Source organism: Saccostrea echinata, unplaced genomic scaffold (assembly GCF_033153115.1).
Source record: "Saccostrea echinata isolate AGI-Se365-2 ecotype Australia unplaced genomic scaffold, CSIRO_AGI_Sech_v1 ptg000009l, whole genome shotgun sequence".
Classification (NCBI taxonomy): domain Eukaryota; kingdom Metazoa; phylum Mollusca; class Bivalvia; order Ostreida; family Ostreidae; genus Saccostrea; species Saccostrea echinata.
This window is the reverse complement of record NW_026889758.1, coordinates 11,942,389-12,086,567: the sequence shown is the minus strand read 5'-3', so window position 1 is coordinate 12,086,567 and position 144,179 is coordinate 11,942,389. Positions and strand designations below refer to the sequence as shown.

At 34.3% G+C, this 144,179-nt stretch overlaps 5 protein-coding genes and 1 non-coding gene across 6 annotated transcripts in view; 2 read left to right on the top strand and 4 right to left on the bottom strand.

The window, feature by feature from the left end:
- The window catches only part of LOC133181786 (protocadherin gamma-B4-like), a 7,378-nt gene extending 4,134 nt beyond the window's left edge, over positions 1 to 3,244 (bottom strand). Inside the window, exons 1-2 of the mRNA XM_061316379.1 lie at positions 3,058 to 3,244; positions 1,865 to 2,008 (exon numbers count right to left, since the gene is read on the bottom strand). Coding sequence (XP_061172363.1) covers positions 1,865 to 2,008; positions 3,058 to 3,222 — 309 coding nt within the window. The 5' untranslated portion in view covers positions 3,223 to 3,244. The remainder of the gene's footprint in view (positions 1 to 1,864; positions 2,009 to 3,057) is intronic.
- An 11,316-nt stretch (positions 3,245 to 14,560) lies between these two features.
- Positions 14,561 to 14,633, bottom strand: Trnas-gga (transfer RNA serine (anticodon GGA)). The gene has a single exon. It is a non-coding gene; the product is annotated as a tRNA-Ser (tRNA).
- A 15,802-nt stretch (positions 14,634 to 30,435) lies between these two features.
- Positions 30,436 to 106,113, top strand: LOC133182440 (uncharacterized). The gene is made up of 11 exons (XM_061317290.1): positions 30,436 to 30,544; positions 91,271 to 91,426; positions 100,646 to 101,083; positions 101,237 to 101,419; positions 102,170 to 102,276; positions 103,638 to 103,805; positions 104,030 to 104,149; positions 104,276 to 104,482; positions 104,695 to 104,809; positions 104,898 to 105,103; positions 105,492 to 106,113. Exons 1-11 carry the CDS (start codon positions 30,436 to 30,438, stop codon positions 105,612 to 105,614), a joined length of 1,932 nt encoding a protein of 643 aa, XP_061173274.1. The 3' UTR covers positions 105,615 to 106,113.
- Positions 106,114 to 119,928: 13,815 nt separating this feature from the next.
- Positions 119,929 to 121,513, bottom strand: LOC133182439 (integrase/recombinase xerD homolog). The gene is made up of 2 exons (XM_061317289.1): positions 121,354 to 121,513; positions 119,929 to 120,971 (listed from the first exon to the last, which is right to left on the bottom strand). The coding sequence occupies exons 1-2, from the start codon at positions 121,511 to 121,513 to the stop codon at positions 119,929 to 119,931; spliced, it is 1,203 nt and encodes a 400-aa protein (XP_061173273.1).
- A 2,082-nt stretch (positions 121,514 to 123,595) lies between these two features.
- On the bottom strand, positions 123,596 to 124,261 carry LOC133183314 (uncharacterized). Its single transcript, XM_061318275.1, has one exon. It carries the CDS (start codon positions 124,020 to 124,022, stop codon positions 123,603 to 123,605), a length of 420 nt encoding a protein of 139 aa, XP_061174259.1. The 5' UTR covers positions 124,023 to 124,261; the 3' UTR covers positions 123,596 to 123,602.
- A 5,453-nt stretch (positions 124,262 to 129,714) lies between these two features.
- Positions 129,715 to 141,138, top strand: LOC133181783 (uncharacterized). The gene is made up of 7 exons (XM_061316372.1): positions 129,715 to 129,754; positions 131,248 to 131,444; positions 132,410 to 132,586; positions 132,916 to 133,100; positions 137,235 to 138,486; positions 138,904 to 139,077; positions 139,937 to 141,138. The coding sequence occupies exons 2-7, from the start codon at positions 131,324 to 131,326 to the stop codon at positions 140,989 to 140,991; spliced, it is 2,964 nt and encodes a 987-aa protein (XP_061172356.1). The 5' UTR covers positions 129,715 to 129,754; positions 131,248 to 131,323; the 3' UTR covers positions 140,992 to 141,138.
- Positions 141,139 to 144,179: the final 3,041 nt, after the last annotated feature.

Here is a 144,179-nt window from a genome sequence, read left to right as displayed (position 1 = left end):
GATAATTCCAAGCCAATTAGTGTCTGAAATATTTAAATTAAGCCATGAAATTGCAAAAGTAGGTCACGATGACCTACTTTTTGGTCAATACACTCTGAGGACTCAAGATTCATCAACCGACAAAGTTTGATGATTCTATGCCAATTAATATATGAAATATTTAAATTAAGCCATGAAATTGCAAAAGTAGGTCAAGGTGACCTACTTTTTGGTTGACACACTTTGAGGACTCGAGATGCATCAACTGACTAAGTTTGATAATCCTATGCTTCAAAGTGTGCAAAATATGCCCCTATAACAATTTGAAAATAAATACCTGTAAAATTCCAAAAGTAGGTCACTGTGACCTACTTTTTGATAAATCTTTTTTTAAAGCCCCTAGGTGCATCACCTTACAAGGTTTGATGATTCTGGTTCTCTTAGTATCTGAAATAATGACCTTTAATGTTTACAAAATGATAAGCTATAAAACTTAGAAAGTAGGTCATGGTGACCTACTTTTTGGTTGACACACTTCAAGGTCCCATGCTGCATAAACTGACAAGTTTTGAAGACAGTATCCTTCAAACTATCCAAGTTATGCATCAAAATTAAAATGAAAATGAATGCCTGCAAAATTCAAAAAGTAGGTAACTGTGAACTACTTTTGCGTCAACATGATATGAAGTCTGAAGATGCATCAACTGACAAGATTTGATGATCGTAGGCCTTATAGTGGGCAAAACATAAAAGATTAAACAAAATGTAAATTTTGGTCAACTTTGAAGTGACCTTGAGACCATGCCCTTTGCCCCAGGGCGATTCCCCATGCAAATTTTAATCTACAACATATCCTCATCCTTGTATGTAAGTTTAATCTGCCCAGTGGTTCTCAAGAAGATTTTTAGCAACCATTACTTTTGTTTTTATTTCCCTATTTACCCCCCCTTGTTTAAGGGACAGATCCCTAGTTTTAGTATAAATGAAAGCCCTTGGGCCAAGGATACTCCATGAAAAATTTGAAAAAATTGACCAAGGGGTTCTTCAGATATGGCCCTTTTCCAAAAAGTTGCACAAATGGCCATGGCATTAGCTCTTTGAGCCTTTGGTTCAGAAGAGCTAAAAATCTTGGAAAAGACCTAGCTGTTTATGAGAAATCATGCAAAAGTTTGTCTGATGGTATATCCAGGAGAAAAGAAAAAGATTTTCAAAGATGTTTTCAAAGATGTGATATCATTTCAATACATGACCTACTTATCCCCATCTTTGGGTCTGACCCATGGAATTAGGGGCCATAAACTTAACAATTCTAACAAAAGATTTCGTACTCATTGTAATCAAGAAAATGGTTTGTCTGCTAGATGTCCACAAGAACAAAAAAAATACATGACAAACTTCGTCCACCCAGGGACCTGCATTCTGAACCAAAGGAACATGAATTTTACAATTTTTATTATAATAATGCGAACAGTTTGCTGACTGGAAAGTTTAGAAGTACTGAAGAAAATTTTTAAAAATATAATGCAATCAAAATACAGTTTTGTTCCTAAGACCCGAGGACCGGGGAATATCATAATGACATTATCCCCTGGCTACTCTGGTATCCCCCCTCAACCAGGGAGGAACCCCAGACCTTCTACTTTTTTTAATGTCCCCTCCTATTTCAATTCTTAAGGACAACCCTGAAATATGATAAACTTTCTCCCTACCATGGGATCTCAACCAATGTTACGTGGATTTCAATAGTTTCTTAATGCTTTGCATGCTCATTATAGTTTGCCTGCTTGATGTCAATGAGTAAAGAAAATTTTCTAAAATACATTGCACTTTCAAAACATGATTGTAAGCCAATAATGGAATGAATAAAAGAGAGAAAAGTTCATACAGAATGTGGAGGATTGTTGGGAGGGGCACAAAAGAGTTGTGGGTGGCTCCAGGTTCCATTAGCAAGACAGGTTATGATGTTAGTGGAACCTTTCAGGAACCAGTCTGTGATGCAGGAGACAGTGCAGGTGTCTAAGTAGTCATACTGTAATAAACAAATTCTTACATTAATTGTAATGCCGGTAACAATACATGTAGAAAAGAGATCATACTGTAACAAAGAAATTCAAAGATCTTACATTAATAATGCATAGCAGATAACAATACATGTATAAAAGTGGTTATACTGTAAACCAAAAAATTATTATATGTAACCAAGTAGTCACATTGCATAAGACACTAAACTATCCAATGCTCATTGCAACAATATACATGCATGTATATAGGATCACATTTTTGCCAAACAAAGCATGTACTCTTTATGTTTCCATTGTTTCTAAAAAATAATGTTATGAGGTAAAAATTAGTTATTTTCTTAAGATTTCTAAATTTTATAACTTCCACTAAAATTTCATATCTTTGTGACTCTATTTGATGAGGAATAGTGTAAAAGCCCTTTATCATTTGTTAGTATATTAAAAAGCAATTTACATGTTTACAATTTTTAATAATGAACAATTCCTGTAACTTCACACCCCTTTATCCATGATGATGCTAGAGTAAAGCTGAAAAAAAATATCCTCTGACTACATACCCCTTTCAAATGATGCTGTTAAGAAATTTTAAGTTGAAAAACAGTATTCTGACTGCAAATCCCTTTACATATGATGCTCCTAAGAGATCTACAACTATGTCCTCTGACTAAATAGCCCTTCACACATGATGCCCCTATGATGTCTATAACTGTGTCCTCTGACTAACTACCCATTTACATGTGATGCTGTAAAGATGTCTACAACTGTGTCCTCTGACTAACTACTCCTTTACATGTGATGCTGTAAAGATGTCTACAACTGTGTCCTCTGACTGCATACCCCTTTACATATGATGCTGTAAGGATGTCTACAGCTGTGTCCTCTGACTACCTACCCCTTTACATGTGATGCTGTTAGGGTGTCTACAACTGTGTCCTCTGACTACCTACCCCTTTACATGTGATGCTGTTAGGGTGTCTACAACTGTGTCCTCTGACTACCTACTTCTTTACATGTGATGCTTTTAGGGTGTCTACAACTGTGTCCTCTGACTACCTACCCCTTTACATGTGATGCTGCTAGGATGTCTACAGCTGAAAAACTCTGTTCGGGAAGGAGGGCAATATTTAATGGAAGGAAACAAACACTTCACAGGGAGGCAACTGTAGCCATCATCTGACATCCTGTACCCCAGCCGACATCCACAAACCCCCTGGTTACACATCTCAGGATGGTCACATATGGAGTGACAATTTCTTCTCACTACCTGCCAATGAAAAATTGAGTATCCATACACTGAATAATACATAACACAGCAACACCACAAACTTACTGATCTTCCTTTATAAATTTACATTAGAGCTGTAATTAGCCATGTAAAAGGAGGTAGCTTCAATAAAGAAACATAGGTAATCAGAGATTCCGAGGTCACCTCAATGAATGCTGTCTTTAAGTAAGGCAAAGTCCCACATTAAACTAATAATTTAGAAGTGTACATCCCAAAATGCACATTTATGCAATTTTGATCTGACAGGGCTTGCAGTTTCTTGGGAATAGATTATCCATAAACTTCAAACTAGTCACCCATCCAGAAAATGTAATTCAAATCCAGCATCTAAGCAAGTTTGAGAGTGTTCATCCCTTGATGCATCATCCATGCAAATTTGGTTCAGATAGACCTTACAGTTTCTAGTTAATAGACCTGCACCCAAAACTTTAACCTGGTCCATTATCTGGAAAATGTATGTCAGATCAAGCATCCAAAGCAAATCCTTAGTGTGCATCCTTAGATGTATCATCCATGCAAGTTTGGTAAACATAGGGCTTATACATGTAATTACTTTAGAATGAACCTGCTCCAAAAACTTGTTCACTCATCCAGAAAATATAGGTCATATTCAGCATCCGCAGCAAGCCTGGTAGTGTGCATTCTTAGATGTATCATCCATGCAAGTTTGGTAAACATAGGGCTTATACTTACTTGGAAATGCGACCTGCACCAGAAACATTAACCTGCCTACTCATCTGGAAATATAGGTCAGATCCAGCATCCGAAGCAAGCCTGGTAGTGTTCATCCTTAGATGTATAATCCATACAAGTCTGGTAAACATAGGGCTTATAGTTACTTGGAAATAAGACCTTCAACAAAAACTTTAACCTGTTCACTCATCTGGAAAATGTAGGTCAGATCCAGCATCCGAAGCAAGCCTGGTAGTGTGCATCCTTGGATGTATCATCCATGCAATTTTGGTAAACATAGATCTTAAAATAACTTGGAAATGAGACCTACACCAGACTTAAACCTGCTCCAAAAACTTTAACCTGGTCCTTCCTTTGCTGAAATTGCAGCATCTGAAACCTTGACTGGTACAAAGAAACACACTAGAAGCATCTTCCATGCATCCCTGATTAATGTAGGGCATAGAAGTATGTAAAAAGAAAACTGGACAAAAACTTTAACCTGGGACGCCAACACCAAGGGTATCACATAAGCTCCCCCCCCCCCCCCACTTTGTTGAGGTGAGATAAAAATTGTTTCATGTTTCTCCTACTGAAAATGTTTTATAGCTCCAGGTAAGTGATCGACTACAATAATCATTGCTAGCAGTGTTTTTTTTTCCCTCACTGTATCTTGTTATACAAGGTACTAATAGAGTCACCTCTGTATGAGGACATATTGCTCCTTTGCACTGCTGGGCTTGTAAAATCTCCCTGGATCGAGTCTGTTTTCCCCCATTACAATTCCTCTCACATTCTGTCCATTCTCCCCACTCCGTCATCTACAATACATAAAATTGCATGCATTATTTACTCAGACCAAATAAGCACAATAATCTCACATTCTGTCCATTCTAACCTCTCCATCATCTAAAGTACATTTAAATGAATTTTTTCTCTGTGCAGACTAGTGCAATAAATTTGTAAACTGTAATATCCAATTTTTCATATCAGTTTTCCACTTAAAACTCAAAATCTGACTACAGCTGATTCAAAGGCATGGTTATAAGCAAGAAGCATCCCTTGATGATCCTGCAAAATCCATTTAATTGTACTTTATAGTTACCAAGACATAAAGTATACTAAAAAGCATTGAATATTCACAGACAAATAGGAAACAAATCTAACTTTCAGATAGAAATAAATCATATCAATTCAAGAGTTCAATGGTGACCTTTTAGGCATTAAGTGATTTAATTTACTTAAAATACAGTATGACATTTTCCAGGAGATATTTATTTATGAATTTTCCATTTTTTAGTTAATCAACCTCATTTCAATTTTTAAAATGTATTCCTTCATGTTTCAATTTTCGATTTAAAAAAAAAAATTAATTCTACTGATCTGCAGTCACGCACTGCTCAAAATAACACGTCTGATCATTTGAGCCAGCAAAATGAAACAATTCAAAAAAAAATCACCTTCCATTTATCTGACAAATATGATACATTTTAAAGCAACACATTCATCAATATCTGAGGGTTTTTTTCATTAGTGCATTAAATGGGACAAATTACATGTTACTTATAATATAGCTATATTTACGTTATAATATTCTGTTTGGGCAAAATCTTCATGAAACAATTACATGTATGAAGAAAAGAAAAAAAAACAATTAGATTAACAAATATCAATAAATTTTAAGCTTCAGCACAGCAAGCTTTTTCAATTAAAATTAATGTCAAATAATCTGTTTGCAAATAACCTTGTAAAAGAGAGCAATCAAGTCCAAAGCTTTTCGTTGACCTAGACTCGTAAATATGTCGGTGACAACTTCTGAAGCATAATGTGTAATGCAGACAAAAAAAGATCAAATTCTTCTGAGATTCTGCTAGGATTAGACGTCTCAAGAAACATACTGACACACTAAGATAATTTTCTGAAATGTCAGTACCATTGACAAAAGTAATATGACCCACTTATTTAGGAGTGGAAAGAGAGGATTAAACCAGAGACTCATTCATCTAGCTACGGAATGGCTTTTTTTTTGCAATAACAAATTACTAACATCAACTGTAAATTCTAGAAAGGGATATTATTTACAAAGAAAATTGCTATTATCATACATCACAGACTCGCATGAAATTGTGAGCTTCTAAGCCAGTCATCTATAGAAAACGTGTCATCAAAATAATGTTTGAAATGCTGTCTTCTCATTACTAACCATTCCTATCCTACTGAAATCTACCTGTGAAATCTATATAATCACCTAAAATTTGGCCACATACTAAACCATAAACAAAATAAAACTGTTTTAATCAGTGGAGCTCTATATATATGTGTCCCTTTGAAACAAATAATTTCATAAGTATGAAAGACTACTGAGGAATTATAACAAAATCATATCAAAGATACATGATAAGAATTATAGATGTATATAGACATAGAAAGGACATAGAGATGGAACATCGTTACACAATATAGTCTATTAGGTACTATTCCCAGATCCTTTTTTTTTTCAAACATCATAGAGCTATCACAATACTTTATCTCAAATTCCATAAAAAATTATAATTCTAATTAATATCTAAACACAGACACAAAAAGTTATACCAAAGTTCTAATATGACATGAACAAAACAAGTGTTTTTCACTTCATCAGCTATAAATATTCCAACAGAACCTTGCCAAGGGACATCATTTATCTTGGTAATCGTTTGGAGCAAAGTAAGGCTTTGGAATACAAACCACTGCCAAACAAACATCTCATTAACCAGACAATATGGCTGGCAGCTACTCGGGATAATTTTTGTATTTTGCCAAGCTGCTCAACATCAACTAACCAATTAAGGAGAAGATAACCCACAAACATTCAAATATCAATTAGTAGCCATGGTTGTCTGTACCAGAAGTTAACGCTTTAGGCTAACATATGGTGCATTACAATTAGCTTTATATGTTTGTACTCTGTGTTTCAACATAAAGAATTTCTGGTCTTAAAAACTTTCTTCCCAAAAAACTACAGCATATCACCTTCAGGCAGTAATTTCTTGATAAATTCTTGTCCATAATAAGTTTCTATCCTTGAGAAAGAGACACAAACATTTCTTTTTTCTTTTGTTTTCTTCAATTAGTTTCATTTCCTTTAGAGCAAAACATATAACAAAATAATTTTCCTTACAATACAATCTCTAGAGGCTGTGTACGATTCACATTCCCTTGACTCCTCCAAGGTCTGGTTACGGCAGTGTGAACCCCCACAGTAGGCTGGAGTCAGTAGACGCCTGGATCGTATTGAGGACCCCGAGCCACAATTCTCACTACAGGCTGACCATTTCGTCCAGTCTGAGAGCTGGCAATCAATTGTCTTTGAGATTTCACATTCTTCAGATTCAAATATTTCTTCTTTAGGAGGACATTCCGTCCCATTACAGCTTGATGGCACCAGAACTTCCTTCTCTCTAGTTCTGTAAATATAAGTGTGTGTTTTTTTTTTTTAAATTATGCTTCCTGTTTTTTACAGACCGATGGTAAACACTGCTGGTACACTCCAAACCCAAGCTTCATGGTTGGGTGACTATATCATTGTGTGCATAATTATTGAAAATTTATCATATCAAAATCAATGATAGGTCATAATCACAGACACAGCATCAAGCTGTAAAAAAAAGAGTAAAAAGAGAACCCCTCTTTTTTCATCTTCTCTGACTTATTAATCTACTTTGGCCAAATTTAAACAGAATTTTAAGACACTGCTAGGGTTTAATTGATTGACTATTTAGCATTTTACAATGTGTCACTGATACTAAATCAGCCATAATGACATTCCACCCTAGTAATTAAAACAAGAGGCCCATGGGCCACATCACTCACCTGAGCACATTGGCTGGGCAAAAGCACAAATCAGTTCAGTATTGAAAAGATTAGGGTGGGCTTGAATTTTAAACTACATCATGATGCTTCCATGTCAATATAACAAATGGCTTTGTTGTACATGAGGTTTCTAAAAAAAAATTTACGGTAACCATATATTCCTTTGTAAAAATTTGATCCCCCATTGTGGCTCCTCCCTATTCCAGGGGTCATCATTTGAACAAACTTGAATCTTCACTACCAGGGGATGCTTCCAGATCAATATGACTAAACATAGCCTTTTTGTTCTTGAGAAGATTTTTTTTTTCTATATGTTCTTATATAAAATTTTTGATCCCCCATTGTGGCCCCACCCTATACCCAGGGGTAAGCATTTGAGTTGCATAGCTCTCATCAATATCTATCAGCATATGAAGTTTGATAAAAATATCTTGGATAGTTTCTTTGAATATTGAGCTCTGAATAGAGCTGGACGCAAAGCGCGACGGAAAGACACATGGAAGGATGGAAGGACGGACAAAGGACATGACAAACACTATATGCCCCGGCCATATTCATGGCGGGGCATAATCAGGAAACTGCTTTACAACTCTTAATTAATCTACATCCAAAAACAAATCATCACTAGTGTCCAAAGACCTTTAAGTTTCTGATTTTAATCAATTAGAAAAGACACAACTGCTTTCATAGAAAGACATTTGAATACGCAGAAATGAACTTAATTATGTTTTTGAAAACTACTCTCTGTGGACCATCACCCAAGTTGTTGCAGACAGGTAAATATGATATGAAGGTATAATTACAGGGCTCTCACACCAGTTTTTGGGACTGGGGCCGGGGCCGTAAAAATTGGGAAAATTAGCGACCTTTTGAGGAAATTTGGGAAAATCATAACTACTGTAGACAATATCCATTAAATTCATTATATATTGAGTTTCTGGTGGTTGTTATCAACTAAATTTCTGTTTTGTAATACAGAGAAATATGAATAACAAGTTTAGGAACTACATATTTTACTAAATATTCTTTTATATATATATTTGGGGAAGTGACCAATTGTGAAAATTAAAACATTTAATTGAGATAAAAGGTACCTTTTTTGAATTGGGAATGGGGCCTTTAAACGGCCCCAATTATAGGGAATCGAGAGCCCTGAATTATCATATTTCATTCACTATAGGCCTGTACAAAATTGCACCAGACAGGATTAAATTATCATTATCTTGATAAAAATAATAAGAGACACACTAGAGTTGTGATAAAATAAATTGAAACAAAAGAAAAATAAATTGAAACACATGAGTTTTAATTTCTCATGTGAAACATGAAACTTTTCCCTCACCATTCAATTGGTCCCTTGCATCAGTCGGCACCAAATCTCAGGAAAAGTTTACCAACATAGTTTTATACATATTATGTTCTGAAATCTTTGTGAAAACTTCGAGAATGAACAAGAAATTGCTGAAGTGTTCTCAACAGGGTTTATATTAATTAAGACTAGAGAATAAACCGCCAAATATACAGTCCGATGTTGATTAAAATTTCTTTTCAGCATCGTGTCTAATTTATTGCTCAGTTATCAACAAAAATGTCCCCTGGCAGAAGTAATGGTCTTAATATTATAGAGATCATAAAAAAGAACAAATTTTAATTGGAAAAACAAAGGGGCTGGTGAAGCTTTGAGTGTATAGCAAAATTTCAAAAAAAATATGTCACTCCTTTTGACACCAATCATCAATTGAAGGCGGAGCTTTAGCTTTCTGTGAGAAGCAAATCAGAAACAGTTATTATGTCATTCATTACAACACAAACTAGCAATCCCATAACTTCAATGCATTTTATTGTAAATAGGTTAATAACAGACAAGCAATCCCTATAAAGATTGTGTTGCACAGTAATCACAATCTGACAAATTTTAATCATGGCTGTGAGCAGTCCAAAATAACCTGTACATTACACAATGAAATGACGTGGGAACATTTCCTTGTGAATCCTTACTATTTCAAATAAAATGCCAGCTAAGATTTTATATTTGTAGTAATGGTATATATCTCAGCAACTATAAAAAAAATCAAATTTCGAAATGTGCATATATTTACAGGCCCTGTGCAAGCAGATCACCATAACTCTGATAAAGCATACAATTCAATTATAACATTGACAAGCTGGGGAATTACCATAAAAACATATGCAAATTGATTTGTGGGCATTCTTGTAGCTTTACATGGATACTTCAAATTGATATAGAGGCAGAGAAGGTATTCATTTGTATTAAAGACTCTTGAAAATAATTCATTAAATCAACTGACCCAATTCAAAATATTTCTCTGTTTACTTGAAAGTAAAATTTTGCTTTAATCCTGATGATTTTCCAAAAGAAATAATCTACATAAATTAATAATACTATTTGACAGAAATGTTTTTTTTCTAACTTGACAATTTAATAAAGGAATAATAGTCATTGATCATAGTAAGAGTTATCTTTCTTATCAGAAGGTCAATGAACCTTAACTTTTGTCTTTGGCAATATATCATATGGCTTGAAATCATACAAATAGGGAACTAACATTAAATAAATACAAAAGCTTTGAATATCAGCATGATCAGTAAAGAGGATTTCAAAGAAATTTAACATAACTAAAGGTATTGTTAAAGTTAATTGTTTTCAAGCCTATAGCAAAATATAGCTTTCTTCTAAAAATTTAAGTCTTTATTTAAAATCAGCCTTGTCTCTAATTTTGTCTCAAACAAATAGTGTATAAATTTTCTTCACTCTATCAAGTCATTTTGCGTACTTTTTTTTTTACTTAATTGATTTAAACATCAAATACACATTGTCCAATAAAAAAGCAATTTTGTAAATCTTAACAAGTTTTTCTCTAGCCTGATTTGGAATCCTGTAGAATACACGTTTCTCAATTATCTCATCATCTTTCCATCCCACTCAAATTTCTCATTAAGCCAGATATTGAGAATCTGTCAAAATTATAAAATGAGCTTTATTAGGTGAATGATCGGTTCATTACTCAATACTATAGAAGTAATGAACACAGAAATACAGCATCAAAAGAACTAGGCTTTGTCAAGAACGCTTCTACAAGTCTCTGCTGTGATTGACATGGCATGCAAAGGGCACAAAATGAACACTGAACATCTAACACTATACAGTTAGGTATAGTTCTTTGGAGTAAATATAAAATAAAATTTTGGGGTTCTATACTACTAAGACCATTGGGGTTATATGCTTCTCAGACCCTTAATTAATAATCAAACACCTCAACTAATATCACTTCAAAAATAATACAGCATAAGAATTTATCTTGATTTGAAGTGAAAACCATTCTGGTCTTTAATGTCTTAATCACCTTTTACTGGATTACTAAAAGTTGGTACGGTGATAACTGGATTATTGGGAGTTGGTATGGTGATAACTGGATTATTAAGAGTTAGTATGGTGATAACTGGTTTATTGAAAGTTGATAACTGAATTATTGAAAGTTGGTTTGGTGATAACTGGATTATTGAGAGTTGGTATAGTGATAACTGGATTATTAAGAGTTGATAACAGGGTTATTGAGAGCTGGTAACTGGGTTATTGAGGGTTGATAACTGGATTATTGAAAGTTGGTATGGTGATAACTGGATTATTGGGGAGTTGGTATGGTGATACAAGTAACTGGATAATTGAAAGTTGGTATGGGGATAACTGGATTATTAAGAGTTGGTATGGGGATAACCGGATTATTTCGAGTTGGTATGGTGATGACTGGATTATTGGGAGTTGATAACTGGATTATTGGGAGTTGATAACTGGATTATTGAGAGTTGGTATGGTGATAACTGGATTATTGAAAGTTGGTATGGGGATAACTGGATTAAAAAGTTATTATGGGGATAACTGGATTATAAGAGTTGATAACTGGATTATTGAGAGATTGTCTGGTGATAACTGGAATATTGAAAATTGGTATGGTAATATATGGAATTGAGAGTTGGTATGGTGATAACAGGATTATTGAGAGTTGGTATGGTGGTTACTGGATTATTGAGAGTTGGTATGGTGATAACTGGACTATTTAAAGTTGGCATGGTGATAACTGGATTATTGAGAGTTGGTATGGTGGTAACTGGATTATTGAGAGTTGGTATGGATTTGTGGCATCTGGATTCACAAACTTGCTTAGAGAGGATTTAATAAGAGTTTTAAAAACACTCAATAAGGACTCCAGCAGGAGAAAAAGGGGACCACTCTGGCAAATGCAAAGGCTTTGTCTCCATTCAGAACCATCATTTGTGCTCCGACCATGAACTTTTTGGTACATGTGCGTATGAAATATTTTTGATGAAATGGCATTTTGTAAGAAATTTACCAACATCATTAAGAAGTCGCATATAATCCAGAGTATCACGTATAAAATTCATAATGGCATTTAGCACCACTGAAGATACTCACTATTGGAACATAAAATTTAACTGATTATCAATTTACAGTAAATACTGAACAGAACTAAAATTACTCATATCTTAACCCTTTGTGTGCGGGAACCCAATATATTGGGTCTGACGTCACAAACGCTTGCGTGCGGGAACCCAATATATTGGGTTTTGGTTATTGAATTATACGTTTTTATATTTAACTTCATATTGAGCCCTCGTTATTAATTAACGAAAGTTTCTTCAGCAATAAGTCATTGTTATATATTGCTACTTACTGTTTTTGTTACTTAACAATTACAAAAATACACTTTTTAAAGTAAACTTTAGCAATAAAAGAAACATAATTTAACGATCGATGTCAGACGGACATTTTTAACGCAGTGAGAAATCCTAGATTTACAATAAATGTAAACACTGATAAAAATATGTTACTGAAGAAATAAGCCAATTCACATGTATTGCATTGAAGAATGGCATATTTCCCAACATACAGAAGTGAATAAAGTTTACAAGTTTAATAATTAATGTAATAAATAATACACGAGTAGCGGGACCTGAGCCTAACCTTCACCTTGTAATGTTCTTCCGGTTAAAACGAAAGTTGGACTATTATTCAGTGATACCGATTGTATAAGTGTTTAGAAAGACTCACAGAGACTGTATTTTCGTTTAATGTGAATTATATTGAATATAATGGATTACTTTAACTTGTGAGTAGACCAAACTTTTAATATTCAAGTTTTATCAAAACTGCACGAGATAAATCCTGGCTACAATGGAATCACGTTGTCGTCTTTCCAATGTTTACATGCAATTTCATGGAATATTTTATAATTAAATTATTTGTACAATAAAAATATCATTGAGTTTTGTATTATTTCTTATGAATCATCACTTGAGGTGTTATTAGTGACAAGCTATTTATATTTAATGACATAAAACGAAAACAAATATGTTGCTAATGAAGTTGCTATGCATACGGTATACGTATCGATACTTCCAACACAGAAATCGATATCATGGCTACAGAGAAAAATTTTGATTTTGGAGAATTTTTAAATGAGTTTATAGCGGATGATGCTAGTGGAGATGAATTTGAGGGCTTTAGTTTAGATGACGTGGTGGATAATCCCACTGAAAATTTTGAGAACTATATAGATGCAGATAATTGGACAAATGGGGACCGTGAACCTCCCCAACTAAACTTTACAAAGGTTGCTGGCATGAGACAAACCATCCGAAACAAAACATCACCAATGGAGTACTTCAAGTTGTTTCTCTCAGACCCGGATTATGAATTCATGGCCCAGCAAACTAATCTTTATGCTCAACAGTATATAAGTTCTGCTCAACTGAAACCAAATAGCAGGTACCATAAGTGGCATGACACAAACAAGTCTGAAATTAAGCAGTTTATTGCACTGGTAGTAGCTATGGGACTCGTGAGACAGCTAGATGTGAAAGAGTATTGGACAACAGATCCTGTGACTTCTACACCATTCTTTCCCAGTGTCATGCCACGAGACAGGTTTTTATCACTTATGGCCTTCTTCCATCTAAATGACAATTTGTATTGTGTGCCACGTGGAGAGGAGGGTTATGACCCTTTATATAAACTTGGCCCCTTGTACCAGAAGATTTTATATAGGTATGTATAGGGTTTACAATATACAGGCTTGTGAAAATGGGTTCGTGAATCCTTTATGCTTTTCATTGCCATGATTATGAACTTTAAGTTAAAAACTTTTCTCTAAGACTTACATCCAATGAAGTACACTTTTAAATTGATAGTTTTGCTTTTACATAATTTAAGTTCAAATGTACATTTTGTGTATTTAAGATCAGTAAGTTACCAATTGCTAAGCTAATATCCACATGTGAGGCAATATCTCAAACATATGAATTTTTGCCAAAGGAAATGCATAAACTTGCTGTGTATGAAAAAAAAATCAATCTGACTTTAATTCAGTATAAAAATATGCAATGATCCAGTCCAAGGTCAAATCTCTGAAAATTATAGTTCATTTGGAGTAGGACTGTTTAATAGTATGCATAACTAATAATGAATGGACAAATATATATTATAGAAAATGAACTTCCTGTAAACAAATACTTTGACTTATGCTCAAACAAGAGGCCTATATAAATGGGCCACAACACTCACCAGAATCACCTTGGCCATATTTTTCATCATCAGATATGTGAGATTTTTTTCCCAATGAGATGTTAAAAGTTTAATTTTGACATATATAACAAGGCTAGGTAATAATAAATATATATATATAGAGAGAGAGAGAGAGGAGAAAAATGGAGCGGACCAGACCGGGATTCGAACCCGGGCCCCCTGAATCTCCAGTCAGGTGCTCTACCAACTGAGCTATCTGGCCACTGGCGATCGAACCCGTCTGACCGCCACATTCCTCCCTCCTTAAAGGTCTTTGGCCCCACAAAGATTCCAATATATATATATATATATACATATATATTCCAATGAAATACCCCCCATACAAGTAAACAACATATTTAGGTATAACTGATAACGAATTCTTCAAAGGTTTGACACAGTTTACCAACCTCATCAGAATCTATGCATTGACGAGGGCATGGTCCCATGGCGGGGAAATCTTCATTTCCGCGTATACAGCCCGGACAAGCCAGACAAGTATGGCCTGAAAGCTTACATCCTTTGTGATGCAGAGAATGGCTATTGTCTGAAAATGAAGCTATATACGGGTAAACCGACTACACCACCCAGCGAGAAAGGTGCCACCTATGATTTGGTGATGAACTTGCTCCGCAATCATTTTGCATGTGGACATGTACTTTACTGTGATAATTACTATGCCAGTCCAACCCTATTCATGGACCTTTGGTGTCTTGGTGTAGGTGCTACTGGCACAGTACGTCCAAATCGTCGTGGGATACCAGAAGCCATAAAAGAGGTTTACAATCATTTGCAATGTGCTTTTAACTGCACAATGATCGAGTCTAAAAAATATATCTTTTAGAATGCAGTATATAAAAGATTATGATATAAACCTTGTGTACTTCATGCATCAGTGTCATTTTCTTGCTCAAAAAAGGTATATTTATAAGTCCTGAAATATCATTGGTTACTACATGTATTCAGGAAGATTTCCTTGCACACTCCCAGATGGAGCATTATGCTTGAATATATCCAAATAACAAGCATCCATTTTCTTTTAATCAAATTCTCATACCAGGAAAATAGTCCTAATGATGTTGACCTAGGATTGATTGTTGTTTTCATTCCTTTACATCCCTTGCCCGTTTATTTCAATTGACCTATGAGAAGTAACATGCCATTGACCTTTACGCATCACTCTGCACCATTGAGCAGTGATCATAAATGTTTATCATGCCAAGTCATGATGTGACATGAGGTCTTTTTTTAAGGTCTCATCTGAAAGACCCATAAGTTTCTTTTCAAAGTGAATGATATGAGATTCTCAAGAATAACATCAAATATCAATATCAAAGGCTGGGCCAAATCCTCAGACCCTCAGTAAAAAAAATGGCATCATGAATTCACACATAGGTACATGTACATTGTACTAACAACAGAAGTTGTAGAGTGCTTTCAAGCTTTCCGAGTACAATATAAAGCAATGATAAAAAAGATTACTATTATAAATTAGTGACTAAGGTGTCACATAGAAATGCTTATCACATAAATTTCAGGTCCAGCTTGAAAGTAGAGGTGATGTGTCAGTTGTGTCGAATGGCCCTCTGACTGTGACAAAATACTTAGATGCAAAGCCAGTGTACCTTATAAGTACTGTAAGCCAATCAACACCAGTGGCGACAGGAAAGCATAACCACCGGGATGAGGAGTTGGTGAAACCTCTTGTAGTCCACAAGTACAACAGCATGATGGGGGCTGTGGATCGGCTAGACATGGTGGTCTCAGCAGCTAAACTAGAGATCAAGACCATGAAGTGGTGGAAAAAAGTCATTTTCCACTTAATCACCTTGGCAATAGCTAATGCATACACTCTGTACAAGGAAAACTCACCAGAAGAGTGTATACTCACTCACAGACACTTCAGAAAGAAGCTGGTCCATGAGCTCTTGGACAGCTCAGGGGTAAATTTACACAAAATTGCTTTTAATTCTAATGATGGTAAATAACATAGCTTTAAAAAGTCTCCCTTTAAGCCAGTATATTCCACTTTATTTCAGACATAAAAAATGCATGCATAAAATGACTTTCTTTAGAGTTTCATACCAAAGTCACTGGGAGGCCTGGAGGGAGATCAATTGAAAGGTTGACTGGCAGGCACTTTCTGGGGAGAATTTGCAGAGACAGACAGAAGGCACTAAGTAGATCTTGTATTGTGTGCTGTAAGGCTAACAGCAAGCCAGAGTTGGGAAGAAAAAGACCTGGAAGGCAAACCTCCTACCAGTGCACCCAGTGCCAAGTGGCACTTTGAGTAGAGCCATGTTTTGAACTGTATCACACGAAGTCAGACTACTTGCTTGCTTACAAAAGACTTAAACCTGCAGAAGTCACAGAGGAGTGATGATCATGATCTAGCTATCGTTAAATATGTGATGTTCATACTCGTCTCCTATGATGATCAATGACTTAATATATTTACTTGTTTTGTCTTTAAAAATATGCAATTAATTTCTTGTCCATAACCAGTATTAAGTGATTTTTTCAATGTATCAATTTGTACAGTTAAAAAATCTAGCACATTTACAGAGCATAGTAATGTTATTGAGATTTACACTTCTCCAATAATTAAAAAAATTACATCTCTCCAACAATATTTAAAAAAAAAAAGGCTCAGAGGAAGACTAGTGCATGCACTACTTAGGTTACCTTCTATAAATAGTTATCGCATTTCAAGATTTAACAGTAGTACTTTTATCTTCAAGATTTGACCCTTATTTTGGTTACCATGGTAATACAATTACAGACTGAACAAAAGAAAATTGCATAATGGGAAAAACCTAAATAACTATACATTAACAAATTCAGTATATAATAAAAGGAGTCTATAACATTTGCAAGTAAGTACATGTTTCATTTATTATGTTTCTAAAGTTTTTTTTTTCATGTTTCTAGAGTTGCATTGTTAAAACATGTACTTGAAAATCCTTGAATACAATTTTCTTCTCATTTATTTTCCATTAATTTAATACTTGTTATATTCTAATATTATCAATTTTAGAAGCCAACATTTTTTTATACCTCAGGAGTATGTTTTAATTAAAGAAATTTATGAAAAACTTCCAAAAACTGAACATTTTTTCTTTTTTTAAGAAAAATGTTACCATGGCAACAGTAAAATAAGCCTAATTTAAAAAAAAAAAGAAATCAATCAAAAGTGCTTGATACCTGGAATATATGTGACAAATTTGAGTCAAATCGGTTGCCTGTATAAAAAAATATTCCCAGTCAAATACACCATTGTTATAATTTTGTTAATGTTCTAAAACAACTCAGTCCTGCAGTAAAAGTCACTGAAAATCAATTCAGCACACAAAGGGTTAAACATTACAAACATTAAAGATAACAAATGGTTCCATACAGACATGTACCAAGTTGTAAATAGGGCTGGGACGATATGTCAAGATATTGATAATATCGATTCTCTGTGAGGACGATATGCATATCGATAAGTATGAAGAAATATCGCCAAAAAAAATTTTGACTTACGTTTTTCTTTATTTACTTAACATTTTGGGTTTAATATATAAAATAAATATGCTAAATATAAAATCCCTGTACACCTTGATTGAACCTGGATCCTATGTAACAAAAAAATTTTTTTGTTGACCCGAGTCCGATCAATGTGTTTCAATCTATCGATAATATTTACTACATGCTACAATGCATCATGGCGTCATATTTGTGTTTTGTGATAGAGAAACTGTGCATTGTGACATCATGTTTTTTTTATCCCAGCTCAAGTCAGGTTTACAGAAATTTACATAACGGCTTACAAACCATTCAGATCTTTTGTTACAAGCTAGATAGGAAATAATGTACGGCATTTTCCCTTAGGCTAGACAAGCATTTGAAATCCTAAGTCTTCTTAAAACGTTGTAGAATAATTTCAGTTTGGAGACCCTTGGCTAGTGAAGATGACTGTAGAGTTGATTTATTTTACTATAAAGTCAATTTGATCTTTTTATTTTTACAATCAGCAATTCGAGAATTGACACCTATGATGCCACAGTACCACGAGACCTGCTATCTAATTAGTGGAAATTTTATATCAAGGACCCTAGTTTTATCCCCTTATTATGACTGTTTCTCCGGCTAATAAAAAATCATTATAATCATATATGTATCAAGAATATATTAGCATTTAATTTTGAAGAAATTCAGATATGAAATAAAAGCCCTTTGAACAGTGCATGATATTATATGTATGCCTCATGCTTTGATCACATGATGTTATTATATGCCAACTGTTTCGATCACATGATCTTATTGTGTGTGTCTTCCTGATGCCTTGATCCCATGATGTTGTGTGTCAGTGTATGCCAGATGCCTTGAGCCCATGATGCTGTGTGTCAGTGTATGCCAGATGCCTTGAGCCCATGATGTTGTGTCTTAGTGTATGCCAGATGCCTGGATCCATGATGTTGTGTGTCAGTGTATGCCAAATACCTTGATCCCATGATGTTGTGTGTCAGTGCATGCCAGATGCCTTGATCCCATGATGTTGTGTGTCAGTGCATGCCAGATGCCTGGATCCCATGATGTTGTGTGTCAGTGTATGCCAGATGCCTGGATCCCATGATGTGTGTCATTGTATGCGAGATGCCTTGACCCCATGATGTTGTGTGTCACTGTATGCCAGATGCCTTGATCCCATGATGTTGTGTGTCAGTGTATGCCAGATGCCTGGATCCCATGATGTGTGTCATTGTATGCGAGATGCCTTGACCCCATGATGTTGTGTGTCACTGTATGCCAGATGCCTTGATCCCATGATGTTGTGTGTCAGTGTATGCCAGATGCCTTGAGCCCATGATGTTGTGTCTTAGTGTATGCCAGATGCCTGGATCCCATGATGTTGTCTGTCAGTGTATGCCAAATACCTTGATCCCATGATGTTGTGTGTCAGTGCATGCCAGATGCCTTGATCCCATGATGTTGTTTGACAGTGTATGCCAGATGCCTTGATTCCATGATGTGTGTCAGTGTATGCCAGATGCCTTAATCACATGATGTTGTTTGTCAGTGTATGCCAGATGCCTTGATTCCATGATGTTGTGTCTTAGTGTATGCCAGATGCCTTAATCACATGATGTTGTGTGTCAGTGTATGCCAGATGCCTTAATCCCATGATGTGTGTCAGTGTATGCCAGATGCCTTGATTCCATGATGTTGTGTGTCAGTGTATGCCAGATGCCTTGATCCCATGATGCTGTGTGTCAGTGTATGCCAGATGCCTTGATCCCATGATGTTGTGTGTCAGTTTATGCCAGATGCCTTGATCCCATGATGTTGTGTGTCAGTGTACGCCAGATGCCTTGATCCCATGATGTGTGTCAGTGTATGCCAGATGCCTTAATCAAATGTTTTTGCAGTTTGTACATGTTTACGTAATGCCTTGATTTCTTAATGTTACTGTGAGAATGTGTCTGCCTTCATCACACAGTATTAGTGTATCTCCAAGTCCTTTATCACATGCATGATCTTTTCGAGTGTCTTTCTGATGCTTTGATCACATGGTGTTACTGTAATGTGTCTGCTGTAATGATCCTACTGTATCTGCCTGATGCCTTTGTCATATGATCTTTTTGGAGTGTTCTGCCCAAAGCATGCTATTGTCTGTGTTTTCTCAGTGCACAGTTGGGCCAAACAAAAAAATATGTGTGGTTCCGGTTACACCTCCAAAAAAATTAGAATAGGTAGGTAGGGTCTTTTTTTTTTTTAACAAAATGATTTTCTTAACTTTTCTAAATAATACCTATCACTCCTTTGCAAGTGGCATTTAGATGTGGTATGATAATATACTAGTCAATATTGGTAGGGGACACCTACATGCTAGCTTGCTTTGGATTTAACACTATTAAACACTTGCACTATGTTTTGCAAGGAGGCTGTCATTGCTGAAACTAAAACTTAAACCGGAGCCATTGATAGAAATCTGGGAAAATTCCGGAAAAAATATGAAAATTGCCAAAAAATAGTTTAGGGTCGGGAATATAAAATAGGGACGGTCGGGTAACCGGAACCACACAAATTTTTTCATTTGGCCTTATCGTGTTATTGTCTGTACTCAGATTTTTTAATTGTTTACCTGAATCCTTGACCACATAGTGTTATTTTGTTACTATCACATGATCTTTTCGAGTGTCTACATTTTGCCTTGATCAAATAATCTTATTATGTTTCTACCAGATGCCTTGACCACATGATCTTATTCTGTATCTGCCTGAAGCCTTGACTAAATGTCAGATGTTATTGTGTTATTGGCTACATTTTCAATTTGTAGATGTTTATCTGACAACTTGACTAAATGATGTTCTTGCAGTTTGTAAATGTTTACCTAATGCCTTAACCACATATTATTGTTATTTTTGCCATGTTTACCTGATGCCTTGACCACATGATGTTGAGCAGTATGACCAGGATTTCCATTCAGAAATTTCACAGTCTTGTTGACAGCATGGACCATAGCAGATCCTCGACTCTTCCAACACAGGACAGGTGTCCCCCTGACATTTTGGTTCAACAGCAATAGTCCTACTCCTATTCCTGGTCCCCTCACCACATAAACCATTATGCAAAATGCAGTCACTCCATGCAGACCATGGGTCAACCTAAAGTGAATCAGTAAAATTGGAACTGCAGCTAACAAACTTCTATGGTACATGTAGTTTGCCAATGAGCCTTGACATGACTTACGTAGATAAAATCACAAGCATGATATTTACAGACCTGCCTACCCTTTTCATTGCGAGGGTGTAATTTCAAGACTAAATTAAGTGGAATTTCAGAAGTAAAGGCGTAATCCTTTATGTTTCCCTAGTTTGATGTTTTGCAATGCTACTATATTGTCTAAATCAACCTGAAATTGTACATCATTGAACAAAGCAAGCATGAATGTTTCTTTTTCAAATCATTTATAGACAAAAAGTCCCTTTGTTGTAAAAACTGGTATCCTAAATGCAGTCAAATCAAACTTATTTATCTAACATTCCTAATGAACGTTTGGAAAATTTTTTTGCAAATTGTAAAACTTTCGATCCCCTTATTGGGCCCCACCCTACCCTCAGGGGTCATCATTTGAACAAAATTGAATTTACACTACCTGAGGATGCTTCCATATCAAAATGACTAATCATGGCTTTGCAGTTCTTCATCAGAACATATCTTCCTATATATTTCTATTTCAGACTTTTATCCTCCATTGTGGCCCCACCCTACTCCAGTGGGTCATGATTTGAACAAACTTGAATCTACACTACCTAAGGATACTTCCACATATAATGATCAATCAGGGCTTTGCTGTTCCTGAGAAGAAGATTTCTAAAGATTTTTCCTATATATTTCTATGTAAAACTTTGATCCTGGTTTGTGGCCCCGCCCTACCCCCAGGGGTCATGATTTGGACAAACTTGAATCTACACTACCTGAGGATGCTTTCATATAAATATGACCAATTAGGGCTTTGCTGTTATTGAGAAGAAGATTTCTAAAGATTTTTCCTATATATTTCTATGTAAAACTTTGATCCTCCATTGTGGCCCCGCCCTACCCCCGGGGGTCATGATTTGAACAAACTTGAATCTACACTACCTGAGGATGCTTCCATATAAATATGACTCATCATGGCTTTGCTGTTCTTGAGAAGAAAATTTTTAAAGGTTTTTCCTATATATTTCTATGTAAAACTTTGATCCTCCACTGTGGCCCCGCCCTACCCCCGGGGGTCATGATTTGAACAAACTTGAATCTACACTACCTGAGGATGCTTCCACATGAGTTTCATCTTCCCTGGCTTTGTGGTTCTTGAGAAGAAGATTTTTAAAAGATGCTACTAATTTTTCACTAATTCTTCATTATATCCCCTTGAACGAGGGTGTGGCCCTTCATTTGAACAAACTTGAATCCCCTTTACCCAAGGATACTTTGTGGCAAGTTTGGTTGAAATTGGCCCAGTGGTTCTTGAGAAGAAGTCGAAAATGTGAAAAGTTTACAGACGGACAGACAGACGGACTACAGACAAAATGTGATCAGAAAATCTCACTTGAGCCTTCGGCTCAGGTGAGCTAAAAAGACAGATACTCAGAGAATTTTAGTAACAGGTATTTATTTTCAATTCTTCAACCACATGTTTCAACACTCCAATATTGTGGTGCTCTTGCAGTTTCTTAAATAAAGTAGTAAATAAGTATCCAAAAACGAGTTACTTGAATAATAGCTATGTGTGCTGGTAATTAAATGTCAATCAATTTCTAGTGTCAATAATCTTGGACCATAATTTACAAGATTGACAGGGGTAAATCTTAAGGTAATGCTTATTTTCTCAGCCTTTGAATGATTTTTGCCCTTTGAACCTAGTTTAACAATAGACTTTTTTCTGTGTGTTGGCAATTGTAACAAATAAACATGGACAGGGAATCCATGTGTATCTTACAAACAATGACACATTCACAGAATTCTGAATGTCAAAATGGTGGATATTTTTAATTGAGAAAAGAATGTTGACAAAAATAATGTTGAATTTGTTGGTAATTTTCAATCAGTTCAATGCAACTTTATTTGTATTCTCCATAATCGTGCCAGAGTACAGATCCATTCCATTTCACTACACAGTGAAACTATATCAGGTATGTGGGAAATATTTTAACAGTTTTAGGTCTACACATTACATGAGCACACTGTCTTAGAAAATAATTATTTCTACATTTTACCTCACATGCTTTCCTGTGAACTTGAACTAAAACAAGAGACCCATGGGCTCACCTGAGGACTAAGCAGAAATCACTTCAGTTTTGAATCCCCCCTACAACACCCCTCTCCTTGCAGGAAGGGTGCATGATTTGAACAAACTTGAATTTACACTAACTGAAGATGCTTCCATATATATCTATATGACTAATCACAGCTTTAAAAGACTTTTACAGATTTTTTCCCTATGTATTCCTGTGTAAAAGTTTGATCTCCTATTGTGCTCCAGTCTTATCGATGGGGGTCATAATATTAACAAGCTTGAATTTATACTAACTGAGGATGCTTCCAAATCAATATAACTAATCATGGCTATGCTATTCTTGAGGAGATTTTCCTACATATTCCTAATAAAACTTTGACCATCCATTGTGGCCCCGCCCTATACCTATGGGGGTCATGATTTGAATAAACTTGAATATACACTACAGGAGGAAGCTTTCAATTTATAAATATTACCTAATCTTGGCTTTGCTGTTCTTGAGGAGGAGATTTTGTCTACATCTTTCTATGTATTATTTTGATCCCCTGTTGTGGCCACACCCTATCCCCCAAGGACCATGATTCGAACAATTTGAATCTACAGTACCTGAGAATGCTTCTTTATAAATATGAATTACCCCAGCTTTGCTGATCATGAAAAGAAATTTTTTAAAGATATTACCTATATATTCCTGTGTATAACTTTGAACCCCTATTGTTGTCCCACCTTACCCCCTGGGGTCATGATTTGACAAACTTGAATCTTCACTACCTAAGGATGCTTCTATATTAATATGACTAATTCTGGCTCTGCAGGACATAAAATAGAAATTTTAAAGATATTTCCTTTACAGGGTTCGACATTCACGCTCGTCATCTTGTCATTTCCATCCCGGAATGATTTTGGACAACCTGATTTTCAGTCTGGCTCGCCCAAATGACGACCTGGGATGAGTTGGGAATATTCAATAATGTTGTTTAATATTTTAAAATATACTTTAAAAGGCCTTGAAAACATTATTTCCTGTAACCCAACCAACCCATTCAAATACCAGCCGCGTGGATTTTTCTTTCTGCCAAATCTGTGTTTGATCAATCAGCTGATGTAATTTTTACCAAAAGTGTTAAATTAAGTTTTATTTGAGATATAAAATATGTAAACCTAGTCAACAATCACCATATAGAGTAATGAACATTATTGTAACATCTAGCATTTCCCCCCACAACTTTCTGATGTTCGTTTTCTGCTGCTAGACAGCCATGTTGGGTGTCCACTGTAAACATCATCCCTGGTTAATTCAGTCCAGGGATGTTTGACCCTATTTATGTAGGCCTTTATGGTAAGTGAAAATGAATGTTTTAAACTAGAAAGTTTATTTTGTGTCAGTATGTGAGGTAAGATTGTACATTAGCAAAAAAAAAAAAAAAAAAAAAAAAAAATCCTGACCTACCAACCCTTGATTTATTGGGAATATTACATAAAACAAACATAATTTTTTAAAGCCTAATTAACATTCTGATTCTGCTTTATAATATTTGTTGGCTGTTATCTTTGTTTGATAAAATACTGGAAGACAGCTTTTGGCATTCCAAAAATGTCTGGTTTACATTTTATGATACAAAGGCACAACTTCTGTTATCTTAACAAATTTTAAACAATTGCACATTTTTGTTTCATTTGATATTGTTTGGGAGACCTGAAATTCATTCGGGCAACCTGAAATCAGTACCAAGGTTGCCCAAATGGCGAGTCCAAATTTTGACGAGTGTCGAACCCTAGCTGCTATATATTCATGTGTATAACTTAGATCTGTCGTGGCCCCGCCCTATGCCTGGGGGTTATGATATGAACAAATTTTAATCTACACTATGATATGTATAGCTTTCACATAACTTGATAAGTTTCATTTTTTCTGGTGGTTTTGGAGATTTTAAAAGATGCCATTAAATTTTCACTAATTCTTAATTATCTCCCCCTGAAAGAAGGCATGGCCCTTCATGTGTAGAGTATCAGGAATAGGAGTAAAATATATGGATAATTATTGGATACCACTTTTAAAGCAGGGGAAATCACTAAATACAAGAAATAATACCCGAAGCGAGCGACAAAAAAGCGGCGGCGTAAATCGAAGGTATTTATACCGCTTGGATCTGTAGCTCTCTGCTTTATCTGTCCGAATTTTCTCAAGCAGAGAGCTACAGTTCTGCAGCTACTTCATGTGCAGAAACTTGAATTCCATGAAATTGTGAAAAGTTAACGCCGACGACAACGACGACAGAAAACCTGACAACGGACAAATTTTGATCAGAAAAGCTCACTTATACTAATGTGTCACATATGTACCTAAAAATAAGAGTCTTGCTGAAAATTTAGGCATACTGACAGAGAAGAAGGATCACAGTAGATCTAGTTTCTCCACTTGTCTTCTGATGATCATGATGACGTTGACATTTCCCGCTTTTCATAAACTAAATGCCAAAACCGATAGAACGAAGCTTAGATAAACCTTGTGTTTCCGGAATATTAGCATTTTTGATCCTATTTTAAAAATCTGTTAGGCATACGTTTGTAGATACCAAGCAGGTTTTTTTACGGGCTATGATTAGATTAAACTTCATCTACCCTACCTTTACCGGATTCCTAAACTTCATAAAAATCCCTACAAAGATACATTACGGCAGGGACTTATATAGTATATTAGGTCCCTGATTACGGTGTTCAGTAATTGATCTACCAGAGACTGTTCAGGAGAAACTTCAGATATACTGTGATACAGCATATTCGAGAAGTGGTGTAAATAAATAATTATGGATTCTTAAAAACTCCAAAGAACTTCTAGAAAGTTTGAATCACAATTCTGTCTCAAAGTCTAAAAGTCAGTATAATTATAACTTTTCTATGATGACACTTTATACAACCATTCCTCACGATAAATTAAAAATTGAGCTTTTTGATGTATATTAGACAACTGCTTCTTCAATAAAAATGGAACTCGGAAATTTTGTGATCTTGTGATTGGTCATCAACAAAACTACCTACTTTGTTAAAAATCACTCTGATTCTACACACAAGTACTCTGAAGTTGACATTATAATGCTGGAGTCCCTCATTGACTACATTGTAGCCTTCGAAGACCAGGTCTTCCAAAAAAAAAAACTGTTGAAATTTCAATGGACCCTAATTGCGCTCTTATTAATCAACCCGTTTTTATATTTCTATGAAGCAGAATTTATTAAAAAAAACTTCATGAGAAGAAGAAAACACTTGTTGTGGCCTTCAACTCGACATTTAGATATATCAAGGACGTATTATCAATTAACCATTCATATGTCGACTCGATATATCCCAGGGAACTTAGAATTAAAGACACCAGAGAGTCTGTCACATTTGTCCCATATTTGGATCCGATGTTTTACTGACTATAGATGTAAGGGCCAACTAACAACTAAACTGTATGACAAACGAGATGACTTCAGCTTTTCATCGTCATCTTTCCTTATTTATGTACTAATATCCCACAGGATCACCTGCATATGGTGTTCACATCTCTCAAATTATTCGATGCCCAAGAGCCTGCTCCGAGTACGATCAATTTTTAAACCAAAGAAGGCTACTGACGGATAAGTTGATCAGATGTTACAGGGATTTCAATAAACTTGTTTAAAGTCAGCATTTCGTAAATTCTGTAGTCGTTATAATGACCTTTGGCAAATATTATCTATCATTGGGTCGTATTTTGGCTGACTTGTTTCATACCAATTGTTTAAAGGATATGCTGGAGCTCCTCATTGATGTAGCATTTATGCAGTCTTTGGAGATCAGGGGCCTTAATTACAAAAGAAATTACGACTAAGACGAAAAACTTTCGTTGATTATAAAATTTTGCAAAATTTTTGATTCTGTTTGAAATTTTTAGCGTAAAAATATCTTACTACATTCATTTTAAAAATATTAACACCATTTTTAATTTAATGTAAAATAGAGAGTTATGAGCAGAATTAAATTTTGGTCTTAGTCGTAAGGCTTCTTTGGCTTAAAAATTGATCGTACTCGGAGCATGCCAAGTCATCTTCCGACAATCTGCTGGAATTCCGAAGGGCACTAACTAAAATGTTGTGCTCCTTTCTTAGACGACCTGTTTTAATACTCCTAAAGAAGAATTTATTCAAAAAACTTCTACATAAGAAGAAAACACGTGCTGTGACCTTCAACTCGACCTTCAGATATATCGATCTTTTATCATTTATCAATAGTTATTTCTATTTATATATCGACTTGAAAAATCCCAGTGTACTCGAAATAACAGATACCACAGAGTTTTTTTTAATTCACATCTGTTTCATATTTGGATGGCAAACTAACAACAAAACTGTATGACAAACTGTTTGATGTATTGTGATCGAGCTTGGAATGTTTGTAATTTTGTGTACATACGTTTATAAAATGCGTTTTAACGGCAGTACTGTTTCATTAATTCTACGCTGTTAGAGATGTCGTCAGCATTTCCATTGTGAAACTTTCCTTTATTATATAGTAATATTCCACTACATGGTGTTTATGTCTCCCAACTTATTTGCTCAGAAGCATTCTCTGTATACGATTAACTGAGGAAGGCTACTGATAAATAATTTGATGTTATAGGTTTAAAAATCTCGTTTAAAGTCAACATTTCGTAAATAATGACATAGTTAGCAAATACAACCTATCATTTGATCTTAAGGTCATTGTTTTTATACTAAATTTGACTAAGGATTATTCCGTCTATACTTGATCAATACCTAGGACTCATGGCGTCAAATTGTAAAACTGAAAAAGCACAAACCGATTCAGTGCATAGAATGACATAAAGATGGAACTGAATGGGAAAACACATATTTTCGAGAAAATATTTAGTCATCTAATATATTTTGGTGTTTAAGTGGTGGTGATGGTAAAGGGGGGGGGGGGGCAGAGATGTTCGTTATTGCTTCAGGTGCCTGTGGTATTGAAGGATATTGTACATATGTATTGAAAGGAGAAAAGGGATCAAGGCAGGGTAACAATATGTTAAACAGTTAAACGAACATTTAACAGAGCCGCAGTAGTGGAAATAAAATTATCATGACACTGAAAGAGCGCAAATTTATTTTGAAAATCAAAGTTTAAAGAAGAGTTAGCTTTCTCTGCCATTACTTTTGTCAACCCTGAGGCAAAACTTTCACGAACGATACATACCGGTACTTCATTGAATTCAAATGAAAGATGTGGATGCATGATTTTTTTTTATTCATAACTACCAGCATCCATCTTCAAGGTATATCAGAATGATATGAACGATTTTCAATAAATAAAATGAATAAATGTTTATCATCATTTCGTAAATTCTATGGTCGATACAATGACCTTGTCAGCAAATACAATCTATCTTAAGTCAAATGCTGACTGAGCTTTTCATACTAATTGTTAGGCCATTATTTACACACTAAATTGTCTACGATTTTCCCGTTTGCCCCATCATGACAATGAGCACACGGCGGGTGTGACCGGTCGACAGGGGATGCTTACTCCTCCATGGCATCTGATCCCACCTCTGATGATTTTTAGAGGACCGTGTTTGCTCTGCTCCTGATTTGTATTGTTTAAATAGACTGTTGAGCTTTCAAGAACACTGTTCGTTATCTCCATATATTTCGGTACATACTTAAATACATAATACAATACCAAGGATAGCCCATGAAAGCTAAAAAGCTTATGTCCAACGGGGTCCTTTATTACACGAATATTGGCGCGAGAAGGTCATTTCTGTGGGAGAAAACTGGAGTACCGGGAAAAAACTACGTGTACGAGCGGGCGACTACCTTGCTCTATTACATACAACCACTGCCGATCACAGGGGTCGAACTCGGAGACTTTTTTTTTTTATTAAATTTAGCAGAGGTTTGCACTCTCAGAGCGTCACTATGAATCTTTTTTTAATGAGTTCACTATACTTTCTAGATATGTCACCGTTCACGGTAGCTCAGTCGGTAGAGCTCTCGCTCCGTGATCGGTAGGTCTCGAGTTCGAATCTCGGCCGAGACTGACCTAAGTCGATAGAAAATGGGTAGCGACTGTTCCTTCGCCATGCGCTCGGCACTGTGAAGTGAAAGTTGCGGATCCTTCAGATGAAACCTTAAAACCCGAGGCCCCGTGTCACGGCATGCGTTGGCACGAAAAGGATCCCTCACTGCTCATGGCCCTGAGTGCCGAGTAAAGGTCAAAATTTGAAGCCCTTCACCGGTATATTGTGACATCTCTATATGAGTGAAAAATTCTCGAATGGGACGTAAAACAATATACAATCAATCAATCTTAGATATGTCAACAAGAACTATTTCTTTAAAACACAGTGTACTTAGTTATGTATAAGTTTTCAAAATTTTACTAAGATAGTTTGACTACTAAAAATCTGATGACGATTAAAATCTAAATCAGGATATGGTACAGCAATTGAAATTAGCTATGAAATATAGACATTTTGTGTCGGAATCGACATACCACACAATCCACATTGATATAGCGCTCACATTCCTCCTGTACTTCAGATACAGGATCCTCAACACACTTCATTCCATTACACTCCATCGGCTGGACAAATCTTGCTCGTGTTCTGTTGGCCACTCCACATGTTGTATTGCATTCTGACCACACACTCCACTCCCCGAGCTGACAGTCTACCGGACAACAGCCCGCGATACATTCCTCCTCTTCCTCATGGAAAGGGCATGGATTCGCCCCACAGCTTGGCTGCTGTTTGATTATCTTGGTCCTTTTCCGTACTCCCTTTTGCTCACACGGACCTTTACAAATACTCCAAAAGGACCATGTGCCCAGCACACATTCCCTGTAACATTTCAGATGTCCACATTTTATCTCTTTTAAGCTGTTTGTACAGGACACACCACCACATGCGCTGTCAGTCACTACTATCCGGCTCCTGTGAAACATATACCTCTCTCCTCCTTCAGTACAATTAAAAGAAAAGTATAGGAATTCCCAAGGTGTCCAGTCACTGTACACACAGTCCTGTGGACAACATTTTCTATTACATGCTGCAGTTTCTTTAGTATTTAAGTCACAATTTCCCCCACAAGAGGCTTTTTGCAATATCAACCTTTGTCTTGTTTTCGTCCCAAGATTTCCACAGGTATTGGAACAGTCTGACCATACAGTCCATTCATTTACAATGCAGTTTCGCGGCTCGCATAACTGACCATTAGATAGAAAAAGCTGTATTAAAATGGCGAATAAAGTGATGGGATACATGATGCAGGTTTGCTATAAAGTGATCATTCTAGCTTTGCGGGAGAAGACTTGGTTGAGTTTCTTTGAACCAAAAATTGAACAAAGTAACCATCGTTTTATTTGTTTAAATCCAAAGAAATATGTAATCTTAACAACTTATTTTACGATGAGTCCCATGTGTTTATCCTAAATTCGATTGATTTACCTTGAAAAAGAAGGGGATAGTTCAGCACAGTAAAATACCGTGAACAGATGTCATTTAATATTTACACAAATCACATAATCAGATTATGATATCTTTCTTTGACGCATTACTATCATAGAACATTTTTCATCAATCCAGTTCTTTCACTGTTGACATATATGTAACATTGCGAAAAGGAAGATTTCTTATGTGTGTCATTGCCCTGACTATACTCAAAAATAAAAATAAAAATTTATTTAAATTGCATTTCTTCGATAACAATACATGCATCTTTTGTTTGAACACATCATGCACACAATTATAGGAATAAATTGTTATTTTGTTATGGAATTATCATGCATGTTGTAAAGAAAATGGGCGAACAAGGCGAGCGAAGTGCCAATAGTGCGACAAACATAAAGGTGAAAAATCAGACCTCAATTATATCAATTATTTCATCAAACATTAAAGTATAGTTTATGTAAAATCTCCACAATTTGCAAAAAAACTCACAAAGATTGAAACTATTTGCCTATGAAATAGCATACACACACTAATTTGGGCAAAAAGGATCATTTTGTCATACTATAACACAATTTTTCGATATGAGTGGGTCTGCGCTCCATTTTTTTTAAGTTTATCCTCAAAGTTTGCGTAAAAAAATACATTTCTTCGTTAACAAAAACACGGAACAAAGACCCACTATATCTTAGAAATACACTTTTATGACACAACATTATCATCTTTCGAGTAATACTTGAAGTCCATTTAGTCAATGGTCATATCACAAACTTGATTAAATGCCACTATTCACAAGGAGCTGTGTAGCGTAGTGGTTAGAGAGTTAGTCTCAGAGGAAAATGTTACTCAGGATTTTTATTGGTAGGGTTCGAACCCCACGAATACCACATAATTTTTTAAATAACAGAATAACTTTGCCGGGAAAATTTTCCTCAGATAAGTTTTGTTTATTTTAATTTAATAAATTTCAATAAAGAGAACTTTACTCTAAATGCCCAATTCACAAACTGAATATGATTTTTACATATCTGAAACTATAGGCATTCTGCACGCCTTGTTCATCCCTTTCCTTTTGAATCTACTAGGTGCAAGTTATCATATTGTAAATTTTGCATTTACTTCAACTAGTAAATTCAAACTTTTCAACTTGATAGATGACTTAACGTAGTGTCTTAATTCGATATATAGTGAGATCTTGGTGATTGGCAATCTTGTAGTCCTACAAGGATTAGTTTGTAGATTCAAGAACTGTTTTCCTTCTGATTAAAGTTTTAGCAAAGAAAGACCCACTCTCTAGAATGTTATAAAATCCTAAGAAGTACAAAAATTCTCATTGACTCCTTTATCAAAAGACCTGTTTTTGTATTCTAATGAAGCATAAACTTAGAAAAATCATTTCTACATGATAAGAAAACGCTTGCTGTGGCTTTCAATTCGACATTTGCATATATCGTCGGCGTTTTATCGATAAACAACAGGCCCGTAGGAAGCAATGTCAGATGGGGGGGGGGGGGGCAGAGCCATACATTTTCAGTTAGGGGGACAAAATTATTCGGGGACACTATGCCCCCCCCCCGTGCCCCCGGTTCCTACGACCATGAACAATATTCATTATCATTTATATTTGAACTTGATTTACCCCAGTGAACTCGAAATAAAAGACACCACAAAATCTGCCATAGTCATATTTGGATATTTTACTGAGGTTATTGGCAAACTAGCAACTAAACACTGACAAACGGGATTATTCAGCTTATCCATCGTCAACTTGCTATGTGGTGACATTCCGTTCACCTGCATATGGTGTTCATGTCTCCTAACTGATTCAGTTTTCAAAAATATGTTCTTTGTACAGTCAATTTTTAAACCGAGACAGACTACTAGAATTTACAAGGGTTTCAACAGTCTTGTTTCAAGTCTACTTTTCGCAAATTTCATAATCATTGTTTGCCAATACAGCCTATCAATTGATCGAATTTTGACTTAAGTATAAGATCATTTGTTTTTTAATCTAATTTCGACCACGCATTCCTCGGTTTACCCGATCAATACAGAGGGCCCAAAGCGAATGTGACCGTTCAACTGGGGATAATTATTTCTCCATAGCACCTGATCCTACCACGTACGTTTCCAGGGGTAATTTTTTCCTGGTGTTTTTGCCATGATTTTGAATTTATATTGTTTAACGGATTATTATGAGAATGATCACAGTTTTTGTCCTCATCCTCTCGGTGATCTAGTGGTAGGGCGTTCGCTTCGTGATCGGGAGACTCAGTCCGATTCCCGTTCGCCTCGCCGCGTCAAACTAAGACGTAAAAAAGGTAACTGACTTTTCCTTCCCCAAGCGCCCGGCATTAGAAGTGAAAGTCACGGATACTTTCGGATGAGACCTTAAAACCGAGGTCCTGTGTCACAGCACGTGTTGGCACAATAAAGAACCCTCATAGCACACTGGCCCTGAGTGCCAAGTATAGGTCTAAATTTGAAGCCCTTCACCGGTACATGGAAACATCTCTATATGAGTGAAAAATCCTCGAATAGGACGTAAAACATAATACAATAAATCAATCTTTATATATGAAACCACAACTCTAGGGGGTAATAGTGTTCATCTTATTGCTATTAAAGGAACAAAGAAGTGAAAGTTTCCGGTACTAAAACTCAGGTCATAAGTGAAAGAAAAAATCAAATGTTTCTGAAATACTATAACTATTACATGTATAAGGTTTCTAAACAAGCGGTTTCTTGAAAAGTCAACATACAAAATAAAAGCTTATTTACCAGTTGTTGCAACACCATTCATGGTTTAGTACCCCAGGATGAGTAAAGTTTGCTTTACACATTACAGAGATTAAGTTTAAATTAATAAAAAAAATGTAAAGATGGTTAGAAAAAAACATATTTACTTTACTTATCAAACATAAAGTTAAGATTATTCAGTTGCGATTCCAGGTAATGGATACAAGTATTCCAGTATTAGAGACAGGTATTAGTCTCGAGTAAAAATAAAATCAAACATTTAGTTTTCAAGTCTTCCTATGATCTCAACTCTAACTAGTTCACTTACCTTTGACGCCTTCGTTCCTTGGAGAGGATGTGTTAATGAGTTGGAAATTGACAAATCATATATTATCAGGATCCCCGTAGGGATGTGGTTTTCAAAAATATTTTATTACTTCATTTCTTGAACAGTGTTGAAAGAAAAAAATCGGACATTGGAACGAGCCCTACGTTGGTGCACTTTATGACATATGTGTACTCAAGTAAAGAAGAGCTTGAAATCAATAAATCTGAACTCTCCGAGATGTGATACCTAGTGAGACTTTATTGTCCTCATCTTCACAATGTCAAGGTTTTGTGATAATTGTGGTTACACATGACGTAATGGTAAATTTTAAACCACCCAATGTTATCTGTTACAAATCCGTCGGTTTCATGTGGCTCAAAGCCTTAATAATTTGTTTTTGTGATTGTAAGGAGAAAGAGCTTCCAAAAATTAATCTCCAATATTTTATTTGGAGTAACTAGTCACATACCTTACAATATTGGCACTTTCCATTTTAAAGACAAGTCATATTTGTTTACAAAACTTACCTACTATAAAGAATGTTTTCTGATTGGTTCCCAGCCCTGGACAGGGAACAAATGAAATAGTGGCTTTGTAGCCCGACTTTTAAATAGCGATTTGTCAAAGGTTTGTGTAGAGGAACGATATCACAAAACCTTAACATTGTGAAGACATATTGTTAATTGTTAGGCCATTATTTACACACTGAATTGTCGACGGATTTTTCCGTTATTTCCCGATCATGACAAGGAGCACACGGCGGGTGTGACCGGTCGGCAGGGGATGCTCACTCTTCCATGGCACCTGATCCCACCTCTGATGTTTAGAGGTCCGTGTTTGCTCTGCTCCTATTTTGTATTGTTTAATGGACTTTTGAGCTTGAATACTGTTCGTTATCTCCATATATTTCATTGTCCTGAAAATCTCATTTTTGCAACTTTTTGAAATTAACTGCTGAAATTAACATTTTTTGCCCTTGCTTTATTAAGATTTGATCCTGTCTCTCTGTAACCCGTCACACGGGTTTCTGGATCATATCTCCTCGTTCGAATAAAATTCAATCATTAGTCAAGGAGCAAATGTGAGGGTCATTATTGTGACAATTGCCTTATTATTTTTGGTCAAAATCTGCTTTCAGGAAAACAGTTTCAGTGTCAAATTTTGCATTCGTAATACACGTGGTCTAAGTAATACTAGTATTGATTTGAAGAGTCATGTGTCAAAAACTGATGAATTGCCTTTGATTCATTTTTCAAAATAAATTGTACTAATTGTTTATGTGTATTTGTGTGAAGAGAGATGCTGTGTAGAGCTATTTAAGTTATATGACATTTTGTACAGCATACTTACAATATTTTTGCACTATAATATGTTTTCATAATAAGTTTGTGTATATGAGATTTAGTATAACCCAAGTCTGATTCTGATGCAAGATGCTTAGTGCTTACCATTTGGGTGACAGGAATTCTGCTAAAGGAAACAACTGAAGATGTTCCAAAAAAAGACATTGACCTGTATTTCTGACTGTCAAGACACTTCATTTGTTGAGCATGATATTGACTGAAATGATTTATAGCTAGGGATAGATTTCATTCATAAATGAATTCACAGGCAATTAAATGTGCAACAAGCCATCTCGCTCTACTCTGGTAATGAAGTTAGCCATTATTTAGAGCCATTGTTACAATTCAATCAAACTTTACACGCAAGGCAGTTCATTATCGTTCTCGTTCATGGTTGATACTGCTCATCATTTCCGGTATTTTGCTGTAGTACAATGCATCCTTATAAACCTGCATAAAACATTGTGCAATTTAACAAATGTTTTATTGAGTAACTTATTTGTTGAATTTAGTCGACTGCAGCATAGATTTTTGAAAGTCTTGAAAAAAAAATTTAAAGTACTCAGTATTCTAGTACCCAGTCAAGAGTTTTCTTGTGAATTTGTCGTGGGAAGTACTGAATTCTGGTAAACCGAAATCATTCCTTCTGTAATACTCTTTCAAAAAAAGACTTAATGGTAACCTGACAACAAAGCTTTATGATAAACGTGATGACTTCAAATTTCAATGGTCAACTTCCCCTACTTATGTAGCAATACACCCTTATCGCCTGCATATGGGGGTTTTGTCTCCCAGTTGCTTCGATACGCAAGAATATGCTCTACGTATGAACAATTTCTAAAACGAGACAAGCTATTGACAAACAAGTTGATAAAACAAGGATATCAACGGTCTTGTTTGAAGTCATCTTTTCGCTAGTTTATAGTCGCTACAATGACTTTGTCAGCAAATACGACTTATCATTGAGTCAAATGCTGACTGACGTTTTTCATACTAATTGTTAGACCATTATTTATACATTGAATTCTCTACGGATTTTTCCGGTTTTCCCGATCTTGACAAGGGTCACACGACGGGTGTGACCGATTGGCAGGGGATGTTGACTCCTCCATGGCACCTGCTCCCACTTGTGATGTTTTTGGAAGTCCGTGTTTGCTCTGCTCCCGATTTGTATTGTCTAAATAAACTTTGGGCTTGAATACTGTTCGTTATCTCCATATTTCATTTCATTGCTTTGAAGAGTGTATAGTTTGTTTTTTTTGTTTAACGTCCTTCTCGAGAATTTTTCACTTATATGGAGAGGCCAACACTTCCCGGGGGGGGGGGGGGGGCTGCAAATTTAGACCTATACTCGGCACCAAGGGCCATTGAGCAATGAGGATTCTTTTCGTGCCAGCACCCACTGCGACACGGGATCTCGGTTTACACAGTCTCATCCGAAGGACCGGCCTCCATGTCCCGCAGTGGGATTCAAACCCGCGACGTTAGGACCTGTACTATACCGCGACTCTAGAGCAAATGCTCTAATCACTGCGCCACGATGGCGACTAAAGTATATAGTTTTAATTTTAATTATTTAATAACAAGTTTAGTACTATACTTACTAAAGAAATATGTACTGAAAAAGGAAACAAAAGAGGTAGCCTCTGTAAGTTGAACTCTTAACAAGCAAATTTAGAAAGTTATGGTCGCCCGCTTTCGGGGGATTTTTTGGTTGAATTGCAGTGATCTATGGTATATTTTAACTGTCTTGAATGTCCATCATACAGTAAAGTTTTATATTTGTTCTGATGCACAATGTACGGCCTAAATCAAATTTGTTTAAAAGTCAACTTCGAGGTCTAGGTCATGAGCGCAGGCACTTGTACCTTTAAATAATTTTTATTTCCCCTTACTATTATAATATCACAAGGTATCTGACTCCAAATAACATTCAGTACCCCCCTCTTTGCCCCTCCCTCCCCCATAATTGCAGTCTTTACGTTCTCAGAGAATATGCGATGGAAAATGTTTATTATAACTTTTCTCTTCTACGACAATTTATCTACAAAATCCTCAATGGCATGCTTACTTTTATTGTCTTCTATCTGTGTAAACAACCTCCAAACTTTGCTCGCTGGCTGCAAAACTGGTTTTACGCCACAGGATGCTATGTACATGTAGCAGTCCGGAGCAAAAGGCATCTCAATGCTTAATTATTGTAATTACTAATTATGATGTTTTCACTTTTTAAATTTTCCATGAATAATCTACTATATTTTCCCGATGTAATTTTAGAATAAATCCAAAGATTTTCTGCCAGAGATTAATTATATAGCATTGTGATGTCGGCGAGCAATATTTGGAGGACGCTGTTTAAAAGAGATAAAAGAAAACATAGACAAGCATGCTGTATTTGGTTTTGTTGATACATTATTGTAGGAGAGATTGTTAGTCAAATGTTTTCGATCCACTGCATTTTCTCTGAAAGCAAAACTGACTGCAACTCTGGGGAGGGGTACTCCTTTTAATTTAGAGTTAGATACCTTGTGTTATTGTTTTACTATGGTGTAAAAATTTTATTACAGAACTACATCTGTAAGTGCCTGTGGTCATGAGGTCAAATTCATAGTACATTCGCAAAAGTCTTGTCACAGGAAATGCACATGTGAAATTTCACTTCATGTTGCAAAAGGTACAGAAAAGGTTTTTTTTTTATTTCAAAGAAAGTAAAACTTCAAGGTCATGAGGTACAAAAATATAGTACACTGGGAAAGGTCTTGTCACAGGTAATATACCTGTGAAATATGAAAGCTCTTTCTTATCTCATTCAAAATTTATGACCAAAGTTAAACTTTTTGTGAACAGACGGTGAGAAGATTGTCAGACTCATCGACATATATATATATATATATATATATATATATATATATATATATATATATGTGTGTGTGTGTGTGTGTGTGTGAGGGTGTGTGTGTGTGTGTGTGTGTGTGTGTGTGTGGGTGGGTGTGTAAAACGTACTTTACGCGATCGCTATACAGAAATTAACTGTGTCAACATGCAATCCAAGTTAAAAGACAGGGGATCCCAAGGGCATAGATAATATCTGTCAATTAATTGATAATCACGAATGTCATGCAACATATAGTGCTGATTAAATAAAAAGGGAATTTGGTGACATCCGGAGGTTGGGTATTTCCGTCCCTCTTAAGGGAAATTCTGTGTAGGCTTCAAATTTCCACACCCCCAGTTTTTGCCAATATCCACATAAAACAGGCAGGTGATAAAAGATGTCGGAACTAGACTCTCCCTATCATGAACTTAATTTTTTAAGAAATCATAGAGTCCTTACATCTGCAGGTTTGAATGCCAGCCATAGATTTGTAATGAGTTGTGATTGTTATAAAATACATTGTACAATATAACACAATGAAAGAATTAGTAAAGCGCCAAATTTGTCAATTTTATCCCAAAGTGCTTAACAGCATCAAAATAAAATATTTGAGACCGATATAAAAATTACAAATGGAAAATAAAGTTGACTAAAAGTTTAAGTGAAATTCATAATCATTAAGAAGACGTAAAAATACACAAGTTCTGAGGCATACTTTCATTATTAAGATACAATCGATTCCAAGCAAATAGTTTTTTTTCTTCAGGGCACACATGCGAAGTTTTCGTGCTTGTCAATGAATAGTAGCACCATGCATATGGTGGTAAACCATGAGATTTTGTGCTGAGCGAAGTGAGGCACCAAATCGAATTGCGAGGAAAAAGTTGAACAACATACTTAAAACATTGCTGTGATGTCATTCCTTTGTTCTTGTGATTTAAAAAATTACCTGTGGGAGTCCGATATTAGTGAACAGTCTAATATTAATCGTAACTGATCATACTGATATCCTTCAAAATTGGACTGTTACTGAACAAACCAGAGGAACTGTGAGCACTGAGCTTACTATGTAAAAATGATATCCCCACCTCCCATATGTTTTTAATGGCAAAGTTCATGTTTTGCTATGGAAGACCCGATATATAAGAGTCCGATCCAAAAAAAAAAATAAAATAATAATAAAATAGGAGGTGCTCAATGGCACTATGTAACAAGACTCTGCGAAAGTCTCATAAAATTTTATTTAGTGATAAAGGAGGAGTTGCATATAAGAGACGAGTACCCCTCAATATTATAGAAAGAACGGTAGTGTCTATGTTTTGCTACTGGGAACCCGAAATATGTGTCCGATCAAAAAGTAAAATAGGACGTGCCCAATGGCACTGTGTAAAATGATTCTGTGAAAGTCTCATTAAAGGATAACTGCACTTAAGACTGGGTTTTGGGTCTTTTTCCGCCGCTTCTGCTGCTTTAATATCTTAACCTTCTTTCACTTTTGTATATTCACTATGGAATTCTATCAATTTGGCACCAAATTTAAATGTAAAAAATTATTTTAGACTGTGATACAATAGAATAATTCTCTGATTTTTGTCCCTACTCTTTGTCAAATATAGAGATTTTACACTTACCTGCCCTTGATTAAACATTAGGTATGCATGAGAGGTGGAGCTAACATTTTAAGAATGGCTCTAAAATTAGACTAGATAAATAACAATGACATGTGTTAAAATACGTGATCACTCTTTCCCATCTCTCTCTTTATCCTGTATGGCACAAGTACACTACTAAAGTATTTACAAATTTTCCAAAACGAAATTAACAATATGAGCACGTACATGTAAGTAAAGAATATTTTGAATCGATGCCTGACAATTCAACGTGTTCGAGAAGAGTGTCCTAGTTAGCACAAAACATGCTATCTTACAGGTCACGTGACGGAATTCAGTATTCACAGAGTTACCTAAGGTAGGACATCACGTGGTGAATTATAATATTCAACATGCATGCCGTAGCCCTTGGTTACAACAGTGAGAGCGAATGTAAGAAGAAGCAGTTTTTTCTCTTTTAAACCATGAGCGCATGTTTGTCTATTAATCTCCTTTTGACACAATATTATTAATGCAAATATACAACTACTGTTAAACGGAGAACAATAGACAAACATGCGCTGACTATGTACAAAGTCAGTGAATAAGTGGGCGTCCTCATTATCGTACGGAGATTCACGATATTGTGATGACCCCACCTTTGAAAATAGCTTCGTACTTCGTAAATACATACTTTTATTTAATGTAATTACGTAAAGTTTTAGATTACATGTTGACCATTCCTGCAATTAAAAGAAAAATGCTTGTTTTGAAAGTTTATTTTTTCGCAATTTTCGCATGTCCTTAAGTGCAGTCATCCTTTCTTTCAATGGTATGATGAGTTGCGGATAAGAGATGTGTACCCCAAAGCGTAACGGACGATAGTATTGGATACCTTCATGTTTTGACACACTTCCGTTAAATTGATTGATTGATTGTGTGTAGTTTTACGTCCCATTCGAGAATTTTTCAATCATATAGAGACTTCACCATATACCGGTGAAGGGTTTCAAATTTAGACCTTTACTCGGCACTTAGGGCCATTGAGCAGTGAGGGATCTTTATCGTGCCAACTCCTGACGTGACATGGGGCCTCGGTTTTTAAGGTCTCATCCGAAGCACCCGCGACTTTCACTTCAAAGTGCCGAGCGCCTGGCGAAGGAACAGTTGCTACTTATTTTTTATCGACTTAGGTCAGTCTCGGCCGAGATTCGAACTCACGGCCTTCCGATCACGGAGCGAGCGCTCTACCGACTGAACTACTGTGACGGCTACTTGCGTTTGAAGTCTTGATTTCATTTCTTTGAATACATAAATATCGGGTCAAAATTTGTAGAAAAACTGGTCTTCCTTCTTATTCATTCAAGAAGTAACTGTTTGGTCACATATAGCTCTAAACTTTTAGAACGTTGATTGCAATTGCTCTGAAGGTGGCACATCTTGGAAAGCGACTGTTCATGCATTGTTTTCAGAACTATCACTGCACAAAAGTGCTTTTTTGAAAGTCTGAAAAAAATTCTCGTATTTTTTTAAATAGCTAGCACCCAGGGTATTTCAATCCGTGGAAAATAAAGGATAACTCTTCCATAGGGATGTTTTAATTAAAATATTTTTTAATGCATCTGATATTTCCATATGTATGTTTTTTTCCGATATCTATATTTCACTTTGTTAACCTATTAAGCAGGGATGGGCACGATTACTGAAAAATGTAATCGATTAATAATCGATTACTTAGAGGAATTTTGTGTAATCGATTATTAATCGATTACACTCATTTTTGTCCTGTAATCGATTGTAATCGATTACTTTGGAAGATGTAATCGATTAATAATCGATTACTCCCAAGTTTTTATCCCTTCAAATACCAAAGCAATATTTTAAATGGTAATGATGATATCCACTGAAGTTTGAATGTATTCCTGCAGTTTCAGTGCAGATTCTTTTAAGGTTTTATTCTGGCTAACATTCTCACTAAATGCCCAAATGAGGGATTCTGTACCATGAAAGGTGGAGACATGATTTCTACAATAAAATATGTCAAGGAATTAATTATTCCTCTCAACCTTGGATCTGAACCTCCATATTCAGATTTGACTTGTTGCAAAAATTATTTATTATAAAATAATTTTATTGTGAATAACTTCCTTAGAAGTATTTGGGCTGCCCGTATGTTGACAGTACACATTAAACATTCTTGTGTCTTCTTTAAAAAAAATAAGTAAATTAGAACTCTTCGTAATAAACATGTAAATCAAATGTGTCTTTAAGTAATTAAACTAATAGCACAATTTCATTCTGTATTGAAATAAGTGTTTTGAGAGCTATTACTTGTTTTAATAATATTGTTTGTCTTCAATAGAACTATGAATAATAAAAGTTAAAACTAGGTAGTTCACAGTTTACACCTCATTATCTGCAAGTCAGGGATGTCTCAGTCAATTAATTAGCCAAGATAAGCAAACACAGTGACACTTACTCCATCTCTTACAAACACTTATAACCCTTCACTGATACAAAAGAAACCTTACAATTTTGAATGAAAACATGAGAATGGTTTTGCAAATTTTAAAGTTACTAAAACAACAAGTTTGAAGTTGTTTAAACATTTTCAGATATGAATAAGTATTTCCATCTTCTTTTTTTCGAGTACAATGTAGTTTATTTACCAAATCATTTATATTTAATACAGCACTTAAATCTGTTTTTGCTATTTATAATTTTCTATTACAACCACAATGTTTTTCAATATTTGAAATATGAAAAAGGACATGCAGCAAGAGGACTATGTGTCAAATGTAAAATGCATACAAAAAATCTACATGTATATATTTTATTAATAAATAGTTGAAATACACTTCTGATTTATTTAATACTAGACCAGTAGGTCTATAATGCAAATTTTATTGAGAACATTATTAAACTTATGATAATAAAAGTTAGGTAATCCAAACATTACACTAGGTTGTTTATATTTGATATTTGTGTGTGAATGACAGGAAATAATTCTCCAAAATGACATCCATTTATGCATAAAATAATCGAAAGTAATCGAAAAAGTAATTATAATTACATTGAAAATTTTAGCTGTAATCGATTAAATTACGATTACAAGTAATCGAAAATCTCTTCGATTACAGATTACTGTCGATTACTTGAAAAAAAGTAATCATTACAATCGATTACGATCACTCGATTACGATTACCCCATCCCTGCTATTAAGCACATTCTAATTGTAGATAACCATGGAATGTTATCCGTCTGTTTTCAAGAAATGAAGTTTTTCCAGTTTTTTATGCTTATTTTTTGTTGAAAATTAAAATAAATATTTCTTGTCATTTTGTTTTTTTATCAACACCATAATAGTTAACAACACCGTAATAGTTAACGATTGTCAATAATATTAAGTTTTTTGAAAAAAAGAAATTACAGAAGAAAAAAAATCATTTCTGTATATTTTATTAAATTAATTTTAAAGATTCTCAAAATTACAATCAAACACACTGAAAGATGGGGGTATTTCAAATTCTACTAATTCAGGACCCAGATAGATAATTGCAAGACTACGCTGTGTTGACCTGAAATTTATGCTCGTGAAAAGTTATGAAAGCTTAAAAAATAACCCCGAGACGAAGCATGTGATGATCAACGAGGATCTGACCAAGCGCAGAGACAAACTCCTATTTATGTGTCGGCAGCTTTGTCGTCAATGTTATATTCAACAGGCTTGGTCATCCAACGGAAAAATCCGCATCCGTGACAACAATCAAAAAACACATCTTATCAGACATGAGAACGATCTCTGTCCGTTCGGCCACATCCCCATGTAACTGCATCTACCCGTCAGCCTTGACATCTCTCCTTTCTATATATATGTGTGTTGTGATTGTCTATATATAATTATACATATAAAACAACAACCAATTGACATACATGTCTGCTATTTGTGTTAATAATCATAATCATAATGGGTTCTTTTTCTTAAGCTGTTCATAATTTTTTTATAGAGCCTTAAAAATTTGTCTATTTTTTTTTGCAATTCTAAATCCACAACTATTCCACCACATTTATGCTTCTGAATCTAGTTAAATTTTGTACATACATGTACTTTGTTTTAAGGGCTATGCTCATAAACAACCAGTATTACAATTATTTCTGCAACTCCGTCGTTAGACTACCCCCAGTTTTTAAAAGTCTCAACGTACCATCATTTACAGGGAATCCCCTGTTGTCTTTTCTTACTTATCCAACTGTTTCTTGTTCTTCCAGTTTGGTTCTATTGTACATATTGTATCTGCTGTTCTTGTTTATATTGTGTTTATATCTCACTTATTTTTTTTGTTAGTAACTTTTTTATTACATTATGTGTTCAAAATTTAAGTCGTGCAAGCTTTATTTACATATATCAAGTGGTTAATGTAGCAGTTCAAATTTTGGCAGCTATTGATTGCAGCCTTCTACTTCCAAATTACATGTATCAAAAGATAGATAATGGGTAATTCACTCGATGAATATCGAGCTGCAATCGGTTTATTCTACTTATCAGGTAGAGGAACATCTAAAACATGTTTGTGGTCGGTGTTTCCATGCACATATTTATTTCAATTACTCAGAAACATTCTTAAATTACTTAGTCATTGCATGAAATTTACTACACATAATTCTGTGTATATCAATTTTCATTTACATTGTTTACGTTTGTTCTATTGGCATGGAGGTCAATCCGGGGCCTACCATCGAAAATGTCCTTGACATTTTACACCTCAATATCCGAAGTATTAGACACAAAATCGATCATTTAAACTCTTTTGTTCATGATTTCGACATTTTATGTTTTACAGAAACCCATCTGGACCATACTGTACACAATGATGATTTACACTTGGATGGGTTTTGTAATATTTTGAGAAAAGAATGAAACTGTTTCGGGGGTGGTGTTATGATTTATTTGTCTGAAAAAATACGGGCTATCAGGAGACAGGAATTTGAAACAGCTGACGTTGAATGCATATGGATTGAAATTGATAATCATACCTTTAACTATTTTTTATGTTGTGTATATCGTCCGCCGAACTCCGATAGTAGTTTCTGGACCAAACGTTCATGGTGTATTGATAAAGTAGGTGAACAATCCAATAAGATAGCAATAGTCGGTGACATAAATGTTGATCTCTTTACTGTTCCACAAACACATATCATCCGTGAAATAATCACAACACACAATTTAGTTAACAATATCCATGAACCCACAAGAACTACGAACATGTCGAGCACGCTGCTTGACCCAATTTTTTCTTCTATTGATATTCAAGTATGCGAATCGGGCACATTAGTAATGGACTCATCTATAAGTGATCATAGAGCTACTTATATCTCGCTTTTCTCTAATATAAACTACAATCGTTCTTACAAAAGAAAAGTGTGGGCTTATAAAAATGCGGACTTTGGAAAATTAAATACTTTGATACAAAATTGTAATTGGGATAAAATCATCAATGAAGCTGATACTATAAATTTGGCCACTGAAAATTTCACATCTCAATTTCTTACTTGTGTTCGCGAATGCGTAGCGGAACAAACAATAACCATTCGTCCTCGTGACAAACCATGGTTCGATTCTTTACTAAGGAAAACAATTAGAATTAGAAACCGTCTTCATAAAAAAGCACAGAAAACTAAAAGAGAATCTGATAGGTCTGAATATAGAAAGGTACGAAACTCGGTTAACAATATGAAGAAACATGCTATGGCAAATTATTACGACAACATAGAAACGTATTTAGAGGACTCGAGTAAAAAAAATAATAAACTTTATTGGAAACTAATGAAGGATTCATTCAATATTAAACTCTCTAACGAGATACCACCTATTCAAATACATAATGATGAAGGTGTTAAAAAGTTGGCTTATTCTGATTTAGACAAGATTGAAGCCTTAAATTCTTATTTCTCGTCTATCTCAACTATAGACGATTCAAATGAAACACTACCAAACATGTATAAGCTATGTAGTAACACATTTTGTAAAATATCAATTGAAGAACAGGAAGTAGCAGATATTATTTCAATACTTCCCGTAAACAAAGTTATAGGTCCCGACTGTATTAGCCATAAAATGTTAAAATCCACTGTTCATTCTGTTGTTAAACCACTTACTATGTTATATAACAGGTCCCTATCAGAAAAAAATATTTCCATCTTTTTGGAAAATAGCTCATGTCATTCCTCTCTTTAAAAAGGATGATCCCTCTTTGGTTTCTAATTATAGACCTGTGTCGCTGTTATCCTGTGTTAGTAAAATTATGGAAAGAATTATTTTTAAACATGTGTACAATTATTTTCATAGTAATAAACTGTTTTATCAATATCAAGCCGGATTTTTACCTGGTCATTCTACTGTATATCAATTATTAGAAACATATCATAGTATTGTACAAAATATTGATGATGGTAAATTATGTTGTATGGTTTTTTGTGATTTGTCAAAAGCATTTGACAGAGTATGGCACAAAGGTCTCATTTTTAAATTACAAACTTATGGTTTATCCGGGGATCTCCTCCAGTGGTTTTCTAGTTATCTAAACCATAGGTCATAAAAAGTAATGTATAAGGATTTGTTGTCATCAAGACTTGATTTATTTGCAGGTGTACCACAGGGCTCTGTCTAGGGGCCACTTTTATTTCTGATATATGTAAACGATGTTGCTGAAAATAGGATGTCCATGTGTAGGTTGTTTGCTGATGATAATTCGCTCCAACGAAGTTCATACAATATTTTAGATATCGAATACAAGCTAAACCACGATTTACATATTTTAGAATTATGGTCAAATAAATGGCTTCTAAAATTTAACCCATCTAAAACAAAGGTTGTTTTCTTTAACACGAAGTCTATTTCTGTCCTGCCTAAATTATTCTTTAAAGGAGATAGACTGGAGTGCGTTCCATTCCATAGACACTTGGGCTTATTATTGTCACAGAATCTTACCTGGTCTGTATATATTGACGGTATTGTAAACAATGCTTATAAAAAACTTGGGCTTTTGAAAAAACTAAAGTTTAAATTGAGTAGAAATAACCTCTCAAAATTGTACACTACATTTGTTAGACCAATGCTTGAATACGCTTCTATTGTTTGGGATGGTTGCTCTGAATATGATTCTGAAAAACTTGAAAAAGTACAACTAGCTGCGGCTAGAATTGTCACAGGACTTCCTATTTTTGCGTCCACAGAAACACTTTATTTAGAAACTGGTTGGGAAACTTTAAAATTTAGGCGCTATATTGCAAAAATGACTACTATGTTCAAAATTTATAAAGGGACTGTTCCTGAATATTTAAGTAATATTATACCAAACAAGCATGAAAATGTATCAAAGTACAATACCCGCAACAAAGAGCAGTTTATTATCCCAAGATGTAGATTAGAACTATTCAAAAGGTCATTTGTACCAGACGCCGTGAAACAATGGAACTTATTAAAATTAGAAACAAGAGAAGCCATTTCAATTAATTCATTTCGTAAAAACTTAAGAGCTTGTACAAAAATCAGCTATCCGCCAACGTATTTTTCTTTTGGCAAACGCTACACAAACATAATTCATAATAAACTAAGACACAACTGTTTACTTAATTATGATCTATATAGACGCAATATCGTCAACATGCGGAAAGTATGAAGATGTTTATCATTATTTTTTTGCTTGTAGAAATTATGCAAATAATAGGAACAATCTTTTCAATCACCTGTTTTTGCTTGATGAATTGGTTACAATTGACACAAACCTGTTATTATGGGGTGATAATGATTTGCCTGTACTTACTAATAACAATATTTTTGCTGCTGTTCATAAATTTACTGATGAAACATGTAGATTTTAAATTGACGTCTTATTCACTTTATATATCACTTGAAAATATTATATTTTAATGTATTATTTGTATGACATATTGTTATATTTAAGGAGAGGAACCAGTAAGTTGCAAGAACTTGTTTCCAATCCTTTTGATTAATTCAATAAAATATGTTCAAAACAAAACAGGCAAATAAATATGTAGAAGAAATTTCGTCTGGTATCCCATCTCACCTCACCCATGCTCCCTGCTCTAATGAATACATTTATCTATCATTGTACTATTTGTCAATTTCCAAACTCAGGCATGCAATGAAACCTTCTCTCTCTCTCTCTCTTTAAATTGTCTCCATTGTTTTTATAAATCTCTGTATACAGTTGTAAAAATTGATGAGATTCGATTCAATTCATGTCTTTGATTTTCCCTCTACGACCCAGCTCTTTGTATGTTTTTTGATTGTTTCGATTATACTGTGTTTTGATAATTGTATGTGTTTATGAAATTCAAGCGATTTGTAACGAACGGCACCTACTGCGACATGGGAACTCGGTTTATCGATCTCATCCGCAGGACCGGTCTCCACGTCCCGCAGTGGACCCGCGACGTAAGGATCAACTCCTTACTCCGAGATTCTAAAACAAACGCTATAACCACTGCGCCATGCGGGCGACCTGTCAAAAAGTAAAGATTTCTCAAAACACCACTTTTATGTACCATTTTCTTAATTCTTTAACTTTGCAAACATTTTTTTAAAATTATGTTTTTAGTTTTGTTATAGGAAAAAAAAGAATACTACACACTTTGAAGACATGGAAGACTTAAAAATTATGCCAAGTCTACTTCCGGGTATAGAAAAATATATCATTTTAGAACTGAACAGGAAATATCATGCTAAATTTTAGCTTTCGGTTTGCTGCGAGAAGCGATATTGGTTTCCAATTATTGTTCTTGTTCAAATCACATTGCGGTTGACACCTGAAAGTACCGGAAGTTCAAAAGAAGAAATAATCAAAGCAAAAACTTGTTGTAAAAGGCATGGAATCAATTTATCAACGTAAGGATCAAAGACAGCCCATCAATAAAAAAAAAAGTAAGGTCACGTGATTGATAGCTAGGAAACAATGACAGATGATCGACAGAAATGTAAATCCTGGAATTTCGATACTGTTTATCAATGATTGATTAGATGATATAACTCAATTCCATTTCCCTGAACAATTGATGAAATTCATGTACCGTACTTTCCTTTAGTTGTTATCACTAGACCTGTGACCCATCTAATGATCACAATAATGCATCCATGACTCTGAACACGATATCTCGCCATTTTTCTATATCATTTATAATTCCTCTTCGATGTCTGCATATCACGAACACAATTCTCTACCTCCACCATCCAAAATTTCGGGTGCTGTATTTTTTTCATTTTAGATATATGAAGTAATAAATGAATTTTAAGAAAAGAAAGAAAAAAAAAACAAATAGAAAACTTATATAAGCAGTCAGTTTTTGATATACAAGTATATATTGATAGATTTGACGAATTTCTGATTGACAAGCAAATAGATAAATAGAAACGACATATTTCGATATGTTTGATAGGCATAAGTATATTTGGAAACCGTCACTAAATGCAAAGAACTGAAGATACCTATGTAAGTGCAAGAAGATACCTCTAAAAAGACGTTAATAGTAACTACAAAACTTTATGATAAACGTGACTTCAACTTTCGCCAATTTTTGGCGATTGACGAACAGCATTTGTTACAGGAAATATATTTTCATGTAGAATAGAATCGTTTTTACAGAACTAAATAGAGGTACTGTGAGCACTGAGCTCATAAAATGATACCCCCGCTCCCATATGAGTATTATGACGAAGTTTATTTTTTGCTATAGGAAAGCCCAAATATCTGTCTGATCGAAAGAAAAAGTAGTAGGTGCACCATAATACTATGTAATAAAGATTTTATGAGAGTATCATTAAATTTTATTCAGTGATATAGGAGGAGTTGCAGATAAGAAATGGGACCCCTGATATTATAGAAAAAATGGCACTCTCCATGTTTTGCTGTGGGAAACCTGAATTATGAGTCCAATCAAAAAGAAAAATGAGGTGCACAATGGCACTGTGTAATAAAGGTTCTGTGAAAGTATCATTAAAGTTTATTCAGTGGTTTAGGTTTATAAAAAAGAATGTCAGTGCCCATGTTTTGCTATGGGAAACCTGAAATATGTATTCGATCAAAAAATAAAATAAAAGGTGCATAATGGCACTATGTAATAAAGATTCTGTGAAAGTCTCATTAAATTTTATTCAGTGATGAGGAGTTGCGGATAAGAGATGGATACCCCCAGTATTATAGAAAAAATGGCAGTGTGTATGTTTTGCATCGGGAAACCCGAATATGTCCGACCAAAAAGTAAGATGGAAGATGCACAATGGCACTATGTAACAAAGATTCTGTGAAAGTCACGTTGAATTTTATTCAGTGATACAAGAGAAGTTGCAGATAAAAAACGGAAGGACGGATGTACAGACGGACGGACTGACACCCCCATCACTATATACACCCCCGCTTCTCGCGCGGGAATGTAATAATGTCCATTGTGTTCCGATCCCTTTATTCTGATGTCACCATTGTAGACAAAATCTCTTTTATATCTTGGCTAGGGAAAGATTAATGGATAAACTAAGATTTTTTGTGATCAAAGATTGTTTATTGAAAAGTCTATTACAAAGATAATTAGAACTGTTGCAACATAATTTAGGATCTTATTGTGATAATATACCTCCAATAAAGATCTCAAACTTTTATGGCATCTTCGTAATTACGGACAAAATAATCTAGCATTTTTTTTATGCTTTCCTTTCTGAGAAGACACGGAGTGATTTCAAAACTTTATTAGTACACTCTTGAACGGGCAGAATAAATAACACTATATAAAGCGTTGGCATTTGAGCCCGTTTAAGTTATATCTTATTAAAGAACAAATTCTTAACCACAACGTTTCCTCTCAGACAATATTACGCTGAGCGCAGAAGAAAAAAAAACTGTTTAATGATTATGGCAATTATTAGACAATCCCAGTGCGTAACCTTTGTTCACTGTATTATACATGAAATGTGAAGAAAATGAATAGTGACCATTCTCAGAAGTTCCTTTAAACAATTCAAATTATGAGCAGAAACAACACCTCTGAATACAAAAAATGGATCAGGTACCATGGGGGAGTAAGCATCCCCTGTCGACCGGTCACACACGCCGTGTGCTCCTTGTCAAGATAAACGGAAAAATCTTATGTCATTCAGTGTGAAAATTTGTATGAAAGACGCGAGTCAACATTACATGATATACCACAAAAGACAACTATCCCCAAAAGAAATACTAAATAACTTTTTTTCTTCTTTTGCGTTGGAGGCAAGGTGTGAAAAGAGAGAGACGCTTTGAACCTGATAATATGACGTGACTTGTGTCATTGATCCACAAGTCAAGTCTGATTCTACAGAACTGACAATTTGTATTAAAAAAGATACTTACTACTTTTTACGTATTGATTTCTCTAAAGGTTCATGTTTAAAGTCTTATTTAAACTAGGGTATTAATTCTTTAAATAACGATATAATGTAGAGAGAGAGAGAGAGTTAACCGTAAAATGAAATTTCTCTTAGTGTTGAATACATGTATTTTCAAATCATTACATTATTTAAATAAAAATTATTTTTGTTAGCTACTCGTATCAATGCAATTTACTTCCATACATGTTTTGGTGAAATATGGAGATAACGAACAGTATACAAGCTCAAAGTCCATTAAAACAATACAAATCGGGAGCAGAGCAAACATGGACCTCTAAAAACATCAGAGGTGGGATCAGGTGCCATGGAGGAGTGAGCATCCCCTGCCGACTGGTCACACCCGCCATGTGCTTCTTGTTATGATCGGGAAATAATCGGGAAATTGGTGAATTTACCAGTTATACTCGTTTCTTTTAGCAAATGACATTATATTTGATAGCTTGAATTTTTTTCCCTACACTAATATATCATTATTCAGACAAATCTAACTTAACATACAATGTTAACATTGGGAGAGCCTTAAAATAAGCAAGTTCTTTCCCAGGATACAATGCGTCAGCTATATAAATGCTTTGTGTAGCCTCTCTCTTTTTCCTAAATGACATATTTTCTATTATAACAGTATATCATACTTTAACAAATATTAACTTTTTTCTGAATAACACTGCATTAAGTTCATTGTGCAAGCGATTAAATTGTGCATGGAAGAACCTTTGCGCTGAATTAACATTTAATTATCATTATTTAAGTAAGCCATTTACACATGTGTGTCATTGCATCGTCTAAAGATGTACTTCATTTCAAGAATAGTCACATTCATGAAAACCATGACTGACATGGCTTGAGTTCAGCTGAAAAGGGGTTGTAGATAGAGCTATTTTTGATTGAATATGTTAAAAAAAATCGGCATGATTTTGGTATTTAAATAAACTGAGCAACCATCGAAATTTACTTTACATTATCTATATACCGTGTATGCAAGGTTATTTGATTTGGGTAATTAATTATATTTTTCTTTGGTTATAATGTAATTTTTTAATCTTAACGCCGTATAATTTGAGCTTTGAGATGCTATCTTTCCGACAAATGGCGGCCATGACGTCATCGTTTAACAATCTTGGAAAACTGTGCCTCGGTTCTGCAAGATAAACAGTAAATACGACGCAAAATGAAAATAGACCACTTTAATACAAAAAAGATCAAACCAGCGCAACTGATCTGCAATTTCCATGGAGAAAAGTAATAATTCGCAGTGTAAATGAGATTGTGTTCACCGCACAATCCATTATTAATAAAAATAAATGGCATCCGACAAAATACAAGTTGTTTAGTTATAAAATAAAAGTATCAACTGTGATTAAAGAAATATCACAGATTCCTTGCAGGTACGACTGTTATGTAAATAACCACAATTTCACAGATTTAATTATCCGTGTCGTCATTAGGGACAAATCAATACACAAAAATATTAGTTAACTGATACTATTTTACCACTTCTGATCAATACATGATTTCATTTCTTCAAAAACATAGAATTTTCTTCCTTTTTAATTGCCTTTAATTATAAAGGCTAAATAAGTACAGTTTACTTAGAGGTTAAATATTTTGAACCAATTAACTTCTGGGAGTCGCCAGAAAATAGGCCTAATCCTTGGCGTCTTGTCGTCCTCCAGCAATTGCTCCAGTAAGACCATAACTTCAATTTGTCATCCTGTTTTCCAGTGTCATAGGACATTCGTGGTTTCAAGCTCAAACGTTTACTCTGAAAAAAAAACTAAAAGTCTTTATATAAAAATCAGTTGATGTTAGTAATAATTCAAATATCGCTTTTCAATAATTAAAATAGCATTTGTTTTGATTTTTATCAAAACACACGCTTAAGCGCCTCCTACACCAGAAGACAAGCGATTCCCCCTCCGATTTTACTTAAGAAATTTTTCTTCAATTAGAAAAGATCATGGTTCGAAAAAAGGGAATTTATGTAGTACATAGAATAAAGCTACATATTGCAGATTTCATTCGGGAAAAAAGTCACAAAGGACAGTAGTCTGGATTACAGAGAAGATAGATCGTTCCAGAAATTGGAAAATACCTTCATGGGGACATAATTTTCTTGGTGTAAATTATAAATGATACTATCTATGTTTACAAATTGGGTGAGGAAGGAATTTTTAAAAAAGAAGTTCTCAACTAAATAACAGTAATAAGACAATGACTTTACAACATGGCCGATTGTCCAATACAACATTGCCGATTGACCAATACAATATGGCCGATTGTCCATCAAGGCTCATTCCCTCTGAGACACACTTCTAATTTGCACACATACACACACAGAATTTCTGTCACTGCGTTTGCTATGTGGCTTACTGTTACTATTGTAGTACATGTATTTCTTACTCTTCGTCGATGTTTTCCTTGTCATAAACTTTATAATAACATATATTTATTTTTATTCAGAAATATTTCTGTGGTCATTATTTTGAAATAGATTTCTGTGGTCATCATTTTAAGATATACATGTGATTTTGGGGTCTTTTATTTTGAGAACTGAAAACAATTTAACCATGCCACAGAAGAATTTAATGACACGTTATTTTTGGAAGGAATATTATTTGAAGCAATTGTAATCGAATACAAAATAGTTTCCATTCAGAACCTCTCGTGAGGCTGATGCAGTTAATATCAAAATTGGATTGGAATCTGACAACTGTAGAAAACCTTCAAATAATCGGCATAGCTTGGATATTTAAGTTAATTGATTGTGTTTATGAATAGCCATACATGGATTTCTTCGAGTTTATCTATTACGCATCAAAAATGATCCTTTTTCGTTCAGATTATGATCCTTGACCTTCAATTTACATGTAACTTATATGCCTTCACTTTTTTACGAAGAGGACTATGTTCTTTTATTATTTTTATTGGACTAAACTTTCTTTTTAATTTTCAATTTAAAATACTACTGTTTTTTGTAATTTTCATTGTGTAACTTTGTTGCCTTTTACAGTATAATTTTAGATTAAGAAAGAATTCTATGAAATAATCAATTATCTTTTCCAGCATTACAAGACATATTTACATGTCTTTGAAAGACATTATTATTTATAGAAGATTTTGTCAATGAAGGCGTATATTTATGTGTTTCTTGCATTTTCAAGCATAAACTAAGTACATTTACAAAATAGGAGCGATGTCTGAAATGAAAGTGAATTACTGCTTTCTTCCTTTTTATAATTTGTATAAAAAGAATTCATGTAAAATAATTAAATTAGATATTCAAAACATTGTATTGTCCTAATGTACGGTGAAAAGATTTGCATAGCTTCATCACTTAACCGAACTCATTGCCAGTCTCTAAGGGTACATTAAAGCTTAAAGTATAACAAAAGTAGTATGTGTTCTTCTGCTAAGTGCAAAAAGGTCATATATGGAATGGTAAATTTTCATGATACAACAGATATATTAATTTCTTTTTCGGTTGCAGTTTAATGTAGTTGTACTTTCAGTTAACATAAATCGATCCTTAGCGAGATTAAAATTCCTAAAGTACGGTCTAGGCTTATCATGTTACTTTGGATTCCTCACAAAGTACAAACAATTGACACATCTTTTATATTATATCATCTTTTTTTCTTTAAGAAAGAAAACGTTTACTTAGTGCTATCAACTAAACTATTTTATAAGAGGGAGAATTTTATTTCCATGGTTTTGTAAGTTTTCGGGGCATCGCTCACCACGAGTCCTGGCATATGCAATAAAAACACACTTAGAATAGCTAGTAGGCCCCAATTGGTGAAACCGGAGTGGGCTATAGGTTTCCCTTACATCTGTCCATCTGTCTGTCAGTCACTCTGTTCCACTTAATTTTCCGGACTCATTCTCTACACATTTGTTGATATTACTCTGATTTTTCACTATGTGAGTCTTATGTCAAATAAATCTGCAACATGACTATTTTAAAATAGTCCCGCAGCAGATTTTATTGGATAAAATATGTCAGAAAGGACACCACCTTGATGAGTTACAGAACAAGTTTTCATTTAGTCTCTCTTCTATTGACAGAATAACGTTCTTTGGACTTTGTGCCTTCATTTTTAAGGAGATTTAGACTACATATGCCGGTAGAGGAAAAGTATTGCTTATGCCCTTAAAATGTTTGTTGATAAAGAAAACAAACAAGGGATGCTGTTGTACTGTTTAGTGCATATTGGTTAATGAGTATAAGTGGAGCGGTTAATTTGCATGAGTATTTTAAATAAACCAGTTTTTTTTTTATCGGTTAGAGTTTAATGTACTTGTACTTTCTGTTAACATAAATCGATCCTTCTTTGTATTCTTCCCAAAGTACAAACAATTGACATCTTTATCAGCTTTATTTCCTTCTTTTTGTACTTATGGAAGAAAATTCAAGCATAATCTTAATATAGTGCGACATGTATAAACTAAAGCTATTCTATGAGGCAGATGTAAGTTTGCAGGGCATTACTCTTCAAGAATCTTGATACATGTGTACAAAAAGATACATAGGGTTAAAATCCACTTAGAACAATAGTTATTGATAAAGAAAACACATTAAAGAAGGAACGTTGTTTGCTGTTGACGAATATAGTTAACACCACAGGATCATAAAAACACTAGAAGAAATTGTTCTGCGAATACTCGGCAATCTCTCCAATTAAGTATAATGTTAGTTAAAGTTTTTATCAGTGTTAAGAAAACTACAAATTGGTGAGTTCGTGTGTTTCTTTAATTAACGTTATAAGTATGTTCAACATTTACGGTTGTGTCAGGAAGAAACAGTGGATCAGCACATTTTACATTTTGAGGGAGGAAACAAAGATCAAAACTGCGTCTTGAATTTCGCAGTAATTGTTACTGATATTGACGAAGTAAGATGAAAGAGCTGCAATATCAGAAAATGCAAAGGGTTGAACTAATGAAATCGAGCGTTTTAAAACAGTAAAAAGAGGTCCCTCTCTGGACTATTAACTAGAGGATTCGTTTTTTTTTTAAATCATTATACCTGTGAAGATGTGACTGGTATCTGGAATGCAAGAGAACTAAAAGATTTCTTTTAAAATTTATTATCCCTGTCCAGATACATGTATGTTTGTCACGACCTGGACTGGTAATAGGAATGTAGGAACGAGAACAAGAAGATTCGTTTTCCCTCCTTTTGATCCCTGTAAAGATATTAGTATGTTTGCTGTATTATACTCAGATGAATGTTAAGGTCCTTGGGCCTCTTGTTTAATTTATTATGTTTGCCATGAGGTTTTTCCTCAGAGAAGTCTCACAACATGTTTGCGTTGTCATGAAGATATAGGTTTTTTAGTCCCCCTACCGATGAAACCGGAGGGAACAATAGGTTTCCTATCTGTCTGTCTGTATGTCTCTCTATCTGTCATTCAGTCTGTCACACTTGGGTTTTCATGCAGGTCTTTTTCTACAGGCTTGCAGATATTGAGCAATTGAGCAAATGTTTGGTATGAGAGTGCTATCTTGAAAAGTAATCAAGTTTTCATTTTGTTTTGCTTTCTGACGGAATTACGACCTTTGAACTTACAGACTTAATTTTTAAGGAGAACTAGACTATACATACCCTTAAGGGACTAGCACTGCTCATGCAATACTTTGAGAATCTGCTTGTTTTAACTGGGTTTTTTTCTTTAAAAAAACTTTCAGAACGTCTACATCTCAAAACTTATCACACTTCCTGGGAACACTTTGCATTTAGGAACACATTACTCCTAGGATAACATTATCAGCATTTTGATCTTGTGTTTTTTTTTCTCCACTTGGGAAATTAACTGTTGACAAATAAATAAATTGTAAAGGTTTCTTTTTCCAAAAACAGAAACTACGTTTTATTTCAGTTGAAAAGTTTGTGCACTTTGTAAATGTCTCTTGAAAAAAAAAATTACCGTTATCAAATAGCTAATATATTGATTGTCCCAAGAAAAAAAAAGTATAGATTTTTTGTCTGATTACGGTGACTACGATAGTCAATCATAATGATGGATAATAGAAATAATCTCTGTTTGTTAATGAAACAGCAGGATGTCGAATCATAAACTCCAATATTTTAAAATAAACAGATAGGTCCAGCCCATATGCCCCGAAACAGAACATTTATCGTAATTATTTCTGCTCTTTCTTTCAAAAACAGCCCAACTGCAGGCATTTAAAGCCTTCAACCGACCGGAAGAGCTTACTAGAATAACTAACAAATCTTTCTAGGAGTGTTCCAAAAGAGCAAAAGAAACATACATCACACCGTTATTATCAGTTATCATTATACATTATCGATCCTTCATGGGAAGTCAGAGAATTTGAAATTTTTACACCAAGAACACACAATGCATATTGACGTATTGACGATCGAGCAGCACTCTCTTCATTCTATCTTCAAGCAGCGATTGTGTCTTTTTTTTTCAATGGTAAAATCTCGCTAGGACCGTCAGGTCTTTGATATATTGAATCTACGAGCGGCATTCATTGTCAATTTTCTTTTACGAAATCTGAGAAATCCGTTTTTTAAACTCTTGTCAGTTGTAAAAAAAAAATATGATTTTGCAAAGATTTCAGTTACCACAAAGCGTATTTAAGTGTTCTCCAAAGAGTTGCAGGAAGCCTAGTTCAGGGGCAATTTTTCTTTCTACATGGCCGTAAGTGGGTAGGCATAAGCTTCCTGATGGTCAATTGTCCTCTACAGACTAGAACTTCGAGACTAAATAGCTCTTAATACGAGCATACCTTTTCCAGCCTTGAGGTGCCAACCGTTTCTTTTAATCTAGACTTTCATCTAAGTTGAACAATCTGAAAGCGGGTTTGATTTACATTAATTAAGTATCGTCAAAACACTTAATGACGGGACATAATACCTTGATGTCACAAAGAGAAAGACCGAATCTAGAATTGACAGTGGTTGCTACCCGCTGATGGCCATTATTTTCCGATAACTGTTGGCGTGTAGGAGGAGAGCGTATCCTACTCGATGATACAATCCACGACTAACTTGTTTATACAAAGTATCTTGGAACTGAGATGCACGAGACGTGAATCTGGATATTTTGTTCGCACTTTCTTTTAATTTGTGGAATTTAAACATTTTCTTACTTGGAGAGGATCCAGAGGTAAGATTTAAAAAAAAAATTATAATTTGTTTTTATAATATGTACATGGCGTGAATAATTTTAAAACTTTATCTATTTTAACCACACGATGGGATAATTTTTCTCTTCAATACTAGTCTTGTTTCAAAACAAGCCAGGATGTAACCACATGCATGATTTTTATTTGTTTATTTATTATTTATTTATACATATAAATGATTTGAATTTGTAAATCGAAGTATATTTTTAATTTTATATATATTGTGAATACAAATCACTGCCGGGCATATATTGTATTGATACATTGCCTTTTGTATTTACTTCTTCGATACCACATTGTATTTCAAATCTTACAAGTGGTTTTGCATGCTTTCAGAATAACCATTTTCTAAAACACCCTTCGTGTTTCCTGTCATATTTTGTAATTCCATTGTAGAATACTTCTGTGGCTTCCTTAAATAAAACTAGAGGTATTGTGAATTCTGAGCTCACAAAATCAAAATGACCCACCTTCCCCCGCTTCCACATGGGTATATTGGCAAGGGTATTTGTGTGTAAATGAGTAAATGTGTGTAAATGAGTCGAGTGTAAATGAGATTATGTGAAAGTTTCATTGAATTTTATTCATGGTTTTAGGAGGATTTGTGTTAATTAAATGGCTATCCTCTTTATCGAGTATAAAATCCATGTTTTACAATTGGAAACTATGTAATGAAGTTTCTCTGAAAGTCTTGTCAAACTTTATTCAGTAGTATAGGAGGAATTTCAGATAAGAGATTGATAACACCCCCCCCCCCCCCAATGACTAATATGGAATGGCAAAATCCATGTTTTGCTATTGGAAACCCCAAATACTGTATGTGTCCAATTGAAATGTAAAATTAATAAGAGGTGCACAATGGCACTATGTAATAAAGATTCTGTCAAAGGCTCATTATATTTTGTTCAGTGGTATGGGAGGAGTTGAAGATAAGAGAAAGACACCCCAATAGCATAAAAAAGAATCGTAAAGTGGGAAACCCCAAATATGTCTCTGATCAAATAGGAGGTCACAATAGCACCATATAATAAAGATTCTGTGAAAGTTTCATTAAATTTCATTCAGTGGCATAGAAGGAGTCGCAGAAAAGAGATTGGTGATTTCAAGTATAATGGCCGGACGGACAACGGACAGACACCCCCACCGCTCTATACCCTCACTTTTCAAGCGAGGGAGGGGGGTAATAAAAAATAAATGGAATCCAATTTCCGTAAGCAAATCGTCAAATACATGAAAATAAGCTTCTTTGTGCAGTCTAATTAAAATTAGTCCCTAAAACGTAGGGTCTAATTTTAATTAGACTGCTTCTTTGTGCAAATGGAATACTGAAAACTGAATTATTTCGGAGCAAAATTGCAAGTCGTTTCAATGTGCATCATAAAATCGTACAGACTTAATGGGATTGTATCAGGAATTCGGTAACGTACGAGAGAGTTTACGGAGTAGACATCCTCCTGTAATGTCATAGAGACATAATAATTACATTGTCTGGGACACTTAAAGAAACGCTCGCAAATGTGAAATCTGATTGCCTTTAAGTTACTATCAGTTATAGAACCGTTTGCAACCGACCCCGAGGGCACAATTTTCTCCAGAGTCCAGTAGTACGACCTATACTGTAGCAGTTCGAAACGAGAGTCCTTCGGACGAGACCTTAAAAAAGGAGGCCCCGTGTCATGGCAGGCGTTTGCACGATAAAGATCCCTCACTGCTCAATGGCCCTGAGTGCCGAGTAAAGGTCAAAATTTGAAGCCCTTCACCGGTATATGGTGACGTCTCTATATGAATGAAAAATTCTCGAACGGGACGTAAAACAACATACAATCAATCAATCAATCAATCGAAACGAGAGTAGTGTAGGCAACACTTCCGGTGGAATGTAATACTGCAGAAACATTCAATTTCATGACGAGACGAATCAAGGTTTCATTTCGACAGCGATGCCTGACGATGCATGATCTTGTTGAGCTGGGAAGAGTTATTCTGACAGTTATCATTTGGCGGAGGTAACGCGATGGAAAGGAGGAGGGTAGAAATTCCAGGTAATGACAAAACACCTTTTGTGATTGTCAGTGAAAACCTTCTGTTCTATCATGAAATAATCCCGTCATACAGAAATCAGGTTCAGCAAATCGTCCTGGAACATGTCCATGCTCAGCCACAGGTTGAACGTATCGTTCTACACTTTCTTGAGCATCAGAAAATCCATTCCTTCTGACTTTTCACTCAGAGAACACATGTGAGTGAAACGTCGCTTACATCACTGCGAATTCCTGTATTAAGGTTGTGGATTTGAACTTAACCGTCTCTGGAACCACTTTCCACGGGTTAACTAAGCCACCTGTTGACATCTATGACACTTTGATATTTGAATACTTGTTAAATTGATTAGTATTGACTGTTTTCATTTAATTTTTAACTAGAATTGTCCTTAGCTACAGAGTCTGACACATCTGTTTCATATTTGGACGTTAATGGTAATCTAACAACCAAGCTTTATGATAAACGTGATGACTTTAACTTTTCAATTGTCAACTTCCCTTACTTATGCAGCAATATACCTTCATCACCTACATACGGGGTTTATATCTCTCAGTTGATTCGATACGCAAGAGCATGCTACAATTTCTAAAACGAGGTAAATTATTGACAAACAAGTTGATGAAACAAGAATATCAGCAGTCTTGTTTAAAGTCATCATTTCGTAAGTTCGTAAAGTCGATACAATGACCTTGTCAGCAAATACAATTTATCATTGAGTCAAATGCTGACTGACGTTTTTCATACTAATTGTTAGGCCATTATTTACACACTGAATTGTCGACGGATTTTTCCGTTATTTACCGATCATGACAAGGAGCACACGGCGGGTGTGACCGGTGGGCATTGGATGCTCACTCCTCCATGGCACCTGATCCCACCTCTGATGTTTTGGAGGTCCGTGTTTGCTCTGCACCTATTTTGTAATGTTTAATGGACTTTTGAGCTTGAATACTGTTCGTCATCTCCATATATTTCATTACTATAACAATGCTTTAAAATATTAGCAATACCTTATGTTATAAAAAGAATATACATGTACTGTAATAATTAGTTTAATTTGTGACCATAAAAGTCGCTATTCTATATCTCTGAAATATGCACCGTAACATTTTCCCGTTTTTTATTTGTCTGCAAAAAATGATCATAAAAAATGAAAGCTTTCCAGTCCTGTTTCATGATGTAGTTCTTTTTTTTCTACCAAGTGTGTAAACGTCCATTTATTTATTTTTTTTCTGTTTGATGAATATATGGTAAAAAGACATCCTAACTACCTGAAAATAATATGTAGAAAAAAATAATGTGGAATTGGGTAAAATTAAAATGCTTTTCCATTGATATTAGCAGCGAAACACTACTGACGTTATCTTTGCATCAGTGTTTTTTTTTCTTTTATTTTTAAAGCTTTCGTCTGACGCTGATGTCCCCACAACAAAGACTCTTTGATACGGTTTGTCAGAACCAGACTGAATTTTTTTTTAATTAAACCAAACAAAATTTGGTTTTTCCACTGTATTACAGTACTAATGTATGGACTGATTAGTTCTTTTAATCAATATGAAATCAACTTTACTTACAAAAGTACACTTGTACAACTTAATCAATTTGCAATTATAAAATATGCTTTACCATCATGTACTTTTGGTTAAGCCTCCATAACAATCTCAGAAGAGAACATCGTAATAATTAGAAATTGGTAAGTGATCTGGGGACATAGAATTAATCCAGTGGTAACACATTTTTTATATAACGTTCTTGACGATGTGTTTAATAAACTACTGTACATATTTTTTGTGATTTTAGTTTGGAAAAACAATAGCATGGCATTTATTCGCAGGACATATTGACAAACAAGTTGATGAAACAGAGATATTAACAGTCTCGTTTAAAGTCGTCATTTCTCAAGTACTATGGTCGATACAATGACCTTGTTAGCAAATACAATCTATCATTAAGTCGAATGCTGACTGACGTTTTTCATACTAATTGTTAGGCCATTCTTTAAACACTGGATTGTCTACGGATTTTTCCCTTTGCCCGATCATGACAATGAGCACACTGTGGTTGTGACCGGTTGACAGGGGATGCTTACTCCTCCATGGCACCTGATCCCACCTTTGGTGATTTTAGAGGCCCGTTTTTGCTCTTCTCACGATTTTTATTGTTTCAATGGTCTTTTGAACTTGAATACTGTTCCTTATCTCCATATTTCACATTAATGTTCTCATTTCACACAATGTTCAGTTGGCCGCGTGGCGCAGTGGTTAGAGCGTCTGCTCTAGAGTCGCGAGGTAAGGACTTGATCCTTACGTTGCGGGTTCGAATACCACTGTGGGACGTGGAGACCGGTTTTTCGGATGAGACCGTATAAACTAGGGTCCCGTGTCGCAGTAGGTGCTGGCACGAAAAAGATCCCTCACTGCTCATTGGCCCTGAGTGCCGGGCATAAGACACATTTGCAGCTCTCCACCGGCAAGTGGTGGCGTCTCCATATGAGTGAAAAATTCTCGAGAGGGACGTTAAACAACATACAAACAAACAATTACATAATATTCGCCCTTCTTAAAAGTTTTTACACTTCTTCCCTATTTTTGGTCAGAAATTAATTTATGCGTTGTAGACAAGTATATTTAAATGAATGTGATTTACGCAAAACATTTTGTTCAAAATTCATTTCTAATATCACTCAATAAAAAAAAAACTTTCAATGCATGAAATTACCTATATTTTCTTATTTAATTCAAATCATTTAGCAAGACCATAAAATAACGTCATATTTACCATACATTTCTTTAACATTGCCCAACTTTCATGTAAATTATTTTGGCAATGGTAAATGAAAACTTGATTAAATGATTATGATTTATAAATTGCCTTTACACAATGAACAATGCCCATGCATTCTACTTTCTGTGTACAAATTTTGTTCGATTAACGAAATCACACGATTCTCCATTAGCTGAAGGGAGCGGAAATTTGCACGACTCTTTATCGGCGAGTTTTACAAGAAATGACGTGTTATCTGTCCTCCTTTCGCCAATCATTTACTGCTTTTACTCACTGAAGTGTCTGATTTGACATAGTTTTACTTGTAGTCTAATCTGAAGAGACCTTGCCTAAAGTTTTGACTGCGGTTCATTTTCCCTTAACATTGTCGAGAGTTATTGACGCATTATCATCAGTATGTCATTTTTTCCCATGTGCGTATAAATTTTTGATTTAAAAACAGCTAGGGCAGATCAATTTTATTTTCCCATTTAAATTTATCCGAGAACGCCAATGATATAATCCGCCGTTAGGAGACACCTCGCAGTCTCTGTAAAGCGTGCTGTATACGACATAGCAAAAAGCTAATGAACATGTTAATAGATTTACGTCTAAATTAAAGTAAAGATACAAAAATGTTTTCTAAAACAAAAAAAAAATGATTTTCGAATGAAATTTAGATTTCAAGGATACATTTTTTTTATTTTTATTGCAATTGTATCGAATTGCTTGAGGGATTACAAGATACGCGTTCCTTTTCCCTAAGCTGGTGTAAAGGAATTCGAAAAAATCAATTCCCGATTGCAAACTTCTTGTCTCTGCTCACTGAGAATCTCAGATATTAGCTTCCTCGTTTAATAACTTTTACTGTCATTGGGCCAAATAAAAAAGGATTGATTTTCCCGTTCATTCAGTCGTTACTTTACTACAAGTTGTGTAACGAAAAAGGTGAAAATAACAAACATTGATCAAAAAATCTACAAACAATACAAAACTGTGAACAGGGCAAAAAATATGGGAAAAGGTGCCTACGGAGGAGGATTTCGGATTTTTCGTAGTCAAATTAAGTATAAAACAAAGGCCTAACATGGCAGCCAAAATACGACCCAATGATAGGTTATTTTTGCTAACGAAGTCATTATAACGATCATAGAATTTACGAAATGCTGACTTTAACTTATCTGTCAGTAGTCTGCCTCGGTTTAAAAATTGATCTTACTCAGAGAGCATGCTCTTGAGTATCGAATAAGTTGGGAGACGTAAACACCATATACATGTGATAACGAAATATTACTTCACATATAGGAAAATTGACGATGGAAAATTCGTAGTCATCCCGTTTGTCATACTATTTATTATTGGTAGCCCTTATCGTCTATAGTCTGCAAAACATTAAAAAATGAAACAAATGTGGCAGACTGCGTAGTATCTTCTATTTCGAGTTCACTGGGGATATATCGAGTCGACATATGAATGGAATATAGAGATAACGAATAATATTCAATCAAGCTCATAAGTCCATTCAAACAATACAAATCAGGAGCAGAGCAAATATGAACTCTAAAACAGCCAAGGTGGGATCAGGTGCCATGGAAGAGTGCAGCAAAGTGTTTTGAAGAGAACCTTGACAGATTGAATTAAAAATTTTAAAGTGAGTACAAGCATTTACCTTCAAAGACTTATAATGTACTATTATATCATAGTACACAGAACTGGTCTATTGTCCCTTTTCTGTCTGAGGGTGAAGTGCCAGTATGAAATCCCATCTACATTGTATTCTCGTAACTATTCTTATATTGAACAATATATATTTTTTTTACTTATTCTCAGAACATATGGCATGTGAAACGTTGCATTATTATACTTTTTGTTATTCCTATTCAATTTTGTTATTTTTATTCTAAAACATATTATTCCAGTTCGATAAAATGTGATTCCTCTTCGATAAGTTGTTATTCTTATGCGAAAAATGTAATTTCTATTTGATAATTAATCATTCCTATTCGATAAGTTATTATTCCTATTCGAAAACATGTAATTCCTTTTCGATAATTTTTTATTCCTATTCGAAAACATGTGATTCCTACTCGATAATTTTGTTATATATATTCCTATTCGATAATTCTGTCATTCTTATTTGATAAGTAAATGATTCATATTCGATAAACATGTTATTCCTGATGAAACACATCTGATTCATATTCAAAAATATACAATTTCTATTCGATAATCTTGTTATTCCTATTCGATATATTGATCAGTTGAATTATGATTTAAAAATAAATAATAATGTATGTTTTCCTTTTCATCATATGGGATATGACGGTTGTCATCCTATTTAGAATTTTTAAAAAAATGTATAATATATTTGAATGGGACATGATGCTGATATATTGTGCTTATACTATGCTGATAGACAACGTGACATGAAAGAGCACATTATGCCAATGATATAAAAAGAATGCACATTGTCCGAAAGCTATAAAGTAGTTTGCTGATGAAATATATGGAGATAACGAACAGTATATTCAAGCTCAAAAGTCCATTAATCAATACAAAATAGGAGCAGAGCAAACGGACCTCCAAACATCAGAGGTGGGATCAGGTGCCATGGAGGAGTGAGCATCCCCTGCCGGCCGGTCACACCCGCCGTGTGCTCCTTGTCATGATCGGTAAATAACGGAAAAATCCGTCGACAATAATGGCCTAACAATTAGTATGAAAAACGTCAGTCAGCATTTGACTCAATGATAAATTGTATTTGCTGACAAGGTCATTGTATCGACCATAGAACTTACGAAATGATGACTTTAAACGAGACAGCTGATATTCTTGTTTCATCAACTTATTTGTCAATAATTTACCTCGTTTTAGAAATTGTACATACGTAGAGCATGCTCTTGCGTATCGAATCAACTGAGAGATATATACCCCGTATGCAGGTGATGAAGGTATATTGCTGCATAAGTAAGGGAAGTTGACGATTGAAAAGTTAAAGTCATCACGTTTATCATAAAGCTTGGTTGTTAGATTACCATTAACGTCTTTTTCAAGTAAAATATCCAAATATGAAACAGATGTGTCAGACTCTGTGGTATCTTTTATCTCAAGTTCACAAGGATATATCGTATCGACATAAGAATGGAAATAGCCATTGTTAATTGACAATACGTCGTCGATATATCTAAGTGTCGAGTTGAAGGCCACAGCAAGTGTTTTCTTCTTTTCACGTACAAGATTTTGGACAAATTCTGCTTCATATGAATACAAAAAAAGGTCTGCTAATAATGGAGCGCAATTGGTACCCATGGGAATTCCAATAGATTGTTGGAAGATCTGGTCTCCAAAAACCACATAGATATTGTCAATCAGAAACTCAAGCATCTTTTTAATGTCAACTTCAGAGTACTTGTGTGAACAATCAGAATGTTTTTTAACAAAATAATTTTGCAAATGACCAATGACAAGGTAAGTATATTTACGAGTTCCATTTTTATTGAAAAAGCAACTTTCAATGATATCAAAAAGCCTGGACTTTAATTTATCGTGGGGAATGGTTGTGTACAAAGTTGAAAAGTCGTAAGTTTTTAAGCTGTTGATTTTGGTAAAATCTTGTGATTTCAAATTTTCCAAAAGTTCCTTGGAATTTTTAAGTATCCACATCTGATTTACACCACTTCTCGAATATATTGTTGCACAGTACTCTTGAAGTTTCTCCTTCACCACTGTTAATATCTTAGTGAGGAGTAAAGATAGAGGCTTGGTTGAACATTTACTGGAACCCGCTATGTATCTTTGTTTGTAAGGATTTTTATGAAGTTTCGAAATACAATATAAATATGGTAATTCAATTTCATTTTGGTTGTTTGGAATATTAAAAATATTCAAAACTGACATATGATTTTGAAGAATTTCTTCCTTAGAAAGGGAACTATGAGTATAAGTGGATTACCACTTGTAGAATTAAATCCAAGTTCCTCTAAAATACATTTAATATAATGAGCCTTACAAACAAAGACAATATTGTTACCTGCTATGTCAGCAGGGACCAGTACGTACTGATCATGTAATCTATCTAATTCTTTTTTCACTTCTGGATTATTGAATACAGAAGGATAGATGGTTTTCATATTGCCTCTCAATCTTTTAATGCGCGATTTTAACATACATCTGATACATTTAATCCATTCTGACAAAGTGTCAAGGTCTTCTTTTTCATGTCTGGTCCATCGCCTGGCGTAGTCCTCTACAGAATCCATAATATTTATGAAATTCCGACGCCAGTTGAAGGATCTGGGTTCCCTAAATTTAGGACCTTTTAAAATTAGTGATCTAAGGTCCTCATTATTAACTATAATTACGTCACCAGTAATAACGTGTCCAGCAGGACTATAGTTATAGGGCGAAGAAGAACATGAACACGATGGAGGATTATGCTTCAGATTTTCGATATCCAGGCCCTGTAAAGTTTTCTTGTAATTAAAAAGTTTGGAAGCAATAGTCGATGTATATTTGTAGGAAATACAAGGTGGAGTCTTTAACTTGAAATATGGTGGAATACAAGACTGGACCCTTTTGTGATTAAGAATATTACTTATATTAACCGCGTCAATTCCTTTGTTGGCATATTGAAGTTTAAAAGGAAAAAAACGGATTGTTTTAGCTGCATTTTCTTCAGTAAAACGCGGGGGTTTAAAAAGCCTATGATTGGCAATATCCATAATTACAGATCCGAGCCTATATTCTGGTGTCGAGGAATCACAAAATGGACTTTCCTTGACCTTTTCAAGAAGACTATTTAAAAGTTTCAAAGGGACAGAGTGAAGTTTGGTGCGAATATGATGTAGACCTAACTGTTGATTTACGTAAGGTAGTAATGAATCAAAAGAGACATCGTGTATTAAAGGTTAATTGTAAGACCGATGCCCATGACTACGCTTACGTCTCTGTGTATGGTTAAAAAGTCCCATCACATTTACATTGTTACACTGTGGACTGGAAAGATTTCCAACACTATCGACGTAACACAACCAAATATTTCACAAAATTACTTTAATTGATACGTCGATCACTTGTATTGTTTTATACTCAAAACAACATAAATTTTATCTATCTCAGGATGTCTGGCAGCTTTATCAGAAAGGGATTAGGATATTAACTGACAATGGGCTTAGTTATCTTGTGCTTCCTGAATTCCTCTTTTTTGTCATTTGTTTATTAAGAGGACAATGAAAAAGAGTATATGACTAATATAAACTTGGAAAACGTTGAATCTCTCTCTCTCTCTCTCTCTCTCTCTCTCTCCTATTAAAAGAACAGACTAAAAGAGATGTTATTTTGGCAATTCAAATATTGCTAAATTTGCATATAAGAAAACAATTACAGGCTATGTAGAGGTTAATTAAAACACCATGTCGTTACTGATATAAATGCGTTCATGCCAAAGGAAACATTGAATTGATTCTCTCCAACACAGAAAGTCTTCTGTACATTCTTTCATGTAAATTAACCATTGAAAATAAAATTGAGGAATAATTTCTGAATCTCTTGGAAAATGAAATCTGTTTTGGGCAAATTGTTATGACCAATCTTAGAAATTTGAACTTATCAGTTACCAATCCTCTTGTCTATTGGTTAATTTGACAGAGCAGAATAGGAATTAATTGCAATAAAAATTCCATCTCTTTTTTAAGGGAAATTTACCTTGATCATTATAGGAGAAATGCCTGTTTGTTAGTGTGATAATGTATCTCCACTTACTTGTCTTTTACCTTGTCTGTGTACATGTATTGGAGAGGGGGTGTAACAAAAACACCTCAGATAATTACCAAAACAATAAATAGAGGATATTCAATGTTTTGTAGTTGGATATGGAATTTATTTCACGAGTGGGACGGGAATTTTTTTTTATTTTCAGGAGTGCGAAGCACGAGTGAAAATATAAAAGAAATCCTTCCTCACGATTGAAATAAATTCCATATCCAACTACAAAACATTGAATTTTCTGTTTTTTACATTTTCTTTGATTTTTCCTTTGCCTCTGTCTTTTTTAAACACAGTGCCATAGGCCGTGACGTCATAGCTTAGCAATAGTTAAATTGAAAACATTGGTAACATGGATTTTAGCAACATATTTGGGAAGAAATTGGCAGTTTTAGTCTCTATCAAGACGGTTTAGTTACAATCTCTATCTTATGACTGGCCAGAAATTATTTTAACTTACTTTGATATCCTTTCACACTGTGAGGAAATATCACTTTGGTATCCTTTCACACTGTGAGAGAATATCACTTTTATTCAATTAATAAATCACACAATTTCGCTATTGAATATGTAATTAAAACAAATTTCAATAATTATGGGACATAGCATAGCAAAGTTTGGAAAAGAATTTAATATTTTTTGTGAATTTTAATGTATTTTTGATATCTTTTTTAATAACACAGAAATTCTAGGAAAAACCTTTACAAATCAATTCAATTAATGACTTAAGTGACACGGATCTGCATTAGTAAGTATAAAGCATCATTTATTTGTCTAATTAAAAAGCACTCGTGATTTCTCCAGGGTATCACGAGACCAATCAATCAATGGAATGGGAAAAAAGAAGAGAAACATTACCCTAGTTTTAGTTCTGGACATACACCCACTATTCCTTGTGGGACTGCGGGTGATAACACACCAGCTGCTTGTCTGCCGGTTACAGATTGTGGGTGATACGGTGCAGTATATAGAATACTGTTGAGATTGTACCAGCAAATCACCAATATAACTGTCACAATAAAATATAGCGAAATTCTAATCTTGGATTGCGAACAACAATTAAAAAGTGTTCACATCATGTGTTGATGTATGTATGTTTTAGATTTCAGAAAGCTATTTCTGCAGGGCTTCTTTTCTGCACAAGTGGCACAAGGTGTAAAACTATCAACCAGGAATATATTTTCGGATGAAACTGCCATCTACTCTTAAAGCAATCGACCTTGTAAATTTAAAAAAGGGGGTGTCATTCATGAAATGTCACTTCCTTGAATTGTTGTTTAATTCTTGTTCGTAATGGTCATATTTTCTTTTTTCAAAAGACATGGAAACGCACCTTTTTTTCAACTTTCTATATAGTTGATCAGCTTAAGTAAAAGTATTATATATATTCATGATATACAAATTATTTAAAAAGATTTTTATATACTCAATATCAGACAAATACAAAATATTTGTGAATATTGTAGCTGATACAGAGGAAAAGATTACCAAATGGATACCTTGTAAAGCTTATCATAAAACATTAATAGAAAAAAGTTTGTCGATTCCATATTTTAAAAGAAATGGAGAAATGGCGGTCCATGCCCCAGGTGTTTTGATGGTAACTACTTTTTTAAAAACTTTATATATCTACCTGTAGATGGAAAGCTTGAATGGTAGTAGTTTTATATAAAATATATCATGAAACATAATCTATCACTGTTTTATTTTAAATTTAAATTTAAGTTCTAAAACTAATATCCCCAAATAGCAATACATGCAACACCCTATTATTTAATTTTTTTTTTCGCCTAATATTATTTCTTTGATTACGATTCAACATAAGAAACACTTGGCAAATCCCTAGCACCTTTCCGATATTTGCATATTATTTTAGAACAGATATAGAAAATGAAAGTAAAATGATACATTTGGACGAACACCACCAAATGTTTTCCCATGGACTTCCAAACAAAGTTGAGCCCCTGTCACTGATTCATATATGAAATTTTGGGCAAATGACTTTCTTGCCGTGAAACTTCGAGATTTTGCAAAACAAAACATGCCAGAAAAAATATACCGTGCTGCAGCACTTTTACTTTCAAATTCCATTTGTTAACAACTAGGTGCGTTCAGCACCAAATGAAACTCTCTAACCGAAGTGCATCCTCCCCTCAAATTTTTACCTGTAACTCCTATATATCTCAAAGTAGCCTAAGTCTTGATACGAGATTTTTATCACCTTTATTTCACTTGTCAAAAATATAACAAGTCTTTTCTTTTAATAACCAATCATGTGCGCTGTAGCATTTTCTTCTCCGTACAACTGTGAGTGTCAAAAGTACCTGCGCCCATGTCTAGGTGTTTTTTTTCCCTCTATTTTACAAAGTTTTCTTTCAAAAATCAAACCTGGGAAAAAATTTATTGGTGTCGTATAAAGATTTCCATATTCTTCTTGAAAAAATGGATAACTTTTGCTATGCAAACATTTTAGAAGCTGTTACTTGTGTCAAAATGTCGTTCACAGACAAACAGCTTGTAATTAAGTAAATATTCTCATGAAGAACAGCTAAAAATCCCCTGTATTCATTAGGCGACACTGGTCTCATCCCGTCACATCCATTGATTGTTCATGCAAGGTGCCCGGGTCTGAGTTAATTGTTGTTAAAATCCTCAGGGACCATAAAGGGTGTGCATAAACCATTAAGTGAATCATTGAATGTCACAAGTCCCCAGGGAAGGATTATATATGATGCCAGTCATGTTTTACATTTTTGTAAGCGAATGTGCTGTGGGAATCTACGCTTCTGTCGACCTACATGGCATCTCGTCTACCATCCAATGGTTTACAAAGAGTAAGACTATTGGTTTTAGTTCAGATGTGCTGTATTAATTATATGATACATTTTAGACTATATTAATTAGACATAGATAGATGTTACAGATTTACTTCAATAGATTCTATCTCTTGTCTCAGCGTATGCGAATTAAAATGATAATAGAAAATAGAATTCAACAATTTCATTAGAAATATAAAGTGGAATCATTTGATATGACACCACAAAAACAAAATAAAACAACAAAACAAAAAAAGCCCACTTAATTAAGTAGAGTTTCACCATTAAACAGAGTATTACAGAGGCGCAAAAATTGAAACATTGATAATGTCTCTATATAGGATTCTATATACTTGAAAGATAAATAGATGTTTGCAGATGATATCCTTTGGACAACTAGTTTTACTTCCTGATTCTCTTCATGGATTACAAAAAAATGCCTACTGTACTTTACTCATATAGTAACGATTAGAGAATTATCTGTAAATGTAAGTAAAACTAGTTCTAGGAAATCTGGACGGCTGAACCAAAATGATGACAAGGAAGTTGAAGTTGTCAATCAATTTACTTATCTTGGTCTTACACTCTCCTATACAGGTTATTTTTTCTAGATATAAGATGTCATAGGCTTCTGAAAGAAGGAAATGTATGTTTTAGGCTTCTGAAATCACTGAAAAATGTCCATTTTAATTACCTTGCTCGTTTATCTTTACTCGATACTTACATGTATGTAGGTAGTGTATCGAGTTACAAAAATACATTTAGAATATCTTAAAATTATGTTGAAAGTAAGAAAATATACCTCGTCATTGATGATCTATTATGATCTTCGTATTTTATCACTTTTTATTCAAAAGAAAATTCGCATTATCAAATTTTGGTTAAAGTTATTCGAATCAGTGAATTGTGTAGCAAAGGATATCTGCCAAGATATGCTTGAGCAAACTGAAACATGTCTTAATGCAGAATATATAATGAAAAATAAACTACTGCTTTCATTAAGGTTTGGAGAAATTTGGTATTGTCAAAATCTTACAAACTTATTTTAACAGAATGTGAAATGATATAATTTTTGTCATTTGGAGGTTGAAGATGAGTACCATTTTATAATGAAATGCTCACTTTATCTTGAGTAGAGGAATTGCTTATAAAAAGTAACGTATGGGTATACGCGGAGTACGTATAAACTTTTACAACAGTTATCAACTGAAAATGTTAATGAATTAAGGGATATATTGAAATTTCTTCAGAAAGAGATTAACTTACTGTTAACTAAATATTTTATTTAAATATCAAATAGAAACAATGCTATGTAAAACCAATAGTATGTTAAAATATTTCATGTATGTATAATGCATTACTTCTGCATTAAGGGTTCTTTATTCTGCAATTGTCTATTGATAATGTGATTTGTTAAGCCATATGGCTTAAGAAATAAATAAACAACAATAAAAACAAGATGTTTTTGTGAAACACTGATACCCCCGTATGACAGCTCATGGCACAGCCTAAAGTTTCCCAAATGCAAGTGAAACTCCAAGATCAAGATATCAAAAACGTTGTTACCCAAAGAAAGGTCCTGTCACAAGGAATACACCTGTGAAACATAAAGCCCTAGCAGCAACCATTCAGATATTATGGTCAAGGTTAACGCTCTTCGAAAATAGGCAAAACTCGGTACTAAAGAAAAGGCCTTGTCACAAGGAATGCACCTGTGAAATATAACAGCCCTTGCAGCAACAATTCAGAAATTATGGTGAAGGTTAACGTTATTAACTCGAAGGTTAACGTCATGACTGAAAAATATTTGCAATTAAGAAAATGCCTTGTCACAAGGAATGCATTTGAGAAATATGACAGCCATAGCACTAACCGTTCAAAAGTTATGGCCAAAGTTAGATTTTCAAAAGTAGGTCAAACTACAACGTTAAGATAAAAAAATATTAATTCTCAAGGAAGGTCTTGTCACAAGGAATACACATCTGAAGTATGAGAGCCCTAGCACCAAGCATTCAAAAGCTGTGGCAAAGGTTAAAGTTTTTTTAAAGTGGGTATAACTCCATGGTCAATGTAAGAGGTCAAATTTGGTACCCCCAAGAAAGTCTTATCACAAGAAATACACATGTGAAATATGAAAGAACTAGTTCTTACCAATGAAAAGTTTTTGCGGACAGATAGAGAAACAGACAGACGGACGGACAAGGCAAAAATTAAATGCCCCCTAAAATTCGATTACGGGAGCATAAAAACAACAAATTTTCCATCTTTGTCTACTTGTACTACTATTCCACCAGATTATTAAGAAACATGTTTAATAGGAAAAGCTTAACATTTAAATAATGACAGCATTTACACAAAATAGAGTGTAAATTCTTAGTATTGAATGATTACCGAAATCACACAGATTTGCATATTTATTGAATTATGAAAATCTGTGTGATATTTCTCAGGTAAAGGGTACTTATTATAGTTACTCCGATTTCCTCTATAAAACTTTTCATCACATTCGTAGAGTTCCTTGTTTATCAACATAATGACATCTTCCTTAAAAAAATGTAACGAATCGTTGAAAAAATGTATACATGTATGAAAGAACGTGTACTAATGATAAAAGTACAATGCTCTGCGGAATTAAATTCGCTCTAGAGTGGATATTATACCTCGCGTTCACTAAAAGCAATATACTGATGAATACCTGTTACATATATATTGCAAAGGATATTGCACATGACAATAAGCATCGGGTAAGGCGTATTCACTTTTAGAAAAAAAAAAATTAGCTGGTCTTTGAAGGTTTATTACTTAATTTGAAAGTCGACATAGTTTTTTTTTTTATAATAAAGAAACTTTAAACTTGATAAATGTATCGCCTAGAGAGATTTCACAATTTCTGAAAATTGTAAAGTAAGCTAGAAATAAGCTTGATTTACTGCGATAATTGTAATTGTATAGAAAGTTTGAAATAGCTTGATTTCCTGCGGTAGTTGAAGACGTAGTAAGCTTGATTTACTGCGATAGTTGAATACATAGTAAGCTTGAAATAACCTTGATTTAGTTGATTACATAGTAAACTTTAAATAAACTTGATTTACTGCGATAGTTGAATACATTGTACGCTTGGTTTAATTCGATAGTTTAATACATAGTAAGCTTGAAATATGCGAAAGTTGGATACACAGCAAGCTTGAAATAAGCTTGATTTACTACGATCACCATGAGGCTTTTATCTTGAACTTTTTTGAGTTTCCAATACATTCATCAATGATGCTAGATTGGAAGAGACTATATGTAGTTACAAGCAATATTACCTTTACTTTCAATAAATTCAATTGAAATATAGGAAACATAACACTCTGAATAAAAAAGCTTGGCAAAGCATTAAAATACTTAAAATATGGCAAAACACTTGGACAATTTCATTTACTATAGCAGACATTTTGAATCTTTGATTTACATGTAGTATGGAAAAGGTGAAAATAACGAACAGTGATTGATCTAAAAAAAAAACTACCTATAAACAATACAATTCTGTGAACAGGATAAAAATACGCACCCCTCGGAATTTCATAGTGGAGCAAGTGCCCAGGAGGAGTAAGCATCCTCTGTCGACAGGTCACACTCGCCGTGAGCCCTATGTATTGATCAGGTAGACGGAATATTCCGTAGTCAAAGTTTAGTATGAAACAAAGGCCTAACAATGTACGGAATATGTCAGTCAAAAAATTCCACCCAATAAAAAGGTATATTGCAAACAAGGTCATTAAAACGTCCATAGAATTTACGAAATACTGACTATAAATCAGGTTGTAGAAATCCCGTGACTCAACTTTTCTGTCAGTAGCCTACTTTGGTTTAAAAATTGATCGTACTTATAGCATGCTCTTTCGTGCTGAATCAGTTGGGAGACATTAAACACCTCATGCAGGTAATATTCGAATATTACTAGATAGATAAGGAAAATGGACGATGGAAAAGCTGAATCATCTTGTTTGTCATGCACTCTGTGGTGTCTTTTATTTCGAGTTGACTTTAATATATATAGAGTCGACATATGAATGAAAGTTACCATTGCTTATAGATGAAACGTGATTTTGAAGAATTTCATTCTTAGAAAGTGAACTGTGAATTTTACCATATACATGTACACTGTAGTAAACTACATTTACTATAATAAACTTTATATGTCTGTATTATTTTTTTGTCAGGAAAACCCATGTGGGTCAATTTATTTATGTTTCCTTCAGAAACAATTTTACAAGCTACTAGCAAGTTCAATAAATAGGATGTAATCGATTTTTTTTTATAATTTGTGCACTTGGGAAATTGGACAATACAAGTAAACTGCGAGGAAAAAGTCTCTGACTGCATTTAGTAGTCTTTTTGTATAATGTTGTGAGGGTACACTCACATTGGAATAAACTGTACACTAGAACTATTGTTTGATGGAAGAAACCTTGTAATAGGCATTGTTCTCCAAAGTATAAACGTTTAAAGAACTCTAATCTAAATCACGGTATAGACAAGGCAAGGACATGGAATCTTAGGAATAAGGGATATTATTTGATACCATCGCAAACTACGATAAAAAATACAGAATTTTGCTTTTTATGAAACCTGTAATGGTTTAAGAATAAAAATGCATGCTTCACTGTCATATGCATTCTCTTTTAACTTACTTAATGCCTTAATACGATACTATCTTTTTTGAAACAGTGAAGCACCCAGCTTCATTTTACAAATCTATGTTGAAAAGAAAATGGTTATCGATCGTGATAAGAGTCTTTAATTTCCAAGATAAATACCTATATAATATAAAGATATATGATATAAAAGGTAAAGATAACGAACAGTGATCAATATCATAAATCCAGTACAGAATATAAATCATGAACAGGGCAAAATCACGGACCTCTGAACAAACAGAGGTGGAATTAGGTGCCAAGTACCGTAAGCCTTGTCGATCGGTCACACTAGCCATGAGTTCTCTGTACTGATCAGATAAACAGAGTAATCCGAAATAAGAATGGTAAAAAACAATGGCCTAACAATTGGTGGAAAACATGTCAGTCAAAATACAATCAAACACAATCAAATGATAGGTAAGATTTGCAAATATAGTCATTGCATCGACCATAGAATTTGTAAAATGCTGACTAAACACGAGAACCCTGCAAGATCAACTTATTTGTCAATAGCAAGCCTCTGTTTAAAACGTTATCGTACTCGGTACAATTAGCATCGAGTCAGTTGGGAGACATAAACACCATAGGCAGGTGATTGTGGAATATTGCTACGTAAATATGGAAAGTTGACGATGGAAAAAGCTGGTCATTCCGTTTTCATAGCAACTACGCTACTTGTATGAATACTGGTACAGACTGCTTATACTATTTACCAAGTTTTTTTAAGCGCTTCAATACTGTACAAAGAAAAACACTAAGGGGAAATTTTTGGCAGAGAGACATTCATAAACCTAATCAAATGCATTATCTCGTCTTGAAAAAAAACAACAACAGTAAAGTAGGTCCATAATCAATAAGATATATTCACAAAGAAGAATCAGTTTTATTTCTTTGAAGTAAATCATACATACTTGAGTTAGCAATCATATTTAAGTTTTTTCCTCTGAGTTTTTCTTTTTGAGAAGAGGGTTTTTTTGTTCAAGATCTTATGGGTACATTCAACCAAAATATTTTGCTCTCTCTCTCTCTCTCTCAAAGAACACTAGTTTCGATCTAGTACTTAATTGTCCTTGGTACTGTAATATTGTCAACACCGGAAATGCTGTCCCGAGGCTCATTAAACATATCTCTATATTCGTTCCATTATGTTAATAGATCTTTAGATCTGTTCCATTATGTTCAAATGATGGCACGACGTAGCTCATTCGCTAGAGCGCTCGCTCCGTGATCGGGAGGTCGTGGGTTCCAGCCCCAGCCGCGACTGACCTGAGTCGATAAAAAAGGTAGCAACTGTTCCTTCGCCAGGCTCTCGGCTCTTTGAAGTGAAAGTTGCGGGTCCTTCGGATGAGATCTTAAAAACCGAGGCCTCGTCTAACGGCAGGCGTTGGCACGATAAAGATCCCTCACTGCTCATGGCCGTGAGTGCCGAGTTAAGGTCTAAATTTGAAGCCCTTCATCGGTATATGGTGAAGTCTCTATATGAGTGAAAAGTTCTCGAACGGGATGTAAAAAAAAATCAATCAATCAAATGATGTTATCTTATGTATGACCATTTTTTTCACGGAGCTATAAAATTCAGTTCTTTACTTTCTCTTTAACTAGGCAAATACATGTACAATGAGTAATAATTGTTTTCAATATGAAAATATGCAATGAAAATGCATCCGTGTTGCCCATGAAATTACTTTGTAAGTGCAAAAGACAGGTCCTAGATTTTATTGAAATTCTAAATACAAAAATGCTAGCAGTTTCTGATCAAGAAAAATGTGATGAGTTGAAACGAAGGCAAGCCATTTGTTAAGGAGCTCCTATTTTTTTTTTCTCTCTCTCTCAATGCTAATTTGTTGAAAAATCAAGACCCCCCCCCCCACTCACAAATAAAGAAAGAAATGAAAAAGCAGCATAATATTTTGAAAACATAGGTGATATAAAAAGACTGTTTATCTAATATTATAATCGATGCACTGTTGAAGAGCTGACACTTTTTTTTCTCTGTAACCGTTATGTTTCTCAGACACCACAGACCTCTAAGTAGATTGTTGCACTTTCATTCCCTGAAATCTCAGAAACCACCATATCATATAATGGGACACTGCCATGTCATCAGCGCGATTAGGCTAGAGTTTTCACAAATAAAGAATCACAAGCCCATTTACTTCTCCAGTTTATTGGCAATAGTAAAGGAACGTCTAGCACGCGAGTTTTTCCCTTACCTTTGGTGGTTAAAGTGCATCTTTTTCTGAGGGTATAAATAAACCTATATTGAACTTTTCTGATATCAACACTTGAAAAACTTAATCCAGACAAGCATAATGACATGTAAATTAAAGGGAGGGTAGAAGAACAATGTTGTCTATGTAAAATGTTCTACCAAGCCTCTTTCTTTACTCCTCACTAAAATATTAACAGCAATGAAGAAGAAACTTCAGGAGTACTGTGCAATATCTTCGAGAAGTGATTTTAATCGGATGTGGATATCAAAAAAGTCCAAGAAACGTTTAGAAAATATGAATTTTACCAAATTCAATAGCATCAAAAAGTTTGACTTTTCGACACTTTATTCAAACATTCCCTACGATAAATTAAAGTTCAGGCTTTTTGACATCATAGACGGCTGCTTTTTCAATAAAAATGGAAGTCGTAAATCTGCAAAATTATTTTGTTTAAATTTTGGTTGTGCACACAATTACTCCGAAGTTGATATTAAAAGATGCTTGAGTTTCTGATTGACAATATTCATGTAGTATTTCGAGATCAAGTCTTTGTTGTAATTCCCATGGCTATTAATTGTGAACTGTTGTTAGCAGGCGTATTTTTGTATTCATATGAAGCAGAATTTATTAAAAACTTCTACATATGGATATGTCGACGACGTTGTATCAATTATCAATTAACAATATTCATTTTCATTCCTACTTCGATTCGATATATCCATTTGAACTCGAAATAAAAGAGCACAGAGTCTGACATATTTGTTCCATATTTGGATATTTAAAGACATAAATGGCAAATTTACAACAAAACTTTATGATAAACGTGATGACTTCAAATTTTCTATCGTCAACTTCCCTTATTTAAGTAGCAATGTGCCATTATCTCCTGCATATGGAGTTTATGTCTCTCAGTTGCTTTGATACGCAAGAGCATGTTCTACATACGGACAATTTATAAACTAGGCAAGCTATTTACAAATAAGTTGACGATAAAAGGATATCAATAGTCTTGTTTAAAGTCAACATTTCGCAAATTCTATGGTCGATACAATGACCTTGTTATCAAAGTACATTCTATCATTAAATCGAACGTTGACTGACATTCTTCATACAACTTGTTAGGCCATTATTTTTACGATGAATTGTCTACAATTTTTTTCGCTTGCCGTTCGGCGGGTGTGACAGATCGACAAAGGGTGCTCACTTCTCCATGGCACCTGATCCCACCTCTGATGTTTTTACAGGTCCGTGTTTGCTTTGTTCCCATTTTGTATTGTTTCAACTTTTCACTTTTAACTTGATTACTGTTCGTTATCTTCATATTGCATATAAAAATTGCACTTATACAATGTAGGTCACACAGTAGAACAGTACAACTGTGTGCAGACTGGAAGTGACGTGATCCGAAAATTTCAATTTTTTTTTTTTTTGACGTTGTAATTAAAAAATAACGTAAAGTTTACTTTTAAAAGAAAATTATCAATATTTTCGAAGCTTAAAGCGAGATACATGCTGTACACGAACTTGTTTTAATGAATATTTATTCCCGAAAGACATAAATGCAGTACAAAGGGTTTTGTCTTTTATGGTGTTATTTATGAAAAACTACAATAAGAGCGTTCTGTTTGTGTGCTGTTTTTATCTGAAAAAAGACAATTCAATGTAATTTTCTGTAATCATACTTAAAAGTTACGAATTAACGTAATTTAAAAGTTTATAAATCTGTAGTTAAGGAGGAGTTTCAATAAAGCTGTTTTTCAGCCCATCAAGAAATATTATGAAATTGTGATATGTTGTGGATAAACATCTTATCTTCCAAAAAATATGAAAATAATTTATACTGCACATTTTCCAGTCACGTGATAATTGAAAATTTAAATATACCTTCTTCCCTATTTTTCTGGAGTACACAAATTTAAAAGGGGATAATTGCGTTTTTGCAACGTCAAATCATAAATGAAATAGCATAAATGTTAATAAAGGCATCAAATAACCAATTGCAACATTTTTTGGGAGAACATTTATGACATTTATTTTATGTGAAAGATTTTTTTTTTGTGTTTTTAAATTGTAAATTTTTTTTTAAAAAAGAAAAGTCGGAAAATGTAAGTAGTAAGATCCCTTTCTGCTATTGCGCAACCCTAGAAGCATCATCGGTGCAGGCTTTCTCCAAAATCTTTAACCTGATCACTCTTCAAGAAAATGTAGGTCAGATCCAGCATCTGAAGCAAGTCTGATAGTGTGCATCCGAAGATGCTTCATGAAGCATGGCTGGTCAACAAGTGCTCATAGCTGCCGGAGCACTGCTCCAAAACTTTAAACTGCTTTGAAAACATTAACCTGGACATTCTTTAGCTGAAAATGCAACATCTGAAACCTGACTGGTGAGAAGGAAACACAATAGATCAGGCGACTCTGATTAATATAGGGCATGAATATACTTGAAAAGAAAAAAAAACTTGGAACATCGATACCGACGGTATTAAAAAAGCTCCAACTTCGTGCAGGTGAGCTAAAAATGTGGCATTAACGTTATACACTGGTGACGAAATAAGTATCGAAATGAAGATAGGAAATGATAATAATAATTTCATACTTTTTAATGATTAGAACTTTGCTCTATATGGTTTTTTTTCTTGTTTTTTTTTTTTTTTTTTGCAAATTGAATTTGATTTTCATTCATTTGAAGCTATAGAAATGTTCGCCCATCTTCTTTGCAATGGATATTGGTATGATAAGTTATCCCGGCGGAAACAAACGCTTTATCAACATGTTTAATTCTAAACTAATCACTCTCTCCAATTTGAATTTTGTGATAATAACTCTCGAAAGAGCTGATTTATTAAGAATAGATGAGATGCAGAAATGGATCAGATTACGGAGTAATGATTAATATAGCACGATTTGAACTCAAGGACAAGCACCTACAGAGGGGAAAAATTCATTATAAAAGCAAACCCGATGTTGAAACAGCGGAAGTCAAAAGAGATTAGGGCCAACATGAAGAATTATACAAGTAGAATACACGAAGAAAGAATGTCATCGCGGACAAGTCATACAGTTCATAATATCCATCACATTTTTACAGTTGTACTTTTGCCTGTTAAATTTTTGCAATTTGTAACATAAATTTGTAACATAAATTTGTAACATAAATTTGGGGATTATTTCCTATCATCCTTAACAACCTGATTAATCCTACTATATATGTGTATGGTGATATACATGTATAAATTCTGGGATTATTGTCAATCATCCCTGATAGTGTGGGTAAATCTACTACTAGTATAGTAATATATAAATTCCGGAGGATTATTATCTAACATCCCTCATAGACTCGGTAAATCAGCTATAGTAATAAATGTATATAGATTCTGGAGGATTATTTTCTAACATCCCTGATGGCCTGCGTAATTCTGTTATAGTAATATATAAATTCTGGGATTTCTTACTCCTCCAACGCACGTGATCCCATGTCTTTAGAGGAGAGGTCCCTGTTTGCTCTGCTTTTGATTTGTATTTTTCTATGGCTTTTTTGAGTTTGATTACCGTTCGTTATCTCCATATTTGATTTCAAACATCTTTGATAGTCTTGGTCTGCTTAATGATATACAAACAACCCAGATATAACCTGTGTAAATCTGCTATGAACATATACGAACACAGCTATTTGTAGAATACAGCTCCTTATTTTCTATCTTTAATGAGTAATCTAGAATCGCCAATAGTAATTTTTTACATGAACATCTTTTCATTTTACATGAATTAGATACATGTCTTTGCTATAGATTCCTAATTTTTCTACTACTACTATAGTACAAGTACATTGTATGTATTATATATAATTGGTTTTTCACCACTCAACAGTAAAATTGAACCCTACTGGTCAGGTGCTCCGCTGCTCCTTTAATAGATATGACAGAGAGAATGCTATTCCTTATAGACTGTATCATACTCATTATTTTGTAGGCGTAGAACTTGACAAACACATAAGGAAAACCGTATTATGTAATTTGATCAGTACTGAAGTCATAGCTTATTAGATTTGATTTCTGTGAGCGGGGGAGTATCATTAATACTATTATTATCTATTTATGTCATCTGATAAGTGCTAATATTTATCACTGCTGCCATTCCTAGTGATGTTATAAGAATAACCGACTAGTGCAATGAAATAATTCAAGTGATTGGCTTGAAAACTATTTCAACTTTGTTGACACGTGTGCGAATAAATTCTGTCGATTCGAACACTCCCTGTACATGTATTTGATAGAATAATGACGGTTAAAAACCTGTTTATGTTCTCCATCTAATCAAACTTAGCAATGTATCAAATTCAATCCCCTTAATATATATATGGATATCACTTCAGAGTTGATAGGCTTAAGTCGACAGTATCAAGTTCATTAAACTAGATCAATATCTCATCCTTAATATTAAAGATTATTGTATTCATTGCGATTCAAGCTTCACAAATTTATGATTGAGGAGGACCTTCGTCAAGGCAATTTTTAACCTAATCACACGTACAAACGCGTGTAACGAAGACGACGTTCTTTCAAGATGGGGGGGGGTGCAAAATTGAAAACTTTGCAACTTCAGTGCAATTCCCAACTGAAATTGCTTTCCATGGGGCTGAATGGTTATCGAAAAAGGGGGAAAAAAAGAAACCACAGTCTGATAATTCTATTTTTGGATGTGATAATTCAAGAAGAATGAATCATGGTAGCTCACATCAGGGTCAAGTTTTGCCGAGATCATTAGGTTGATAAGTACATGCTAAATCACCTATATTTCAATAAAAAGGAAATGAATTCTTTGGAAACAGAAAAAAACCATTACTGTTTTTGTTCGTTTCGATTGATTGAATCTATGCTCTAAATATGAGACTGTTTATTTGTAGGGGTGGAAGTTAATTTGAAGTTAACAAGAGAACCTTATCTTTTTTTAAAAAGATTTTTTTCTCTCTCAACATCTAATGCTTACAAGGTATTGAATAATACATTGAGTTTAGAGGTTGAAACAATAACAAGCAATCAAGGTAATCAAGGTATATTAGAATATATAGCGTATTGGAACCAAGAAATGGGCCTACATTGGACATAAATGGGTACAACTGACTTTTTATATGTAGAAATTCGAGAAAAGACCTTGAAAAGTTTAAAAAATTGGCACAAGGGCCTTAACGGTCACCTCAGTATAATACAACACTGTAAAAGATCCATAGAAATATAAAATAATACAAACTGAAAGATGAACTATGTTTCCCAAAGCAAGAAATATAATGATAAGGGAGCAACAACATAATTAGTCTAGTGCTCCTTAATAAATTTTAAACTTGATCTAGGGATCTTTTTAGTTGCCTGTACCTGGCCCCATTTGTAACTATTAATTGTAAACTAAACAGAACAATAGTGTTTGAACACTATTGTTAAACCCATCTCATTTCCTCTCACATTGGCCTCTCTTGGTCTATGAAGAACATTTAATGTACAAAGATAAGGTAAGATAAGATTTGTCTCATTTTTATTTATCTATAAATAACAAGTTTTTACCTGACTATTAAGAACTATGAGAGTTCTTTTTTGTATAATATATTATAAAAATTCTTGTACAAATCTCTTGACCAAGTGGTCGACTTCGATCACCCCAGACCCTGGGCAAATTTCAAAATTATTGAAGATGCACCCTTGCTCATCATACTATGCACTTAATAAATCTACCTAATACTTAGGAGCAGAGGAGAAAATGTTCAAAAACTTAATGCATATTCATTATTTCAGAAATAAATAACAAGTTTAAAAACTTCTCTGGGAAATGAAGTCGGTCGGTCACGTGATCAAATCCTGTGAAGGCGGAAGGTCTCCTTGCTCATTAAAACTATGCATTTAATTTGTTTGCTAATTACCCATGAGCAGAAAAGAAGATTTTTCAAAGAATTTAAGTATTTTCGTTATATAATCAAGTACAGCCCCTCCCCCAACACCAGTACCCCTGGCCCTGGGGCCGTAAATTTCACAATTTTTGAAGAGGCACCCTTGCTCATCATAACTACAATATACAGTTCGTGGTCGGCGAAGGGACACACTGAGTCGCTTCTAGCATAGGATCTCTCACCTGAGAGTCGTTGCCAGAGTGCATATGTGACTGGGTGGTGTCGGCCTGGAAGACTAGGCCGCAGACGTGTAAGGGACTAAGTCTTAAGGGTACTGAGGGGGGAGAGGTTTCTCTTAACGGCAGGGAGCTGGACTCCCGACCTTCATCGTCGGTCCGCCGGCGATGGAGGTGTCGCACGCTTTAGCGTGTGCTACCTAAAGGAGTTAGTCTATTTTTTTAATTTAGTGCATGCTACCTAAGGGACTATTTTAACGATGTTTGCGCCTCTGCAACCGGTCACCGGTGGCGGAGACTTTCCGAGGTTCTTTTCTCTCTGTTATAACTAATCGCCTCTGGCACCGATCCGCCGGTGTCTGGGTCTTTCTTTTTTTTTAAATCTTAACCCTAGCCCTAAAGACTACCCCTAACCTAAGCCCTAACCCTAGCGCTAAGTGTAACCCTAACCACCTTAAACCTAACCCTAACTCTAGTATTAAGCCTAACCCTAGTTTTAACCCTAACCCGTTCATCCCCAGCTCTAACCCTCACCCTATTAATCTAACCCTAACCCTTGCACTGTAACCCTAACAGCGTAAGCCCTCACCCTAGCCGTAAGTCAAACCTTAAGAGCTTAACCCTACCCCTAACTCTAGTTCTTACCCCTTTCAGCTTAACCCTAACCCTACTTTTAACGATAACCCTAACTCAACACAAATCCGACAGCGTACCCCAACCCTAAGGCTAGCCCTAGCCCTAAACCTAACATCGTAATCCCAACCCTAACTCCAGCCCTAACCCTAGCCTTAACATCCCATCTCAAAGTCATAGATGTTTTATGCCAAAATTATTTGAAATTGGATCAGTGGTTTCAGAGAAGAAGCTGAAAATGTTCAAATGTTAACTGGCGACAAACAACGCAAGACGACGGACGAAACAGATCGCAATGGGTCACCTTTGTGACTGAGGTGACTTAAAAAGGGGAAAGTGACACTCAACGACAATGATTAGAAGAAGACCGTCCTTAGCGACAACTATAAGACCATATGAGCTCCCTATATAATTCAGTAAAATTTAAAAAAAAAAAATGCTGTACCCCTTTATCATACAATCAGCAAGTCCTGAAACTTGCCTCCATTTTCGTCCCTTGAAGTGCCTAAAGTTAAAAACTGTGCTAGTTTCGAACTATGATACGTATTTTTAAAGAGTTTACAGTTTCAGATGATCAGTAATTTTGTCTAGAAATATTTTTAACATGCACAAGTCAAAATCTGAGTACTTGGACTGGACTAAAATGATGAAAGTTGCGGGTCTTGTAGAAGTACATTTATTTTAATTCACTAATTTAAATAGAGAGAGCCTATGTGTAAAACAAGCTAAATAATACTCAGTGGTCAAGGTCCAATGCAGCTGAATCGTAAAATGAGAATATAGCTAAATCCGCAACACTTATAAAATCATTTCCCAAAACTACTTGAATGAAATATGACCATGAAAAATGCTTTGGGAGGTACTGCCCAGTCGCACAACTAAAACTACTTTAAAGTTTCAGTGATGTCCTATTTTATTTATTTCGTCAAGGATGAGGGTGAAGATAGTGAATCATGATTAATTACAATGAATCCTACATGTATAACAACACAAACTGTGTGAACAGGGAAAAAACCCCAAAACCCCCGGACCCCTGGAGAAAGCCTCCCCTGTCACCTGTAAGCCATCATTACTGATCAGGTAAACGGAATTATCCGTAGTAAAAATAAGTATTAAACACAATGGCCTAACAATTGGTATGAAAAATGCCAGTCAAAATACGACCCGAAAATATGCTGTGTTTGCAAAAGGAATCAATATAACGATCCTACAATTTGCGGAATGCTGACTTAAACGAAATTGGCCCTGTTACATCAACTTATTTGTTAATAGCCTGACTTGGTTTAAAAATTGAGCATGCTCTTGCGTATCGAATCAGCTGGGAGAGGTAAAAAGCAGATATAGGTGATAATTGAATGTTACTATTTAAATGAGGAAGGTGGCGATAAAAAGCTGAATTCGTCTCTATTGTCCTATACTCTAGTTGTTAGTTGGCATTAACGTTTAAAATCAGCAAAACATTCAAGTTTGAAACAGATGAGGTTAACTCTGTGATGTCTTTATTTCAAATGATTTTTTTTGCTTTTGAGTCAACAAATGATTTCTATAGATCCGTTAAATTTTGTAAGAGGTAATGATTTATAAATTCCTAAACAGTAAACATGTACTTATGCAGTGATACTTTAATGTTTCAATGACGGTGAAAAATATTTTGACGTACATTAAAGTCTGTGTATTTTTCGTAAGTAGCGAATATTATGGTCATCCTGAAAATTGCAAAATTTCAAACCTCGGGGTCTCATGGAGAGAATTAAGAAAATTAAAATGTATTCTAACGACATTCCTACACTAACGAAATGTGGAAGCAAAACAGTAAGTGAGCACGAGGATAAAACTGAGTGTAGAATACATTCAGTTATAAAATGATTAAAAATAGGTACGCAAAACAAAAACATGGCCGTTCAACAAGTTTGATATATTCGTCGAACACATGAAACAGTATGAACTTGTTCTATCCAACTTCTCGACTTTTTCTCTCTCTCCTTCTCTCTCTCTCTCTCTCTCTGCAATCAAGTTCAAAGACCGAGAAAAAAATTGAATATAATTGTAAACAAGTTGTACAGTTTTTATATTTTGTTTGCTTCTTTACACCTTTTCACTTTCTTAAAACACTTTCGTGTAAAACCCGGTATGTACAGGGGTTTTCCTCCAAGCTTGAGTTGTCTTGCAATATATATATATATCGATGATAATTCAGTTTTGAGCAGGGTGTCCTGAAAATTCAAGTCGATATGAATGGACTGACTTTGGGTGATCATATGGAAATAAGCTTCAATTTTGAATCACGATTCCTACATTGAAAAAAGCTCGATTTCATGGAACAATACACCAACTTCAGAATTTTAACTCAAAATGATGTAAGGTTGAACATAAGTCGAATGTTTGTGTACATTGCCAGGCTTCGTCAATGTCATTTTCTACAAAGATCATTATACTATACAAATCGGCATTACGTCTGGGAATAGCTCGGCAGAAGATGACGTAATAATAGTCAGATATATTAGTTGTTTACTTCTGGTGATCACTTTCCCTAGAGTTGCCCACTCAGGCTGTTAAAAGAGGTATCGTAGCGTATTGGCACCCTTCCCAGCACACTGTCACCTGTTCTAACAAATTACTATACTCTCTTCTCTTCATTATTTAATATAAAATGAATTATGGTCAAGTTTGTTTTGGAAGGAAAGCAAAATTCATTTCGCATTATGTATAAAAGGACTGTCCCTGGCTCTGTATGAAGATTCCGTCAACTCTAAAAGTTAGGTTTTAAAGAATTGTGAAAAAAATGTTGATAGAACAATCTGTGGTTGAAAATTTGGAACAGTAGAAATCAGTGTAAAAATTTCAATAGTTCTATACAAGGAAAATCTAATTATGCATCAGTTTAACAGAAAACATTGGAGTTTTGTCATGACTTGGAAAAGTAGTGATATTCTTGCATCATTAAAATAGGTAATGACTACGATATAGTTTTTGAGGTGAAAGCTTTTAAAGTGAAGAAAATACTAGTATCTTACGATGTTAAAGAATTAAGGCACCTCGGGGCATGAGTGTGTTTTATTCTGTTTTTAATATCTAGTAGCATTGTGATTTTTGCAAAAAGTAATCTGTCTGGAATGAAACAAACCTGCCAATGTCAAAAAGAGAAAAATAATGAATGAAGAATGCCAGACTTTAATGTTTTAAGATCGAATATGTCATTGAAACACTATTCAACGGAGACACATAGACTTCATTTCTTCTGGAACATAATATTAGGTGACACTTTTTCTTTGACTCCAAGGACTTGTCTAGTGTGCAAAATCCACAAATACAGGCGGAGTGAGGAATCAATATTTAGACGATTTAATGGAAAAACATTCTGCCACTTTAGTACAGGAGTCATTCATAAGTTTTCTTATGTCAAAATGTAAATGTCAGCAGATCTGAAACATCGCACATTAATCTGGAACTAACTTCTTTAAAAAGGGGTAAGATAGAATTTATTTTAAATTATTCTAAGAAGAGTTTTTAAAATCTCTATGACGTAGTCTTTGGGTAAATAATATTTTTAAATAAAGATTAATAAATTCAAATTTTACTGATTCTGCTGATGGTTTCAAACCATTTTCCGTCGGTCATTATTTTGAGATACATGTAATGTGTTACGACAGTATATCGACTGTCTCTGGAAATGCATTCTGATTTTTTATTTTTTCCATTGGAGATGGTGTTTCAAAGATGAAATCAATCAGGAATAAGTTACCACTATCCGTTACAATTCTGCATCTTGGTAGCGTTCTTCAAATTCTAACAATTTATCACAACACCAGCGAGAACCCATTTTATACATGCATGTATATGTATGTATATGTATCTTTTATACAAAAACTTACAAAAACGAATATACAAAACTAGCAAGTAAAAATTCAAATTAGAACATAATCTCCTCTGAAATTGAAGGCAGAGGAGAATAAATGCAAATTTTATTTTCAAAAAAATATCCCGTATGTGAACTGTACCTCAGTGGTGTAAATGAAAAAGTTTGCGGGAAGGAGTTGATATTTTGTAGTATAAAATGAATGTCCGTAGGATGCCTATATCGATCTCTCTTTAGGCCGTTGGAATATTTACCTGCATGACTTTCTAGATGTTGAATCAAGTCAAGGGATATGTTGTATGTTTCGTTTTCTATGTTACACAATGTATACATGTATGTATATGAATCAATAATTGAGAGACGTTTTCACAGAGATAAAAGAATGGCAACTCTAACGAAAGCTTAATCATTCTTTCAGGTGACATAGAGTGGAAACAAAAAAGTACGTATATTCTCTCTCTCTCTCCGTGTGTGTGTATGTGTGATCAAAGATTGTCTTACCAAATGCATTAGTCATACTTTTTGTACTATCAAGTGCTTCCACATTACAAATCCAGACTAAATATTATCTGTCATCGACCTTGGACTCTGTCAAGGTTAATTGAATTTTACCTATTTTATTTTTAATATTTCCGAAAACAACAACAAAAAGGAAAAAAAGAAAAGAAAAAGAAAGAAAGAAAAAAGAAAAGCTAGAAATCTTGTTTTTGGTATAATTCAGTATTAAATAAATTATTTACCAGAATTTCTTATTTCTAACAATTTAAACTTCTTTGTGGAGGAATATTTTGATATTAAAGAAAATAAAAGAAAACATTAGTCAATATTAACATCGACGCATAAAGATAACCAAAGTACTGATACAGCACTGAAGCACGGAACAAATTAATATATTTAATCGTAATAATATCTTGTGGATTCTCATATGTTATGACAATAACATAAAAAAAAATTTATGAAAATTTGACCTTAAAATGAAAGAAGATGGGTGAACAAGGCGGGCGAAGTGCCTATAGTGCGACAAACATGAAGTGAAAAATAAAATCTCAATTATATCGAAATTTTCTTTGATATTTCAACTAACATTAAAGTATACTTTATGTAAAATCTCTACAATTTACAAAAATCTCACAAAGACTGAAATTATTTGCCTACGAAATAGCATACACACACGAAAGAGGACAAAAAGCATCATTTTCTCATACTTTAACAAAATTTTTCGATATGAGTGGGTCTTCGCTCCATTTTTTTGAAAGTTAATCCTAAAAGTTTGCATAAAAATATTCATTTTTTAGTTTACAAAAACATGGAGCAAAGACCCACTATACCTTAAAAGTACACTTTTATGACAAAGCATTCGCATCTTTCCGAGAAATACTTGAAGTCCATTAAGTCAAGGGTCATATCACAAACATGATTTAAATACCACTATTTATCAGGAGCTGTGTAGCGTAGTGGTTAGCGTGTTAGTCTCAAAGCAGTATGATACCTCGGATTTTTATTGTAAGGGGGTTCGAATCCCACGAATACCATTTTATTTTTTTAATAAAAGAATAATTTTTTCCGAGATCTTTTTTTCTCAGAAAAGTTTTGTTGATCATAATTTCATGAATTTCAATAATGAGAATTTTACTTTAAATACTTAATTCACAAATTGAATATAATTTTTTTAATATCTGAAGCTATAGGCATTCTGAACGCCTTGTTCACCCATCTTCTTTGAAATCTAACAATGTAACAAATTATCAAATGAAAATGTTTGGACCTTATACCATGGTCCGATTGAAACAATTTTTTTTTCAACTGTTTAGAAGAAAACCTTGCATCACTTTTTGGCTTGATTTGTTGTGTCCTTCGATCAGAGCACTCTTTTTCTTTAGAGTAGCTTAAATTCAGACAGTACCTCGGCGGCTTCCGGTAGAGGCCTTACGCGACCCCGTCTATAAACAGTTAATTTTCTCTTGACATTTTTAATAGCGAGAGGCATTTAGTAATATTTTGCTAAACATCATGTATAATGAAAGCATTTTTGAACAATTAAGTTACAGTTAATTGGATATCAGATTGTTTTATTATGAAATTTAATAATAATGCAACTCCAACAAACAATTATTCAAAGTATTCATTTGACGATAATATACATATGTAGGATAATATCAATGGAATATCAAATAAATACCCACTGAATATGTTATAGGTATTGTCATATAAAGTACAAGATTTATGACACATCTGACTATCACTCTTTGTTATCTAAATGAAGTTTCATCTGTTTCAGTGGCGCCCTTAGAGTTGGCCGCCATGTTGATCGCCATTGTAAGTCTCGTGCTGTTTGGCGTGGGACTTCTATGTTTCTGCTGCTGGAAATTTCCCTCCATCAGAACTAGAACTTACTGGGACAAACAGACAAAGAAAATACTCAGATCTATATATAGTAAGTAATGCTAAATGTATTATTGTTTTGCGGGTGAAATATATGTTACAAGAGTAAATTCAAAGCTCATACATGAGCCATTTTCTAAAGCTGAAACTTTGCACAGCGCTTGTTAATTAATGTCCCCTTACTTTTTCAAAGAAATGCCTTGATAACAAATCCTAAATAATTGATGTCCTTTTTCATTCTGTGACGCTTGTAAATTTACGTAACTAATGCTAACTAAATCATGCCACTTGCAATTGCGTCGGTAGTGCACAAAAACGATAGAATCTGGTATTCTCTCATTCAGAAACACTAGTGTTTAACATTTACATACCAAGAAGTACCCATGTTTTAACATGGAAAAGCTATAAGTGAGATACACGCGGACAATTGAAATATTTCCCCTTTATTCAGCATCAAGGATTTCCGGGGTTTTTTTTTAACTACAACAAGGCACTATTTGTTTCCAGTAGCTAAAGCACATATACTTGTATTAATAATTCTGTACAATCGTGTTTCATCTGTGTATTAAGTGTTACTTTCGACCAAGAGGTGATGCTTACGTCATTACATTTGCCGTCAGCGACATGTACAAACTATCCAGTGGACGACTAAATTTCAGGTGGGAGAATCGCTTCACTGAGTAAAACCTCACGTAAACCTTGATGTAACTCACCCTTTTCTGATGCATTATACATCAACATATTGAAAACAGGATGTGCTTGTGAAACACTGATGTCCTCGTATGGCAACTTATAGCGAAGGTTAAACTTTCTCAAAAGCAATTCAAATATGTTGGTACCCAAAGTAAGGTCGTGTATCGAGGAATATATCTGTGAAAAATGAAAGTCCTAACAGCAACCATAGAAATATGGAAAAGGATAGAGTTTTTTAAAAGTAGGTCAAACATTAAGATCAAGTTCAAATGGTCAAAATTAATGGTGCCCAAGGAAGGCCTTCTCACTAGAAATACACATGTGAAATTTGAAAGCCCTAGCACCAACCATTCAAATGTTTTGGCGAAATTTGTCCGTTGTCCGTCCGTCTACCTTTCCACCTGTCTGTTAATTCTTCATCAGAACAATTGGACCTATTTCATCCAATATCGTTGAGTGAAGGGGACTCAAATTTGTTCAAATGAAGGCCACGCCCTCTTGAAAGGGGATATAATCAAGAAAAGGCTAGAATAGGATTAATGTTTTAAAAAAATCTCCCTCGAAAACCAGTGAACCAGATAAAATGAAACTTGTATGAAAGCTTCCTGACATAATAAAGATTCAAGTTTGTTAAAATCATGGCCACTGTGATTAGGGTGGGACCACAGTAGGGGATTAAACTTTTACATGTTCATAAAGGAAAAAATCTCTTTGAAAATCTTCTTGTTAAGAACAGGGCCATGATTAGTCATATTAATATGCAAGCATCTTCAGATAGTGCAGATTCAAATTTGTTCAAATCATGGTCCCTGGGGGTAGCATGGGGCTACAATAAGGGATAACAGTTTTACATATGAATATAAAGGAAATCAAGAAATAATTTTTTCAGTGATGCAGACATATATTGTGTCACTGTGGTTGCATTTTTTTAATTTTTAAATCATGGACCTTGGAGTAAGGTGGGAAATAAAATCAAGATTAAATTTTACATAATGCATGTATAGAGGAATTCTTTTTCCCGGAACAGCAATGTCATTTATATTAGTCATATATTCCGGAACAGCAATGTCATTTATATTAGTCATATATTTCGGAACAGCAATGCCATTTATATTAGTCATATATTCCGGAACAGCAATGCCATTTATATTAGTCATATATTCCGGAACAGCAATGCCATTTATATTAGTCATATATTTCGGAACAGCAATGCCATTTTATATTAGTCACATATTCCGGAACAGCAATGTCATTTATATTAGTCACATATTCCGGAACAGCAATGTCATTTATATTAGTCACATATTCCGGAACAGCAATGTCATTTATATTAGTCATAATGATATAGAGGCAGCTAATATGGCGAGGATTCAATTTTGGTTAAACCATAACCTCATATTGCTTGGTTTGAGCCACAATAAAGTATCAAAAGTTTTCATTAGAATTAAAAGGGGGATTTCAAAACTTCTAAGGAAGAGCAACAGTGCCAAGGTAACTTAGGTGAGCATTGCGGCTCATTTACTTCTTGCTATTTTGTGGAGTTTGTCTCGACGAAAAAAAATATTCTCTTTTTTTTTAAATTGTAAGTCAACTCACGTGTATATTGTAGAGAGCTATTCGCTATTTTTGTGAATGTTTCAGCAAATTAAATAATTAGTTAAGGATTTAATTTCTACATGTGATGATACGTGTATTTCATTTGTAAATTCATTTTGTCTCTGAAATGAAAACCAAAGGTTGCTATAGAAAGAGCTTAGAGGAAATTATTGACCTCTATGTATGTCCTTGGGGAAAGAAAATACCTTTGAGAAACCAAAAAAAAACCTTATTAATTATTTTTCCAGACATATAATTGAGTAGAACAGCAGTAATGTTACAATAATTTGATTAAATCCTAGAATAGATACATAATTTCATATGTCCATTTTCAAACATGAGGAACTGTCTTGTCGTTTGCTTAAGGAGGCTGGGGTCAAAAAAAATTCTTCAAAAGTCATCAAATTAGAAGAAAAGTGTAATATGATCATCAGTTACATTTTACTGTGAAAGATCACTTTTACTAATGAATCAGAATAATGGTTCTATATAGTCATTTCTTAATTTAGATGAATGGTTAACCTTTTCAGTTTATGTGAGTGGTGATGTAGTTGTTACATAAACTTTAAATTGTCACTTTTGTGTCTATTTTGATAACAGAAAACGTGCCACAGATGTAGAGAGAAGAGGCATAGTCCTGTTTATCAATTCACCATTATGTAAAGCACCTGTTTTTTTTTTTAAACAAACAAACAAAAATAATACAAAACAAAACAAAAATGCAAATACTATAATGAACATATATTTTCCCTCTTTTGGTCGTCAGTGCTTGTCTCATTTATTGTTTATTATGTAGATAACGTATCGTTTTGTGTGTGTGTGTGTATTTGTGTGTATTTTATGTGTATTTGGATGTTTTACTGACTAAAGACGATAACGGCCAACTAACATCTAAACTGTATGACAAACGAGATGGTTCAGATTTCCCAACTCCAAATGCCTTTATTTATGTAGTAATATTCAACTATCACCTACATACGGGGTTTATGTCTCCCAACCCAAAATAAAACATGTATATCGCAGGTGATGACCACAGAAATCTTTGTAAAATAATAATCACAGAAATACATCTAAAATAACGACCACAGATAATGAACACAGATATATTACAAATAAACTTTATGACAAACGTGATGATTCAGCTTTTTCCATCGCCAACTTTATTTATGTAGTAATATTCCACTATCACCTGCATACGGTATTTATTTCTCCGAACTTATTTGAGACGCAAGAGCATGCTCTGAATACGATCAATTTTTAAACCGAGTCAGTCTACTGACATATAAGTTTTATGATACAGGGATTTCAACAACCTCTTTTAAAGTCAGCATTTTCGAAATTTTTTGTTCGATATAATGACCTTGTTTGCAAATACGACATTATCATTGGGTCGTAATTTGACTGACATGTTTTATACCAATTGTTAGTGAAATATGAGATTTTTATAATTACCTTATTTATTTTAATACAGTATATAATGATACTTTGTATTAGCTATAACTATTGACTGTAAATATTATGTTATGATTTCCTTAAATTTAGAAATTTCGATTGTTGTTCCATAAAGAATTACTTTTTTTTTTACCTTAATGTTGTCAGCTTTTTTTTTTCATTATTTCATTATCCGGATCGAACTTAACAATACACGCTTCAGCGGATTGCGTAGGGCCCTTACAGATAGGTCAGGTTTTCCAGTGTTTCTAAAAATATTCTTTACTGTGTTTGCCAACATTTTTTAACCATGTCATTCTCTTTTTTTACAACCTAAGATAAAGTTAGGTTGAGTGCACGCAAACATTCAATACATTCTTTTTATATAATGATTAATATTGGCGCATATTTCCCATTTACAATGTTTACAAATGTCAAAAAGCTAACCACAGCTTGAAGTCTTTACGTTTCAAAAGGACATCACACAGAAGGACCGAAAGCACACCTCTGGTGCGTAAACCGTTGTCGCCAAACGGTCGGAGGCAAAGGCAACATTTTTAGACCATGCATTGTGACGACAATTATCCCAATTAAAAGGCTTCTCCACGCGAAGCCAACACTTTGAACATTACTGATATTTAACCTTTTAGCAGAATGAATGTTCATCTGATGTGAGGATTGTCATATCCAGAGAAAAACGACATTGATTTTACGACAATAACACCCTCCCTTAAACTGTTTACAGCTAATGGTGATTTCGGGATTCGAATTTGTCATGGCAACCGTTATCAAATCAGAAAACAGAGATCCCTGGCCACTGACACTATTATATGAAATTGACAGCAGATTTACTTTTCTAACATTTTACACTACTTCTGTGACAACTTAATCTAAAGCATCTTGTATGGCTAAGCACATAATCTCGTGGTTCTTAGCAATTTATCATCCTCCACGTTACTGCGCGGAATTAGGGTTCTAACCTAAGCAAAAAAAAAATATTGATCAGTAATCACTCTTTTGTACGTTAATTAAAACAATCCACTTCAAAATTTATAGTCATGTATTTTTTTTTCATTTTTTTTTCTCTTTTTCCTAATTGTTCTTCTAAGGAACGCAAATAAATTTCAGGAATAATCTAATTTTGAATTTAACGATTAAAATCATAGAAAGATTAAACACATCAAATTTCGTCGATGAATTTATACCCGTTTGAATAATATCTTTGTTCTCTTTAGTTAAATTTTGAATGTTTTTCTACCATGTATGCATACAATGAATATGTTTTTTATATAGCAATGTCAAAACAGCATGCGCAGTATTACTACGAATCGTCTCTCAATGCCTTCGTCTCAATGCCTTTCTTCTCGTTTTTGTTATAATCATAGATTTGCAAATAACTTTTTTTTTTTTTATTAAATATTAGCCAAAAAAGTAATACATGATTTCTGAGTCAGATTGACTTAATTGCACAAATGTCGAAGACAGGGGAAAAAGTACAGTCACTTCAATTATTTCAGTATCTTTAAATTTCATTAAACTATGTGAAACTGTCTTATGAAATTTTTTTTAATAATAACGAGTGTCATTTTAGTCGGACATTCAATATTAATTTTCGTCTGAATTATGATATATATATATATGTTTAAAAAAACATTTTTCAAACTAAATTGCCTTCTGAAATAAATGTTTACAACTAGCTGCAGAAGGAAAATGATGTTATCTCTATATGACATGTCAAATGTTGCAATTTTCGATCTTTTCCACTTATACTCGTATTCTATGATACTCAGTTTGCATTGTATAGTTCACAATTTTCAAGTGTATTGTATAATTTTTATTTGTATTGTATCGACGATGTTTTATCAATTAACGATAGTTATTTTCATTCGTACGTCGACTCGATACAGATCCTAGTGAACTTGAAATAAAAGACACTATTTGAAATAAAAGAGTCTACCACATCGGTTTCATATTTAGATGTTTTACTGACTATAGACGATAAAGGTTAATTAACGACTTAATTGTATGACAAACGAGATGACTTTTGCTTCTCCATCGTCAACTTTCCTTATTTATGTAGTAATATTCCACTATCACCTGCTTATGGTATTTATGTTTCCCAGCTTATTCGCTACTCAGGGGCTTGCTCTGAGTACCATCAATTTTTAAAGCGAGGCAGACTACTCACTGATAAGCTGATGTTAGAGGGATTTCAACAGCCTCGTTTAAAGTTAATATTTCGTAAAGTTTATGGTCGTTATAATGACCTTGTTAGCAAAAAATAGCCTATCATTGTATGGTTATACCACCCAATGATAGGTTATTTGGCTGACTTGTTTCATACCAATTGTTAGGCCTTTGTTTTTGTACAGGATTGACTTCGGATTGTTCCATCTACCTGATCAATACAAAGGGCACACGGCGGGTGTGACCGGTCAACAGGGGATGCTTACTCCTCCTAGGCACCTGATCCCTCCTCTGAAATTTCCAGGGGTCCGTGTTTTATGCCATCTTCACATATTTGTATTGTTTGTGGATTTTATTTTTAGTTCGATCACTGTTCGTTATTTTTACCTTTTACATTTTATTTATATTGTATTATATTTACATGTATTTGTATTGTATCATTTCTTATTTGTATTCTATAATTTTTCATTTGTATTGTATATTTTTATTTGTAATCTTTAGCTTTCTTTTTATTCTATAATTTCCATTTGTATTGTATATTTTTATTTGTATTTTATCATGTCTATCTGTGTTCGTTATTCGTTCTTTGTATTGTATAATATACTTTTTGTATTCTATAATATTCCAATATGTGAATTCCATTTGTATTCGGTAACATCTGTTACTTCTTCTGCGCACCTGATCCCACCTCTGCAATTTTCAGAGGGTCTGTGTTTTATGCCCTGTTCACAGACTTGTATTGTTTTTGTTTGTTGGTTGGTTGTTGTTTTTGTTTTGTTTGTTTGTTTGTTTTTGTTTTTTTTTTTTTGATCGATCACTGTTCGTTATCCTCATCTATTTCATCTTTATAAATTAAACAATATGGAAATTTTAATATATAATACAAACAGAAAATATACCATACAAATGTAAAATCATAGAATACAAATTGAAAAGTATTCAGTACAAATGGAAAACATACATTACAAATGAAAAATTATGCAATACGCAAGGAAAATTATAGAATACATATGGAACATTATATAATACAAATAGGAAGATATAAAAAACAAATGGAAAGTTATACGATACAAATGGAAAGGACCGAATATTGCAACATTTGACGTGCCATACACTTTATTTTCCTAAGAAATTCAGCACCCACGGAAGAAAAAGCGCATTTAATTCTTGCCGATCCACGATCGCCATTTTTACCTGTAAACAAACTCATTCTTCACTTGCCGAGGTTCACGAAGGCGTTGTAAATAGTCATAAATTTGAAATTCTTATGTCTACCACGAATATTGATTCACTAAAAAAATGTCTTTATTTGTTAAGAAAATATTTTCCTGTTTTCAGTAAAATTGTATTCTATTGATTATTAACCCACTCTTCCTTACTCGACCTTGTATTTTGTATGATATATGTAAATATGTTCATGTACCTCATATTACATTGTATGGTCCGAGCGTAACAAGCAAAATAAAAACGTTTCTGATACAAGCAAAGCGGTGACATCTTTTGGACGAAAATGTCTCAAGAATTCGTTGGTATAAAGAAACTGATGGCAGGTCTGTATTGTGGAAACAGATGAGAAAACAATCTCCCGTGATATTGATTGATTGAAAAGTTAAATCTACCTATGCTGCTTTTGCAATAATGCCAAATCTTGTATTTTATAAATTTATCTATTATAACGTATTTTGAAATGCGCATTTCAAAAAACGACAGTTTTTCCCTATATATTTACACATGCGCAACCTAATTTTTGGAAATTGGGGGGAGGGGGGATGCGCCCCCATATCCCCCTCTTTATTCGTCAGTGGGCTTCCATTGGCCATTATTAAAACCTTCATCTGATTTTTTGGGGAGTAAAAATAGATGCAATTTAATTTGTATGCCTACTTGAGTGATTTATAATGCACAATTTGTAAACAATAATCATTTAACAAAATGAAATGTATGGAGATAACGAACAGTATTCCTGCTCAAAAGTCCATTAAACAATAGAGAACAAGTTTAGCAATTTTATTGCAATGTTTAAAAAGCTGTTTCTCGAATAGTTTAAGCATTGTGAAATCTCGATTGCATTACAGAGGAATATTATTGTATATAAGACGTTTATAAAGAAAAAAGGTAGAATTCAAATTTAGTTACCTAATGGGTCTTTCGTTTTTTCATATCTTGAATGTAACGGGGGGAAATAACTATGTATCCTTCTCATTTGCGCTTTGTTTTTTTTCTTGGGGTGGGGTGGGGGGATTGAAGGCATAATGAAATTTGTACCACAGCTGATTCTTTTTAAAATATCTAAACAAATTATATTTTTATATTTAATTTCACAAGACATCTTATTTCATGTAAGAAGACATTGAATGCTTCATTGAAAACTTAATTGCACCAGATCTTTGATCCTTTCGGAATATTTACGAAGCGCATGTATAAAAGGGCCATGATTTGAACTTGAGTCATAATATATACGACAAAACACAGATCAATAAATGGTTTGTGGCAGTCTGTAGCAGGTAAATTAAAAATGATGAAGTCCGGAGTATCAAAGCTAACATATAATTGGAAATCTTCGGTTGCGAATTATTTTTCTGTTGAAATATAATCACCGACCACGTGGTTTAAGACCTTTTCCTAACCCAAGGCTAATCGCTCTGGCTCAATGTTTTGCTTGTCAGCACGTTAATTATATTTATTGCGATAAAGCTTCATTAGGAATTATTCGCCATTTCAAGATTCAAAGACAAAAGAGCTCTGAGCATCTGTCTCTTTGATTGCGCGTTCCTGTGGCAGTTAATCCGGTATACGGACACTTGACGTGCGGTAGCGTCGTGAGGTCGTGATAAAAATTATTGTCATTCCATAGTTTGGGATAATTCTAAAGATTAAGATGTTTTATCGCCCGGATGCCACGAAATGACCTTGTGTAGAAGTTCACACAAACTCCCAGATCAAATTTTTCTGTTTGATTAGCGGAAAACGGTGCGTTTCTTGAAAGACAATTGCAGGAATCGCAGACATTGAACAGTGCCGCTGTAACTGTAACAGTCGTCTTCGTCGTCGCAGGACTTTTCAATAATGGACTGCTTGTTTTTTGTAGATATGAAAAGCGTCACGGCGGTATGATCGGTCAGGATCCGTAAATTATCTTATTAGAATATGCTTGTGCGTTGAAATATGTCAATAACAGGATTATAAATCATTTTATCTTACCGAGTCACAAGAAAATAATGCTTTGACATTTAACTGTACTAGCATAATTAACTAAGAATGGGTGAAGTGGTTTCTAAGATCTCCACGTATCTTCCATTCAGGGATAATGAACCTGTTAATTCTAATTCAAATAATCTCCAAAATTCTATTTCTTCTTCCACAGACAAAATTCAAAAGGAAAAAGAAAAACCGAGTGACACGAGGACGCTAGTGATGCCTGCAATGCGCAGGCGCCAGTCGGAACAAACAACATTTGTTGTTCCACGGATATATGTGGATTATGGAAGTCGTAGAACTTCTTACGCTTCAGATTATTTTCGGAGATCATCAGGTGAAAGCGGAAGTAGCAGAAGGACTTCTTGTGCTTCTTCCCTTGCATCTATGGACGATAGAAGAGGTTCCGGAAGTAGTATAAGTAGCAGAAGAACTTCTGCAGCTTCTGATGTTGATCGGAGAGGATCCGGAAGTAGCATTTGTAGCAGAAGAACGTCTCTGTTATCTTCTGAGTGTCCGTCCCGAAGAGGATCCGGAAGTAGTAAAAGCAGCAGAAAGAGTTCAGATGCCAGTAGAATTGGTGATATTACAGACGACATTCTTGCTGGTACGTTGTTTCCTGTTTACATTTAAATTAATTTTGTTTCTCCACCATACTGAGAAGTTTACTTAATGTCATGATAGTCTTTTTTCTGGTGACATGCATTTATATGCAGAAAAATGCAGTAGCTACAAATTGAATTTTCCAAATACTGGGCAGATTTTTCAGATTGTGAAATCTTGGAGGAAGATTACCGATCAGTTATGCAGACACAGGAACCTCGAAGATCTAGTCTGGAAGAAAATATCGGCAAAACAGTGACTCCAGCTGAAAAGAAGATGTTGTATAGAAGGAGTCACTCCTTGGCGGAAATTCGACCCACGCACGTGTTTCTGCCTGAAGGTTTGAAACCGTATATTTCTTCAAGATTAAGTGATTAACGTTAAACATCATTGAAATTTATGATAAATCATTGTCCTATAATATACCCTGTGTAAATTTGAAATCGTAATTTTGCAAGGGTAAGTTAGTTGAAAATCAATATATCATGAGATTAAAAGGCATTTAAAGGCTTATCATTTGCATAAACTGGATTGTACAGTACTGGTAACCTAAAAACTAGTAGAGTAACAAAAATAAACGTTACACGATCAGCTTTTTTCGTTTAATCTGATATCTAGATTCTCGCCGCTCTGATATTCTGAGCTTTGATATTGCTACAGTTGTAATCTAATGTATTTACGTCAACTCCATACCAAGAATCAAAACAAAACCAATATGTCTTACAATAAACACGATATATCTATAATATTAATATTTAAGTTTTTTGGTGCTAGGCCATGTGAACAAAAAAAGAGTTCAAGGTTCATCTAAAAATTCTGTGAAAAATCTAATAATCATTTTCTTCTGTAATATCCCATACATAATCTCCACAATTTTTTTGCTGATATCAAATTCCAAGTGTTGGGAGTTCTTTTACCGGAAGTGCGTCATCAAAGAAAGCCGTACTTTCTCATTGCTCATTTATTGTAAGCATGTTCGACCCGTATGCAGGGAAATTTTATGTGTTTGTCGATTGGTAATACTCGTATAATACTATTAAATCTAGGAATTATTGCCATTAAATGATGGTGTACCTTCTTTGTGTTTTAGGACGAGGTCGCACAGACGGCAGACGGATAACTTTGTCCTCCTTGGCTCTAGACCACAATATAGCCACCGTCGGTCACCATTATCAACGAAAGAAGCCAAAATTCAATGTATGTTTCAACTATGGATTAAATCTGTATATAAAATACACATAGGTTCCCTTAATATTTTCATTAATTTGAAATGCTCAATTTTTCTGAAAAATTCTTTGAAATTAGAGCATTAATATATTCTTCATTAATGTTTATTTCTCAATATTTAATCTAATGTCAATTAAGAATATTTGAGGAATCAAATTTATTCAGATTCCTCAAAGTGGATTATTTGAACGATCCTTGCTCTAATGGCGTTTTTTTTTTCTATATAATTCAGTAGATCTGACATAATTATAAGAGGAATTAAGGTCAGACAACATGCTCCTCAATAATATATAATTTTCCTAAGAATTTGTGATTGAAGTATTGCTACTTTTAGAAGTTTCACAAAAAATTGAGGTGCTTTACTGGACATTTGTGCAAGATTGCACAGGATGTCATTTCCTATATTTTTCTACTGAAAATCACTTGAATCGCTGATATCACAATTTTGTGTGTATATTTTTTGAAACATTTTGAAAACAGCTTAAAAATCAGAAGATTATAATTATTTTTGGTTTGAAAACAAATATTCGAGGTGTGTGTCGTCAGACCTTAAAGTAGACATGGAATTTTCTTATGTTTTAAGATAAAACCATCCCAATCTTTGTCATATCACCCTACTGTAGTTTGGTTTGATAAGTAGAAGATTTTAGATGTACAAAAATATCAAGTATTTCACAGTAACGTACTCTTTTCAATAACTGTAATCCGCTGAGTTGTTGTTTTAAAAACAGAAACCCAGTGACACTGGGTAAGATCTTTTTCTTCAGGAAACCTTAGTCTTCACACTCTCTAAGAGTAATGTTTTGCAGTGATGTGATATACTTCAACTTATTCTCCTCATGCTTTCACTTGTCATGAATAATTATTGATTAACAACCGTCATTATACAAAGAAATCTCAAGCAGAAGACAGCGTTTGAAGTTTTTCATACAAGATTTGATATTTCTGATTATTGAATTGTATTCACTCTGGCAGAAGACGGAGAGCGGCGTTTTTGCTTCAATATTTCATGTATTTGTTGCCAAGAATTAAAACAATTCTAATCAGAAACAACGTACATTATGCCAAGTCACGCGTTTTGAGAAGCTTTTGTTTGCAATGAGAAAAATACTACGTAATTTAGCAATGATATATGTACATGTATGTATCATGTATGTTTAAGATTTATTTAACTCAAATCAACTTGGACATCATTCAAGGATCAAGAAATATTTTAGATAAATACGGTATTGATTAGTGAACTCTATAGGTATACTCTTTTAAAGTCTTCTATTGCGTATTTTGTATTTTGTAAAAGCAATCCATCATATTTTGCCTCCATTTGCTAACAGAGACCGAGTGGGATTGGGCTACCAGACAAACCTGTTGTCATGCACGACTTGAACTTGGAGGAAATGGTGGTTCCCCGATTGGCGGCTCCACTGCAGCCTACAGGAAAACTAAAGATCCAGTTTCAGTATTCAGAGGACAGAACTTCCTTAACTGTTATCATCATTGAGGTCAGTATACAACTATACATGTCACGATTTTTTTACTCATAAGTTAAAAAAGCACGTCATATGATACAGACTTAAGGCACAAACATTGCAGAGAGACTGCTACTTTTTTCAAATACAAGAATTAAATATTGCAGATTACATTTTGTACAACATATATAAAGTTTATAATTTTTTTTTAAGATTTGGCAAATATGATAAATAATAATTCAATTTGTGTTTACCAGGCCAGACGGCTTAGAATAGAGGGTATACCAAACGATACAGAGTTAAATCCCTATGTGAAAGCATTCCTTGTTCCAGGAAAATCTTTCAAATATAGAACAAAAACAATTCCAAAAACAAAGGTAAGTATCTGTAGAAAATATGACAACATTACACATGTACTACAACAGCACATCAAACAGATGTGGTTAAATATTCAGTTAATTTAATTTCTGGAATAGAAAAAAAGTATTTTTTATCAATTACAGAATCCTGCTTTTTTGGAGAAGTTCATAATAAATGATGTTCTACCAAGCGATATTAACGATGAAACCGTTCTTGAATTCCAAGTCTATTCCTCACATCACGTGACCAGACGTCACTTAGTGGGCGTGGCGTCAATATCTCTTAGGGCAATAGAAACTTTAGAAAACGGATTAGTGGACCTCACTATCATGCCACAAACTGTTTGCAGGGTAAGTATAAGGAAAAAGATACCAAGTTGATTTAATTCAAGAATAAACAGGAATATAGGATTAAAACGTGTATGTATACCTACGACATTTTTATTGTCATTTTTGTACATAAAACCCTTAATTCACTAGAAAAGAAGGAATACTTGATATAAGTATTTTCTATGATTTTTGCAGTGCTTTGCTTTATGATTAACCAATTTTTTTTACTTCAGCTTCATCAAGGTGATATAAGGATATCAGGCTGTTATCAGCCAGTTGCTGGTAAAATGGTTTTCAACATTTTAGAAGCAAGGAACATCCCTCGTGTTTCAATACTTGGTGCTGTCAGTAAGTCAATTTATTGTATCATAAAGCTATCTAAATCAGCATTGTATTTCAACCTTGGAACTATGAAATCAAAATTTTTGTTTTGTAGATCCGTATGTAAAGATAGAAATGTATGTCAACGGAGTTAGAGAAGCAAAGGGCACCACAAAAACCCGCCAAAATACTCAGGACCCCATGTGGAACCACCAGGCTGTGTTTGAAATTAACAGAGAAAACCCTAAACTTCTTGGTCATGTTTTCTTGTTTCGTGTTTTTCACAAGGATATGATGATGGGTGTCCAGGAAATTGGACAGGTATTCCCAAGTAATATTGATATATATATATATGTAGATACATGTGGTCATAGAAGTCGCTAATAATTGGTATATGAACATGTCTACCTTGTACATCTTTTTTTATCAGCATTGGCTGTGAAGTTGATTGATAAATTAGTACAATATTGTCCTATCCTAGCAAACATTACGGCGTATGAAATGTTACAAAGACATTTTATTTTCAAAACTTGGACTAAAAAAAAAAATAAAGCAGTGTTGGTATTTATCAATGCAACCTGCTCATTTATTAAAGAGATCGGAATAAACTTGTCAACTCGGTTTAACTTGTTAAGAGATGGTGAAGATCTTTTTTTCATTTTTTTTTATTATTCTGAGAGTTTGATTTTTTTTTTTTACTAATTTATAGGTAGAATTTGGTTGGCACAGCCACGGGGAACAATTAGACCACTGGTACGACATTATGGAACATCCACATCGTCCCACAGACTACTGGCACCAAATCATCAAAACCAGCAAACTACAAACATAACACACATTCACACACTCATACACACTCACCAAAGAGCAAGAAAAATGTCGGCCAAAATTATAAAACCAATAGGAAGCACTAACAGGATATTAAAACCGAGGAAATCAGTGGGCATATTGTTATTATTCTGTGAATGAGCTATTTATCTCGTGAATGAAAAAAGGAAGTCTTACTTAGACTGAGATGAAACTAAGTAATCTTCAGTCTAACTTTAATTTTTATACATTTGGAAGTGATATTTTTCGTTTGATCCTTTTTCCTTAAATAACATATGATATGTCAGCTGTGAATTGAAAATGCTTACAAAATTACGACTGTAGTGTGATGAACCGTGCACCTGTACGTGTTATTATGTAACATAGACAGATGGAGAAGGTTGTAAATCAGCCTCTTCTATATATGGTAATCCTAGACAGACTTGTCCATATGCTGTGGTTTGTGTTTCATATTCTGACAGCCTGTGAATGTTTGGTAAAGACGTTTCTGGGTGTTTGTTGCTTTTTCGGATTCGTTTTTTTTTTTGTGTGTAACTTAAAAGTGAGATCAAGGAAAGCAAAATAAATTAGCTTTTAACATTATAAAAATGCTGCATGTAGTTGAGGGTAACATTGAAAATTTTCACCCCAAGAAAATATTTTTCAATCTTACCTCAACTACATGCAGTATTTATTATTTTATAAGGAATGTTTTATAGAAATACCAAGAAAGGTGAAGCGCGCGCGCATAGATTCCGCGCAGTCACTTTTTTTTAAATATTACCCGTCGTCAAGCAATGTTGACTGTTGCTAAGTTCTATCGCGCTGAAGGGCGTGGTTTCATCATTCGGGGGCAACAGTGTTTTTTTAATAAGTGTTTCTCGTCGAATGAAATTCAAGTTATTTACATGAAAGTATAATATTTCAAAATACAGCACTGTCTCGTACTTTATAGCTAGATAACAATCAACTAAAAATCTTTCTTTTTTTTTTTTACCTTAATACACAAATTGGCTTTTTATGGAACACAGTTTTGCAAAGCAGAAATGAATATATTTTGCTGAACAACACGCAGAAAAAAACATTGCTGATAAATTAAAATAGATTTCCCGTACAGTGTTTCACTGACTTTCAATATACATGTGTGTCTCTGAAACTAAAAAATGTACTTTTGTTAATATTCTGATATTATATCATAACCATAAGCAATTCCGATTGAAGTATATCATCATAAGTATACATTACATGTATTTTGATTGAGAGCATGAAACGTGTTATATATCTCAAAATTCTTGCATAAAAACACCAAAGCCAAACATTATTAATTATAATATCTCTTATTTATTTCTTATTACATACAGGTATTTTTGTGAAAATGATCTCAATAGTTAGGAAAAAACATTATAAAGCCAGTTGTGAATGTTTCTAGAGTAAGGATGAATGAAAAGTGATCTTAATAATGTTTTGTAAATACATGTGTCTTCGAATCCCCTCCCCCTTTTTTTTACTTTAGGAGTTTTGAAGAGTGATAAACTTATCTTAACGAAAAATGTTTTATATGAAAGGATATATTTTGTTATTTATATAAGTAATTGTTAATATCTAATTGTACTCGTTTTAATTTAAAAAATCAATTAAGCAGTCATCTCTCTATCACATCCTTTTTAGAAAAACAGATGAATACTGTTGTTAATTCAAAATGTGATATCTATCAAATTTCTATTCTATAACTGTTGTTAACTGTAAAATTTTGTAAAAAGAAATTTGTTGATATAAATACTATTGATGAATAAAATTCTGTTTTACGTCAGTTTTATGTTTTTATGTCTTGTTAACCCAAGTATATTCCTTTCAAATGTTAGTTTAGTTAATAACAATGATGACATGACGTATGTCAATCTAACCATATAGTAAAAATACTATTAACAAACATGCAACACTTTGAATAAGGTTTGTTTGTGAAACACTGATGCCCTCGTATGGCAGCTCTGGGCCAAAGGTTTAAGTTTTTCAAACGTAGGTAAAATTCCAAGGTCAAGGCCAAGAGTTAAAAAAATGTTGGTACCCAAAGAAAATGTCTTGTCACAAGGATACATGTGAAATATAAAAGCCCTGGCACAAACCATTCAAAAGTTATGGGCAAGGTTAAAGACAGAGACAGGCGGACGGACAGGCCAATAACTATATGCCCCCGAATCTTCGATAACGGAGGCATACAAATTAACATGGACAGCATATAATCATAGAAATGTCATCAACAGAGCTGACTAAAACATGCGACAAAAAGTAACGTTTTCCTCCAAGTTGAGATTACAATTTAAAAGTGCCTAGATATTGACCATGTAAAGCAAAAGCCACCTAAGTGTTCTTGTTTTTCCTCCTCTTTCAACTATAATCCTGCGTGAAACATAATTACTCGTGATGTAAATAAAGTTGAAAACGACAACCTGAAATATCGAAAATTCAGGGAGCCCCAACTTTTCAAGTGGCAACAGAACTTCCTTTATATCATGATTTCTGTTGTACATGCCAGACAATGGGCAAAATATGAAGGGGAAGACCTCGATTTTTTCAGAATGGATAAAGGCTTTTGGAAATACATTGAAGAATCGTATTAGATAATTTAAAGGCAAAATACGAACTATCTATCCTTCCGTTTCAAGTAAACTGGAAGTTATTTAAGTATTAGAAAGACTACATGAACAATATGCTATGATTCCAGCTGATAAAGCCTTATATAGTCTTTTAAGGGCTCATTATTACAACTGCATTTTAGAAGAACTTGGCTAGTAATGCAACGTATTCTCACAGGTTCCCTTTCAAAGGATGAAATTCTTCAAAATCATGTCTCAGTTTAAATATTTTTAACATTTCGCTCAACATTAGTAACATAAGTGAATTTTCAAATTCGTTCAAAAACCTCATAAAAATTCTTACAAACAAAATCCAGTAAGTTTCACAAAGCCCTTTCTTTACTCCTCTTTTAAAAAATATCAACTGCTGCGAAGGAGACAACTTTAGTCGCTATGTGCTATTATTATAGTTTTTCCAGAAGTGGTTTAAGTGTGGTTTCTCAAAAACTACAAAGAACTTTTGGAAAAAAATCAATGGTCCCAAAACATGACTTGATTACGCTTTATATAGCCATTCCTCAAAGTAATTGGAGACCTGAGTTTTGGACCTCATGACACCTGTTTCTTCAATAGATAAAAAAGAGACTAGGAAAATTTCACATTTTGTGTTTAGCCGTTTACAAAGTAACTTTGAAAAAAAAAATCATTCTGATTCTTAACACAAGAACTCTGGAGTTGATATTTATAAGGTGCTGGCGTTCAACATTAACAACATCTACTAGTATGTAGTCCTCGAACACCACGCCTTCTTACAATCTTTATAATTTCGATGGACTCTAATTGTGTTCCTTTGTTAGCTAATCCGTTTCATATTCTTATAAGACAGGATTTATTCAAAAACTTCAACAAGAGAAGAAGAAAATTATTGCAGTTGCCTTCAATGCAATATTTAAATATGATGACGTTTCATCAATTACCCATAGTTATTTTCTTTCATATGTCGACTCGCTATATCCCAGTGAATTCAAAATAAAAAGACATCACAGAATCTGCCACCTCTATTTCATATTTGGATGTATTTTACTAACTATAGACAATAATGGCCAGCTAAAAACTTTATGACAACTTGATGACTTCAACTTTTCCATCATCAACTTCCCCTGTTCATGCATTTTCCAGTTTTACCTGCATATGTTGTTTAATGTCTCCCAGCCGATTCGGTGTGCAAGAGCATGTTCTGAGTAAGATCAAATTTTTAACCGAGACAAATATTATAAGCTGATGTTTCAGGGCTTTCAACAATCTCGATTAAAGTCAGCATTTTGCATATTCAATAATTGATATAATGACCTTGTTTGTAAATACAGCCTTTCGTTGGGTCTTATTTGACTGGCAAGTTTGATACCAATTGTTAGGCCTATGTTTTTACACTAATTTTGACTACGGATTGCTTTTTTTTTACGTGATAAGTACAGAGGGCTCACGGCAGGTGTGACCGGTTGACAGGGCATGCTTACTCCTCCTAGTTACCTGATCCCACCTCTGTTGTTTCCAGGGGTCCGTGTTATTGCCCTGTTCACGATTCCTTTTGATTTAGGGAACAATCACGATTCGGTATCTTCACCTTTTTCATTACTAATGCAAGCCTACAAAGTACATGTACATTTGATATTTCATCAACTCCATAGATACCAGAACTATTTTTTTTTATAGTAGAACTATTTTTGGCAAAGTATTGCAAACATCATGATACATACATTGTAGACTAGCTGGACCTTGAATAATAAATGTTCAATTAAGATAATAATACAGTGTTTTCTTATAAATATAATAAACTGTTAATGTGGAACAAACTTGAGGAACTTTACTTTTTTATGAAGATTAAATCATGAAAATCAACAGATCAAACTGTTTTGCAAATATCAGATATGTTAAAATTCAATGTCAACTACGAAGAAATTCACTAAAAGAATGATTTCGTAAACCTTAAGCAGGTGCAATAAAGGACAAGGTATGGTAAGGGCCGAATCTGGCCCCTTATTTGATGCAAAATTCAGAACACAGTTAAAATTGTGATAGTTTGTAGTTAAGAACTTAAAATGATGCTTGTTTTAAAACCAGCACTGATATTGATTCAAAGCTTACACGGAGGCCACAAAAGGGTGCAGAAGTAGGACATTTTCCCGAATTTCCTCAATTCTGGTGGAATTTCGTCAAATTTGAGATACTTTTCACTTCGGGAGGGAAACATAGAGCACAAGCTTGCCTATCTGAGATTCTTATACATAAGATACATCTGATACTAGTGTATGAAATATATAAATTTCGTAGATAGGCAAGCTTGTGCTCTATGTTTTCTGAAACAAAATGTACGGTAAAATCGACGAAAATTTCCATAAAAATGAGAAAATTCGGAAATTGACATATTTTCTGACCTTCCTGTGACCTATGTTTATCCCATAACTTAGAACCAAGACTCATTTTGTGGTAGGGGTGACAACAGGTTTTTTTTAATAAACTGTTGCATCATTCTAAAAGACACGCCAAACCAGGGCCAAAAAGGGGTCTTAGCCTATCTTGTCCTTTCAATTATTCATTTTGAAAATAAAGTGATATATGTATTAAATAACATTACGCAGTGGTTTCATATTTTACTTTGAAAATGACTTTGAAATCCTAAAAATGTTGATTCTGTCTTAAATGATTGGAACAGAACGAGGAATAACTAAACCACCGAGTACTATATCACACAACATGCACATCGCCTACCAGTCTCGGCAGCGAATCATTAGAGTAACAATAGAGAAACATTGAATCGTAGTACGAGTCACCTAAGGCAATATTTCTAAAACTCCTCGGAAAACCAAACACAATTCAAACCTTACAAAGAAAGGCAGATAATGAAACATCTCCGCCCATGGCAATCTACTGCAAAACTCAAATGATAAGGAGCTTCATTTAAATGACCACAGTCAAGAAATTGTTTCAGAGAAAGTACAATTTTTGGCTAATTGGCTTTATGTAAGAGAGAGAGAGAGAATTTCCATACCAAGCATAAATGATATACATGATGTCTTTGTATTTCAATCAGCTGAGTAAAATACCTTTAACTTAATAGTTATTTACTTTAATTTTCCCCCTTAGATGCAAGCTAAATTCTTTAAAAGTTCAAAATATAATGGAGCTAAAACATTAATATCTAATACTCGATTTTTTCCTCCACTATTTATTTTTTTTCTCAATTTGCATTGAATTAGGAAGGTTTACAATAACATGAAAAATAAATAAATGAAAACTTACAGATATATTCTTTCACATTTGCATTATTACTGGATCTCTACCTCCTTCTCGTTGTATTACATAATTATTCTTTTAAAAACTAAATGTTTTACTTGATATATCGATGTTTTTCCTGGAATGTGGACTTGATGTATTAAAAAATTGCTAAAGACTTCCCATATTTCTCAGAGAATATTGTATGATAATGACAACATGTGTAACACGGCTAGAGGTAAGATTTGTTGAGGGGTCCCAGTAAAACTGACAAGTATGATATAAATAGTAGGGGATTTGTTGATGGCTACCCAGCAATACAAACAACGTGTGTAGCACGGCTACAGGTGGGCTGACAACGTGTGTAACACAGCTAGAGGTGGGGTACAGACACCATGTGTAACACAGCTAGAGGTGGGATACTGACAACGTGTGTAACACAGGTAGAGGTGGGATACAGACAACGTGTGTAACACAGCTAGAGGTGGGGTACTGACAACGTGTGTAACACAACTAGAGGTGGGATACAGACAACATGTGTAACACAGCTAGAGGTGGGATACTGACAACGTGTGTAACACAACTAGAGATGGGATACATACACCATGTGTAACACAGCTAGAGGTGGGGTACAGACACCATGTGTAACACAGCTAGAGGTAGGATACTGACAACGTGTGTAACACAGCTAGAGGTGGGGTACAGACACCATGTGTACACAGCTAGAGGTGGGGTACAGACACCATGTGTAATACAGCTAGAGGTGGGATACTGACAACGTGTGTAACACAGCTAGAGGTGGGATACAGACAACGTGTGTAACACAGTTATAGGTGGGATACTGACAATTAACGTGTGAAACACAGGTAGAGGTGGGATACATACAACATGTGTAACACAGCTAGAGGTGGGTTACAGACGCCATGTGTAACACAGCTAGAAGTAGGATATTGACATGTGTAACACAGCTAGAGGTGGGGTACAGACGCCATGTGTAACACAGCTAGAAGTGGGATATTGACATGTGTAACACAGCTAAGCTAGTGGTAGGATTTGTTAACATATCCCCAGTAGAATTGACATCTAAAGACCCTCAATACACTGACGAAAAATGTTCTTTGGAGAAAATTCTATCGAGCAAAGGGGTACATATTAAAATTTACCGGTTCAATTTTACCCTAGGGTGCATGCCTTTTTACCCAGGAAAAATCTGCAAAGACAACGTAGTACTGATAAAGTAAAAAAAAAACGTGTTTGCTTACTTAAATGGGAAAAATATATGCAAATAACGTTTTCAATTACTCTATCATGGTCTAGTATAATGTTTAGAATACTTAAATTAATTTCAGATTATGTAATACAATGCAGTTTGCAAATTATTTTATTTTATATCAACTGGTGGATTGAATTAACTACACTAAAGTACCCTGAAATCAGTGTGCAGTGTGAAGAGGGTCCTTAAAGGGGACTGGACACAGTTGCGTTGTTTACATTTTAAATTTCTATGCTTATTCAAAAAATAAAACCAGTTAGATGAATTGAACGTACATGAATATTATTAGAATTCAATGACAACAATAACATTCTTCTTTACATTACGTCAAACATCTGTTTTTGTAAACAGGGCACAGGGGTGTTCAATTTGTTAAACCCTGCACACATTACTGAGCAAGGATTGACAATACTGACTTTCTCACATTTCTACTCTGAATTTTCTGGATTATGGCTTAAGGGTGAATTTAAAAAAATGACCAAATGCATATTTCTCAACCCACACTAAAAATACCGGCAATGAAAATAGATTTCTATGTCTCAGCATATGTCTTTTCATAGTGTCTAAATACCTGCCAAAAATCTCGTTGATATCTCAATTAACAAAAAAGTTATGCCCAAAAATGATACTAAAATTGTCAGGAGTGCAACACCTTTTTGTGACATTTTGAAATTTCAATAATTTTTGGAGATCTGTGAAATAAATAATAATGTTTTATGTTGAAAATAAAGACTTTCCTGATAATATTCAAAGTATTAAGATTTAAATGTGGACTGTAGTAACTTCTGTTTAATCAAGTTGCGGTCATGGCTGATGTTTAAAAAAATGTTATACCATGTCAGGAGTACAACAGAAAAAATGTACTGTTTCCAAAAAACATCAATTGTAAAATTCTGAAAGAAAATTAAGACAAAACAGAATTTTCGAAGTGTTAAACAATAACTGATATACATTTTAAAACTTGAAAATGTTATTTAAATCACAAGCAGCATTAATGAGAGTCAAGTACATATGCATACCCAATAATGTCAGGAGTGCAACATTTGATGTTTTGCTCCCAAGCATGAAAAAACTATTATCATTATATGATTTTCTGATTTTTATTTTGGAAAATAAAGACACAAAGAACATTTTTACCAAATAGATTTATCAATTACTGGATCTGTCCGTGCTTCAGATCTATATTTCTATGGTCAGGAGTGCAACACATTTTTTTTAAAGATTCAAGTTGTGTGATGAAAACATTTCTATTCATGCTTAGAAGTATTAATTAATTAATAATGATCTTTTTGTTTAATTTAATAATTTAATGTAATACTAAAATATTGACAGTTTTATTATTAAAATCCTTCCTTTTTCAATTTTATAAATTCAGATGTGTTTTTATCTTTTTGTGATTTTTTAATGAACTTTAAAAATAAACACACTAAAAAAAATTTCATAAAATTCAAGTAATTCCTCCTCAACTTCACTGAAACAACAGAACAAGTTCTTATGTAATTTTCACTTCACAATTCTAATTTAAAGACCCCATTGCTTTTGGTCAGGAGTGCAACAAATATGTTAGAATTATAAATCATCCAATAAGAATAAAAATAAAGAAAAAAATTGATGAGTACAATTTTTCTGGTGGGTTACTGTGATTGATCCACTCCTCTGTTTCCCTAAACTGCGCGTCCAACAAGTCGGTGACGTCATACATGATTTGTTAGTACAGCAAGATCATACTCGGTGAACAGAGGGGCGGTATTATTATGTAAAAACAGGTCATAATCAGTATATGATGAAATATTTTGAGAAACGGGGAACACAAAAATTATTTTTGCATGGCTGATGACGGAAATCTTATGTAGGTATATCTTATTTCGCTTATTTAGCTTACGTGTGACGTCATAGTTGGTTTTTCCCGTACTCGAGAAATGTAACATGACACGTTTTTGTCATGCTTATGTCCTCTTTAACGATGTTCTGTGAAATAATGAGGTCAGCTTCATCATTCGAAACTTTTACAGTTAATCAATAATTCGAAGGATTTGCATTTCAACGTAAATTAAAAAATATTGAATGATAGAATTTTTTGTAAATTACTTTTTTTATTGTTTAAGTTGTCTTAAAAAGTGCGCTATTTTCCCTACCCAGATGCAGTGTGATAGACAAAACTTGCTTTTTTCGAATTTTAAATCCTAGTTATACTCTGAAATATTTTAAAAGATACATGTCCACTTTGATATTTTTATGTATGCTTAAAAAATCCCATTATTGACAGAGTAATGCGCCCGGAAACATGGAGAATTAAAACTCCACTTAGATACTGTAGGGCATAGTATTTGTCAATCAATATCTCCAAAATAAGGTAAGAAACCTAATGATATAACTGCTTTAAGATATGTGGGACATACTTAATTAGAAATATACAAAATTTGAAAAAAATTGAATGACAAGTATTTTTTCAGCTCAAGGTCCTTCTCCTCCTTAAGCTAGTTTTTTTGCATAAATAGGGAATAATTCCAGATAAAATGCGAATTTTAAATACTTTCATCTCTTTAATTATGAAGTATTGGGTTATAAATATTGCACAATTTCATTACCACTTGATGTTGCCAACACTTTATGAATTTTTGTGTTCTGTGGTTTTAATTTTAAATTTTACTGCAGTCAGGAGTGCAACAAAACTGCTTTATAATTACCAATGCTTTTTAACCCATCTTTACTCAAAAATAAGTTGAAAAAAATGTTTGATACTATTTGATGTTCAAAACACTATGTCTATCAACAAATTACAGAAATTTTACGGTCGATTCAGGGAATAGTTTTCAGCATTTCACATATATTTCTAAATATAATTTATATACATTAAATCTTGCAAATAATCATGTTTTAAGGTCTTCAAAATATGAAAAACCTGCCGTAAACGATGAAAAATATCAAAACGACAGATTGATTTACAAAGTAAGAATGGGTTATTGTGTGTTATATTTTTTCAAAAAAATGTTAAATAAAATATATATCAGATGTCAGGAGTGCAACACCATGATGTAAAATAGGGTCACTTCAAAATCTAGTATTTTTGTAAGAGAACTCGTATATAAAAATTCCTTTTTGACTTAGATTTAAAGAATTGACTTGAACGGACAAAAAAGTGAATTTTGGAGAATTTTATTGCTTCATATTTTTTTCCATATTAAAACTTTTCAAACCAGAATTGAAAAAAATAATGTAAAAAAAACATTCAAAAAGCCAATATTTTGTCATATATACAAGAGAAGATACTCAATCAAGTTCTAGATTTAATCATTTGTACCCCTTTTACCATTTTGAAGCATAAATAACTGTAATATCTTGTGATTATGTATTTTAGAAAGTCTTTTAAGGTGTAATGATAATTTCTTTTTTCAAAAGAAATTTTACTAATAAAATTCTGGAACTTTTTAATCCAATTGTCTATTCTATTGCCACTTCAGGATTTTAAACTGGAATGCATGTGCAATATGATGATATAAGTGAAAAAATGTTACAAGTAGTTGAATTTTTCCAAAAAAAATTCAGTTTTGTGGTCATTTTTTTTTAATTCACCCTTAATTATTTTTCATTAATACACAACAGCATTTCTACTTTTCTTAAGTATTAAGGATAAAGTTTACTTTGTGAAAGTGCAGGGATGTGTCAATCTAACGCGTCCCTAAATTCTAGTTTCAATAATGTTCAGATAAAAGAATTTTCTAAACATGCTTTTTTAATATTATATGCTATAGCATCATTTAAGTCATGATAATATACAGAAAATTGAGAAACTATTAACTTCAAATCTGTGTTCTGGTCCCTTTAACTAGAAAGTTGATTAGGGGTTCCCAGAAATACTGACGACTTGTGTAACACAGCTAGAGGTGAGATTGGTTGAGGGGTCCCCAGTTATATACGGACAACATGTGTAACACAACAAGAGATGGAATTTGTTTAAGGGTCCCCAGTAATACAGACATGTGTAACACAGCTAGAGGTGGAATTTATTGAGGGTCCCCTGTAATGCAGACAACATATGTAACACAGCTAAAGATGGGATTTATTGACAGATCCCAAGTAGTAAAGACAACGTGTGTAATACAGCTAGAGGTGGGATTTGTTTAGGGGCCCCCAGTAATGCAGACGACTTGTGTAACGCAGCTAGAGATGGGATTTGTTGAAGGGTCCCAAGTAACACAGACAACATGTGTAACACAGCTAGAGATGGAATTTGTTATAGGGTCCCCAGTAATACAGACAACATGTTACACAGCTAGAGGTGGGACTTGTTGAAGAGTCCCACGTAATATAGACATGTTTATCATAACTAGAGGTGAAATTTATTGACAGATCCCCTGAAGTACATACGATATTTAGAACACAGCTAGAGATGGGATTTATTGACAGATCCCCAGTAGTATAGACAACATTGAAAACAGCTAGAAGTGGGATTTGTTGAGGGGTTCCCTGTAATACTTACAACATGTGTAGCAAAGTTAGACATGGGATTTGTTGACAGATCCCCAGTAGAACTGACAACATGTGTAACACAGCTTGCTAGATCCCTAGAAAAACTGGCATATGTGTAACACAGCTTGGGGGTGATTTGTTGATGGATCCCTAGTAGAACTTGCATACGTAATACAGCTTGGGTTGGAGATGGGATTTGTTGATAGATCTCTATTAGAACTGGCATATGTAACACAGCTTGGGGTGGAATTTGTTAATGAACTATGAAAATAACGAACAGTAGTCAAACTCAAAAGTCCATTAAAACAATACAAACTGTGACCAGAGTAAATAAAATTATTAAAACATCAGAGCTGCACGGGATCAAGTGCCATGAAAGAGTAAGCATCCCTTGTCGACTGGTCTTCTTCTATTTACAACAAAACTTCAGAGCGCTGAAGATTACTTGCTGGTGCGCATGCGTGGCCTAAGCAAACTTAATATAAAGAAAAAACTGTGCTTTTATTTACATTTGTGATTAAAAGAAATGTTACTTTTTACATGATACTGTTGAGGACAGCTGGGGTTAGCTGTTCTCTAAAAATTTCTACTTTAGTGGCTTGGACAACAGACTGGGGAAGCAAATTCCATTGTATTATAGTTTGTGGAAAAAAGGACCATTTGTATGTTTCTTTTGATGCTTGTAAGTGTCTGTATGTTTGTGTGTGATTTTGTCTGGTTCTTGCATCAGTAGGTATGAGTATGTCTGTGGGTATAGCAACAAGTTGATGAACTACCTTGTAAAACATTATTAATCTGGTTTTGAGGCGTCGCTCAGCTAGTGTTGGCCACTGTAGTGTACTAATCATGTCTGTAACGCTACTGGTATTGTGGTAATTGTTATGTACATAGCGAGCCGCCCTTCTCTGAACCATTTCAAGTTTTTGTCTATACAGTGTCGTATGTGGATCCCAAACACTACAACAATACTCGAGTTTAGGTCGCGCTATTGCTTGATAGGCTCTGGATTTTACTTCTGTGTTTGAAATTTTCAGATTTCGTTTAAGGAATCCTAATGATTTATTTGCATTTGCAATAATATTGTCATAATGTATGTTCCACTTTAGATTTGACTGTAATGTTACACCTAAATACTTGGCTGAGCTTACTGACTCAAGTACATGATCATGTAGAATGTAATTTTGAGAATATGTCCGTTTCTTATGGTCACACCTTATGATCCTTTTAATTATTAGATGTATCTCCAGTGATACTGACAGAATGTATAAAACAGTTAGTAAACAATAGATTTGTTGATGGGTGTCCAGAAGTACTATGATGTGTAACACAGCAAGAATTTGGATCATGACATATAGACAAATGTTCATTCGACTGACTTCCTGGTCTTATACAAGTTCAATTGTGACAAAGGAACACATTACATAAATCAATGTAACGCGCTTTAGTTGTCTCAAATTACTTAACTTTCGATAATGCGTATCTGTACGTCTCTTCGGTGATAATTTAATTAGTATACGTTATGTAGGGAACTTAAAAAAAATTCCCCTTTTGTGTTCTATTAGAATCTCAGTAATTGTTTATACCTACAGGTTTCAATGCAGTATGATATCGAACATTTAATCTATTTTGATGTTTACCATAGCATGATGCAGGCGTAATTAAATTTATCACGTTTACTGTTATTTTTTTTTAATATACGTATAAGATAGTGTTAGGTACTATTTTCTGTAACTTTATCACTGGATAGTTATATATAGCTTGCAAAGTGTCAGTTTTACCGGGATAAAAGTTTGTATGGTTTTGATGTATACAGTAAAGTTTGTTAGACCTTCTTGAATAATAAAGATATTTCTGGAGAATCTTTCCCATGATAAAAAGTACCCCCGCCCCTTCGTCAAATGAATGAAAAACCCGTAAATTATTTATCTATTCTAGCTGCAGAACTGTAGGTCTTTTGGACAATATACCAGAAATGTCTGTCGCAGCTAATTATTCTGACATTCTGTAATACTAATATTTGCCCCCCAACATCAACTTTGATAGAGAAATCTATAGTTATGTTCTAAGCCAGTGGGATATCCACAGACATGAAAGCATTACTTAGTATTCACTCCATTACTTTTATACCAACATGAAAAACAACAACATGTTATGCATGACAGCCAGCCGAGCGTGCGCTGGACACCGTATTTTATTGACAGTCTCACAAAACAATAAATCAATGTATACATACAGTACATTGTATGACGAAACAAAACCATCAAATTTGCAAAAACTGCTGCATATATAATAATTATATCATTTGAAAATTTTGAAAAGCATCAAGGCCGGCCAGGAAAAACTAGAGATAAAATAATTTTAAAAACTCTAGAAACCTGTGTCCGTTGCCAAGTGCCGCTGGATGCAAAAATCGTTGCGACGGACCTCACAACCTCCATGTATACCTGATAAAAAAAATTTCTTATATCTACAAATTATGAAAACTTTGAAGTTGCTCGCTTTAAAACCAGTTCTCTATTACACATCAAATTCAATTTCTATTGGTCACTCTCTGACCAATCCACACTACATGTGTATAAACATCTTGTCATTAATACAACATTTTCCCGCTATACTATCGAAACGCGGGAAATATCAGTATTCACTCCATTACTTTTATACCAACATGAAAAACAACAACATGTTATGCATGACAGCCAGCCGAGCGTGCGCTAGAAATTACAAAGTATGGGCAAAAACAACGACTGTGATTACAAACCAAGAGATTTAGAGACTAGCAAACGCTTTTCAACTGAATCAACAATATATCCGTCTTTTAAACTATCAGTTTTCCACCTGCCATGTCTTTTGAGACATCTATCATCAACACTAGCGTTTGCAGCCACAGTCGCCCCCCCCCCCCCCCCCGACCTGAAAGAATGAAGCCCTATATCAACCTCCCCAACAACAGATTTAATAAGTGGTATTATGTTATTTCTTGCAGCAGAATAACTTATCTTTTTATTTTTATAAATCAGTTTACAATTGTCTTTTGACCTAAAAATAGGTCTGAATACAAAAAAATGTTTATCATCCACATCACCAATAAGCCCCAAATAGCGCTGGTACATGCTCAACGGACAAGCAGGCGTATCCCCTTTTGATATAAGTACTTCATTCCCTTGCCGATATTGATCTGTCTTACTTTTTCTGATGCATATCACTAAATAATCGTCACGAATTAGTACATCGTTGAAACAGAGAGAGCTTAACTCATCAAATCGCAAGAAACAAGCGAAACTAAACAAAATCATTGTGAGATTTCGAACAATTAACAAATCTGTTGATTCCTGGAACTTACTACATAATTCTATTAGCACTTCTTCGGTAATCGGTTCCTTTTTGTTCACAGTTTTAGAAACTTTTCTCCTTGCTGCTTCCTGTATAGATAGAACAACTGAATTTTTAGTAGGATCTGTAAAACCCAAACAGTCATGCGCCCACTTGATCCCGTACACTGCCGAATTAATTGGATGTTGTGTTGCGCCATTATCTAAAAGGTGTGTCAAATACAATGCAACATAAATGGGGTTTGCCGGAAGTGCACTATGTCCATATGATTTGATGAAGGTCTCCCATCTTTTGAAAGCGTTAAAATAGTTTTTGTTCGTGTTGTCACTTTTACTTGATAATATCAAAACACTCATGTGGGGGCAAAGGTCGTCCAAATAACTGCCAGGTTTCACTCCACTGTCCAGCGCTATCTTTCGAACTCTATCCTGCAATCCTATTCCTGCAATATCAAAATTCAATTCTTAAAAACATCATATTAAACACAAGTCCCTCTTTACCAAATATCCCGTTTTTTCCCAAACCTCTGCACACAAGTTCAACATTTTTAAGTTTTGCTACATTTCGTACATACCAAATGAAATTGCCATCCTTACAGACCAACATTGACCAGAAGGGTGCAGATTTCCACTCTGGTATTACCAAAGTACACTTACACTTCTCAGACTCAATTTTTCTTACACATCTTTGTATCAGACAAGGTGGTGGTACAACCCAGTTAACACAATCTGACCATACCTGTTCAAAAGCATCGACTCCGCTTGATTCAGCACACCAATATTTGGAATTGAATACTTCATACTTAATGTTATATTTAGAAGCAAATCTATCACATGTATGCTTACCCCATGCTTCATCAAAATACTCAAACACTCCCTGTTTGATAGCCCAGTCATCACAATCACTCATCCTGCTTAGTGTATCTGCTGTCTTATTAGCAGTTCTAGGCAACCATTTACAATTCAACTGAATATTCTCCTCCTTACACAGCCCATGCACAGACATAGCAATGTCCTGCAAACACTTATTTCTACTACCTACCTTAAGTATGTGTGGCACATTCTTGTTATATGAATTTACTTCAACTGAATTGCTCTTGACCAAATCTACCTAATTATCTAAAATTCTCTTAACAGTTTCCAGTTCCCTCCATGTGGAACTCTGTCTACATTCACATTCATTCCAAATAACATACCATTCAAATTCCTTCTGTTCATCCTTTGAACTTAGAGTCAAATGACCTCCATATCCAGAATCTGAAGCATCACAATATACTTCAATTTGTCTGACATCTTTGTCCATGACCTTACTCAACCGATCGCCCATTTCATTCATGCTTTCTAAATTTTGTAACCAAAACTGAAGCTCCTCTACAGCTTCCTTACTCAACATAATATAAGAATTCCAACTGGATCTTATTAAAATGCAATAATACATATACCTGGTTCTGAGCCTAACCGCATCACCAAACACCGCTTGTGTTGAAAGGATCTGACCGATTACTGATGCAACGAATCGAACTTCAAACCATTTGTATCCGGCTTTGATGCCTTGCAAAATATTTTGAATACTTGCTTTAAGTTTGTTTATCCTAGAATTCGAGACTGATATTCTATCAAGATTTGTGTTCCAAACGAACTCTAACCAAGTTATTTCTTGAACTGGTTCCCAATGACATTTCTCATCAGCCACTAAAAAACCTAATGCATTTAAATCAGCTTGATTTTTTCACTAACAATTCTAGCGTGATCTTAAGTTTCTGTGCCACCTATGCCGTCATCTAAATACATAACGATTTTGTAACTCTTCGATCTCCAAAATTTAACTACTTCTCGCAAAACCTTTGTAAAAATATATCCAGTAGTACTGATGCCAAATGGCAGAACGTTAAACACATAGAATTTGTTTTTCCATTTAAAACCCAAATACTCTCTGTCCAACTCATTTATCATAATATGATGATAAGCGCTTTTCAAATCAAATTAGGGATGGCAATCAAATACAGAATTGCCAATCGGTTAATCATAAGACGTTCCGACCGATTAGTCGGTTAATCGTATCAAAAATTCTCGACATAGCTACACTCAAATAAGTAAGACTATAAAGATGTTCATGTAGTAATATTATGCTTATATTTATATATGATCAGAATACTACATAGCATATATTGTATTTCAATTTTAATGGGCTAAAAAAAGGAAAAAAGCAAAGAAAAATTTAAGAAACCCATGAAACATCATGTGGTAACTGCAAAGGATAGATGGGGTAAGGTACACATTATGATCAGTTCACAGAAGTCAGCGATCATTTAATTAAAATCATTAAAGAAACACAGGACAGGGTGGGTAACGACATGTGTTTAGACAGCAATTAACGACTCGAAAAGCGACCAATTACCCCCATGCAATGTCAAACGGGAGACCCTTAATTATCTCCAAATCAGCTTAAATAGAGAGCTGAACATGCTAACATTTCAGAAAATTTTATTTGTATTTTTTAAATTGAATTTTCAGGAAATTGTATTCAAATTTAAACTTATATTAATTTCTTCCGACTAACCGATTACAGATTTTCTAACCGATTACCATCGTTCCGACCTAGTAACCGGTTAACCGATTACAAATTGCCATCCCTAAAAAAAATATAATCACCCTCTTGAAACAGTTCACGTGATGTACTTGCGTCTTCGTACTTGTGTTTGTATTTAAATAAATGTGGATTGACATGCCTAGCTGGCATCTAAAACAACCTTTGTTTTGTTTATTACCTGCTACAGTCAATGGATTCACTACTTTTGGTTTGTCAATAACCTCTTGAACACAGCCCATTTTCACCAGCTTTTTCTATTTCAGTTGATACAAAATTGGCATTTTCAAATGCAGATTTGTTATTTTTAAGTTCTATTGGACTTGGAATTGTAAATAAAGGCAGTCTGTAACCAAATTCAATAACACTTAACATATACCTGCTCGCTTCAATCGAACGCCATTGACCTACATTTTTCTCAGTCTATATACCGGTGATTTACCTGTGTTCGTCTCACATGACTGCTTTGCGACAAAACATTCAAATACAAAACTACTTATCTTTTCATCTATTTTCTCAGTACAGTCTTTCTTCCAGTGTCCTTTCTTAGCTTATGACACCTGTAGCACTGCCCTGATCTCCACACTGCGGCCGTTGTAGAGGATGAAGTACTGCCTTCTGCAGCGTTGATAGAAGGGTAGGGCCTCCATTTCTCTCGCATATCCTTTCGACGTTTGATGCGTTCGTCCTTGACTTTTCTCTCCGCCCTCATTTGCACTTTGGAAATTCTTTTTTCATCATCTGAGTCTGAAGCTATGGGGTTCTTTATATATTCATCTACAGCTCTCCACCCAGCCGATGACGAATCTGCTAACTTAACAAGTTTTTGTCTCTGCTTAATTAGGTCATAACCTTCTGTTATCTTTTGTCTCGCTCCTTGAATGCGGCTCTCTTCTAGTTCTTCGTTTGCCTCCTTCAGCTTTGCCATTACTTAAACATTGTGCTTGTATTGTTCTTCATCACCGCGCTTTTTAAATTTGTAATTATCTGCAAAAACTTGCTCAAACTTAGCTTCTTGCCGCTCGGCGATAATCTTTTGATTTTCGTTTATACTTCTCTGAACTGTTGACAGTCGACTGTCCAAAATACTGGAAAACTGACTCAAAATCTCATTGTTTGCCTGTTGAATTGACGTGTTTATTTGCTGTTGAACATCCCTGGCGTCCATAATTTGATGTTCCTCGCTTAAATCGGCGGCTAGAGGTGACCAACCTCTATTACACATCAAAATCAATTTATATTGGTCACTCTCTGACCAATCCACACTACATATGTATAAACATCTTGTCATTAATACAACATTTTCCCGCTATACTATTGAAACGCGGGAAAATATCATTTTTATCAGCCATGACGCCATATTTTAGATATCAGGAAGATGATGTAATTTAAAATTTCTAATGATTTCGAGAGGAAAAAAGGGTATTTCACGTCGATATTTTGATTAAAAGTCATCCAGCGCCGGTTTTTCTTTTGATATATTATGTAGAATTATAATAAACTGCATAGTATCAATGAAATATGTAAATATTGTTCTGGGGCATTATATACTCAGAATTGAACTAATTTTGTCCATTTTGTCCTCTTTCTTGAGAATAATGAAAAATCCAAATAGTTTGTGACGTCACAGAATAAAAAATTTCTGACTTAACTTCCAAACCAAATATTTTTGTTAATTCAGAATTTTCATACAATATATACAATTGTGTACATTTCTAGATGTTTTCAAAATTTGGCTTTTATGGGGGCAAAAATATGCTATTACCGTATATACATGTAGTTCTTTGTTTTGAAGAAATTGATCTTTTGTTTGGATAGACATGTTCGTTTGAATGAGATATTCGTTCAGAAAAACTAGAAGAATTGTTAAGTAACTGTACTGCCTTCCATGCCATTTTTAATTGAAACATATAAACACGGATTACAGTCAGTTAACCAGGTTTTTTTGTCACAAACAGTTCACATAGGGGCGCGGATCCTAATATGCGCAGGTGTCACTGATTACAATAGGTGACGATATACAGTAGCTGTGTGAGTTGTAAGTGGATGTGTGGATGGTAAAAAGCTATAATAAACAAATACAAATATACAAATACAAGCTACAAACAAAATCACTACAAAGACACAAAGTTTGAATGAACTCGATCAAGTTACATTCCTGACAAATTAGATACACAGATTTACTCGCTAAAAGTACACATGAACTTTTACAGAGGTATTTAATGTCGCTTTACATTAGCCTTAAAGTTGCAGCTTTAAAAACAATTAACTGAAAACTTGTAAAACTTACATTGTGATCGGCCACAGTTTCTCCGAGATTAATAACGTCTGGACATGTACATTTCTGAGTCTTTTACAAGAATGAATTTTGTGAGTGAAAATACAGACTAAATAGTAATCTACACAGGAAACAGCATAGTTTCATAATTAAAATAAATATCAAACTGCAGGCCCTCCCAAGTTAAATAAACAAAACGCAGCAGATTTTGACTTTAACATAAACAGCAGACAGGACTTTATGGTCAGTCAGCAAAATTCAAGCGTGAGAATATGATTATAAAAACAATTTGAACAATGAACAATGTATTTAGTCATACAGGTATTGACACATTTGTGACTGTACCTAAAAATGCAAAATCTGCAAATTTCTAAATAACAATGTACAGAATGTAAGACATTACAGTAACATTAATGTTTCGGCTGTTACTCCAATAAATTAAGCATATCCTCTTTAATAAAAACATTTTCTGATTCCACATCTGGAACTTCCAGAGGTCTATGTTTTATGCCCTGTTCACAGATTTGTATTGTTAATCATGCGCAGAGGATCTAGAGTGTGTTTGCCCCCCCCCCCCGAATTGGCAGAGTAATAATATGTATGTAATGAAGCAAATAAAAAAAATGACTTTGGAACCAACCAACCCTCCTAGAAAACGTGGATCTACCGTGAAATAGGTTTTTTCACGTTTAGAAATGGACTTTACCCCCTTTTTTTCTTTTGCTTGTCAACAAACAGTCTGGGTGAAATTTTTTGACTGGGGTGGACCCCCCCCCCCCTGGAAAATATTCCTAGATCCGCGCCTGGTTAATAGGTTTTTTTTTTTTGTTTTTTTGTTTTTTTTTTTTTTTTTTTTTTTTAGATCTATCACCTGTTATCTTCACCTTTCTCATCGTAAACTATAGTTAACTGTCATTTATACTCATAAATTAAACTATAATTACGATAGTTTAACTATAGATAATATAACTATAGTTTTCAGAGATTAAATGCTTCACATTTGTCAATTATAGTTTATCGATCTAATCTATAATTAATATTCGAAAACCATAGTTAAGAGTTGTTAAATATATACTAGTAGTTTATGAATCTGAACAATGTGTGTCATTGCCGTAAGTTCTATATACATGTGTATATCATCCACACAATATCAGGGGTCCTGGGTACACACATAGTCGTAGGATCCCTGACAAATTTCATTTTGGTTTTTAGCTCACATGAACTGAAAGCTCAAGTGAGCTTTTCTGATCACATTTTGTCTGTAGTCCATATGTCTGTCTAGCTGTCCGTCCGTCCGTAAACTTTTCACATTTTCGACTTCTTCTCCAGAACCTTTGGGCTAATTCCAACCAAACATGCCACAAAACATCCTTGGGTGAAGGAGGTTCAAGTTTGTTCAAATGAAGGGCTCAATCTAATTAAAATTAAATCTTCCATTCGCTCCTCCGTTTTTATATGTCGCGAGGAATAAAAATCGGGGAGAGAATGGAAGATTTAATTGTAATTAGATTGATGAAGGGCCAAGCCCTCATTCAAGGGGAGATAATTCAGAAATACTGAAAATTTGGTGGCATGTTTTAAAAAAACTTCTTCCAAAGAACCACTGAGCCAGAATAGTTAAAACTTAAAGGAAACCTTATTTACATAGTGTAGATTCAAGTTTGTCCAAATGATGACCCCCGGAAATTGGGTGAGACCACAATGGGGGAACAAAGTTTTACATAGGAATGTATAGGAAAAAACTTTAAAAATCTTTTTCTCAAGAAAAAGCCATGATTAGTCATATTGATATGGAAGCGTCCTCAGGTAGTGAAGATTCAAGTTTCTTCAAATGATGACCCCCCGGGGAAGGGTGGGGCACAATGGGATCAAAGTTTTACATAGGAATATATAGAAAAAAAATTGAAAATCTTCCCAGGAATAGCAAAGCCATGATTAGTCATTTTGAAATGGAAGCATTCTTACGTAGTGTAGATTCGGGATTGTTCAAATGATGACCATTGGGGGTAAGGTAAGCCACAATGGGGGATCAAAGTTTTACATAGGTATATATAGGAAAAAATCTTCTTTTCTAGAACAGCACAGCCAACTTTAGTCATATTGATATGGAAGCATCCTCAGGTAGTGTAGATTCAATTCAGTTCAAATGAAGACCCTCGGGAGTAGGGAGGGGCCAGAATGGGGGATCAAATTTTTATAAAGGAATGTATAGGGAAAATCTTTAAAAATCTTCAGCTCAAGAACAGTAAAGCTATTTGTTATATTGATATGGAAGCATTCTCATGTAGTTTAAATATCAAGTCCCCCCGCCCTCGCCCCCACCCACCCCCATCCAATGTAAACTTTTCAACACTACTGAATTGATTTGTGCTTCTCCTTAGTCAATGTGCTCAGGTGAGCGATGTGGCCCATTGGCCTTTTGTTTACGGGCTTGATTCTCTCACTGAGAAGCACCAATCAAAATGGGGCTTTCAAAAGTTGACATAAAACGTACACAATCATTGAGTCAATGCACGTGTCCCAGCTTGTTTTTCATTTAAAGGCTTAATTAATATGATGGGCCAAGATGATTAGAAAAACAATCAAGATTTGAATTTCGCTGCAGCCAGCCCGTAAAATACTTAATGAAGTTTGTCAGGGGCCCCACGACACGTGTGGACTCAGAACCCCTAGCTGACGTTGTGAGGATGGTGAATTCGGTACCTTAAAGGTGCCTGGACACAGTTGCATTGTTTACAATTTTAAGTGTCTATTTTTATTTAAAAAATAACTCCAGTATATTGATTTGAACTTATATGAATATTCTAAGAATTCAATGACAACATTCTTCATAACATCACGTTAAACACCTGTGTTTTGTAAACAGGTCATGGTCTCTTTGTTATTAGTTTTTACGTTTTACCGGGTGTGTTCAATTTGTTTAGTCTGCACACATCACTGAACACGGACTGACGATACTAGTGAGTTGGTTTTGCTTTCTCGCACTTCTACTCTGAACTTTCTGGATTATAGTTTTTTTATTTTTCATTAATTCACAACAAAATTTCTACATTTCTTAATCATTTTGAATAGAGTTTACTTTGTGAAAATGCACGGATATGTGTCAATCAAACGCGTCCCGAATTTCGTAGTCTTAATAATTTCCAGATAAAAGAAGTTCCTACATATGCTTTTAATATATTTCGGTGTGAAATGCTCTAGCAACATATAAGTCATGATATTATTTAGAAAATTTCAGAAAATATGAGGTTCAAATCTGTGTCCCAGTCCCTTTAAATATCTGTAAACTATAGTTTACAACTGTAAACTATAGTTTACAACTGTAAACTATAGTTTACAATTGTAAACTATAATTAACATTCTGCGACGTTTTCGGGAACCTGTCGATGATAAGTGGTTAAAACAATATATCATTCTCGCCCCTGCGTCATAAAATATTGTGGATCCTGTATTTTAAATAGGAATTCCATATCGTTATAGATATAATATAAAAACAACACATTCAATAGTTTGTTCAGATGAGTGTATTACATGGCAGTAGGAACGGGGGGGGGGGGCGTGCCCACCCCCAATAATTTTGCCGATATATAGAATACTATAGAAAACATAGTTACTATGATTATGCTTATTCCCCCTCAATAAAAACGTCTGATGACCCCTTTTTGTGCTTGTAAAGGAATTTTGGTACTTGATAGTGCCCCCCTCCCAACTAAAAATGTATGGTTGTGCCCCCTCAAAGTGAAATTGCTTCCTACGGGCCTGTATTAACAATATCAAGTAGAAATTTACATTCAAAGTACGTGCTGATCTCCTGGTTCATTATCTCTCTCTCTTCTCATATACTCTTCTGACCATTTACTTCCCCGGGGGATCATCATTTACTTCCCGTAAATAGAAGTTTACCACTTTGACAATAAATAAATAAATAAATAAATAAATAAAATAAAACAACACTATAATATATGGTTTACAACTCTAAACTACAGTTAACCATAGGCACTCCCCAGCTCAATTGTTAAAAAATATATATCTACTATACTATAAACATGTTTATAGTATAGTAAATATATATTTTTTAACAATTAAGCTGGGGAGTGCCTATGGTTAACTGTAGTTTAGAGTTGTAAACCATATATTATAGTGTTGTTTTATTTTATTCATTTATTTATTTATTTATTTATTTATTTATTGTCAAAGTGGTAAACTTCTATTTACGGGAAGTCCTAACTTTGACAACCACAGCTTTCAGTCAATCCGGATTCGTTATCGTTTCGATTCATTTAATACAGTGTAAATATTGATTTCCGCTGTTTGTCTCGCCAGGACCCCACGCATAATTTTATTTCTGTCCAACAAGTGTACATGATCTACGATAAATTAAGGTATTGAACAATAATTACATTTCGTTGTGAACAATGTAATGATCAACATTTATTAAATTAATCGTGAACAAGGGGTTGAAATATGCATAAATAGACGTGATGCATGCTAAGTAGGCCCTTGGGGCATTCCAAAATTTGATATCTATCATGTCAGACAGGTGTTGTAAAGGAATAAGCTACAACAATACGTTTTAATAAAAGTGCATTTAGAAAGGTTTAGATGATTTTTAGATTTGCTGACAGGTGGAAGTAGCCGAGGAGAGAAAAGGGGGGGGGGGGGTAGTACAGCAGGTATCTGACAGGGTTGACCAGAAAATACCACTAAAATACTACAGATTTTCTTGAACATGGGAAATACAAAGATTTAGTTTTATTTATTATTGATTTTTGTAATAAAATACATAGCAGGTGCGGATTGTGAGGAATTGAAGTTAGGAGGACTCAAAAAGTAAGCTGGGGGTCAGTGGGCCCAGGTGAAGCCCTGGTGGGGGCCCATGGGGTGAAGCCCCCCAGAAGCTCCTGGATTCTAGAGATTTTGTAGGGTAAAAATGAGATCTACCAAGTAGACATTTTTACATTTTCTTGATGAAACTATGATTTACGCTAACTTTGACAGTTTTATAGTAAATCTGCCACTGCATAGTAAACATAAAATTTGTCTCAAGCTGCAACTCAACATGTTCAGAGTGTAAGTATTGTATAAACATTTCAGGTTTCTTACTCCTAAGCATTCAAGATTCTCTATAGATATCTGATAAATAAAATTGAAAATTTCAAACTAAGGATTTTCTTTATCTTTGTGGTATTTTATGTATAATTAATTCATCCAAGAAAAAAAACTTTAATAGTCCTTCTATTATTAATAATGTAGTTTAAGGCCATCCTGCTTTTCCTCAGATGTATTTCAGCTCCCTCTTGCTTTTCCGCAGTTAGTTTTTATAACTATAATTTATGCGTTAATTTGTGTCCTTTATTTTATACCTCCTCTCTGTGATTATTTAAAAGATTTTAGTTGATGCATACAGTAAAGCTTGTATAGTATGAACAGATATATTGTGAAATTACAAATAAAGTGAAGTTTCTTTGAATCCTAGGCAAAATTCTTAAGAATTCTTTGTAAAATTTTACTGATAAAATAAAATTGAATATAGAGAATTTACCAATATAGAACTAATTTTGTGTTGCCTAGAGATTAAAAATTTTAACAAATTGCATCTTTTATAACTCAACTTCAAATATTTCAACTTTAAAATATTGAAATTCAATTCATCTTACAACTTTTTAACTCAAAGGTGACTTTCTATTTAATACTTTCCAAAATACATTTGGTAGTCATAACAGAAGGGAAAAAATCTTTATTGCAAATTTGCTAAATATAGTTAGCAAATTTGTAATATAGATATAGTGATTTACAGACATAACAAGTAAATTCTGAGGTTCCCAGGACTTTGTTTAACTGAATTTTACTGTGTATACTTATACATGTATTACAGATTTTTCTTAGTGAACAAGTTTTAAATCTGGAGTCAAGTTTATTGTTGAGAGATTAAAATTGAAAGTCACATCCATATGGAGAACTCAAATGAAGTCAAGGGAGATAAAAATAAAGAGAGTAAAGATGAGAGCAGTAGTGCTACTGACAGGAGACAAGGAGATGATATGGAGGAAATCAAATTTCCAAAACCACCAAGTATGACAAATCTAGAGCAACACTCGCATCAAATCTTATAATGTATGACAAATCTAGAGCAACACTCACATCATTATAATGTATGACAAATCTAGAGCAACATTCACATCAAATCTTATAATGTATGACAAATCTAGAGCAACACTCGCATCAAATCTTATAATGTATGACAAATCTAGAGCAACATTCACATCAAATCTTATAATGTATGACAAATCTAGAGCAACACTCGCATCAAATCTTATAATGTATGACAAATCTAGAGCAACACTCGCATCAAATCTTATAATGTATGACAAATCCAGAGCAACATTCACATCAAATCTTATAATGTATTACAAATCTAGAGCAACATTCACATCAAATCTTATAATGTATTACAAATCTAGAGCAACATTCACATCAAATCTTATAATGTATTACAAATCTAGAGCAACACTCGCATCAAATCTTATAATGTATGACAAATCTAGAGCAACATTCACATCAAATCTTATAATGTATTACAAATCTAGAGCAACATTCACATCAAATCTTATAATGTATGACAAATCTAGAGCAACACTCGCATCAAATCTTATAATGTATGACAAATCTAGAGCAACACTCGCATCAAATCTTATAATGTATGACAAATCTAGAGCAACATTCACATCAAATCTTATAATGTATGACAAATCTAGAGCAACATTCACATCAAATCTTATAATGTATGACAAATCTAGAGCAACACTCGCATCAAATCTTATAATGTATGACAAATCTAGAGCAACATTCACATCAAATCTTATAATGTATTACAAATCTAGAGCAACATTCACATCAAATCTTATAGTGTAATTTTGTTGAATACATTTATGAATTTAAAAGGTTAAGAGAATTTATTCTTAAATATATATATTGCAGTAATATTTGATTGAATTGTTTTCAATAAAAATGTTTAAAAAGAAACATTTTATATCAAGGGAAGAGAAAACCTCAGAGCTACATGTGTGAGGAGTGTGGGAAAATCTTCAACAGAGCTGATTTATTGCGCAATCATAAGCGTGTTCACTCTGGGGACAAGCCATTTACCTGTGAAGTTTGCGGGGACAAATTCAGAGAGCAGGGGCATCTGAGACGTCACATGACCAGACATACAGGTTAATTACTGACTGTGTGATGTACCTATATTATTATTTATTTTAGTTCAGTAATCCTCCTAAGAATGCATGTTCTGCCATATAGGTCAGAAAATATGTTCATAAATTGCTCCTGTCAGTACATAATCTAAAACTTAAGGATTATATTCCATAATATATTTAATGTAAAGATTCTTAAGTTAATGGTTCTGCTAGAAAGATAGCTTGGAGAGCAAATCTATAAAATTTTAATTTTCTGTTTTATTGTTTTGTGTTGGATTAATACAGAGAATTTGCCTCTGTTAATGAATTTATCATTATTTTTCCATTAATTTCTTCCTGTTTATTAGGTAAGAAGCCTTATCAGTGTTACATTTGTGGGAAGGAGCTCAACAGTAGCCTGGCCAAACATCTCCGACGGCATCTCAACGATCGGCAGTTCTCATGTGTTCTCTGTGACAAGAAATTTGTATCAGGCTTTGAACTCAAACAACACATACTGACGCATAAAAAGGGCACATTCCAGGAAAATTCAGTAAGTACAATATTAATTCACAACAAGTACAATATTTAGCTCATCCAATCCAAATGTTCAAGTGAGCTTTATTGATCAAAGATTGTCATGTATTGTGTGTGGACTTTACAAATTTTGAACTTCTGCTACAGAACCAATGGGCCATTTCAACTAAACTTTCTACAAAGTATTCTTGAATTAAGGGGAGGTAATTAGGAAAAAGTGAATTTGTGGCATCTTTTTAAAATCGTCTTCTCACAAATCCTTGGTTCAAAAAAGAAAATTTAGGTGAAAGTTTGCTCAAAATATAGCTCCCAGGGATGGAGTAGGGCCACAAGAGTATGGAGGGTAATCGTGTTCAAAAATCCAGACTTGTAAGTTTGTAAATCCAAACTTGTAAGTTTGTAAATCCAAACTTGTAATCGTATCAGTTTCATAGTCTACATATGTAAGTAGGTAATTCCAACATCCTAGCATGTAGTTCCGAATATGCAACTGTGTTGACTTTGAGTTTATACTATGAATGTGTGTATTTTTGATGTTGTAAACTTTGTTTCCCGGAATTTATATTTCCTCGCTCTGAATAAAACACAAAGACAATGACAAGTCTACAAATGTAAAGTCTACATGAATGTCGAATTTTGATAATGAGAAACTATGGAGGGGCATCAGTGCCACAGTTTTTACCTTTATTTTTTATTCTAACTTCTTCTTTTTCCAACTGAAATAAATTATTTAGATTTTATTTCTTTTTTTATTCTAACTTCCATATTATATTTTCATTTGAATTTCTTATTTAATTTTGATTCTTGCTTTTTGTTTTATTATATGTTCCAATTTTATTTTATCTTCTTAATTTTATTTTATTTGACGATGGGACATGAATCATTATCCGCTTATTCAGGGCTTGCGGGGATTTAGATGGGCTTCGGTTTTTAAGGTCTCAACCAAAAAATCATTCAATTTGACTTTAAATGCCGAAGGAATAGTCATTACCAACACGTATGTTAAACATCTTACATTTTGCTGGCCGGCACTAGGAACTTAGGACAAGCGAACTCTTACCCTCCCATCGCCTACGAAGCTAGCGCCCAACTACTAGACTACTGTGATCAGTGCCCCAGTATATTAAGAACTAATGTAATTGCAGTGATATCATATTAAAAAAGAACAACAACTGCTCAGTAGATGCAGATCCATATCAATGTTTATCGAAAGGGGGGGGGGCTAAAAAAAAAAATGAAGATTGAATAAATAAACTGCCAAAACTCCTCCTTCGTGGGAGGCGATGTTTAGGATATCTTTCTTTAACTTTACAGTAACTTTTTTTTTCAATGCAAGAATTTGCCAGAGTTTGATGATACTACAAAAAAAGAAGTGGGGAGGGTGCAGCTTATAAATGAATTTTCATATGTAAAAAGCTGAAAAAGATTATTCTCCACACAAAAAGTTGGGAGCCCAACCTTTTGCTCCATCCTACTTCGGCCCTGAGATTTGTTAGTGATAAAAATTTTCTCTGTCCTCCTTTAAAAAAATAATGGGATGACAATATCAATTTAAAAGACCTGATATTTGTGTACCATAAGCGGGCAATCAAAAATGGCAGTCATATTTATCATTATTATTTGAAACATCTTGCACCAGGGCCATAAAACTTAGACGGGCTCACTTTTGATCACAGTCTCATGTTTACCAAAGGAATTAATAGTATGTAGAAAAGAGAGACTGGGATCAAAAGTGAGCTCATCTAAGTTTTATGGCCCTGAACCAGGTCCGTGGGTAGCGAGTAGGGTGAGGGTGCCAGTATATACTATACCAGTAAAAAAAAAAGCAATTTCTGATTGTGCCCCCTCAATGATTTTGTCAGTAAATACATAAGAAAAGAAATAAGGCTAATTTATCATTGTGCCCCCTCACCAGGAATGTCTCATTTTTTTTGGGGGGGGGGGGGTAAGCTTATCAACAAATGTTTGTTTTGTGCCCACTGCTCCCCCCACCCACCCCAACCCGATGAAAATGCTTCCTACAGGCCTGAAAACAAGAGAAAACACACAAGAATGATATCATATGGTTTTTTAAAATGAAAAAAATATGTTCCAGGGAAATGTTTCTTTGTTTCATAGCTAGACTGTTCACCAAGAACTCTGTGTACCTGTACATAAAAGGCCGTAACGCCCCTTTTCTGTAAGTTCTACTTTCTTAAACAAACTTTCGATTTTGCTTATAGTTTTTACCAAAAAAAGTATTAAGTTAGGCAATGGGGAATCAAAGTGTTACATTGAAATATATAGGGAAAAATCTTTAAAAGTCTTCTTTTCAAGAACAGTAAAGCAATATTGATATGGAAACATCCTCAGATAGTGTAGATTCAAGTTTGTTCATATCATAACCCCTGAGGGTAGGGGGCACAATGGGGGATCAAAGTTTTACATAGGAATTTATAGGAGATTTTTTTTTAAAAATCTTCTCAAGAAGAGCAAAGCTATGATTAGTCATATTGGTATGAAAGCATCATCAGGTACTTTTAATTTAAATTTGTTCAAATCATGAGATGGATGGGTTGGGGGTAGGGTGAGGCCACCATGGGGGATCAAGAGTTTTACATAGAAATATATCTCCAGAACAGCAAGGAATTGTAAGTCATATTGATATTGAAGCATCCCATTATGTGTTAATTCAAGTTTGTTTAACAGGGTTCAAAATTCAATATACATGTATATTACTCGCAAACTGTGAGTTAGAATATCAAAATTGCGAGTTGAAAATATAGTAACTCGCAAAAACTTGCGAGTTGATTTTTTACCAGATTTCTTAAACTTAGATCAAGAAAAATCAAGAGTAGATCAAGAAGAACTGGAGGAAAAAAAACATGCATAGAAAGTGGTCCAAAATTATATAATATAATTTGTATAAGTTTTACAGAACAAAATGCTTTTGATTCAATTCAATATAATATATATAAAACACAGTGAGACTCTAGTTGTATTTTCTTTATTTAACAGAAGTTACTTTATCCTTAAGATACATGTATTTAATTTTAAATTAGAAAAAAAGCTTTTATTTTAAAATTGCGAGTAGTCTTGTGAAATTGCGAGTTCACTTTATTGGTACTTGCAGTTATTTGCGAGTTGTATGTTTAGAGAGTTTCTACCCCTGGTTTAAGTCATGTCTTCCTTGAACCACAGGGCAAAGGTAACACAGGTGAGCTTTGTTGCCCTTTGGCCTCTTGTAATAAGACTGACAAAGAAATGATACATGTATAATATTCATCTTTTTAAAGAATGGTCAGGTTTGAAAATTTTGTAAACAATTTGAATAGATGTAAAAGCAGTTATATGTTTATTGTAGCTGACTAAATCCATTAGTGGAAAAAAAAATTACTCAACTGTAAGTTCACATTTGTTTTCATCATTTACATTAGGCATAAAATGTGACACAAATAATACTTTTAAAGGAAATGAACAAATGTGTATAACTTTAAAAAGATGTGCTTTATTCCTCTGAGTCTGTTAACTGAACAAGATCAACAGATACCTTTGCTTACAGTTGAAAACATCCTGAAACAAACTTTTTGCCAAGTTTCTATGAACAAACTGTTTACCCACAATGGAAAAAAACAAACTTTTTTTTTCTTGAAATTTACAATTTTTGCACAGAGTGAGATGAAATATTTTTGTATATCAAGTAATGATGTACATGTATATCAAAAATATGCAGCTACCTCTTCCGAAATCAATGTGATTGGAGCCAAGTATAATAATATTAAGCAGAAGTTTTTGTATATTTTTTAAAATGAGATATATATATTACACGTATGTTAAAAAATGGAATACTTTGCTGATAGTATTCAATGCATATTTCTATTTATTATATATTAATGTTATTCTGTCACCTAATATAACTTCTGGGCGCTACACTTAAAGCAGTTATTGTAATTCCAGTGTCATCCTTTTTGCCAGGAGCAGTTTGGCTAAGTTGCTATTCAAGGCAAATTTTGATTGCCCATTGGCCATATTTTAATAATTAAACCTCAAGTAATTACAGTGTCAAAATTATCACCTTTGTGTAAACAATTTAGGCCGTACTTAGCTGTGAACCCAGAGTTTTGTTGAACAAAGGAATGAGTATTTATCCATTTTTTGTTTGCTTATACAGAATAGAGGAACTCCAAGTTTAGACAAGAGAGAACCCAAATTACCTAAGCAGATCCCAGACTTCCCTTCCGTGCAAGGAGGTTCCTCGGAGATCAGTCACAGGGCACATACAGATACTACTGAAGCAGAAATTGCATCATTTCAGAAATTTGCTGAGGAAACACAGATGGCTCTGTACAGAAGACTGGCTGTAGCTCAGGGAGACCAGTCAATAGTGAACCAGTTTAGCGATCAGTCAGATCCTTCCCTTATGAACTGGGATTATTTGTCCTATGCTGCTGGAATGGGGCTGACACCAGCAGTTCCCAATCAGCAACAGTTTAAAAGCAAATCCTCTGGGAGAAAAAGACTGTCTGACTTATCATGGGATGTTTCACAAAGCACCCAGGGAGTGCAGCAGTGTACCATCTCCAAACCAGTTGAGCAAGCAGCATCTATGATGGGGACAAAAAAGGACATGGTGACAGATGAAGAATCACTGAATTTACAGGATACTTTGATAAACCAAGGCACACAGAATCTACAGGGTGCTGTCCTGAGTGAGTCTAGTAAGAATATGGAAACGAAGTCAAATACAGAAAGTGAATCTTATGAACAAAGTATTCCAGACAATATTCAGGACCAGAATCACAAAGAGCAAACAGAGATCCCTGATGCTCCTTCCATTATTCAAACTCCAGATCCAAGTCCAGTGAAATCCATAGCAGGGAGTCCTAGTGCTTCTTGTAGCAGTCAGACTCCAGATCAAAGCCCACTCAAAGCCATAGTGACAGAAACAGAGCTAAATTCAGATTCATTTACAAAGGTACAACATTTAACAATCAGTGTTAAGGAAGAACCCCCTGATGTTGATGTGGAAGATACTGCACCAACAGATCATTTATCAGACGATGATCCTGTTGAAGACTTCCCCCACAATGAGGACTCTGGATCTACAACTGATGAATACGAAGCTGAGGCTTATTTTCAAAAACTGGAGGACTCAAGTATAACTGAGAAGGACAAAAGTGACTCAGACTGGACACCAGAACCTCCAAAGAAATCCCTGAAAATCAAAATAAAGACACCTAAAAAAGCACCGAAGAGAAAGGCTACAAAGAAAAGCAGTGAGAAGGAAGCCCCTAAAAAGAAGGCAAGAAAAAAGAAGCAGAAAGATGAAGAAGAGCTCCCAACCACAGTGTGTACAGATTCGGACACATTGTTTGTAATTCCCCCAAATGAGGAGTCTCCTGGAAATAAAAAGAAGAGAACAGGTAATGACTGATGAAGAGCGTGTTCAGAATAGATACCGGGTATTTTTTCTGCAGTTGTATATATAGATCATGTTCAAAACTATCTCCTGAAAGTTTTTATCAGTGTACATTATGTATTGGAAAATTTTTCTATCAATTTATTTTTTAATTTAATTTGTGGTTTGGATGAGTCAGTCCCTCATATGAAACTAAATTTGAGAGGTTATTATACACATATTGTACCTTACCCATTGCCTTCATTCTATATAAATCTGTTCCATTGATATAATTTAAATTATGTAATAAATGGAAGGATAATTTTTCTTTTCATATTTACATTTTACAGTAATTTGTATTGTTCAAAGAATAACACTCATCTATGATACATGCTTTTTCTTTTAACAGCATATTTTGAATTTATTAACTTTTTCTTTACAGCTAAGAAGGACAGCGTTTTTGTGTGTGATGAGTGTGGTAAGATATTTTTCCGTAATGATCTCTTGAGAAACCACATGAGGGTACACACTGGGGACAAGCCTTTCACATGTGAAGTCTGTGGGGAGAGCTTCAGGGAGTCTGGGCATCTACGACGTCACATGACCAGACATACAGGTAATCGTGTCAATATTTTGGAAGCTTTTTGCATTTGTGTTGATTGTTAATTTTTTTTTATAAATCAATGGAAGGGTGTTGGTTGTTTTGTAGTAAATAAATTTCAGTTTGTTGGTGTTTCCTTGTGAATTGACTATTAGTAATTCTCTGTGTATTAAAATGGAAGTTTTTAAACTTTGCTGATGCATATTCATGGTAATACTCTGCTCTTATTAGATCCAAAAAAAAATTAGAAGATATTTTTGTGTATTTTTTGTACTCTGGAAAATTATATACAACCATTGCTGAACAAATGTTTTAAGTTGGAGCCATGGTAACAGTTTGAAAACTTTTTCTTTCTTAATTAAAGCTGAACACGACTCGTAAAAGGAAGAGATTTATCCTTGTCCACCATATTTCTCTTCGTTCTTTTCAATTTCACGAGTCCATATATAAGACTGACTTCTTCAGGGATCAAAGTAAATCACTATACAGATCTCACCTGTGTGGACATTTTAGGACACCCCACCGCTATACCATGTCAAGAGAAAAAGTAACATCAATTGCATAGGTCAATGCATTACAAAGTCAAACAAACACAAAATGCACGTAAAACAACAAATTTTAAAATATGTAAATACTAAGAAATACCTCATAATTTTATCAGCCATGAGTTCCAAGTGTGCAATCAGGTGTAACAAATGTGGAGAGTATATATACCCTAGTGCTGATTTGGGAGATATGAAAACTAATATGGCATAAGTTGCACGTGAAATATGTTTTGTTAAAGATATTAATGAGCATAATGCAAGTTGATGTGTGACAACATTTCTGTTTTGCATGTACCCTATCTCTTAAACTGAACAATTTGCTCTTTCAGGCAAAAAGCCTTATAAATGTGAACTCTGTGGAAAAGAGCTGAATAGCAGTCTGGCTAAACATATGAAACGACACATGAATGATCGCCAGTTCCCCTGCACCATGTGTGACAAGAAATTTGTCTCTGGATTTGAACTGAAACATCATATGATCATACATAACACTTCTGACCACATTCCTTGCCACATCTGTGGCAGAAAATTTAGCCACACTAACATTCTACAGCGGCACATGTTGACCCACAGTGAGAATCGACCATTTCCCTGTCCTGACTGTGATAAGAGTTACAAATGTAAACAAGATCTGGACAGACACAGGTCAATTCACAAGGAAGTCTTTACAGCTACTTGTCACATCTGTGGGAAGCAGTTCTGCCAGGATCGCTATCTATATAGACATCTTAAACGCCACCAACAGTTAAAGGAAGAAGGAATAGACGAAACAGAACGACCAACTAAGATGAAGCCATTTTCTTGTGAAGTCTGTCATCAGAGATTTACCACTGCTCCAAATCTGAAGCAACACATGCATCTTCACTTCTCTACTGAGAAATTTGCTTGTTATTTATGCAGCAAAATGTTTACCCAGAAGCGATACCTTCAGCGTCACATTAGGAGACATAAGGAGAACCGCTTTGGCAAGGGTTCAACAGGGAATATGGATGACACCGATCTCCTTATGGGACATATGGTGGCTACCTTCAATGAGGAAAATGGTAAACGCAGTAGAGATCAGTTAATGAGTTCCTCAGTGTACAAGGAACCAGACCTGGACCGTAACTTAGAGGAGGGTGAAGTAAAGAACCAGAGTGGCCTCCCTGAAGAAAGCCGGCCTAGCGGTCAGACTTATTCACAAACTCAGGCCATTTCCTCCTCAAAGCCTGTCTTTCCATCCATTGACTCGGATTTTGCTGCCTATGATAATGAAGATGAGGAGTTAGATGGTTCTGAGGAGGAAGATGAGGAGGGGGAGGAAGAAGACTACATTCCTCCCAATTATTTAAATGTGCAGTCATCACATTTAGCAGTTACTCAACCCCACAGTGATGTTTTGTAAAAAGTAAACTAGATTTTGATTTTTGAAAGAGAGAAAAAAAAACCCAGTTCAATCTTCTCTGCAACTTTTTATGGTTTATTGAACATAAATGTTTTTGCATATATAGATACTTTTTTATAGTGATATACAGTGTATAATTAGAAAATTATATAAATATTGTTTTATATTAAATTTGCCTTAATAAATTGATGTTTATTTGTTATTGTACATAAGTGTAAGTAAGCTTTCAAATATTTATTTTTTACTTTCTGCTGTACATACATTTGAATCCAAATATTTGCACTTTAAATGAAAATTGTTCTGTAACAACATATGGTAAAATATACAGCTTGGCAAATTAACTATATAACTATTATTACTGCTTGTAAACAATGGGAATTTCCTTAACATGTATTTGTATTTTATTGACAAAATCATTTATGATTTCTCTTAATTGTGTTCATATTGAATGAGGATGGAATTGTGTAATTAAACCTAAGTAATAGCTACAAAATGTTTGTTTTAAAAGGCTTAAGGGTTTTATTTTTTAGCTATACAAGTTGCAGGACAGAAAAAAACTTGTAGTCTACTTGTTTGCCTATAAACAACTTTTCAAATACTAAACATATTATTAAAGCCTAATTTGAATCTTTGGTAAGAAAAAAAAGTGGATTCAAGATTGCAAATTAGGAGGGAATGGGGTGCAAACTTTTTTGGAAAAAAAAACAACTGAAAATAACTCACAATCACCCCCCCCCCTTTTTTTAAGATTAAAAAAAAAAGGGGGGGGGCATCCCCACCCCAATCTGCCACCATAAACAAGGAAAATATCACGCGACAGAGAAGTAGACTACACCAAGATACGTGTACAAGTTGTTGTTACATGAATATGAATGAATGACTCTAAGCTCTTATTGGCTGAAATGGCTTGATTTGGAGCCAAAGAGACAACAAACCAATCATACATGGATGGGGGAGGGGGGTAGTTTGCTTCAAGGAGAAATTCAGTGTAATTTTTTTTTACGCGCCACCTAGTATAAAATCAGAAATGTGTTTATTTTTGCGACGATGATATTTACTTTGTATCGCTGTAGGTTTTTATTGATAAGTGTGGATCCCCCTTAAATTAAAAAAAAAAATAGTAAGAGCTTATAATTCTCAAAAATATGAGATTTCACCGTCAATTACTCCCATATCTTGTTCTACGCCAGCAGATTGTGCCTTTTCTTAGGTTGAAAGGTTCGCCACGTAAATGGTCAGTCTTTAAACATAAGGAAAAGCACCATCTGTTGGCATAGGACGACACATGGAAGTGATTGAAGGGGAAATCATAATCTTCAGAAATTACAAGCTCTCACTTTTTATTGGGGGGGGGGGGGTCCACATGTCAGGTGCCTGTGAACTTAGCAGCCGAATAACGGGTCCAGACAATCTCCGTTTTCGGAGGATAGACAAAATTCAACGTGGCCGTCAAATTAATACCATATATGGAAATTCACAATGGATTATGTGATAGCCCATATTCCGAATTCGAAGGACAAACTATCGATTGTATGATTGTATATCTAAATCTTTTTAGCTCACCTAAGCCAAAGGCTCAAGTGAGCTTTTCTGATCAAAATTTGCTCGTTGTCTGTCGTTGGCGTCGTCGTTGTTGTTGTCGTAAACTTTTCACATTTTCATGTTCTTCTCCAGAACTACCGGGCCAATTTCAACCAAACTTGGCACAGAGTATCCATGGGTGAAGGGGATTCAAATTTGTTCAAACGAAGGGCCACGCCTTCTTCCAAGGGGAAATAATTGCGAATTCATGAAAAATTTATGGCATCTTTCAAAAATCTTCTTCTCAAGAACCACTGTGTTAGAAAATATGAAACTTATGTGGAAGCATCCTCAGGTAGTGTAAATTCAAGTTTGTTCAAATAATGACCCCCCTGGGTAGGGTGGGGCCACAGTGAGCGATCAAAGTTTTACATAGGAATACATACGGAAAAGCTTTAAAAATCTTCATCTCAAGAACAGCAAAGTCTTGATTGGTCAAATTTATATGAGCATCCTCAGGTAGTGTTGACTCAAGTTTGTTCAAATCATGACCCACGGGGGGTAGGGCGGGGCCACAGTGGGCGATCAAAGTTTTACATAGGAAAATATATAGGGAAAATATTCAAAAATCTTCTCAAGAACAGCAAAGCTTTGATTGGTCATATTTATATGGAAGCATTCTCAGGTGGTGTAGACTCAAATTTGTTCAAATCTGGGGGTAGGGTAGGACTACAATGGACGATCTAAGTTTTACATAGGAGTATATAAGAAAAAAATTCAAAAATCTTCTCAAGAACATTAAAACTATGATTGGTCATATTTATATGGAGTCATCCGCAGGTGGTGTAGATTCAAATTTGATCAAATCATGACTCCCGGGGTAGGGTGGGGCCACAATGGACGATCAAAGTTTTACATAGGAATATATAGGAGAAATCTTAGAAAATCTTCTCAAGAACAGCAAAGCCATGATTGGTCATATTTATATGGAAGCATCCTCAGATAGTGTAGATTCAAGTTTGATCAAATCATGACCCTCCGGGGTAGGTATAGGGGCCACAATGAAAGTTTAAATTTGTAAGAAAAAAAGTCACAGTTCGTCAAAAAAAAATATTTAATGTGTAAGCATCCTTAGTTAGTGTAGATTCAATTTTGTTCAAATCATACCCCCTCCCTTTTCGGGGTAGGTCGGGACTACTCATGCATTTAGGTATTGCAATACTAAACTGATTTTGTTTTTTCCTAGCGACAGTGCTCAGGTGAGCGATGTGGCCCCGGGCCTCTTGTACAATTTATTTTCAAAGTTGGCCCTTTTTTGCGCTCCCTTATTCATTGCTTTAGTGAAAGCTTATATAGCAGTTTAGTAAGTGTAGATAAAATATTGTCCATCATAGCCTCCGGGGGTAGGGTTGGCCACAGTAGGGGGTAAAAGTTTTACATTGTAATGTCATACCGGTATAAAAGAAATTATCTTTATAAAGAAGATGGGCGTATTTGGCGTGTGATCTGTAGGAATCATATTATACGAATCATTCATAGTTTAAATGTCCAGTCAGATTTAGTTGGCTTACCACACCTAGCTATACAGATTACGAAAGCTACTCACATATGAAAATTTTACATTGTTGTAATCTTTTAAGTCTACTTATCTTAATAGTTCTTAGTAC

Excerpts from the sequence above, each read along its gene's own strand:
- LOC133182440 (XM_061317290.1), top strand. The coding sequence starts at position 30,436 with ATGGCGAATAAAGTGATGGGATACATGATGCAGGTTTGCTATAAAGTG. Across the intron at positions 103,806-104,029 it reads TAACTGTTATCATCATTGAG|GCCAGACGGCTTAGAATAGA; the intron begins GTCAGTATACAA and ends TGTGTTTACCAG. Across the intron at positions 104,150-104,275 it reads AAACAATTCCAAAAACAAAG|AATCCTGCTTTTTTGGAGAA; the intron begins GTAAGTATCTGT and ends TATCAATTACAG.
- LOC133182439 (XM_061317289.1), bottom strand. The coding sequence starts at position 121,513 with ATGTCTGTGCATGGGCTGTGTAAGGAGGAGAATATTCAGTTGAATTGT. Across the intron at positions 120,972-121,353 it reads GTATTTTGATGAAGCATGGG|AATTGAATTTTGATATTGCA; the intron begins GTAAGCATACAT and ends GATGTTTTTAAG.
- LOC133183314 (XM_061318275.1), bottom strand. The coding sequence starts at position 124,022 with ATGGCAAAGCTGAAGGAGGCAAACGAAGAACTAGAAGAGAGCCGCATT.
- LOC133181783 (XM_061316372.1), top strand. The coding sequence starts at position 131,324 with ATGGAGAACTCAAATGAAGTCAAGGGAGATAAAAATAAAGAGAGTAAA. Across the intron at positions 133,101-137,234 it reads GCACATTCCAGGAAAATTCA|AATAGAGGAACTCCAAGTTT; the intron begins GTAAGTACAATA and ends TTGCTTATACAG. Across the intron at positions 138,487-138,903 it reads AAATAAAAAGAAGAGAACAG|CTAAGAAGGACAGCGTTTTT; the intron begins GTAATGACTGAT and ends TTTTCTTTACAG.